A 143,703-nucleotide genomic window follows, 5' to 3' on the forward strand; every position below is an offset into this window, starting at 1 on the left:
CTCCTACTGGGGGTGTGCCCACAACCCAGGTACATGCCCTTGACCGGAATCGAACCTGGGACCTTTCAGTCTGCAGGCCGATGCTCTATCCACTGAGCCAAACCGGTTTCAGCATAGACACGTTCTTGCTTAAAGGACACTACAAACTCATGTGTCTTCTCAAGAATACTTACCCTGCTAATAGTATCTAATAGTTAATTTTAGTTAAAGCTATTGTTACAATAAAAGCCTAAGCAAACAGGGCTGTTGGCTCCTATAGCCAAGCAGTCCCTTAGCCTCTCTTTCACAGAAACTTGTCAAAATAATCCATTCATCTGTCGCTCAGGATCTGCTTGTCAGCCCCCAAAAGAGATGTCTCCCTATTCCACCACCCCAGTTACTCCCTTACACCAGGTTTCCTCCCGCCCCAGGCCTTTACCACCTAATTGTCTCTAGATCCACAGGTAATGCATAGATGCATATACATTCTTTGGTTAATCTCTTCCCGGTCCTCCTCCCCCCTTCCCTCTGAAATTTGTCAGTCTGTTCCATGTTTCCGTGCCTCTGGTTCTTTTACTCATCAGTTTATTTTGTTCAGTAGATTACTCATTCATTTATTTTGATTTTTAGATTCAATTGTTGATAGATATGAATGTATTGCCATTTTCTTGTTCATTTTTTATTTTTCAAGCACTACCAAGCAGAATTTATTACCCAAAGCAGTTTGAGGAATTCCAGGCACTGCTCAGCTTTCCCCCATCACAAGAAAACCAGAACATCTTCAAAGCCGCCCTCCACCCACAGCTGAAGTGAGGCGTTAAAGGCTGCAGCCCGTTATGTCACAACTACTATATCCTCATTCATGACTAATAATGTTAAAGTCACAAATGGGCTCAATGTGATTGGACCCAACTGTTCCACAGAAAAATTAAAATAAGGTCACTCAGAAAGATACCAAGAGTCTTAACTGGCTATGAGAAGGGGGAAAAATTTGTTTATAGTTACCAGAATTGAAACCAAAATGTGGGGGTTTTGAGTCTGAGTTCATTGTCTCATGAAATTAGAGAATGAAGTCACAGGCAAAGATGGTTAGTGGAATTGAATTTTGTTGGGAGTAGCCAGTCCTGGAACAGGTGCCGCTGGGGTTCCAGGAGCAGCCAGCGTCCAGGCTTCCTTTCCATGTTGCAGCCGGGTGTAGTTCAGCATCCACGCTAATGGAAGTCTATGAGGCTGTGTGTGGAGGCCCAGTGGCCATAGGCCATGTGGGCAACAGGGAGAGCATCTCCTGCCATATAATATATATATATAAAATACTAGAGGCCTGGTGCACAACATTCATGCACTGGAGAAGGGGGTTCCTCAGCCCAGCCTGTGCCCTCAGCAGGGCGGACATCCCCAGAGGGGTCCTTAGTGCTGCCGCGGAGGTGGGAGAGGCTCCTGCCACCGCCGCTGTGCTCACCAGCCATGAGCCCAGCTTCTGGCTGAGTGGCGCTCCTCCTGTGGGAGCACACTGACCACCAGGGGGCAGCTCCTGCATCGAGCGTCTGCTCCCTGGTGGTCAGTGTGTGTCATAGCGACCAGTCATTCCACCATCCCGTCGATTTGCATATTAGGGTTTTATTATATAGGATGCTTGTTCCTGATTGGTCCTTTCAAAGAATTTTGCCTTAGCTACATCCTTGGGATTGGTTTACACGCCTCACTGCCTTGTGATTGGTTATCTGCAAGCTGCCTCTCTTAGCAACAGTCATACATGTTAAATCTCATGCCTCTCACACTTGGCCTTCCTACCCCACCCAGTTGGGGTGCCTTAGTAACTCTGTAACCTGAGAATCAAAGGGTCTGGGCTGCCTGTCACTACTTGAGTCAAGCAGAGACAGGGTTGAATCATACATGAGTGTTTATTCCATTGATGCCGGCAGTATGGGAGAGCAGCAGGTCATCCACAAAAACCTGCTCTCCAACCCCCCACCATAAACCAGCTGCTTATATAGGGTAGGACAAGGATTACATGGGGAAGTAGGGATACAGGCCTGGGGAAGTAGGAGGCTGGGGTGGGACTCCGTTGTTTGGGCAACAAGGTTGTTAATCTTTCCATGATAATAGGCAGTTCTTGAATGAGAATGAACGGCATTCAAAGGTTGACTCCCAGGTCCCAGGAGCATACAACTTTCAGCCAGGTCAGACTGTCCTTTAACCAGAACAAGGCAATCACGGTTAACAGAGCATGATTATATTTCCCATGACCATAGTTAGTACTCAACATTCTATTTCTGCCCCTAACAACCCTGCCTGATTTTACTTCCTCCCCCCTACTCCCCGCCCCCCACCCCCCAGGGTCCCCGTATCTGTCTATCTAGCTTTCTTCTGCCTCCTCAGAATTACATGGAATTGTATAATAATCATGGGTGAGTTTGAGACTAGAAGGGGATGCTACTCCTGTGGTGCACTGACCAAACCCTCCAGGCTAATTAAAGCCATGGTTTAAGGTCTCCCTTGGGGATTCCCTGTGACTGTCCTTAGTTAGGTATCTCCTGGTTGCTTAGTGACAAAGAAGTCTGCAGTGGCTGCCCCTGAAGAGTGGAAGGAAGTGGGGGAGCTGTTAGGAAGGTGGTTATTCACCTTGCAAACACAATTCTCTCAGGTTGCAAAAGAGGCAGTCTTCAAGCAGTGTTGAGTAGTTTCCTGACTATTTCTTTTTTTGTTTTTCTTTTGTTTTTTTCATTTCTCTGACTATTTCTACATTTGGGGAATGCAAGCTGGTTTGACCTCATGTGGGATTTTGGTTTTATTTGTTTGATTGGGTTTATAATTACACTAGACCCAGGAAGGGCAGTCCCTTCTTCTTCTTTTTTGTTATCAAACCAAATAGCACCTATGTCTAGAAACACTGTGCTTTAAACTAAAACTGCTGACAGCCCCTCATCCCAGACCCCGAGCTGCAGATTTTCCTGAAAATCAGCTTCTGGGCCAGTTAATGAAGTTGTGTCTTCATAACTCAGCCTCCCATCCCCCACCTGGCCAGTCACGGTGGAACCAGGAACTCAAGGGACAGATTTCTTTCCTCATTTAACTCAGGCGCTGCGGGAAGGAGGGGGATTCCCACATCTGCTGGCCACACTCTCGGCTCCACTTGCTGAACTCTGCTCAGCAGAAACAGTCACTGTGACTACAGGCTCCCCCAACTATCCCTACTTGTGTTTTAAGGCATACCAGCTCTTCTGTGTAAGGCTCCCTGCTTATAATGAATTATTTTAATTATCCTTACTACGTAAAAAAAAACTTCTGCCTTACAGCCCACCCTTGCCTAGCCATTCAGACCTGAGATGCTGAGAGGGTGGGAATGAGGGCAGAGCCCAATTAACATCAGGGATCCCTGTTGTTGGAGTTGCACTTGATGGTGACTTTCAACCCCAGTCCCTCTTTGGATGTTTCAAAGGCCTCCGGCACTTTCTCCAGAGGAAACCTATGGGTCACTGAGGACTTTACATTCACAGGCTTGGACGCAAGCATTGAAATCGCCATCGGCCATGCGTTGCAGTATCGAAACACGACTTGATCTCCACCCCTTGGGGGGCTGCATGCACTACGGGCACACTGGTCATCTCAGAACCCAGTCCCACAAGCATCACGTTCCACCAGCACAAGTGGCGTAGATGCCAGCCTGGATGGTGGTCTCCACCCCAGTGTATTCGATGGCGACTTCTGGCTTGTGCCCCAGGAGATCTTCCACTTTACTGTTGATTTCCTGAGGGTTCTCCTTGGAGATCTGGAGGACAAAGTCAGCCCCAACTTCCTTGGTTTTAGACTACAGAGAGGCAGGCAGATTAGTCACCACCTCTTGAGCTGCACCCATTGCCTTGGCTACTAGCAAACTGACCAGTCCAACTGGTCCAGCACCACACAGAAAGACCTTGTTCCCCAGGGTGACTCCAGCTCGCTGGCAGGCATGGATCACCACAGACAGTGGCTCAATCAGGGCCTCTTCCTGAAAGAGAACATTGTCAGGAAGCTGGGAGCAGAGCTGGCATTGTGCTTATAGAACTGGCAGAGGTTCCCATCACCGGGGGCTGTGGCACAGAAGAAGATGGACGGTGACAGGTTAAATTGGCCAATCTCGCAGAATTCATCGGTTTCTCAGGAAGCACCAGGCTCGATGGCAACGCAATCACTTGGTTGAAAGTGCTTTACCAATGATCCTACTTTTAAGACTGTTCCTGAAACTTCATGACCCAGAACCATTGGTTTTTTCACAACAAAATCCCCAATTCGACCGTGCTGCCAGTAGTGGACATCTGAGCCACAGATTCCAACAGAATGCATCTTAAGCAGCATCTTGTTTGGGCCTGGTTCTGAAATATAGTTTTCCAGGTGCAGGTCCCCAGGTCTATGTACCACCAGGGACAGGTTCAAGAGCTTGGCCGCCGCCATGACATTCTTCCCTCCTGGGTTAGAGCTGCAGTCCGCAGGGTGTGTGGAGGTTCTAGTCTATTGTTCATATTTTTTATCTTTTATTGCTTCTTCTTCTTAAAAAAGACTCTTTAGCATTTCATGTAATACTGGTTTGGTGGTGATGAACTCATTTAGCTTTTCCTTATCTGTGGAGCTCTTTATCTGACCTTCAATTCTGAATGATAACTTTGCTGGGTTGAGTAATCTTAGTTGTAGGTTCTTACTTTTCCTCACTTTGTTTATTTTTTGCCACTCCCTTTTGACCTGAAAAGTTTCTGTTGGGAAATCAGCTGACAGTCGTATGGGTGCTCCCTTGTAGGTAACTAACTGTTTTTCTCTGGTTGCTTTTAAAATTCTCTTTGTCTTTAACCCTTGGCATTTTAATTATGATGTGTCTTGATGTGGGCCTCTTTGGGTTCCTCTTGTTTGGGACTCTGCACTTCCTGGACTTGTAAGTCTATTTCTTTCACCAGGTAGGGGAAGTTTTTTGTTATTATTTCTTCAAATAGATTTTTAATAGCTTGCTCCCTCTCTTCTTCTCCCAGTACCCTGATGATGCAAATGTTGGTACTCTTAAAGTTGTCCCAGAGTCTTCTTACACTATCTTCATATTTTTGGATTCTGTTTTCCTTTTGCTGTCCTGATTGGGTGATTTTTGCTTCTTTATATTTCAAATTGTTGATTTAATTCTCGGTGTCCTGTACTGTTGATACCCTGTAAATTATTCTTTATTTCAGTTTGTGCATGCTTCATTTCTGACTGGTCCTTTTTTATGTTGTTGATGTTCTCATTAATTTCCTTGAAATTCTCACTAAGTTTCTTGAAGTTCTCATTCAGTTCCTTTCGCATCCTTATAACCATTGTTTTGAACTCTGTATTTGGTAGTTTGTTTGCTTTCATTTCATTTAGTTCTTTCTCTGGAGATTACTTATGTTCTTTAATTTGTGACATGTTTCTTTGTCTCTGCACTTTGGCTGCTTCCCTGTGTTAGGTAGATCTGCTATGTCCCCCAGAATTGGTAGAGTGGCCATGTGTAGTAGGTGGCCTATAGCGCCCAGTGACTCAGCCTCCCCAGTCTCCTGGGCTGAGCATTCCAGGTGTGCCCCTGTGTGAGCTGTGTGCACTCTCTTATTGTAGTTGAGCCTTGATTTATGTTGGAGTCACTAGGAGGGATTGACCCCCAGGCCAATCTGTTGCAAGGATCGGCTGCAATTATAGCCGAAGACCCACTCCATAGGTCTCTGAGCAAACCCTATGAAGCAGGACTTGCTTCAGTGGGGCTTTGGTGCTCACTGAGTCTGCCCCCTGAGTGTGTCACTTGTGGAGATGGTAGGGTTGTAATCCAGTGTGGTCCAAGTTGAACACTGGGTGCACTGGCTCTGGGGCCTCCCAAGAGGTGGAAAGTCAGCCTCTGCCTTTCCCCTGCCTGGGGCCACACAGCATGAGCTACAAAGCAACTGCAGATGGCTGCTACTTGTGTTGTGCTTGAAGGTGCCCAGGAGCGGCCAAGCTCTGAACCAGGGTGGGCTGCTGCTAGTGCCAGGCCTAGGGCCACTTATTGAGAGGTATGGGGCACAGCTGCTGCTTGTTTTATTTTAGCAAAGTCCAAAGAATGAGGCAAGATAGGCCAGTTGTATGGAAAAGCCACTGGAAATGGCTTGGATGAGACTGCAAGAAGGGAGGGGCAGGTCTCAGGGAATCACCAGGGCAGAGCAAAAGATGTGAGCCAGGTTGATGGAGATGCAGATATGGCCCAGCCTGTCAGCTCTGTGACAGGGATGGCTCAGCAAAGGAATGCTGGCTTCTGCCAGCACTTCTGTCTGGGAGCAGGCTGCCCTCCAGCTCTTGCCCTGATTCCAGATGAGTTAGTTTGTCCCCAAATGTCCCAGGTTCCTTTCACACTGCTGCCCCAGTGCTGGAGCTCAGAAGGAGTGAGTCCAAGTAAGTCCATGTGCAGGCCCTTTAAGAGGAACTGCCTGGCCAGGCCGTTGTGGCTCAGTGGTTGAGCATCGACCTGAGGTCACAGTTTGATTCCCAGTCAAGGCACATACCAGGTTGTAGGCTCATCCCTGGTAGAGGGTGTGCAGGAGGCAACTGATTAGTGCTTCTCTCTCATCATTGGTGCTTCTATCTCTCTCCCTCTCCCTTCCTCTCTGAAATCAATAAAAATATTTTTTTAAAAGAGAAATTGCCTGGAACTCCAGAAGCATAGGTGTCACTCAGCAACAGTCACCATTGGTTTTTACAGCCAGAAGTTATGGGGACTTCTCTTCACAGCACTGGAACCCTGGCTGGGGTCCTGGTATGAGGCAGGGACCCCATCTCCTCTGGGAAACCTCCATAGCCAAGTATTTCTTCCCATTTTAAACTGTCTCACGTGGGTGTTGGACCAGCTGGTTCCATGATTCCACCTGGATCTCTGCCCCCTCCTACCAGTCTCCATGTGCTTCTAATGTAATTCCCTAGTTCAGTGGTTCTCAACCTTGGCTGCACATTAGAATCACCTGGGAGTCTTTTTAAAATCCTGATTTCTGGGCCTCATCCTCTGGAAATTCTTTCTTTGTTACTAATGCTGTGGCCCCACCCCATAACAAAGAAACAGAATTTCCGGAGGATGGGGCCCAGAAATCAGGATTTTAAAAAGATTCCCAGGTGATTCTAATGTGCAGCCAAGGTTGAGAACCACTGCCCTAGTTGTAGGACTTCTGTTCAGCTAGATTTCAGGTGGTTCTGAGTCATGGTTGCTCTGTATTTTAGTTGTAAATTCTGGTGTCACTGTGGGAGGTGGCGAGTACTGTGCTTACCTATGCTGTCATCTTGTCTGGAATTCAAGTTTACTTTTTTTTTTAGGGAAGATTCTAGCCTAGGACATGACCACCTGCCACAAACTGCTTTTAGTTAAAAAGTTAATTTCAGGCCATACTTTGTGGTTACTTTAGGTGTCTGAGTTTGTAAGGCTGCCCTCAGGCCTAACCTGAGCGTGTCAGGTTAGCATGTGGCCCCTTTTCCTCCACACTTTGTTGAGGGATGTTCTGGGGTGAAAGAGGATTTTATTTGCAGTTATGTTTCCCCCACACTAGCTGAGAACAACTTGCAGGGCACCTGCCTCAAGGCACCTACAGGTGAGTGCAGGCTCTCAGCCCTACCCCAGGGAGCACTCCTCTCCCCAAGGTGCTCTGGAAAAGACCAAGGCCCAGAGGGAGTCCAACCAATTACCACCCATCAGAATCTCTGGGGTAGGGCTAGGAAATCAACATGTTTTTAAAAACTTCCCTCTAGATTTCAGGGTACAGGTAGAGCTGAGATCTGTGGCTTTTAGAGACCACACAAACCCACTCTCACCGGAATTGGAGCTTCAGCAGAGTTATAAAGGGGTTGAAAATTTCCCAGTTCCCCATGGGGAGACACCCATCTCTTCCTGCTCCAGGACTCTCAAGTCTTCTCAGCCTTTATCCTTTCCAAGCCTGGGTCTCAACTTTCCTTCAATTTGGGGAACAATTGATTGCCATTAATTTCATTTCACTAAAGTTAGCTGCAAGGGGAAAACCTAATGTAGCTATCCCCAGAAAGCACAGGGAAGGAAAAAAACTTGTCTTTGACCCTCACAGGGTCCCTGGCTTGGTCTGAAAATTAAACTGATAAAGACAGAATAACAGGAGAAAAGTATACATTTTATTAAGGTAAGTTTTTCTTTCTTTTTTTAAAATATATTTTTGTTGATTTCAGAGGGAGGGGGAGGTAGAGAGATAGAAACATCAATGATGAGAGAGAATCATTGATTGGCTGCCTCCTACACACCCCTACTGGGGATCAAGCCCACAACCCAGTCATGTGCCCTTGACTGGAATCAAACAGGGGATCCTCCAGTCCGCAGGCTGATGCTCTATCCACAGAGCCAAACCAGCTAGGGCTGTAAGTTTTTCTTTAAAAATTTAATTATTGATTTGAAAGAGAGAGAGAAGAGGAGAGAAACATTGATTTGTTGTTCTACTTATTTATGCATTCAATGGTTGGTTTTGTATGTGTTTGATGATAGATTAGGAAGGTGGGAGAAAGCAAAGGACAGGGTGGGGGAACCTCTGGGATTGGATGAAAAGTAAAACGATATGTACACATCTTTTATATTAGTGGGTACAGGATAAATAGTTAATGATTAACCTTACATGTGGCTTGGGGTGGGAGTGGGTCAATGGGGAGAAAAGAGGGAATATCTATAATACTTTCAACAATAAAGATAAATGTAAAAAAAATTAACATAAAACAATATGAGGATTTATGGTCTCTGTCCTGGTGCACTGGTTGTGTTGTGGACCAACATTCACGAGAATAAGACCACCGACTCCAATTAGGTCTTAAACAGCAAGCGAGATTTATTGAACTGGCCAGTGACTATAGTTACAGCACCCTGCCGAAACAGAGGCTGAACTGCAGCGCTGACTGCAAGAGTTACATTTTATTATTAAATTCTGTGGAGGCCCAGAGAAAAATGTGTCTTTCAAATTCTGGGCCCCCCAATATGGAGGAAACTCTCTTTATTTGTACTTTTTCTAGTTCTTTGTCTCCCGAATTTGGAATGAGACTTCCGGGCCTTCTGAGAAAGAAGGCCTGCATGCTGGGAAGGGGCCATGAGACCATATCTCAAGGCCTGGCCTGATGTCAGACCTTCCTATCTCTGTGTTTTAGGAACAGACAGCAGAGCGCACCCCGTCTGGCCAAAGCACCAGATATGCAGCCCAGCACATCTTGTGCCTTGTGAGGTCTGGAAAAAGGGGAGTTACCCAGACTTTCCAAAGAAATGTTATCCTAGAAGCAAATGACAATAGACAGGCTTAGTTAAGATAAAGATGGACCGTCAGGGAAGACACTGATTAACAGGGAGGACATGACTACCCACCATAAACTGCTTTTAGTTTAAAAAGTTTTAATTTTAGATCATCCTTTGTGTTTACTTCAGGTCTCTGAGTTTGCAAGGTCGCCATGCAGGCCTTCCCTGAGCTACTCAGGTCAGCATGTGACCCCTTTCATCCCGAGTATCCTCAGTGGGGACAGAACCTACAATCTTGGTATATTGGGATGACACTCTAACCAACTGAGCTACCTGGCCAGAGCTACTTAATGGAAGTTTTACATGACATTGGAGCCTTCATAAATAAATGAAAACCCAAAGGAACCGCTAACTTGAGTGTTTTTATGCTGGAGATGAAGAGTGAATGGTCATGGAGGAATAGGACAGAACAATGGTAAAAAGTCAGTGTGGTGACCTGGGGGAGACAGCTGGGCCTGTTTCTCAGAATCTTCTCAGCATCTCCTCTGCCTTGGAGATAAGAGGCTCCTTTCCTCTGATACAAGGAAGGCACCTCTGATTGAAGAGTCTTATAAACTGTTTCAGGGGTGGGGGACGGGGGGGGGGGGCGGTTAGAGAATCCTTCCAGGACCTACCCTACCAGTTCTCCAATTTCTTCAGCTTAAAATATTCAAGGTGCCAAGATGTCCTGAACCCCATCAAAAAGGAATCATTACTTCAAGCTTTGTACTGAGAAATCCAACCATCAGATTTTTTCTAATGCCTCAAAGATTTAAAAAATTCTTAAGACCATGGCCCTGTTAAAGAAAAAAATTAACCATTTTCCCTTTAAAATGGTTAATTGTAAGTCCTGTGAATTTCACCTCAATAAAAAGCAAACAAAAATGAATCCGTTAAAAAAAAAAGAAAAAAATTATTCTGACACTTGTTAAAACAGCAATGGAAACTTTATTCAGCACTATGGCAATAGGTGTTGAGACTACCGGTACTATAATAGGGGAGAGAACTGTGGCCCAACTCTCAAAGCAGGACAGAAGGCTGTGGGTTTAAAGCCAACAAACAGTGTGTGTGTGTGTGTGTGTGTGTGTGTGTGTGTGTGTGTGTGTGTGTGTGTGTTTGGGGTGGGGGGGAGGGGGATGGTCAATGCTAGGAGAATCCCTAAGAGGAGACATCCAGGGTGGGGAGTTCTTGCTAAACTGTCCGAGTATGTGGGGCGCTATCCAAGGCGCCCCTTGAGATAAGCTTAACCGTGCAGGTGCTCAGCATTAAGTAGTTGCTCGCGAAGACACGACTCTAAGCAAGCAGGACCGAGGGTAGGCACTATCATCTGACCTGACATTAATATAGTTAAGACTGCGGAGGAATGGCGCCACACAAGAATATGCAGCCGCAGATCACACAGCACACTTTATTACTCACAAGGTACCTGGTGCCGTGGGCTCAGACTTAACCGGGGCCCCGGGGAAGAGTGGCATCCTCTGCGGGCAGCGGCGGATCCGTCTTTGGGTGGCTGGCTGTCTGGTTGGGTCGAGTCAGCGGGAGGAGGGCAACCGAAGTCTCAGGATCAGAGGTCCGGCCGTTCTTCTGCCTTCCGGCGTGGAGCAAGGCGGCGTGGAGTGTGGATCAGGAGGACGATCGATGTCTGAAGTCGGGGACCCATTTTTAAGCCTGTTCTGGCCCACGGCAGTCCAGGTGGCTATCAGTAACATATGTCATCACACAAGTGTTAATCAGAGTACAAGCTGGTTATCAGTAACATGTGGCATTCCTATGGGTGGAGTACAGGAGGAATTTGGGGTAAGTTTTATCTATGTCACACACCCATAGGGAGGTGGTTACCTAAATGGTCAAGTCTCACCCTTAATATGCCACCCTAGAGTTCACCCTAAAATTACAAACTTATAAACTAGAAAATTATTACTATTACATAAACCTATTTAACAGGATTCTTGCTGAAGACAGACTGGGATGGTCAGAAATCCAGGACACACAGGTAAACAGATACTGAAGAAATTTAAGACATAACCACCCAAAATATGCACTTTGGTATATATTGATTATTTTGAGCTGAAAGCACTTGCAAAACAGCAAATGCTAGGAGAGCCCTTCTCTGAACTTCACTGATTCACCTAAAGACAGATCCTCCAAAAAGAATTTTGTTGTCCTACATCCCCTCCCTGGGAGTTCCACCCACTAGGAGAGGAGACTAGAAGTCACCACTTCATCCAGACAGTTTGTCCCAAACTTCCCATCTGTTCTAAGGCCCAGTCATCTTTTTAAAAAATATCCCTCACTCTCTCCTAAGAAGCCCATATCCCCTATGCTTTGGGTGTACAAGCTCTTACTGCTTTTTGGGGGTCTTTTTCCTATGATGCTTCCATGCATATAATATTAAAAATGAATATATTTGGACAGTTGTAATACAAATAAAAAATATAATTAAAAATGAATACATTGGTATGCCTTTTCTCCTGATAATGTGACAGTATGTATTTCATAGGCCTAGCAATGAAATCTAGGAAAGCAAGGGTGAGGAATTCTCTCCCAACTGACTCAACAGGATTTTGGCTATAGCTGGACTAGGCAGGCCAAGGTCAAGGCCCAAGGACAAGGCATAGTTGAAAAGAGGGCTCAGAGCAGCCTGTCTACAGTTTGGTGTCAATATCTGTTTCTACCACTTCATGCTCTAGCAACAACTACTTATACCCACCCACCTGAACTCATTCCATACTTCTGACCATGCAACTCTCTGTGCTTGAAATGCCTATCCATCTTTTGGTCTATAACCCACATTCAAGACATAAGTCAGCCCTAGCTGGTTTGGCTCAGTGGATAGAGCATCGGTCTGCGGACAGAAGGGTCCTGGGTTTGATTCCAGGCAAGGGCACATGCCCGGGTTGCAGACTCGATCCCCAGTGGGAGGCATGCAGGAGGCAGCCAATTGTCGATTCTCTGTCATCATTGATGTTTCTCTCTTTCTCTCCCTCTCTCTTCCTCTCTGAAGTCAATAAAAATATATTAAAAAAAAAAAAAAAGACATGTCAGCTTGGACAAATTCCTTGAAAAATACAATTAGCAAATATGACATAAGAACATCTAAACAGCCCCAAATCTATAAAGAAATTTAATTTAGAATCAAATTTCTTCCATTTATTAGAAAGGCCCAGGTCTAGAGGGCTTTATTGGTGAATTCAATAAAATATTTAAGGAAGGAACAATGTCAATACTACACAAGCACTTTAAAAAAATAGAAGAGAAGGAAATACTTCACAACTTTTTTTTTTGAGGGCTGTGGGACCGATACCAAAACTTGACTAAGAGATCGCAACAAAATAAAATTCTGTTTGCTAGTATTTTGCATTTCTGTTATTTTATTTTGAAAAAAAAATTATTTTTCAGAAAAGTTGTAAAGAAATGGCTCAATGAACACACATATACCCATCACCCAGTTCTGTTAACCTTTTGCTGCATCTGCTTTATGTCTCTATAAAATAGATGCTTCTGAGTCATTTGAAAGTTGGACCCAGGAGAACTCTTGACTGAATAATTCAGCACACATGTCTCCGAATAATAAGGCACTCTCATCAACAGCCATCACAACCTTGAAACACTTAATGATTCCACAATACTCTCTAGTCTAATGCATATTCTCACACAAAGTTCTCCAACTGCCCCCATGTCCTTCATAGCTTCTTTCCTTCAACCAGCTGTAGGATGATTTGCTGGTGGTCCCCTGTGGAGCGGTTCTCTAACTTTTCTGTTCTCCTTGATACTGACTTTTTAAAGAGTCCGGTGGAACTAGATTACCTAGATAATCTCTCAATCTGGATTTGACTAAATTTATTTTAAACATTATTTTGGCTGATATACTTGGGTGATGTAAAACCCCACTTTTGACATTCAGTATGCTGCGTAAGGCTTCAGAGGGCAGCTGAGATACTTTTATTTTTCCGCTGTGAAAGCCATAACATTTATTGAAGAAAGGACGTATGTTTGTAAATCACAGAGCTGCCTGGGCATACATTCCACTGTTCCTAATGCTGTTCCAGCAGCTGAGATGCTTCTAGCAGGAACTGTAGTTGCTCCTGGGGAGCGCGGCCCTTCAAACAAAGGGCTGGCTGAGCTCCTTGGCCTTGAGCGCGCTAACGACCATTACTAGAGGCAACATTTAAACCAGGGTTCGTCTCCAGGCATTTTTGGTTGTGATACCATTGGGGGGATGGGGGAACTACTGGCATCTGAGTGGGAAGAGGCCAGCGATGCTGTCAAACATTCCCCCTGAAAAAATATTATCTGACCCCGAAAGTCAACAGTGTAGAGGTGGGAAAACCAAGGGAGCTACTGACTCCTTGGCACCATTCCTTCTTGTTCCTGAAAGGCTCCACTATTGTCTGGGCCATCAACACTAAACACACACAGGAAGTAAACATCCCCGATACCCCCCGCTAAGCAGGAGATGCACTGTATGCGTCAGTATCTAAACTGGCCCCCTAGCCGGCCTGGGAGCTTCCTGCGCCTGCCCACGCGTCATCCGAGATGAGCGCTGTTCCAGCAGGCACGTGGCACGAGCCATCTTACTGGGAAGAAAAGGTGCCGGTGAAACCCCAAGAGCACTGCTCACGAGCAAGTGAGCTGCAGGTGAGAGCACACAGAGTGCTTTCCAGTAACAAGTCCTGCCACTCAGCCCAACACGCGAGGAGGCAGTTCCTCACGCTTGGCTGGCAGGCTGAGCCTTTGCACTCGAGGAACCGCGTCTGCCCAGGGACTGGCTGGAGGACACCGGCTAGTGTGTGCGTGTGCGTGTGCGGGGGGGCGGTGTCAAGAGAGAGCGCTGAAGGGGGTGTGGGGGGTGTGGAGGAAAACCAAGTTTGGACGAAGGGGAGAACACTGGCCAGGGTAGGATTCAAACCGGGAGCCAGCCTCCAGGTCCCGCACTCAACTCCTTAGGAGTCAGAACTGTCCCGCCCTCTCGCTCCTCCTCCTGCAAACACCTACCCTGACGCTCAAAGGGCGCCTGGGGTGGAATAAAGTCAAGCAAGTCCTCCCGTGGCCATGGCACGCGTGGCTCCCGGTCTCAGGAGAGACGGGCGTGTACCCCCGTTGCGGTGGCGGCCAGGCACGGGGGAATGTCGGTCTTGCAGACGCCGCCCTTCACCCCTACTCTCCAGGTAGAGCAGGTGAGCGGACGGGCCCGGTCCGAGCAGCGGGGCGGCCGAGGGATCCGCGAGGGCAGGAGCCGTCGATGGGGGCCACGGCTCAGACCGAGGGCACCCTTGTGCCAGTGTCCGGCCTCAGCCGAAGGGCAGCGAGCGCCGCAGGACGACTTGCTGCTTTAATCCAAGGACAAGGAGAGCTGGCCATTCCGTTATAGGCCTCCCACTGAGCGGTACACCCAAACTTCCCGGGAGGCCTGACGTGGCGTCAGTAGCGCCCACTGGGCTCCCGGACCTCCCCCTCCGAATACGGCCCCTTCCCGGCACGCACCTGGGCCCCTGCGGCCCCGCATGGCTAAGTGAGCGGACCCAAGCCCCGCCCCGCCGCCCCGCCGCCCCGCCATCAGGTGGGTAGCGTCAGACTCTGCTCCGCTGCAGGTGACGGTCCGTCCCACTGCCCGCCAGGCCCCGCCCCGCCCCGCCGCTGGGCATTGCAGTGTTCCGCCCCGCCCCGCCCCGCCCACCCTGCCGCCAGGTGAGTAGCTCAGGCCCCGCCCATCGCCTGGGGCGCCTGCGCAGTGTGGCCCGTAGGGCCGAGGCCGGGCGGCGCGGCCGGCGCAATCGACAGGCGCAGTGCGCGTGCGCCGTGCGGCCGAGGGCGGGCGGCGGCGGCGGCGGAGCGGGGGCGGGGCGGCGCCGTCTGGTTCGGTCGGGCTGGGGCGGGAGCACGGCGGCGGGGCCGCGGACTGAGGACAGCGGCCTCAGTGGCCGGCAGGTAAGGCCGTGTGCCGCAGGGGAGCGGGCGTCGCGAGGGGGGGAGCGGCGGGCTTGTTGAGGGGCGGTGGCGCCTGGGGAGCGGCGGGCCACGGCGCATTGTCCGGGCAGCGAGTGGAGCTGTACAGCGCCCCCTGCCGGCCGGGCCGCGGGCGGGGGCCTCCGGCCGTTCGCCTTTGTTCACCGCCCCCGCCAACATGGCCGCCGCCCCTGGCCCGGCAGCTCCGCGCGCTTTGTTCCGGGCGCCGCGGCCCCGGGCGGGCGGTGCGACCTGGGGAGGGGGCCGATGCGGCGGGCGCTGGCGGGGGCGGGAGGGGTGAGTTGCATAACGCGGCTGGGCTGCGGCTGGGAAACGGGACCCCCAGGCGGGGGAGGGGCTGGAGGAAGGGGGAAGGTACGAGTCCCCTGGGTCTTGGGGGGCGGGCGGGAGAGGAAGGGGAGGGAGGAGAGGATGTGGGGAAGGGGGGAAAGATGTGGGGCGTGGAGGGGCGGGGCGGGGCCGGCCTGCGGGGCCCGGGGCTAGGCGGGGCGGGATCCCTGGCGACGCGTGGACGCGGTGGGACCCCGTGGGGCCCCGGGGAAGGGAGGGGCTGGGAGGAGGTTCTGCGGGTGGTAACCTGCAGCCCGGCGCGGTCCGCGGGTCTCGGCGGTGGGCCTGGCGGAGAAGGCGGCTGCTCGGGGCTTCCCGTGACGCCCACCGCCCCGCTTCCCGCGCGGCATCCCGCTCCCTCGGCGCCTGGCGCGGGACGGGAGGCGGGCGAGGTCGGTGCACTCGCACCCGCCGACACCTCCTCGCGATGACCTTGAGCGCATTCCGCAGCGTTTGGGGAGCCTCCCGTGACGCGGACACTGCGCAGCGCCGTGGGTTCGGGTCCGCCTGCCTCTCCGGGGGGGGGAGGGGGCGACCCCTTTTTCTGTAACGAGACCGGGGTTTAGTGACAGTTTCCGCGGTGATGCCTGGACATGGGCATCCCGGATCTGTTTCTGCAGCTGTTTTGTGCCAATTTGCTTTCTTTGATTTGGGGTTCGGATTCCGGGTTTTGGAGAGGGTTTTTCCTGCGTGTTGAAGTGGCCAGTGCGGATTATTTTACGTATACGTCACAAAGCAACTCGAGATAAACATTTCACTGTTTTAAAGGCTTACATTGCTTAACGTGACTTGAGTAGACATACCTATAGGTATGGTAATAACCTATATAACTTCTGCTGGGATTTTCTGGAAGAAGCGTTGTAAAGGGAGAACACAGTAATTGTTTTCTACATAGCTTTGATAGGAAGTGAAAATTAAACCTATACTTGGGGATGAATACTAGGACAGATGGAGTTTGTGAACACTCTTAAGAGGTTATGAACTTTGGTTGCGAAATTACAGATGGGGCTTAAGTGAAATGAGACCTCCAGCTCCCTTCTAGTTAATGGGCAAACGCCAAAAAATTGTAGTAGCTACTAATTTACAGAACGTTTATTATCGGGCTGATAATATATGTAAAGGTTGCACAAAATGCCAGAATTATCAGTAGTAGGCATCAGTTTCTTGTGAGGAATAAAATAGAATTTTTTTTATTTCTAATATTTTGAGTAGAGAAATAGTCACTGTTAAAATATTGTGAAGTGGATAAGGAAAGAGTGTCTCTGGTCATCAATTTACGTTCAATTTAGGATTTTTTAAAAAGACTTTTGATGATCCCGAGAATTTCCCTAGTACTGTTTCTAACCATACCTTTAATTACCAGTTCAGAATACAGTATTTACTTAGTTCTGGACTATCCGAAGCAGTGTTACTTAAGGTTAATTCTTTGTGACTGTACAGATTGTTCCCAATTTATGATTTTTTTAAAAATATATATATTTTATTGATTTTTTTCAGAGAGGAAGGGAGAGAGATAGAGAGTTAGAAACATCGATGAGAGAGAAACATCGATCAGCTGCCTCCTGCACATCTCCTACTGGGGATGTGCCTGCAACCCAGGTACATGCCCTTGACTGGAATCGAACCTGGGACCCCTCAGTCCGCAGGCCGACGCTCTATCCACTGAGCCAAACCGGTTTCGGCATGATTTTTTTATTTTACAATGATGTGAAAGCAATTCCTGTTCAATAGAAACCGTATTTCAAATTTTGAATTTTGAGTTGTTCTGGGCTAGTGAGCCGCAGCTCCCAGGCAGGCACCTGATCACATCGATACTCTACAGTGAACTATGTTGGCATAGTTTTGGAATCTTGTTTTGGGTTTTTGCATTCCATCATGTCTATAAAACATGTATGTGTCCATCTGTGTGTCCGGTTTCTGGTGAGAAAGATGAAGCTCAAGATAATTGGCCTACTGTCCTACCGGTTTGGCTCAGTGGATCGAGCGTCAGCCTGTGGACTGAAGGGTCCCAGTTTCGTTTGTGGTCCAAGGCACATGCATGGGTTGCAGGCTGATCCCCAGCAGCGGGTGTGCAGGAGGCAGCTGATCAATGATTCTCTCTCATCATTGATGTTTCTATTTCTCTCTTCCTCTCCCTTCCTCTCTGAAAACAATAAAAATATACTAAAAAAATAATTGGCCTACTGTAGGCTAATGTAAGTGTTCTGTGCACATTTCAGGTAGGCTAGGGCTAGGCTAAGCCATGATGTAGGTTAGGTGTATTGAATGCACTTTTGATTTATGATATTTTCAACTTACAGTGGATTCATTGGGATATAACCCATTGTAACTTTAGGAGCATCTGTAGTTCTAGGAGCTGTTACAGGATAGACAAAAGGTTCCTTGGTCACCTAAGTTTGGGAAACAATGCTATCCCTTTCCTTCTAGGGCAGCAGTTCTTAACCTGTGGGTCGGGAACCCTTTGGCGGTCGAACGACCCTTTCACAGGGGTCGCCTAAGACTATCCTGTATATCAGATATTTACATTACGATTCATAACAGTAGCAACATTACAGTTATGAAGCAGCAACGAAAATAATTTTATGGATGGTCACAGCATGAGGAACTGTATTTAAAGGACCAGAAGGTTGAGAACCACTGTTCTAGGGTCACAATTCACATTTTTACATTTGGGCTGTGAGAAATAGTGCAATAGTGTTTTCCATATTTGGCCTCAGATGTCTTTGTTTTGTTTTTAGTGTAATATCTGTTAATGCCCTTGAAATCTGGGTACTGTTGGTCATGGGGGTCCTTGCAGTGTGTTTTAGATAGTGTTGCCTCTCCTTTAGTTTTGAAGTGAGAGGTTGATGTTTGTGTGTGCCTTTGCATCAGGTTTGGCTCTTACTGCATTGATGAGAAATGAATTATTTGAAGTCTTACCTACAAGAAATTTAATTACAGTGTTTTCACTATTGGATTACGTACCTGATTGCGCGGTTACAACTTCTGGCTGCATTCCTTAATTAACTTTTTTCCCCTTGGTATGTTAGAAATACATGAAAAAGATCCTGTTGTTTCTGAAGTTACTAATGTGGATTATTTTAGAGATTAAAAATAATGCAGTTTGGTATTTCTTTGGTTTAGCTGTTAGGATTTTAACTGCTGAGAAAGCAGTTAATATATATTCATGTAAATATTTCCTTATGCTTATTCGATGCTTAATTAAATGTGTTTTCTTTCTTCTCTCTTTGAATAAGAATAAATTGGGAGACGGGAATCAATTATTTTGTCCAAGTATTTTGTTCAGTTTGGAAGACATTATGGTATTGTGAAAAGGAGATGAGCTTTGGAGTTGGACATAGAGATAGAATGACCTTTCAACTCAGAAGAGTTGGGTTGAAATCCAGCCCCATTGGTCCAAAGTCACCTAGCTGATTCATCATGTAGCCCTTTTTTTAAAAAAAATTTTATTTTTACTTACTGATTTTAAGGATAGAGATAGACATCGATTTGTTCTACTTATTTATACATTCATTGGGTGCTTTTTGTATGTGCCCTGACTGGGCATTGAACCCCCAACCTTTGTTGAGGAATAAAATTTGTGTTGATACTGTGCTCTAACCAACTGAGCTACCTGACCAGGGCTCACCTTTCCTTTTTGAACTTCTGATTCCTCATCTGTAAACTGGGATGAAACCTGTTATATAAGGCTTTTATGAGAATTAAATTAAATAGACTGTAGTGTTTACAATTCCTGAAAAAAAAGCAGCTGAAGCCAAACATTGTTGACTTCCTTCCCCTAAAGTCTTTTCCAGAACAAGTTATGTATGGGCATAATAAAGTTGTGCCCTTAGAGACCTTAACAGTTTGTAGGGAAGATACACCTGTATATAATGAGAACGTTTTATGCAGAGGGTATTGTGAAAGAGAAGGTGATGCTTCTACAGAATACAGAGTAGGAGAGGATGGAAGGGATAGCAGGAGAAAAGGCATGAAGAAAGTGTTGAGACAATCCTAGGTTTGACTCCCAGCCAAAACATGGCCCTGGTTATCTTTTACTCCTTTGGATGTTATGTTTAGTTGTAGAATGGGATGGGGACACCTACTTCAAGTGTACATTTCAGTGGAGTGGCTCTTGGATAGTAAGTGCCCTATGGGTATTGATCATGATGATGATGTTTACCCCTGCTCATGCCACCCGTAGTTTGGGACAGCCCGTGTTTCTAGGAATGAATTGGGGCCAGATTTTAAATAATTATACATACCACGATAAGGCAGTTGGTGTTTATCCTGTAGGTGGGGGAAACCATGGACAGGCATTGAACAACATGAAGGTGGAGAGGAGGACTTGGAGTGTAGGATATCTTGTCTCCAGAGTCTGGCCGATTGGGGAAGGCCGATGAAGTCATTTGACGCAGGAGGAATTGGTCTGGAATCACTAGACTGTCAAATGTGTTGACATTTGGGGGTATTACTTTATCCAGATGTTGGATAAAATATGGGTATGATTTTTATCAGTGTTGAGAGTGAAAATGAAAAGACTAGTAAAGCATTTTATTCCATTTTAGATGTTTACAAGTTGCAGTAGTGTCTTTAAAAGGCAAAGCAACTTTAAAAAAAACATTACATTTGTTTCTAGTAAGTTGATCACTTTGCTTATAGTTATATTCTTATAACTTAGGTTTAATTTCTTGATCTGTCCGAAAATAATCTATATGTTTTAAATGGTCTATATCAGGGGTGGGCAACCCCTGGCACACGAAACCCTCTCATAATCTTCCATTTACAATTTTTTTTAACATCGACTTTTTTATTTTTCAGATAAATTCAGTGTAGGTACATCTTAGATAAATAAATAATTTTACATAAGACGTTATCTTAAAGACCATAGACATGGATTGACGAGAGAGGGGAAGAGCAATTTCTATGCCTCTGCCTTCACTCTCCCTGACTGCCTAGATCCGACCAGTGTTTTGGCTTCATCCACATACGCTTCTGAATCTTTGTTCTCAGTGATGAATTTTGTTAAGTCTCATAATAGGAGTAGCCTGACGGATGAAAGTAGTAGCTCGTGCATCTCTCTGAAGGTCACGAAATATAAACCTGATGTAAAATCTCTGTCATCAGTGAGGCAGCAGCAAAAGTCCCACTGATAATATCAAACGGAGTCATAAAGTTTTCTGTCGGACTATCAGTGTACATGTGTACAATAAAAAATAAATGTATTTTTCATCATCATATACTGTGTTTTTGTTGCTCGAATGAATTTTATTATTTCTTCAAGGTTCTTCACATACGTACACCTTAAGAGATATCAAGTAGGCGAAACATGGTCTCAAAAAATTAGGGTTGGCACGCAGAAGAATTTTGAATCAGAGATTTTGCTGGTTTTGGCATGCACTCACAAAAAGGTTGCCCACCCCTGGTCTACCTAAAGATCATATGTTGTATATATGATCTTTATATATGTCTGTGTATCCTGACAGAAGTGATAACAATATCCTTTTGACTGCGTATGGGTTAGTTCAGTGGTTCTCAACCTTGGGTGCACATTAGAATCACCTGGGAATCTTTTTAAAATCCTGATTTCTGGGCCTCATCCTCCGGAAATTCTGTTTCTTTGTTATGGGGTGGGGCCACAACATTAGTAACAAAGAAACAGAATTTCCAGAGGATGAGGCCCAGAAATCAGGATTTTAAAAAGATTCCCAGGTGATTCTAATGTGCACCCAAGGTTGAGATCCACTGGGTTAGTTGGTTGTGTTTCTTTTTGCTCTTTATCTCTTGAGCATCACTGTAGCACTTGTTTTTGTGTGTGGATCCAGTGCGTTTAACCAAGTAGTAATCACTCTTTTTCTTCAGTTTGTCTTAACTTGGGTCTGGTGGTGTCCTTTCAAGGTAGTTTTCCTGATGCAGCTCCATTCATCTTTGAACTGTTTCTTGCTCCTGACACAAGGTGTCTGAGACACGTTTTGGGTTTTTCCTGCCCAGTACCTGTTAGCTGGTTCTTTTTTATTTTTTCAGAGGGGAAGATTTCACTTTATTGTTACACCAGTCTCACAAATAAACCCAACACAGCCAGAAACACTGAGCAGATAAAGTGCTATCAGCCGATTCATTTAACCTCTTTTTTTTTTTTTTAATTGATTTTTTACAGAGAGGAAGGGAGAGAGATAGAGAGTTAGAAACATCAATGAGAGAGAAACATTGATCAGCTGCCTCCTGCACATCTCCCACTAGGGATGTGCCCGCACCCGAGGTACATGCCCTTGACCGGAATCGAACCTGGGACCTTTCAGTCCGCAGGCCAACGCTCTATCCACTGAGCCAAACCGGTTTCGGCTGCATGAAATTCTTAACGTTTAAGGATTGTTTTAATTTACGTAATGTATTTAGTATGTAAACGTTTATGTGGTTTAGAAGTTAAGGCTGTATTACAAAGGTATGTTTACAGCTTCCCATTCCTGTCCTTTGTACCTGTTCCCCTCCTGCCCCATTTTTATTAGTTTTTGGTTTTTGCAAATATAAGTTTATACATGTATTTTTTATTTCTCTTCTTTTCTTAAACAAAGTCTAGAACTCTGTGTTCACTGTTTCTTCCTTTTTACTTAATATATTCTGGAGATGACTTCATATGAGCTCTTTTTTTTTTCTTTTGTGCTTGTAGTTTGTCTCCTAATGATGAACAGTTGGGTTGTTTATATTCTATTGCTTCAGTGAATACTTTGTGGATATATTGTTTTGTATTTGTGCAAGAATAGCTTTAAGATTGATTTTGGGGTAATAAGTCAATTAATATGTTTGTAATTCTGGTAATGTCAAAAATTATATTTAAAAAAACATCTCATTATGTCACCCTTTTACTTAAAACTCTCAGTGGCTTCCTATTGCTTTAAAGACGGAACTACATCACATGGCCTCAAGGGCTTTGGGACTTCTGCCTCACTGCGTACTACATCTCCCCTTGCTTTTCTAGCTGTAGCCATGCTAGTCCTGCTAGTTCCTGTGCCCATCATCTCCACCAGGGAGTGTGGAAACTCGTTCTTTTCCTCTGCCTGGAATGCTTTCTGTCCTTGTTTCATTGTTCCTAGTCTTTAGAGCTTGTCTCAAATATAGCTTTTGCATGAAGTTTTTCTGTGTGAGTTTGTACATTTGTCCAATAAAGGTAGAGACAATAGTCCAGGAAACCCTCATACCCACTAAACCAGCCATCCATTTGCTGAAGATTTTTTTGACCAATAGGAGGAAGTCTAGTCCTCCTATTAGAGACATTGCTATTCTCCCTGATGCTTATCAAATTTATAGTGCTACATTAGTTTACCTAACTTATGAATTTTTCTTTTATATGTATACTAGAGGCCCGGGGCATGAAAATTCATGCACTGGAGGGGTGGCCCCTCAGCCCGGCCTGCCCCCTCTCACAGTCCGGGAGCCCTTAGGGGCGGGAGGCGGGCTTCGCTCCCTTCTTTGCTGCCTCACCTCTGCTCCTGGCTCCGCTGCCTTGGCTCCCTCCCTTCTCCGCTGCTTCGCTCCCTTCTGTAGCGCTTGGCTTCCTTCTACGCTGTCTTTAATCTTTGCTCCACACCTGTGTATGCAAATTAACCGCCATCTTTGTTGGGTTTATTTGCATACTCGCTCTGATTGGCTGGTGGGCATAGCGGAGGGATGGTCAATTTGCATGTTTCTCTTTTCTTAGTGTAGATTTATTGATTTCAGAGAGTAAGGGAGAGGGAGATAGAAACATCAGTGATGAGACAGAATCATTGATTGGCTGCCTTCTGCACAACCCCTACTGGGGATCAAGCCCACCCATGTGCCCTTGACTGGAACCCTTCAGTCTGCAGGCCAACGCTCTATCCATTGAACCAAACCAGCTAGGGCGAATTTTTATTTTCCAAAAAAGGCTGAGGTTAATGAAAGCAGAGACTGTTCCTGTTTTTGCTCATAATTACTTTATACTACTTTGCTCAATGCCTGGTTTGTGAGTGCTCAAACCCCTTGGACAGTAACTAGCATTGTCCAAGAGAAGGTGGAGGCTGTGTGTTTATGTCTGGTCTTCTGCACAGAGGGCTCTCAATCGGTGGTTATTAGGGACCCAAGTTAACAAGGTGTAGGAGCTGACGGAGCAGCTTATAGACAATAAGGCTGTTATCTATATGGCTGATGCTGGACTTTGATGTTCACAGAGCAAGCATTTGGGAATGGAAGATGGATGTGTATTGGGGAAGAGAATTTGAACAAGCTAGAGGTCACAGCAGGCCAGATTGAAAGCTGTGTTCTGTTGTCTGTGACCTTGGTTGTGTGGGTGACCTACAAGAGCTGGACCCTTATCATGGAGCTAACTACACACACTTGGCCCAGGAAGCAGAGGAGCTCAGGGAAGGGAAGGTACAAGCAGGTGCTGCAGCTGATGCAGGCCCAATCATGCCTTGAATCAGTGAGGTCAGTTGGAAGATCAGTGGGTGTCCCTTTGCCTTGTGCCCTCTGCCTGCTGCACAAGACTCTCTCTTGTGGCCTGCCCAAACCAGAAATAAACAGGAGAGGAAATTCTGGGGAATGTGATTCAGCTAAGTTAAAACTTTACAAAGCAAAATGATGAGTTCGGGTTTTAAATTCCCAACTCAGGTTCTACATAAAGTGAGTTTCTGTGTCTGCCCTAAAGGTACAAATTGAACTCCCAATTTGTAAGTGAAAGCATTGATTGGTAAGGAATGGGATCCTGAAAATTGAATTAAGAGCATATGGTCAGATTCTGATTAACCTGGAGACCTTGAAACCCTAAATTCTGCTGGACTACCTTTGCCAATAGCAAGTCTTTACATTTGGTGTCTGAGGAACTTAATCTCCATTCCCTGAAAAACCTGTAATTGGCCTCTCCTAGGATAGTCCAAGTAGATTTCAAAGTGTGAGGTGCAGTGGAGGATGAAGATGGTAAGTAAATGCCAGTACTCATCACCTCCCACAACCACATCAAAATTACTACTAAAAAACAAAAGAAACATCATTCAGAATCACCTGAAAGCTGGCTGAATGGAAATCCTACAACTAGAGAAGTAAAGAAGAAAGTACATCAAGACTGGTAGGAGGTGTGGAGGTTCAGAATGGGCTGGTACAACACCCACGTGTGCCATATTTTAATCAGGAGGGATATCTCTGTTGCAAAGCCCCCCTGAGGGGCAAGAGGTCCCAGCCCCACACCAGAGCCCCAGCCCAGGGTTCCAGAGCTGGGAAGAGAAGTCCCTACAACTTTGGGCTGTAAAAACCAGTCGGGATTGTGGCTGAGTGACACAGAGGCTATTGGAGGCCCAGGTATTTCTCTTAAAGGGCTGGTCCACGAACTTACTAGGACTCGATCCCTCTGAGTTCCAGCTCTAGGCAGCTTTTGGGGAACCCAGGGATGTATGGAGAGGAACTGGACTGTATGACATCTGAGTAGGACTCAGGGTGGCTTTCTCCCAGATGGGGATCCTCGCAGGGGTCATTGCAGAGCTGACTGGCAGCCATGTCCAAGTTTCTATCAGCCTGGCTCACACTTGTTTCTCTACCCTAGTGATTCCCTCAGAACCTGCCCCATCCAATTTGCAGCTTCACTCAAGCTGTTTGCAGGAACCTTCCCATATGAATGGCCTGTCCTGACTCAGGCTTCAGACTTTGCTAAAATCTCTCAAACAAGCAGCAGTTGGCGTCAGTGTGCCCCAAACCTATCAATGAAAGGTCCATGATCTGACACTGGCACCAGCCTGACTTACTTTATAGCTGGACCTTGCCTGGGCACTTCACAAGCCCAATACAAGAAGCAGCCATCTGCTGAACTTTCTGTAGCTCCTTTGGGTGGCCCTAGGCAGTGGCTGACTGCACCTCTATTTGGCCTAGCAATTCCACTACTAGGAATTGATTGTATAGATGCATTTGTACAAATATGCAAATATGCATGTTTGAGAGTATTGGAGTTAACAGCTTAAAATAAATGATCTTTATACCCATTCTGAATTCACTACACTGCATTGAAAACATTTAGTATGAGAAGCAAGTTGTATAGCACTGTATATTGTCTTGTATGCATGCATATGTGTGTTTTAAGATGTTCGTGTACTTGTAGTATGCTTTAAATATTTGCACAACAATATTTTATTAGATTCGTAGGAGTCTTACCAGTGGTTACCTCTTGGGGGTGGGACTGATGGAGAAAGGGGGAGGAGGGCTCTGTGTAAGAAAGTAACACTTTAGCTTCAAATAGCTTCTTAATTTGAGCTAACATAGTAAATTCACCTTTGGGTTTGGGACTGTTGACTTCAGTCCTGTATTTTCTTTTAACGTTCAAAAATGAAATATATTCTAAGTACAGACGTAGTGACACATTTATGGTGTGTGACACATCATCTGTGGAACTGCCACTAATTTCATCATGCATTTTATTCATGTGGTCACAGTTGTCGTCTCTCTATTCATGTATGATTTATTCACATATTACTCATGGGTACTCATTCTCCTGTTAAGTATTAGCTTGTTTCCAGGTTGAGACTGTTAGTTCAGGTCCCCCTAAAACAAAAAGATGGCAAGTTGGGATTAGATTTAGCTGTATTGAGGGAGGTGAGGCCAGCCTTTTTTTTTTTTTAATTTATTGATTTCAGAGAGGAAGGGAGAGGGAGAGGGAGAGAGAGATAGAAACATCAAAGAACCATTGATTGGCTGCCTCCTGCATGACCCCTACTGGGGATCAAGCCCGAAACCCAGACATGTGCTCTTACATGAATTGAACCCGGGACCCTTCAATCTCCAGGCCGACGCACTTATCCACTGAGCAAAACCAGCTAGGGCTTGGGGCCAGGTTTGATGCATGTGCAGGAGGAAGGGATGGAGAGAACGTCTGGTGGGAAAAGTCTTATGACCACAGTGCAGTTCTTTTTATTTTTTTATTTCAGAGAGGAAGGGAGAGAAAGATTGAAACATCAGTGATGAGACAGAATCATCTATCAACTGCCTCCTGCACTCCCACACTGGGGATCGAGCCCGTAACTTGGGCATGTGCCCTTGACTGGAATCGAACCCAGGACCCCTCAGTCCGTAGGATGACGCTCTATCCACTGAGCCAAATCGGCTAGGGCTACAGTACAGTTCTGAGAAAGTTTAAGCAAGGCCACTGAGGAGTCGTCAGCCAAAGTTGGGTCAGAGGTATCCCTGTATCTTGCTTTAGCATCTCCTACTAGAAAGTGTGTGTAAGGGATGCATGGTCTACGGCAGCGGTTCTCACCTTGTGGATTGCGACCCCTTTGGGGTCGAACGACCCTTTCACGGGTCGCCTAAGACCATCGGAAAACACATATATAATTACATATTGTTTTTGTGATTAATCACTACGCTTTAATTATGTTCAATTTGTAACAATGAAATTGGGGGTCACCACAACATGAAGAACTGTATTAAAGGGTCGCGGCATTAGGACGGTTTGAGAACCACTGATCTAGGGGGAGGGTGGTGATGGATTCAGCAGAGCAGCTGAGCCATTCACTTAAGCTCGCATGGTAGGTGGTCTAAGGCAGCGGTCGCCAACCTTTCGGACCTCACAAACTAGCATTGGTCGGTGGACCACCGGTTGGCGACCACTGGTCTAAGGGGCTCACCTCATTTCCGTTTTCATGCTGGTATGGGACTTAAGTGAGTGGACTGGGCTTGCTGTGAACATTCAGGCACATGTTTCTGGCATGCTTTTCTGTTGTGTAGAATTGCTGGGTCACATTATGCCTGTGTTTAGTCTTCATAGATAGTGCCAGACTTTTCCAAAGTAGACATACCAATTTCTGCTACAGTGAATACATTATTGTGGCTCCATACCCTCACCAATACTTGGCATTGTTAGTCTTTTTAATTTTAGTCATCCCAGTGGGTGGTTAGTAGAATCTTACTCTGGTTCCTGCCTCCTAAATTGAGTGTGGCCATGTGATTTGTCTTAGCCAGTGACATGAGCAGAAAAGACTTGTCACACAAACTTCTAGGAGCAATAGTGAGATTTGCCACATCTTCCTCCTGCCAGTGATGGAGCTTCCTGCAGTGCGGGTCTTTTACCAAGAGCGGAGGGAGGAGAGAGGAAGGACTGGTGGAGAAAAGAGGAGGGCCGGGGAGAGCAGGGGAAGAAGGGAGTGGGAATTTGTTTCAGGTAACTGAAATTTCTGGGGTTGTTTGTAACCATTGTATACTTATTAACTTAGATAAACCTTAAAAATAATTTAAGACTTTATGTTTCAGAGCAGTTTTAGGGTCTCAACAAAATTGAATAAAAAGTATAAGTTTTCCTGTACTCCCTGACCCCACACAGGCACAGCCTCCCATGTCCTGCACCACATTATACATTTTTTACAATCAGTGAACCTGCATTGACACATCCTTATTATCCCAAATCCATGGTTTACATTAGGGTTCACTTTAGTGTGTATATTCAATGGGTTTTTACAAATACATAGTGTGTACTCACCATTATAGTAAAATACAGAATAGCTTTGCTGCTCTAAGAATCCTCTCGTGTCTGCCTGTTTGTTTTTTTATTGCTTTCTAAATTCCATTGTGATCAGAACACTGTTTAATTAAAGTTCATGATATTTTTTGAAGCTATGACCAAAGAGATGATCAATTTTTGTAAATGTCCTGTGTATCCTTGGAAAGAATGTGGATGCAGTAGTGTCTTATTATTTTTATTGATTGATTTAAAAGAGAGAGAGAGAGGGCTTTGTTGTTCCATTTATTTAGGTTTTTAGAGGTGGGTGGGGTGGAGAGAGAGAGAGAGAGAGAGGAACATTGGTGCGAGAGAGAAACACATAGATGACCAGGGATCCAACTGGCAACCTTTTGGTGCATGGGACGATGCTCTAATCACCTGAGCCACACTGGCCTGGGTGGTGGTCCACTTATTTATGCATTTCATTGGTTGATTTTTGTATATGCCCTGAATGGGGATCAGATACGCAACCTTGGCATATCAGGGTGAGGCTCTAACCAGTTGAGGTCCCTGGCCAGGGCAGATGCGATTGTTGGTTAGTTCAACTTGACTAATCATGTTAAATTCTTCCACATCCTTAAACTTTTTTTCCCCTTTTGGTCTGCTGCTTGTATTGATTGCCAAGATAAATGTATTAATATTCTTAGTTCTGGTCATTTCTGCTTTATCTATTTTGAGGTTATGCTATTAGGTGCATGCGTGCTTAGAATGACATATCTTTCTCGTCAATTCTGTTTTTTAAAATAATTCCATTTGTCCTGGCTAGTGTTGCTCAGTGGGTTGAATGTCATCCTGTGCACTGAAAGGTGCCTGGTTTGATTCCTGCTCAGGGCACGTGCTCAGGGCCCATGCCCAGGTTGTGGGATGGGAGGCAACAGATCAATGTTTCTCTCCCCTTCTCCCTCTTCCTCTCTCTAAAAATAAATTAAAGGACTTAAAGTCATTGTATTCCTCCTTAATGCAAAAGTATCATTGAGAAGTAAAATTTTATCTTTTTTTTTTATAAATCACCTGAGGATATTTTTCCATTGATTTTTTTTTTTTAATTTTTTTAAGAGAAAGTGGAAGACAGAGAAATATCAATGTGAGAGAAACACATTGGTTGGTTGCCTCCATCAGGGGCTGGACCAGGCCTTGACTGGAATTGAACCTGGGACCCTTCAGTCCTCAGGCCTACGCTCTATCCACTGAGCCAAACTGGCTAGGGCAAGTTTTTTTTTTTAATCTTAATATTCATGTGGCTGCATTATCTTAGGTTATGTGCAGTGTATATATTTTTGTACCCTTTATTTTCAATCTGTCTTTGTGCTTATGTTTTAGATAATTCTGTTGTCGACAGTTGGAATTTTTAAAATCTTGTCTGATAGTATTTCTTAAAATTGGGACAGTATAATATAAATATAAATATAAATATAAATATAAATATAAATATAAATATAAATATTAGCTCCCATGGGTGGAATTTGTCTTTTTTATTTCAGGTGTTTGTGATTTTTTTTGTCTTTAGTTTTCAACTTTTATTGTGATGTGTCTAGTTACATATTTTTATTTATATTTTGTGTTTTATTTTATTTTGTGTTTAACAAGGTAATGGACATAGTTGGGTTTAATCTGTTAGCTTAGTAAGTGCTTTCTGTTTAGTGTACCTGTTTTATGTGGCTTTTCCTGTCCTTTGGGTGCTAATTTTTATTATTTTTCTCCCTTGTTAATTTGGAAGTTACTTAATACGTGCATCTTTGACCTCTCAGAATCTAATACTTGGTTCTTTCCCCCTTTCTTTGGCACTTAAACTCTATCTCATTTTCACTAATGTTGTGAAATGTTGTGCTGTTATAATTTTCTGTATATTTTATCTTAAGGTATTATTAATTTGTGCAGTCAATAGCTTGTTTGATTTACCCTCTTTATTGCTCTTCATTCCTTGCTATAATTCCAACCCCTTCGTCTTTGAACACTTTCTTCTCCCTGAAGAACACTTTGTTTCCCACCTGTTGTTACTGCTGATAGTGAATTCTCTTGAGTGTATGTTAGTCTAAATAAGTCTCAAATTGACCTTCCTTTTGAAGGATGTTTTGATGTGTATAGTATCCTAACTTGTCAGCTTTCTCCTGAGGCATTGAAAGAGGTCATTGAATTACATTTTCAGCTTCTATTCTTTCTGTAAGTCAGTTTAATATTTGCTCCCATGGTGCAACTCATTCTTGAGTTAGTCTGCGTCCACTCAGACATGTACTTTTCGCTTATTTCACAGAGGTGCCTGCTCAGTGGCCTCCTTCTCTTTCTCTACTTGAATAAAACTTGCTTTATTCTCACTCCCATTCATCCTTGAGAGTTTTCCTGGGCGAGTGAAGGACAAGCGGAAGATCCTGACATGGAAGTGGACGCGTAACATACTTCCGTGGCTAGCCAGCCATGGGTCTTCACTTTCCTTTCTAGGTCCCTTTTCTTGTCACTGTTGTAGGTGTGGAGTTGAGTCTGAATGGAGTAAACCCACCATCAGAGTGTCTAGCCACCGCCATTACTGTTGAATACAACAGAGTGTCAAGATAATGATGCTTCAAGGCTTTGGACCCATCCCTGACTTAGAGGACCCAGCCAATAACATCAGCGCTGTGCCCCAACTCCCTTTCCCTTGTCTCCCCTAGATCAGGCAGGGAGAGAGACTTCCATAGCCTACATAGGCAGGGACCACAGCTCTTGTCAGCAAGAAGCAGTTACTGAAGACAAACCCTCTTCCCTCATCACCCCTGAAAGATTTGAGGGTTGGAAGTCTCTCCGTAGGGAATGAGGCAGGATAGAAAGAAGTTGGGGGGTAGGATCCTCCAAGTGGAGTGAGGAAGTAGGAGTTGACATCCTCTCACCAGAGCCCCAGCCCTTCCCCCTCCCCCACCTCCAGGCAGGATCAAAAGAAACCGTTAATGGCAGGAAAACCCCGTGGTGGTCCTGGAAGTCTTAACAAGGCCCCAACCAGAAGGCAGAGTCAGAATTTGGCCCCTCAAAACTTGGAGACAACCCCCACCTTTGGAAACACACAGAATCCCAAGACTAAGTGACCATGTGTGCAACTGACTCCTGAGTTGGCCTGTGAACAGGTATTTTTACACGGTGACCTAGCCGCCTCCTTTTTCTCTGTTTAAAATAAAACTTATTTTATCCTCCCCCCAAAATATAAATATTAGCTCCCATGGGTGGAATTTGTCTTTTTTATTTCAGGTGTTTGTGATTTTTTTTTGTCTTTAGTTTTCAACTTTTATTGTGATGTGTCTAGTTACATATTTTTATTTATATTTTGTGTTTATAAGTCCTACTGAACCTGTGGAAATGTCTGAGTGTTCATTTTAATGTATTAGACCTTCCGAGTCTCTTACCTTCTCCATGCTTCATTCTGGGTATTTTCTTCTGATTTTTCTTTGTTCACTAACATTTAACAAGATTAGCCAGCCTACTATTATCTTATTTATTTTTTTATTTAAATTAAATCTTTATTGTTCAGATTATTACATTTGTTCCTCTTCCCCCCCCCCCCCCCCCCCGCCGTTAACTCCCCTCCTCCCAGTTCCCACCCCACCCTCCACCCAATGTCCTCATCCATAGGTGCATGATTTTTGTCCAGTCTCTTCCCGCATCCCCCACACCCCTTTCCCCCCCAAGAATAGTCAGTCCATTCCCTTTCTATGTCCCTGGTTCTATTATAATCACCAGTTCATTCTGTTCATCAGATTATTTATTCACTTGATTTTTAGATTCACTTGTTGATAGATGTGTATTTGTTGTTCATAATTTGTATCTTTACCTTTTTCTTCTTCTTCCTCTTCTTAAAGGATACCTTTCAGCATTTCATATAATACTGGTTTGGTGGTGATGAACTCCTTTAGCTTTTCCTTATCTGTGAAGCTCTTTATCTGACCTTCAATTCTGAATGATAGCTTTGCTTGATAAAGTAATCTTGGTTGTAGGTTCTTGGCTTTCATCACTTTGAATATTTCTTGCCACTCCCCTTCTGGCCTGCAAAGTTTCTGTTGAGAAATCAGCTGACAGTTGTATGGGTATTCCCTTGTAGGTAACTGAGTTTCTTTCTCTTGCTGCTTTTAAGATTCTCTCTTTGTCTTTTGCTCTTGGTATTTTAATTATGATGTGTCTTGGTGTGGTCCTCTTTGGATTCCTTTTGTTTGGGGTTCTCTGCGCTTCCTGGACTTGTAAGTCTGTTTCTTTCACCAGGTAGGGGAAGTTTTCTGTCATTATTTCTTCAAATAGGTTTTCAATATCTTGCTCTCTCTCTTCTTCTGACACCCGTATAATTCGGATGTTGGTACACTTGAAGCTGTCCCAGAGGCTCCTTACACTATCTTCGTATTTTCGGATTCTTGTTTTCATTTTGCTTTTCCGGTTGGGTGTTTTTTGCTTCTTCGTATTTCACATCTTTGACTTGATTCTTGCGCTCCTCTGGCCTGCTGTTGGGAATCTGTATAATATTCTTTATTTCAGTCAGTGTATGCTTAATTTCTAGTTGGTCCTTTATCACAACATCAAGGGTCTCACTAGATTCCTTGAGGATCTCACTACATTTATTGGCAGTTTCTAGAAAGTTCTTGAAAAACCTTCAAAGTGTGGTTTTGAACTCTATATCCAGTAGTTTGCTTTCCTCAATTTTTGTCATTTGTGTCCTGTTTCTTTGTCTCGGCATTTTTTATGCTTCGCGGTGTCGATAGTGTAGCTTTCTGTGCTAAGTATCTTACAGGGCCTGGTGGCTCTGTCTCCCCAACTACCTGAGGTAGACACTCCCGGTGCACCCCCGTGCAGGCTTTGTGCACAGTCTTGTTGTAGTTAAGCCTTGATTGTTGTAGGTAACACTGGGAGGATTTGACCTCCAAGCCAATTGACTGAGAATCAGCTGTGTCTACTGTGGGAGAACTTCTGTACTGAAGACACCCTTATGGGGCAAGACTTGCTTCAGTGGGGCTTTGGTGCTCACTGAGTCTGCCCCCTGAGTGTGTCCCTTATGGATCTGCAGAGTTATAATTGGATGGTCCCACTCTGACCACTGGGTACAGTGGCTCTTGGATCTAAGGAGATGCTAATCTAGCCTCTGCCTGAGGCTACCCTGCAGACTGCCATCTGTAAAGCAATGCAAGTTGCCCTGGGGCCTTGGGCAGCTGCAGTTTGTTAAGTAATTTTCAGATTATAAAGGGTCAGGCCTTTCATATGCAAAAGCCTCCGGGCATGGCTTGGGCGAGGCGGAGCCCCAGGGGATCAACGAGGTGGGCAGAGTGAGCAGTATGGCTGCTCTCAGTCCTGTCCTCAGAGGCCCTGGCAATCGCTGTGTGTGCCTCCGAGAGAAAGCTGCCCTCGAGTTCCGACCGATGCCAGACCGTCCCGTTTCTCCTGTATGAGTCTTGGTCCCCAGAGACTCGCCCGGAACTGGAGCTCAGAGCCTGAAACTCCCTCCCGATTGAAAAAGACAATTGTGTCCTCAGCCGCCAGCCCTCTCCGCATGTATCTCTGCACCTTTGTATTTTACTTCTGCACTGCACCTCCTCTGAGTCTCGGTATGCTTTTCTCTTTCCTTCTAGTTGTAGAATTTCCACTCAGCCAGCCTTTCTGTGGTTCTGGATGATGTCCGTTCCGTCTTTTAGTTGTATTTTTGAAGTGGTTGTGCGAGGTAGCAATCTCAGGTGTTTACTTATGCCGCCATCTTGGTTTTTCCTGTCCTATTTGATCTTAATCTATTATTTATTGAGTTTACTGTATTTTTTTTTACTACTGGAAAATCTGGTTCTTTGATAGTTTTCTACCAAAGTTTACTATCTTAATGTCTTATCTCTGAATATAATACAGCTATTTTATTTTTCACTTAATAATTTTATTTGTTTCTGTACCCTTCTCCCCTCTCCCCCAACCTTAAATTATGATTTTGCAACTCCAATGTCTACCTTTTTATTTATTGTTTGTTTGTTTGTCCTAGTTTCTATTTTGTCTCTTGCAGCTGGATTGCATGTGTGTGCATGTGCTAAGTATCTTACAGGGCCCGGTGGCTCTGTCTCCCCAACTACCTGAGGTAGACACTCCCGGTGCACCCCCGTGCAGGCTTTGTGCACAGTCTTGTTGTAGTTAAGCCTTGATTGTTGTAGGTAACACTGGGAGGATTTGACCTCCAAGCCAATTGACTGAGAATCAGCTGTGTCTACTGTGGGAGAACAGTAGATTACATTTTTTAAATAATTTGAAATTATTGGGGTCTAGGATGATATTTTCTAGACAGGGTTTGTGCTTGCTTCTGCCAGGCATCTGAGGGAGTGGACAGTCTGGGATCACCTCAGTTCAGTTCCAGGGTAAAGAGGAGTAGTGGCTGGCTGCAGTTCTTACCTGGTTTCTTTCCATTCCTTCAGCTCCTGAGAGCAATTTTGGATTCCAGGTCATGTGACATGGGTCCACCAGCCCTCTCCTTCCTTTGGTAGTCCCTGGGTTCTGGGCTTTGGTCCCTCACCTTGTAAAGCTGTCAGCCTTTCAGCTGTTCCATAACACTTGCCAGTTGCTCTCAGGGATAAACGTGGTTCTAAATGTGGGGCTTACTTCCCTAGATTGTGCCTTTGTGAGTTCTATCTTCAAGCTCTTTGATGCTTTCAAGCATAGTTTGGGTGGATATGTCAGTATGTGTGCGTTCACATTTATGTTGTGGAAGTTGTTAATCATAAAAAGTCATGAAAATAGTGTAAAACAATCCCCTTTGTCTCTTTGACACAACTCTAGTGTTATCTTCCTGGCTTTGATAATATCCTGGCTTCTGGTATGACAAGGTGCTCCAGCCTCTGACTTGGAATTAGCCATTCCAGTAAGAAACCTTGGTGTTCCTGATAGTTTTTGTTAGCGGTATTCTTTTAGATTAGTTTTTTTGTTTTTTTAGCTTTTAGAAGAGGTCTAAATTATTAATCCATTCTTACCAGGAGTTAGTTCATTCTTTATCTTGATGCCTGCAGATATCCTTTAAAGACTCATCAAGGATTCAGAGTTGTCTGTTGCCAGTAGCTTTAGGTGAGTGTTGTGCCATGGATCTTTTAGCAGTCTCGTGAATCAATAGTTATAAAAATACGAAAACAATTTTAATGTAACATGGTATCTTTAGTAATGTGTTAAGTGATAAGACAAATTTTATATTTTAAGATACTAAAACGACACCTTTTGATGCTTATAAAAAACTAGTGGCCCGGTGCACAAAATTCGTGCATGGGGGTAGGGGGAGGGTGTCCCTCAGCCTGGCCTACACCCTCTCCAATCTGGGACCCCTTCAGGGGATGTCCGACTACTGGCAGTCGGACATCCCTCTCGCAATCCGGGACCGCTGGCTCCTAACCGCTCACCTGCCTGCTTGCCTGATTGCCCCTAACCACTCTGCCTGCTGGCCTGCTTGCCCCTAACTGCCCCCCTTGCAAGCCTGCTCGCCCCCAGCTTCCCTCCCCCCCCGCCGGCCTGATCGCCCCCTCAACTGCCCCCCACTGAGGGCCTGCTTGCCCCCAACTGGGCCCCCTCCTCCCCCCGCTGCCAGCCTGCTTGCCCCCAACTGCCCTCCCTTCCTGGCCTGATCACCCCTAACTGCCTCTGCCTCGGCCCTGCCACCATGGCTTTGCCTGGAAGGATGTCTGGAAGGTCTCCTGGTCTAATTAGCATATTACTCTTTTATTAGTATAGATACTAGAGGCCTGGTGCACGGATTTGTGCATCGGTGGGGTCCCTTGGCCTGGCCTGTGGGGATCAGTGGACCTCTGTGCCGCCACAGCCTGGCCTTACCTGCCAGCTCGTTGGGCTCTGTCCACGTCGATACCACACAGCATGAAGTAGTGCGGTTAGCAGTAGGCGCCGGGCTGGCGCTGCGCCACTCCCGCTCATACTGGCCTCGCTGCACCTGCCGTTCAGGCACACGGGGAGTGTCGTGGGCCAGGGCAGTGTCTGGGGCCCATCAGCTGGGTGGTGCTCCTGCTGTGGGAGTGCTTTGACCACCGTCCAGTCGCTTAGGCTTTTATATATATAGATATTGAGGTTAACATTGATTAATAATAATTGATGATAGGAAATATTAAGAGATTAACTCAGAGTAGGTCAGACTTCACAGGCTGAGGTACCATCCTTCACACAATTGCCCTTACTGCAGATATTAGCTGCAAGCTCGGGGGGGTCCCTAGGTCACCACATTTCTGACCAGCTGGCTACAAATTCGGGGTTCCCAAGACTCTCAGGTTTAGCAATTTACTACAACAACTCAAGTGCTATACTTATGAATTATAGTTTTATTGTAGCAGAAATGGATTGAAATCAGGACCAGTCTAAAGAAGAAATGCACAGGGTGAGGTTCGGGAGGGTCAGCAAGCTTTTTCAGTGGAGTTAGGACCATCACCCTCACGTGGATGTGACTGCATGGAGTCAGAGCATTGTTGACCAGAGAAGCTCACTCCAGCTTCAGTGTCTAGGATTCTTACTGGGGTTTCATTATGTAAGCATGATTCATTGATGATGAGGTTGAACTCAATCTCTAGTTTCCCTCCCTGGAAATCCTCTATCCTGTAGTTGGTCTTTCTGGATTGGCCAGCCCTCATCTGGAGTTACCTTGTTAACACCCTGAATTACAAGGACTCCTGTCACTCAGGAAATCCCAAGGATTTAGAGGGTGCTTCCCAAGAACAGGGACAAAGGCCACCCAAATTCTTTGTTTTACAATAGTTGCCAATTTGGTTTTTACAGGTTGATCACTAATGCCCTGATGGCTCATTCACTCTAGTCATGTCCATTCTGTGATGGGCTTAATAACTTAATTTAGAAGTAGTTGATGAGCTTAAGAGCTATTTTGAGAAATAAAATACTGTGTTGGAAAGATTTGTCATTTCTATGATTGAGAAAGTAAAAGGTACTAGTAATAATACTGTGGTGTGTTGTGTCGACAAAAGAACATTTGTACTTACCAAAAATTTTATAAGCATTGATTCAAGCCAGGTTTGAGGACATGTCTGGAAGCAGGATCTTACTGATTGAGAAAATGCTTTGGAGAGAATGTCAGTTTCACAGCTCATTTTATACATTGGAATCAAAGGAGAGAACATAGGGAAAGTTACATGAAATCCATTAGTGTTAAATTAAGGACAAAGCAAGATGGGGAAATATCTAGGATTGAATGAAAAAGCAAACTGGAGAGAGAAATCTTTTGCATTGATGGGTGCAGGATAGTTAACATTTAATATTTATAGTAAATAGAGATGGTACGCTGGCAGCAAGATAACAACAAGAAGTCTCATGGTCTTGTACTCTGTGCCAAGATTGTGCCTCTCAGAAGACTGGAAAAGAAAATTATTCTGCCATTTTAAAGGTTTGTTATCCTAGATGCACAAAAACAGTGGGCAGGCTTGCTTAAGGTAAAGATTAACCATTTACTAACGAAGCTATAGGCCTGGGGCGTGACTACCTGCCCAGTTAGGAATTTATTATCAGACCATACTGTGTGGGTGCTTTTAATCACTGAGCTTGTCAGCTTTATTGCATAGCCCTCTTTTGGTTCACAGTTGTATATATTTATGATGGCAGGAAATTTGTGAGAATCTTTTGATCCTCTTTGAGATCATTACAGAAAGAGTATTGAGGTTCAAAACTAAATTCATAACTGTTGGGAAATTTTTTTCTGAGCTGAGAGACCAAAGAAAGAGGCTGACAACTTGAGCATTACATCAAAAGTCTATTAAGGGATCTTACATATGAGGTACATCTTAGGGCTGAGGCAAGAATGGATTTCCGTCCTGTGTGCTTCATGGCTGATGCTAAAGGGTTACGTATGGCAGGATGGGTAGGGGTGCTGGTGTGTGAGCTACCCCAGAGAAAGGAAGACACCATACATGCTTGCCTGTTCCAGGAACCAGCACCCCTTTGGTACATGGGTGGGGTTGATTAGATAGGGGATTTACAGAAAGCGGACTCTGCTCTGGCTCTGCCAGATATGGCTGGAGATCCAGCAGCAGCAGTCATGTCATAGAACTGTCAGTGTTTTAAAGATGACTGGGCAAATTGCAAGCCTGGATAGTTCAGTATATATATATACTAGTAGCCCGGTGCATGAAATTCGTGCACATTGAAAGGGAATTAATTAGAGGAACGTAATTTGGATTCACTATCTAATATCAATAATATGTGAGCGTGAGGCAGTCCGCGTTTCTGAAATTCAATGACATGAATTTTAGCTATTACTTTGCCAAATAAATGGAATTTATAGATACCATTTAAAAGAGCATTCAGCTTCATATTTAAAAACTCTGGCTACTGCCCTAACTGGTTTGGTTCAGTGGATAGAGCGTCGGCCTGCGCACTGAAGGGTCCCGGGTTCGATTCCGGTCAAGGGCATCTACCTTGGTTGTGGGGACATCCTCAGTGGGAGGTGTGCAGGAGGCAGCTGATCGATGTTTCTAACTATCCCTCTCCCTTCCTCTCTGTAAAAAATCAATAAAATATATTTAAAAAATAAACAAACAAAAAAAACCTCTGGCTACCAAGTCAGGTCTGTTTTCAACTTTTTGCCAGCATTGTAAATTGTTTGCAGTATCTGCCCATTTGGGGTTGCATGTCATGGTTATGAATAAATAGGGCTTGCCATACTTTGTTACAATTGCCATAGCATCCTGATATCACTGCTGCATATTTCTGGGACTACCCTCAGAAGATGATGGAAGTATTATCATTTTACCAATCGGTACATTGTCATTTTCAGATCTAGATTTGAGATAATCTATCAAACCACTATATTTTTCAACTCTCAACTTAGATTGGTTTGCTTTGATGAAATTTATCCGATTGGCCTCCATTTTGAATATGAATCCACGATAAACTGTTGAGTTAATTTTCCTGCATTTAAAATAGGATTGAACATGTCCTGCACAGAGAGATGAAATCCATAATTCTGCATTTGTGTGACTCATGTCCTTACATTTTGTCTAGTATTATTGTCGATTACACTGTTGTCTCTGAGTCTTAATGCAATATCTGTTCCCCAGCCTTTTTCACCATGTGGAAAAAGAATGGGATATGTCATTGCATCTAATGTAGGAAACAGGATATTGATTTGTTTCATTTTAGTGGCATTTGGATTATTGGGATCTGGTTTACAATGAATGAGCAAGTCCCTTTCAAAAGGAGGTTCTCCATCTTCGTTTCTGAATATGACAGCAACCTCAGTTACACGGGGAGAATTATATCTACCTGGGTCACTGTTACGATCATATTTAATCGCCATTGTTACTTCTGTGGGAGCAATACCTTTTGCTGCTCCTTCAGATTGGGCTTCCTTTTCTACCTCATGTAGCATCTTGTACGATTTTGTTAATTCAGTTATTTCATGCATGAGGTTGTTGATGTTGATCATGAGTCTTTCTGAGCAGCCCTGGTTTTCTGGCATTGCTAATCTTTTACTTGTAGCTTCGGCTGTATCCAAAATATAGAGTTGAGCAAACTTCCGAGAAACACCATCCGAAGGATGTAAAGTTCCAGTACGATGATAAACTTGTCCGTGTATTCTAAAGCAGTATGGCCATATCCTGATGGCGATGCAATATTTGCACCCATGGAAGCAAAAGCAAAAGAACTATTTATGGAACGAATATTTTCCATGAAATTTTTACTGTCAGAATCTTCGTTTGTCATTAATCTTTTTAAATATGCCAGGTAATCTGGAAAATGTATATCATCTGGACAAACTTTCCCTTTGCTACAACATCAAGTAAATTTCCCATTGGATGGTTTTTCATCAGAGAAATTTAGTGATAGGCAAAATTCACGTCGAACCGTCATTCCACCACAAGTATGTTCAAGAATTGCATCCTCATGTACTCCGTTTTCACTGAGAAGGCAGTTCCTACTAGTATTGGTAGTACTTGTTGATGACTGTTCTCTAGACATACTCTGTCATCGCCACTGCCTTCTTTCAACTTCAAAGGTGCATTGGTCTTTAGACATTTTCTGTCGATAATGCCTGTGTTTTTTGGCATCAGAGTGACGTTTTTCCAGTAGCTGGTGTTCAGATACATCCCGTTGCAGGCACCGCCTTCTTTCAAGATCAGACGCACACTGCTCTGCAGACACTTTCTGTCGATAATGCCAGCATCTTTCGGCTGCAGAGCTACGTTTTATCAACAGTTGTTCTTTAGACATAGTCCCACCTCTCTACTGTCATGGTCTGAGATGCAGGTGAATGAGAGTCCTGGCTATCAGGCCGCTGAGAGCTGTCTGACCAAAGGCTGATTCTGGCTGATTCTGTGGGGGTGGGACTTCTGCCAAGTCCTCCAAACCTCCTGCTCTCCCCGCTCCTCCCCGGCTCTGCTCTCCACCAGCAAGGTCCCGGGAGCCCGCGGGAGTGGCTACGGCCTCACCTCCCGGGGCCAGTGAAGGTCCCAGGAGCCCACAGGAGTGGCTGCCGTTGCCTCCTGGGTCGCCTGACACCTGCGTATGCAAATTAACCACCATCTTTGTCAGGTTAATTTGCATAGCCACTCTGGCCAGTGGGCGTGGCTTGAGCGTAGCGGAGGGATGGTTAATTTGCACGTTTCTCTTTTATTATATAGGATATATGAAAGCCTAATATGTAAATTGTTCCTGCGGGAGTTCGACTGAGAGACTGATCACTTGCTATAACGTGTGTTGACCACAGGGCGGAGCGCAGAACAAAGGCAGGCCCCAGCCAGCAGCTGGAAGGCCCTGATCTGCCCTAATCACAGGCCAGGCCTAGGGACCCTACCTGTGCACAAATTTCGTGCACCAGGCCTCTAGTATTTAATGAGGATGAACTTAGCAAAGGGAAATCAGGATCTTCTTTCCCCCTCCTTTTTTGTTGTTATTAATCCTCACTTGAGAATATTTTTTTCCCCATTGCCTTTTCAGAGTGGAAGGAAAGGAGGGAAAGAGAGAGGCACACATATACACATTGATGCAAGAGAGACACATTGACTGGTTGCCTCCCACCAGAGACAGGGATGTAACTACATCCCAGGTACATACCCTTGATGGGAATCAAACCCGTGAACCTTCAGTGCGTGGGCTGATGCTTTAGCCACTGAGCACACCTGCCAGGGCTCCCCTACTTTTTTTTTTTTTTTAAATATATTTTATTGATTTTTTACAGAGAGGAAGGGAGCGGGATAGAGAGTTAGAAACATCGATGAGAGAGAAACATCGATCAGCTGCCTCCTGCACACTCCCTACTTGGGATGTGCCCGCAACCAAGGTACATGCCCTTGACTGGAATCGAACCCGGGACCCTTGAGTCCGCAGGCCGATGCTCTATCCACTGAGACCAACTGGTTAGGGCTCCCCTACTTTTTATCATGAAAAATTCCATGTTGAAATAAAAGTTAAAAGGAAAAAATTAGTATGCTCTTTACCTAGATTCAACAATTAGTATTTTTTCAGTTTCACTTCATTCTCTTCGTATATTTTATTTTCCTTGGGTGAACTATTTGAAGTTCACTGCAGACATGACAGTCTACCTCTAGAAATTTCATCGTGCATTTTCTATAAACAAGTATATTCCAAGCATAACCACAATGTAATTATTGTGCTTTTAAAGGCTAATGATCCTCCCATATAATAAAAGCCTAATATGCAAATTGTCCCCTCAACCAAGAGTTTGGGAGTTCGACCACTCGCTATGACATGCGCTGACCACCAGGGGGTGGCACGGAACATGGCGGGTGTTGATGATGCGGTACTGGCAGCAGGCGGCAGTGGAGGTGCTGCTGGCCCTGGTGGGCCCTATGAGAGTGGGACCACGGCGGGATGGTGGAGCAGGTGAGCGGAGGGCACTAGGCCAAGGTGGGTCCGAGCAGGGGCCGATCGCCTGGCAGATGGCAACTAGTGGCAGCGGTGGGGGGCAGGACTGCTGTCAGGCTCCCAGGCGCTGAGGGAGCTGGGCGGGGATCCTGGCCCCGACCGATTGATTGTCCTGCAGATGATGACCAGCAGCCTGGGCTGGGTCGGGGAACTGGGGTTGGGTGGCAGTTACCAACTTCCCGTGGCGCCTGGGCTGAGGGCTGCAACCTTTCTCAGGCTACCTGGTGATGGGGATGGAGGTGCGGTGAGAATGCACCGAGCTCGCTCTCACTCCCCCTGCTACCCTCCCTTGGGACACCAGGGCTCGAGCGCTGGGCGGCGCCCGAGTGCCCGTAAGGAGCCTGCCCTGCACCTGTGCGGCCTCCCCGTGGGTTCATGCAGGAGCCGGTCTGGGAGGCTGGCCGGAGAGAGTGCACTGCCTGCCCAGTTTCCGTGTGGCGCCGGTGGGCAGCCTACAGGCCCACACTGCACCCCAGCCCACGACGTCTGGCCGCGCTCACCGCATCTCCACATGGGAACTTGGGCGCCGTGACTCAGGTGGAGGGGGGCGTGTGGTGGCTCAGGTGCTACCCAGGGCCCAGATGTCAGCTGGGACCTGCCCTTCCATGCCAGATGCTCGCGCTTCGATTGCCGGCCAGGCCTAGGGACCGCACCCATGCACTAATTTCATGCACGGGGCCTTAGTAATTACATAATTTCATATACTATTTATCTCCTATTTAAATTTCCCCATTTGTCTTAAATATCTCCTCGCTTTTCTTCTCCAAACCATTCATTCAGGGTTTACTCATTGTGTCTGACTTTTTGAAGAGTATGGCCTGTGGGTCTTGTAGAAACTTTCCACTTGCTCCTGTATTACCTCTATTTCCTACAAACTGGAAATTAGGTCTAGCAAATCAAGTAGATTTAGGTGCAGCATTGTGGATCCGGGAAGTCTCTGACGTGTGGTTTGCTTGCTGTGAGTGGTGCTGAACCGCTTATGCCTGCATCATGAGGCAGCGTTTGTAATCAGGTACTCTGGTGATCTGTGGTGCTGTACATACAGTATTGTGCTCCATCATCCTAGTGGTATTGGCATCTGTTGAGTATCTGAATACAGGACTGTCTTTTTTATGGGCTGAAGTTAAAGTCCATGTGACAACATTTCTGTAATGCTTGAAAAAATTTGATAATTCCTACTATCCTGGAAATAATGAGATTTTGCTGTCAGCATGTAAAGTTAAATTGTTTTTCCATTTAGTTTGTCTTATTTTTAACCACTTAGTAGAATAACATAAGGCAAAACTGTTTCGGTTTTTTAAAATACGTACTTAAGTTTTGCCCTTTCTAGTCAAAAGAGTGAGAAAGCTCTGAATGAATTTTCAAAGTCTTATATGGCAACTTGACACAGAACGAAGCCATTGTTTCATTAGTTAATGCTTTTCAGTGTTTTCCTTTGGCTCAGTCTCTGTACATTTCTTTCTGGTCTTAACAGGAGTTGGGATAATATTAGACAGTTGGAATATTAATTGTAACTGAAATGGAGAGGGAATTTCGTCTGAAATTTTGCATTCTTATGTTGTTCAAAAAGCTCCATGTGACTCAGCCAATATGGCTCAGTGGTTGAGTGTCGACCCATGCACCAACAGGTCACTGGTTCGATTCCCTGTTAGGGCACATGCCTGGGTGTGGGCTTGATCCCCAGTGGGGAGCATGCAGGAGACAGCCGATTGGTGATGTTTCTCTCTCATCGGTGTTTCTCCCTCTCCCCCTCCCTCTCTAAAATCAATAAAAATACCGTGGGGCTTTTTTTTTGTTTGTTTGTTTTTTAAAGCACCTTAAGTCCTTCCCCTTATTGCAACTCTTCCTTCAACAACTTATATTCTATACTTTTTATTTTATTTATTTTAAATTCTTAGTTTTGCCTAGTTTTAAAAAATGTTTTTATTTATTTTAGAGAGAGGGGGAGGGAGGGAAGAGAGAGAAAGAATCATTGATGTGAGAGACAAACATGGATCGGCTGCCTCCTGCACTCCCCCTACTAGGGATTGAGCCCACAAACCCCCAGGTATGTACCCTGACCAGAAATGAACCAGTGACCTTTTGGTGCATGGGACAATGCTCAACCAACTGGCCATGCTGACCAGGACTATACTTTTTAAAAGTGTAACAAGTTCAACCTGAACATTTTAATGAAGTGATAAGCAATAGAAAGTGGTAAGCTTAAATATCCTGGAGAGAAAAGTGAATACTTTAGAACAGTGGTCAGCAAACCGCAGCTCGCGAGCCACATGTGGCTCTTTGGCCCCGTGAATGTGGCTCTTCCACAAAATACCATGTACAGGCGCACGTACAGTGCGATTGAAACTTCGTGGCCCATGCGCAGAAGTTGGTTTTCGGCCTGGGCGAGTCTATTTTGAGGAAGTTTTACTCAATGTACCTATAGTTTAACTAAGACTTAAAACTTTAAGTAAAGTTTATTAAGTTAATTTTAGGGAACGTTGTGGAGTGAAAGAAGATGTAGTGTCGAGGATTGAGAAAGGTATGTTGAGATGGTTTGGACATATAGAGAGGATGAATGAAAGGAGATAGATGAAACAAGTATACAAGACGAGTGTGGATGGGTCGACCTCAGCGAACGTACCTCAATCAGATTGAGGACATTTTTAGCAAAGGCCATCTTAGGAGGACCCTAATTAAGTTAATAACAATGTACCTACCTATATAGTTGAAGTTTAAAAAATTTGGCTCTCAAAAGAAATTACAATTGTCATACTGTTGATATTTGGCTCTTTTGACTAATGAGTTTGCTGACCACTGCTTTAGAACATTAGTCAGTTAAATTCTTCTTGTTACAGAACCAGTGTAGCTTACTAAGATAGGCTACATTGATATTTGTGTAGATTAAAATATTCCTAAATTTTGAATTAGCCTTGTAAAGAGAAGTGGATGAAAGGAGTCCTGGGATGTTTTCTAAGTTGAGGAATACAACATCATGTACTAGGTTGTGTCAGTTAATAATATGGATTTTGTAATAAAAGAAAACACGATAATTTCAAGAGAAACATTAACAGTGCTTTATTCAAAGTAATGTTCATCGCTAGCTACACATTTCCCCCATCTTTCAGGTAATTTGTGGATACCTTCCCAATAGAACTGTTCTTGTTTTGAGACAAACCATTCAGAGACCCAATTTTCCTCTTCTTTGTACGTTCTGAAGTGCTGCTCAGAAAGTGCGTGTGCCATGTGCCATCGATTGGAACAAGTGGGAATCTGAAGGAGCAAGGTCTGGTGAATACGATGGGTGGGTTAATACTTCCCAGGCAAGATCTTTTAATGTGTCTTTAACTGGTTTTGAAGCGTGTGATGAAGCAAAATTACTTTGCTGTGTCTTCTGGCCCATTCTGGTCATTTTACGATCAAAGGGTGATTCAAATTGATTATTTGTTGTCGGTAGCGATCAGTATTAACGGTTTCACCTGGTTTTCACACCTTCCTGATCCCACCGAACGCAGAACATTGTCTTCTTTCTGAAGTGATTTGGCCTTGCAGTCGATGTTGATGGTTGACCTGGATCAACCCATAATTTTGTGCGTTTGGGATTCTCAAAATAAATCCACTTTTCATCGCCAGTCACAATTCAATGCAAAAAAAGACTTTCATGACGTTGAAGCAACATTTTACTGATGAGTATTTGTCTTTCCATTTGTCTTTCGTTCAGTTGATGTGGCACCCATTTTCCTTCCTTTAAAATCTTTCCCATGCTTATAAATTATCAGAAATTGTTTGCTGAGCAATGTTTAATCTTTCGGCAAGTTGTTTTTGAGTTTGACACGCATCTTCATCCAATAATGCTTGTAATGGTCTTCAAACTTTTTCGGTTGACCCAGATGTTCTTTGTCTTTCACATCGAAATCATCACTTTTAAAGAGTTTAAGCCGCCGAAACCGGTTTGGCTCAGTGGATAGAGCGTCGGCCTGCGGACTGAAGGGTCCCGGGTTCGATTCCAGTCAAGGGCATGTACCTGGGTTGCGGGCACATCCCCAGTGGGAGATGTGCAGGAAGCAGCTGATCGATGTTTCTAACTCTCTATCTCTCTCCCTTCCTCTCTGTAAAAAAATCAATAAAATATATTAAAAAAAAAAAGAAAAGAGTTTAAGCCAGCGTTCACAAGTATCTTGAGATGGAGCATGTTCACTGTAAGCTTCCTGAAGCTTTCAGCAACACTTTTCTTCAAAATAAAGTAATGAATTAAAACTTCCCGCAAATGGTCTTTTTCTTTGGCATGAAATTAGACATTTTAAGCGTAAAAATATCTATGATGTTAACACCTTCAGAAAATTTGACATCAGTTTTGGAGCTTGCTGTCACTACAACAAAGTAGCATACATATCAGACCGCATATATATCAACATATGTGTAACTCCATCTATTGAAAAAAATCTGCTTTATTAACTAGTACACATGGTAATTATTGTATGCCAATGGGAATTCTATCCAGTGCTAAGAGAGTGGATACAGAAGACAGTGATGGGTTAGATAACACAGTGAAAGGGTTGAATTTAAACAGTTCATCTACTACTGTAGCAGTAGAGAGTAGCAGTTGGTGAATTTGGTGGTGGGAAAGTATTTCTTTTGCTTCTGTTTTCTTAGCAAATAACAAGCTTATCTGTTGAGATTGGGGTAGTATTCTTGCATGCTTACTTGGGACATGAGATTTTAAATTTACAGTTTTTTAGCCATGCTGACCAGCTTAAGCTGTGGGCATGGTAGGCAGGGAGTTGGGTTAGGGCTTTGCCACAAAATTGACAGGAAGAGGAGGGAGAAAATGGAGAAAAGCAAGGAGTAAACTGAATTAGGACAATGAAAAAGTGGTCATGATGGAGGTAATGGTTACATCAGAGAATTGTTGGTGTGAGATTGTTAGTGTAAGAAAGTAGAATGATCAGAGGTGGTTTTAAGTGTGAGATGCTTGAAACAAAGATTCCAGAGGTATTGCAGTCATTGGCGATGAGTGGTTGAGGTTGTGACCTGGAGACAGGTGGCTTAAAAGGAGGGGTCAATAGTTTGAAGTAAGGATTAAAGTTAAAGAATTGAGGGGGCAGGTTGTTGAAAGGATCGTGTGTTGCCAAGAATGTATGATAGTGGTGCAAAAGGAGGTATAGCAGGTACCAGAGTTCTTAAAGTGTATGCAGACAAGAGGATTAATAGGAAAAGGGGTGGCTGCCATTACTGGTCCCCACCAGTCTAAACCTTTTATGACACCCCAGCATCACCCTTTTCTGATTTCTGGCAGCAAAATGCGTTGAGTTACAGTGGGTGAAGTTGGATGCCATATTGTGTTCCAGTTGACTTCTGAGAAACTATACTTTGGGGTCTTGCAAATGCCCCAGACTTCCTCTTTGAAAGATTTAGCACTTCCTTTTTTCCCTGGCTAAGAGCTGTCCTGGCACCCAGGTCTGAGGAAATCAAGTTAATTGCTTCTGGGCAGGGTGTGTTTTAGTTAATGTGATGTCACAGCTATGGCTTCCTCGGGTTACTTTGCTCTTGTGATGCTGTAGTAATGAACTGTTATTTCACTGTTTTACAGAGTGCTTATGATTTCACGTATTTTCGCTGAATTTGTAAAAGAGGCACGTCGATGATGGATTAACACGAACATTGAATTTCTGTGCACAGTTTCAAATTGGAGCATATTGAATTTTCACCCTAGTTCAGCAGCTCTGCTGCTCACTTAAATGCAGATGAATGAAGACCCCATTTGGGAAGACACCTGGCCAGCGGTCCAGAGCTGATGCAGGTAGGCAGTGCAGCTCTCTGCATACCTTACGTATGATAAACTGAAAATAGTTATAAAATTGTAGAATACTTTCACATAATTCCTAGTGGTTTGCTTTTCTTAAAGCTTTGTGATTTGCAGTATTTCATACACATACATGAGAGAAACAGGTTTAGTTTTTTGAGAGGTAGAATCATATTAATTTTTGTCCTGTTGTAGATGTCCAGTAAATTTAGCAAGTGAATTGTAAATACCCAGTTAGTAGGATTACAGTCAATAAAGAAATTGCCATTTCATTTTGAAGGAGGAAGTGAAAATGAGACGAATAGATGAGCATTAGATTTACTAAGATTTAGGATATTTATAACAATTTGAAGGAAAAAAGATAAACTGCAGGTTTTGTGACAGCTAATACAACTAGAATAGAAGTTTAGACTTTGCATGATTTTTACCCATCCTCAAATCTTAATAGGCTACACTATAAAATAAGTAAGTGATGTTTTCTGTGGGACCCAGGTTCTTCTCCATTACAGAACACATTTGAAAACAATGTATCATAACATTTTAAGGTTCTTTGATAAAATGAACCTGAGAATTATGCTAGTGAAATTATTAATCTTACAGAAATGGTTGCTCTGTGATTTAGAACTATTTCTTATGTTTATTAACTATAGTATTTGGAATTCCTTTATAAGAGCCACAGGGATTCAGATTTTTATGTACCCTTCATCTCTTTTTTATTTTAGATTCTCTTTTATTGTATTACGTTATAATAATATTGATGTAACTGTTCAATATTTGTCAATAAGATTAACTTTCAGTAGTGATGGCAGACTGAAGTGTAAGTCATCTGAGAATTTGTTACTCTGTTCCCAGCTCTCATCAGCCCTATCCTGCTCTCATTATTCATATGAACATTGGTGCATTTTGTAACTTCTTGAGTCTTGGTTTTTCTGATTTAAACAATGGAACTGTTAGGGTAGGTACTTGTTGGGGATATTATGAGGTGTAAACGAGCTTATGCATGTTTGGTGCTTAGCTAGGTTCCTGGCACCTTATAGCTGCTGTACAAAAAGCATTATGATTGGTGACCATACTGTTTACAATGCAGTATTTTCTGTTTCAATTTAATAGTTGTAGATATTGCCATCAGGTTTTTGTTGATCAGTGAAATCTCCCACATTTGTCATTTAAATAGTTGGGTTTTCCTAAGTTCTTTTTATGCACACCATTCCAAATTTAACATTCTTATTTTCTTCATTGAGTTTGAAATCATCTTAGGAGGAAAGTTAGCTAATTAAGGTGATGTGTGTATGGTATAAGTAATTGAAAGAGCTAAACCAGGGGGTGTTACTATATTTGAGGGAGAGATTGTGAATCCTGTCAAGTACGTTGATCTTATAATTTCCATTTTTTTTTTTTTTTGGTGTTTTAGGGGATCTCCAGTATAGTAACATTTTATGCTTAATATATAGTAAATGAAATATTAGTTACCACTGTACTTCTAAGAAAATGTCTGCATGGCCTCTGCAGCAACCTGGTGATGTATTTATGTTGTTAAAAATTTTGAATTTAAGAGAGTTCACAGAAAGATTTTTATTGAAAGGGGGAAAGGACTGAGGTTAGTAGCCATTGGTGAAGAATCATTCATTTCTATAAAGAAATCAAGAAAACTTCACAGTAATTGGCTTTTTGTAACTGAAAACTTAGGATGCCAGAAGCTTTTGCTAATTACTTTTAAGTGTTTTCCAGTTTCACATTTCTTACATATGTTTTGGAGTGGTGTCTTTATTTCAGGTGCTTTAGCGGCCAGTGGAAAATTAAGTAAAGTAACAGTCTTTGTCTACACTGTATAAAAAAATGGGTTGATGGATTTTTTTCAATAACAAAAACAAGCTCGTTGCTTTTGGCATTGCTAAATACACCTTCAGAATATACAGTTTTAAGTAAGTTCATGGGAACATGTACTTTCCAGAAAGGAAGCCACTTTTCTGGAAGTCAGCAACCCATGTGGTCTACCAAGTTATAAACCTGTTTTCCACTAAGTGTTTTTTGAGCTTTGCATTAAAAAATGATTTAATGGTAGAACAAACAATAATGTGATCTTACGTTTCTGACTCTTCCTTATTTCTTAGAGCATGTGGCATTAAGGTAAAGATAAGTAGGTACTCTGTTGGCCTATTGTTAGGCCATGAGGTCATATTGTTTTCCACTTATGTGATAGAACCTATTTTAGAAAGATTGCTGACTCCTTGATCCGTATTGATTATAAAATTGTCTTAATCATTCTTCTTGTTAACAAGGACTAAGCGTCTGTTGCTGTTAAATCCCTGTATCAGTAATGAATGTACCCTTTACAAATAAAGAAAATTCACGGAAAGAGGGTTGTTGTTTTTTCTTATGTAACAGGAAGCCCAGGTAGGCATTCCAGAGTTGATATGGTGGCTCAGCTGTGCCCTTAGGCTGGTGCCATCCCAGAGGTAAAGGCGGGGGGCTTCAGCAGTCCGGCTCCTAAGTCTTTTTCTAGGTGGATAGCTGGGCTTCTCACACGGAGGTTCTCAGAGGAAGTGTCCTAAGAGGAACTGGACCAGCTGCATGGTCTCTTCTGTCTGAGCCTTGGAAGCCTTACAGGTTCACTTCTGCTGGATTCTGTTCCTTGAGGCAGTCCAGGCGCCTGCCCAAGTTTCAAGGGAGGGAGCATGAATGAGAGGCATGTCAAAGAATTTACACTGCCACCATGGTAAATACCGGGTAGTGTTTAACATAGAGTGTGGGTGATTCGGTGAAAATTCGAAATGGAATTTTTACATTTTTAAATATAGTTTAATATATTAGTGAGTTTTATTTTAAAGATAACAGGTTTATATACCTGATGACATTGGGCAGTAAGTCCTCTTGTATGGTATAACTTTTTTCAAATAGTTTTCCTTTAGAGTTAGCCTCCATTTTTACTATTTTACCAAATAGCTGCAATTTTCCTCCTTTTATGGCATCTATATTATAAAAGGCCAGTGACCATAACGCTGTAATGACCAAACGACTGGTCACCAGGAGGTGCATTGATGGGTCTGGTGGTGCGGCGTGTCTTGGTCTCGCAGTGTGGCGGGTCTGGGGTCTTGTGCGACTTTGCGTGCTGGGCCTCTAGTACTTTAATAAAAATTCATAGTTGAAAATGTCAAATAGTGCCAAAGACTTATAGCAAAAAGGTAGGCACTCCAGCTCTGTCTGGTGTGGTTCAGTTGGTTGGAGAGTCACCTTGTACAACAAAAGGTGGCTGGTTCAATTCCATCAGCCCCTCACCCAGGCTGGCCAGGCACCCAAGCGGGACCCCCACCCTCATCTGGGACACCCTTCCAGGCAAACCAGCCGGCCCCACCCATGCACCAGGCCTCTATTCTATATAATAAAAGGATAATATGCAAACTGACCCTAACGGCAGAAAGACTGGGAATGACTGGTCACTATGACACACACTGACCACCAGGGGACAGACACTCAATGCAGGAGCTGCCCCCTGGCAGTCAGTGCGCTCCCACAGGGGGAGCTCTGCTCAGTCACAAGCCAGGCTGACGGCTGTCAGTACAGCGGTGGTGGTGGGAGCCTCTCCCGCCTCCTCAGCAGTGCTAAGGATGTCAGACTGCAGCTTAGGCCTGCTCTCCACTGGCAAATGGACATCCCCCGAGGGCTGCCAGGCTGCCAGAGGGATGTCTGATTGCCAGCTTAGGCCCAGTCTCCCCCAGGGAGCGGGCCCAAACCAGCAGGTGGTCATTCCCCAAGGGGTCCCAGACTGTGAGAGGGCACAGGCCGGGCTGAGGGACACCCCCCGCCCCGGCACAAATTTTTGTGCACCGGGCCTCTAGTCTTATCTAAGAAAAGAGAAACATGCAAATTGACCGTACCTCTGCTCCACTCACAAGCCACACCCACCAGCCAATCAGGAGCGAGTATGTAAATAAACCCAACCAAGATGTCAGTGGCCACGGAGCTGGAGTGAACAGGAGGCTTGGGTTGCCCCTTGCGATGGAGGAAGCCAAGCTTCCCACCTGCCCTGACCAGCTGTGGGCTCCGCTCAAGGCTACAAAGTTTCAATTATAGAAGATAAATAAATCCCAGATACCCGCTTCCAGTGGGTGTGGCCTCTGCTCAAGGAGGGGCTGGGAGCCTCGGTTGCCAGGGGCAACCCAGGCTTCGAGCCAGACCAAGGCTACAAAGTTTCAATTATAGAAGTTAAATAAATCCTAGATACCTGCTTCTAGCCCGTTGGCGTGGCCAGCCTGAAAATGGCCATCAGCCCCTCACCCAGGCTGGCCAGGCACCCCAGCGGGGACCCCCACCCTGAAGGGGGTGTGACCAGCCTGCCAACAGCCATCAGCCCCTCACCCAGGCTAGCCACACCTTCATGGGGTAAGGGTCCCCGCTGGGGGGCTTGGCTAGCCTACAAACAAACATCAGCCCCTCACAAAGCCGGCCACACCTTCAAAGGTGAGGGTCCCTGCTGGGGGGCTTGGCTAGCCTGCAAACAGCCATCAGCCCCTCACCAAGGCTGGCCAGGCACCCAAGTGGGATCCTCCATCCTGAAGGGGGTGTGGCCAGCCTGAATACGGCCCTCAGCCCCTCACCCAGGCTGGCCAAGCACCCCAGCAGGGACCCTAAAGGGGTGGTGGCTAGTCTGAAAACAGCCCTCAGTCCCTCACCCAGGCTGGCCACACCCTCAAGGGGTGAGGGTCCCCGCTGGGGGGCTTTGCCAGCCTGAAAACAGCCCTCAGCCCCTCACCCAGGCTGGCTAGGCACCCCAGTGGGGACCCCCACTCTGAAGGGGGTGTGGCAGCCTGAAAACAGCCCTCAGCCCCTCACCCAGGCTGGCCACGCCCCCCCAGTGGGGACCCTCATCCCATGGGGGCGTGGCCGGCCTGCAAACCACCACAGGCCCCTCGCCCAGGCTGCCCCATGCCCCAAGGGAACCCCCACCCTGATCCGGGACACCCTTCAGGGCAAACCAGCCGGTCCCCACCTGTGCACCAGGTCTCTATACTAATAAAAGGGCAATATGCTAATTAGACTGGGAGACTTTCCAGGAGACCTTTCGGACGTGCTTCTGGACAAAGCCATGGTGGCGGGGCCAAGGTAGAGGCAGTTAGAGGCAAAGAGGGGAGAGCAGTTGTGGATGATCAGGCTTGTGGGGGATGGGGCCTTTGGGGGTAAGCAGACCAGCAGGGGGGCCAGTTGGGGGTAAGCAGGCCATCAGTGGGTGTCAGTTGGAGGTGATCAGGACAGTAGGGGGGGGGCAGTTTGGAGTGAGCAGGCCTGCAGGGGGGCAGTTGGGGGCGAGCAGGCCAGTGGAGAGGGAAAGTGGGGGTAAGCAGGCCAGCGGGGGGGGGGGGCAGTTGGCGGTGAGCAGGCTGGCGGGAGGGGCATTTGGGGACAAGCAGGCCGGCAACGGGGGGCATTTGGGGGCAAGCAGGCTGGCAAGCAGAGTGGTTAGGGGCAATCAGGCAGGCAGGTGAGTGTTTAGGAACCAGCAGTACTGGATTGCGAGAGGGATGTCCAACTGCCGGTTTAGGCCTGATCCCTGTAAACTGGCAGTAGGACATCCTTCGAGGGGTCCCAGATTGGAGAGGGTGCAGGCCGGGCTGAGGACACCCCCCTCCCCCGTGCACGAATTTTGTGCACTGAGCCACTAGTGTGGAATAAGAGTGGTGAGAGTGGACATCCTTCTCTGGTTCCTGATCTTAGGGGAAAAGCTTTGTTTTTTCCATTTGAATTTGATGTTAGCTGAGGCCTTTATTATGTTGAAGTACTGTCCTTCTATTCCTGTTTTATTGAGGGTTTTAATCATAACTGGATGTTGCATCCTATCAAATGCTTTTTCTGCATTTATTGATAAGGTCATATGATTTTTATCCTTTCTTTTATTAATGTGGTCATTACATTGATTGATATGTGTATGTTGAACCATCCTTGTGCCCCTGGAATGATCCTCACTTGATTGTGATGTATCATTTTTTGGATGTACTGTTGTATTCGATTTGCTAGTATTTTGTTTAGGATTTTAGATCTGTATTCATCACAGATATTTGTCTATAGTTTCTTTTCATGTGTTATCTTTGCCAGGTTTTGGTATCAGGGTTATTTGGTAGCCTCGTAGAATGTATTAGGCAGTATTGCCTCTTTAATTTTTTGTAAGAGTTTGAGAGGATAGGTTTTAAATCTTCTTTGAATGTTTCGTGGAATTGACTGGTGAAGCTATCTGGTCCTGGACTTTTGGTTTTTTGGGAGGTTGATAGTTGTTTCAATTTCCTCACTGCTGATCGGTCTATTTAGATTTTCTCATTCTTCATGATTTAGTCTAGGAAGGATATATAAATTACTAGGTACTTATCCATTTCTTCTAAGTTATTGAATTTGATGGCATATAGTCTTTCATAATATTCTAGTATGATCCTTTGTATATCTGTGATGCCTGTGGTGACTTCTCTCTCATTTTTGATTTTGTTTATATAAGTCTTTTCCCTTTACTAAGTCTAGCCAGGGATTGTAAATTTTATTAATATTTTCAAAGAACCAACTCTTTGTTTTATTAAAATTTTGTAGCCTTTTTGTTCTCTTATTTCATCTTACTCTGCTCTAATTTTTATTATTTCCTTTCTCCTTGCTGACTTTGGGTTGCTTTTGTTCTTTTTGTAGTACCTGTAAGATGTGATGTCAGGTTGTTTACTTGGGATTACTCTTGTTTGAGATAGGCCTGTAATGATATAAAGTTCCCTCTTGTTACTGCTTTCGCTGCATACCAGAGGTTTTGATATTTTGTATTGTCATTCTCATTTGTCTCTATGTATCTTTTGATCTCATCTTTTATTTCTTCTTTGACTCGGTCATTTTTTGGTAGTATGTTGTTTAATCTCAACGTATTTGTGGGCTTCTTTTCTTCCTTTCTGCAGTTGATTTCTAGTTTTAAGGCATCATGGTCAGAGGATATGCTTGGTGTAATTTCAATCTTCTTGGATTTTTTTTTTTAAATATATTTTATTGATTTTTTACAGAGAGGAAGGGAGAGGGAGAGAGAGAGTTAGAAACATCAGTGAAAGAGAAGCATCGATCAGCTGCCTCTTGCACATCCCCTACTGGGGATGTGCCCGCAACCAAGGTACATGCCCTTGACCGGAATCAAACCTGGGGCCCTTCAGTCCGCAGGCCGACGCTCTATCCATTGAGCCAAACCGATCAGGGCTTCTTGAATTTTTTGATGCTTATTTTGTGATCAACATACAGTCTTCCTTGAGAATGTTTCAAGTGTGTGGGAGAAGAATGTAGAATCTGATGTTCTGGGATGAAATGTTCTGTAAATGTAATTTTGTCCATTTGGTCTGGTGATTCATTTAATGCTGGTGTTTGTTTATTGATTTTTTTGTTTGGTTGATCTGTCTAGAGTTGTCAGTGGAGTATTAAGGTCTCCAATTATGATTGTGTTTTGATCTGTTTCTCCCTTTAGTTCTGTAAGTAGTTTTATATATTTCGGTGCTCCCTGGTTGGGTGCATATATATTAAGAAGTGTTATGTTTTCTTGATGTACTGTTTTCTTTATCATTATAAAGCAGTGATTCTCAACCTTCCTAATGCCGCGACCCTTTAATACAGTTCCTCATGTTGTGGTGACCCCCAATTTCATTGTTACAAATTGAACATAATTAAAGCATAGTGATTAATCACAAAAACAATATGTAATTATATATGTGTTTTCTGATGGTCTTAGGCGACCCCTGTGAAAGGGTCGTTCAACCCCCAAAGGGATCTCGACCCACAGGTTGAGAACCCCTGTTATAAAGTATCCATCTTTGTCTCTTTTTTCTTTCTCTTGAAATCTATGTTGTCGTATGTAAGGATGGCTACACCTGCTTTATTGTGTGTTATTTGCTTAGAGAGTCATTTGTTACCCTTTTACTTTGAATCTGCCTTTGTCTTTGCAGCTTAGATATGTCTCTTTATAGGTAGCGTATGGTTGGGTTTTGTTTTTTAATCCGTTCTGCAACTCTGCCTCTTTATTGGTGAATTCAGACCATTTACATTTAGGGTAATTATTGATGTATGAGGATTTCCTATAGCCATTTTATTTTTTGTTTTGTGGTAGCTCTGTGCCTCCATTGGTTCTTTTCCTTTATGTTTCTGTGTTATTTTTGTTTAGTGGTATTCCATACATCCTTCATCTGTTTCCTTTTTTGTTTGTTTGTTTGTTTTTGTTTTTCCTTTTTTTTTTTTTAAGCTATATGTCCTGGTTTGGGATTTTTGTGTGTGGTTACCATTAGGTGTATAAAGAATTAAGTTACATATATAATCTGTAGTTTTTTTCATTTTGAGTGCATCTGATTTTCATTTTCCTTTGCCAGTTCAGACCTTTCCCCTTCCCTTGTATGTTTTTGTTGTCACAAATTATCCCTGTTTATGCTGTAATTTTTTTAGTTGTCTTAATTGTAATGTTGTTACCTTATGTTTTATGTTTCAGGTAGAATAGAACTCCCTTGAGTATTTCCTGCAGTGGAGGTTTTCTGGTGATAAAATCCCTCAGCTTCTGTATGTCTGGGAATATCTTTATTTCTCTTTCATATTTAAAGAGTAATTTTGCTGGATATATTATTCATGGCTGATAATTCCTCTCTTTCAGACGTTTGAATATTTGTTTTTTTTTTTTTTTTTTTTTTACCATCACACCCAGGATATTTTATTTATTTTTTTTATTTTTATTTTTAATTAAATCTTTATTGTTCAGATTATTACATTTGTTCCTCTTTTTTTTTCCCCCCCATAACTCCCCTCCTCCCAGTTCCCGCCCCACCCTCCGCCCTCACTCCCCACCCACTGTCCTCATCCATAGGTGCACGATTTTTGTCCAGTCTCTTCCCGCATCTCCCACACCCCTTTCCCCCCCAGGAATAGTCAGTCCATTCCCTTTCTATGTCCCTGATTCTATTATAATCAACAGTTCATTCTGTTCATCAGATTATTTATTCACTTGATTCTTAGATTCACTTGTTGATAGATGCATATTTGTTGTTCATAATTTGTATCTTTACCTTTTTCTTCCTCTTCCCCTTCTTAAAGGATACCTTTCAGCATTTCATATAATCCTGGTTTGGTGGTGATGAACTCCTTTAGCTTTTCCTTATCTGTGAAGCTCTTTATCTGACCTTCAATTCTGAATGATAGCTTTGCTGGATAAAGTAATCTTGGTTGTAGGTTCTTGGTATTCATCACTTTGAATATTTCTTGCCACTCCCTTCTGGCCTGCAAAGTTTCTGTTGAGAAATCAGCTGACAGTCGTATGGGTATTCCCTTGTAGGTAACTGAGTTTCTTTCTCTTGCTGTTTTTAAGATTCTCTCTTTATCTTTTGCTCTTGGCATTTTAATTATGATGTGTCTTGGTGTGGTCCTCTTTGGATTCCTTTTGTTTGGGGTTCTCCGCGCTTCTTGGACCTGTAAGTCCATTTCTTTCACCAGGTGGGGGAAGTTTTCTGTCATTATTTCTTCAAATAGGTTTTCAATATCTTGCTCTCTCTCATCTTCTGGCACCCCTATAATTCTGATGTTGGTACGCTTGAAGCTGTCCCAGAGGCTCCTTACACTATCCTCGCATTTTTGGATTCTTTTTTCATTTTGCTTTTCCGGTTGGGTGTTTTTTGCTTCCTCGCATTTCAAATCATTGACTTGATTCTTGCGCTCCTCTGGTCTGCTGTCGGGAGTCTGTATAATATTCGTTATTTCAGTCCGTGTATGCTTAATTTCTAGTTGGTTCCCCAATATAAGATCGAGGGTCTTATTAGTTTTCTTGTAGATCTCATTAAGTTTATCGACGGCTTCTAAACAGTTCTTGAGAGACCTTAAAAGTGTGGTTCTGAACTCTAGATCTTCCATTGACAATTTTGTCCTGTTTCTTTGTCTCCGCATTTTGTTATGCTTCCTTGGTGCACCCCCTAGTGGTCTTTGTTCACAGTCTTATAGTTAAATCTTGATTGTTGTAGCTAATTCCAGGGAGGGTTTGACCTCCAGGCCAGGTGGCTATGAGAATCAGCTGTGTCAGCAGTGAGAGAACTTCTGTCCTCTAGGGAGGTGCTAATCTAGCCTTTGCCTGAGGCTATCCGGCAAATGCCTGTGTGCAGGGCTTGGGCGGGGCGGGTCGCACAGGATCAACAGGGTGGGCCGGAGAGAGCAGTTATGGCGGCTCTCAGTCCTGTCCCCAGGGGCTCTGCCTCTCTGAGTCCCAGCACCCGCTGCAAAGCTCAGAGAGAAAGCTGCACTCGCTCTGACCGAAGCCAGACAGTCCCGCTTCTCCCGTTTGAGTCTGGGTCCCTAAAGACTCGCCCGGATCTGGAGCTCAGAGTCTGCGACTCCCTCCCGGTTGAAAACGCCAACCGCGCCCTCCGCCGCCAGCCCGCTCCCCGCACTCCGCACCTCAGAATTTGACTTCAGCACTGCGCCTCCTCTGAGTGTCCGTATGCGTTTCTCTTTCCTCCTAGTTGTAGGACTTCCACTCAGGCAGCGTTCCTGTGGTTCTGGGTGATGTCCCTTCCGTTTTTTGGTTTCACTTTTGAAGTAGTTGTTCAAAGCAGCAAACTCCAGCGTTAACCTATGCCGCCATCTTGGTTCACCCAGACGTTTGAATATTTGGTTCCACTCTCTTCTGGATTGTAGAGTTTCTGCTGAGAAATCGGATGAAAATGGGTTTTCCTTTGTAGGTCACTTCTTTCTTTTCCCTGGCTGCTTTGAGAATTTTTTCTTTTAATTTTTGACAGCTTCAATACCACGTGCCTTGGAGAGGGCCTCTTTGAATTGAGGTAAATAGGTGTTCTATTTGCTTCTTGGATTTGAGGATTTAGTTCTTTCCATAGATTTGGGACGTTCTCATCCACTATTTGTTTTAATAGACTCTCCATTCCATGCTCCCTGTCTTCCTCCTCTGCAGTGCCTATAATTCTAATACTGCTTTTTCTGATGCAGTCAGATAGGTTTCGTAGAGTCTTTTCATTTTTCTTTATTCTCAGGTCTCTCTCTTCTTTCCTCTGTGTCATTTCTTGATTCCTATCTTTGGTATCACTAGTTATGTCCTCTAATTCAGCGGTTCTCAACCTGTGGGTTGCTACCCCTGAAAATACATCCTGCATATCAGATATTTACATTATGATTCATAACAGTAGCAAAATTACAGTTATGAAGTAGCAACGAAAATAATTTTATGGTTGGGGGTCACCACAACATGAGGAACTGTATTAAAGGGTTGCGGCATTAGGAAGGTTGAGAACCACTGCTTGGTTCTGTTTTCTATGCTCAGTAGATCACTCTTTATCTCCTTAATTGCATGCTTCATTTCCAGGATTTCTGATGGGTTCTTTTTAAAATTTCAATTTCCTTGTTAAAATACTCATTTTGTTCATTGATTTGTTTTCTGAATGCACTGAATTGCCTGTCAGTATTTTCTCGCATCTGAGTATTTTCAGAACTACAGAGTTGAAATCTCTGTCATTTATATCACATATATCCATGTGTTCCAGCCTGCTTTCTAGGGATTTTTCATTTTCTTTCTGGTCATTTTTGTTGCTATGGTTTTTCAAGGTATTTACTATCCTTCTTTGTTTTTGCATTTATCTCTGAAGAGGTCTTTCTACTATATTCTAGTAGATGGTGCTACTAGAATTTTTACCTCTGTGGTCTCCCAAATTTGAACCTTCACAGCTTCCATAGGACAGTACAGCCACACTGCCGGGGGTGGAGGGTATGTTTTATCCTCACCATAATGGTTGCCATTATGCCCCAAGCACCCATCCTGGAGATCAGTCACAGAGGGAAACAGTGATTCTATTGCAGTAGCTCCTGGTTTACAGATAATATGCTCCTGGACCTGACTATAAGGGCAGTGGGAGGCGATTCTTGGGAGTTTAAGCAGCGGCAGGGTTCTGTGATTCTCTTTCTCTGTGGGACAGAGGGGATCTCTCAGGTATGTGTGGGTTAAGCAGGGATTTCTTTGTTGAATTATATATGGTAACTTGTTGAAATGTCTGTGGGAGAGGAAAAGTTGCACCCTTACACTGCCATTCCTCTGAAGTCGCTATTATTTATTTCATAGATGTAAGTAGCTTATATCTCTGAGGCTCAATATTATATTTTTTTAAAGCTTTTCTTGAATTAGCTCTGCCTCTTATGTGTGTCTTTGTGTCTCTTTGCTTTTAGTCTCTGTTTCATCCGGAGGTTTCTCTTAAATGTCTTTCAGCCTAAGGCAGATCTTCTAGCAAGGCACAGAGAAGTTGATTGGAATCTGTGTGTGCGAAAGTGGGCCTTGTTTCCTGGTGGACTTCACATATATTATTGGGGTCTTCACATGTTATTATTTGTGGGTGTTTTCTCTATAGAGATTTCAGATTTCCTGCTTGTATGAAAATATCACATATCAGATTTCCTGATTTCACCCTAAAAAGTTATAAAGTCCTACTCCTTTACCTCCTGTTGAAGTGGCACCCTCAGCAATGACTGCTGGTCTTTCAAAACTGGGCTTATTAAATGGCTACGCAGCAGGGAGAGTGTCACCTTGATAGCTTCCCAGGGAAATTTCACAGGGGGAAAAGGTGCTCACAGGGCAGGAATGAGTGAACTGAGAGGGTTAGAGGCAGTGAGTGTGGTGTGGAGGGGCATTGTTGAGTATTGCTAATCCAGTTGAGTTGCTGGAACATACTTGTGTGAATTCAGATGTTCCAAAGATAAAGACCAAAGTTAAGTTAAAAGTTGGTAGTTTTGGGACATGTGTCTGAATGCGCTTCTGTTAGAAAAGTTTAGTGTGCATAGTTTTTCTTGTCCATCATGGTTTAGTGCAGGTTTTTTTTTTTTTTTTTGTATTGATTGATTGATTTGTAGAGAGGAAGGGAGAGGGAAAATCATTGATTTGTTGTTCCACTTACTTACAGATTCATTGGTTGACTCTTGTATGTGCCCTGACTGGGGTTTGAACCTGCAACCTTTGCGTATTGGTACAATACTCTTATCAACTGAGCTATCGGGCCAAGGCAGTTTAGTGTAGTTTAACTATTTTTGAGTCCTAAAACACGTAATTTGTAAATACGACTGTTTTCTCACTTCTGTCAACAAAAGAGATGTAGGTACCTAGTAAAGAATCTTGTTCTGTTTTCCACTGAAAACTCTGTGATGCTCATAGAGGTGATATAACCCACTTTCCATTACAAACTGACATCAGTGACTATATACACACACCTATCTACTTTTCTGTTTTCCACTAAACTGTATGTCCTGGTGACCACTCCTTAGCAATGTACAGGCATCTTCCTCATGGCTCTTTTCAATTATATAAAATTGAATATTATATAGTTTGTTCAGTAGTCAGTCATTTGGACAGTTGGGCTGTTTCTACATTTCTGCTATCAGAAATAATAATTGCAGTGGTCCATATATGTCTTATCAGTGTTTTCATTGGGATAGATGCCCAATAGGAGGATTGAATCAAATCTTTTTTTAAAAATAATTTCGTTTTATTAATAGCAGTGAGGAAGGGAGAGGGAGAGATAGAAACATTGATGAGAATCATTGATTGGCTGCCTCCTGCACACCCCCTACTGGGGATCGAACCCACAACCTGGGCATGTGCCCTGACTAGGAATCAAACTGTGACCTCCTGGTTCATAGGTTGACACTCAACCCCTGTGCTATACCTGCCGGGAAAGATTGAGTCATATCTTAGTGCCTGTGTAATTCTGTGGGATGCCACCAGATTCCCCTCCATGACCTTGTACCATTTTCATTCCTATCAGCAAGCAGTATGGATATGTTTCTCCTACTGTCTTTCCAGAGTAGTATATTCCCAACTACATGGATTTTTTTCCATCCGATGGGTGAGAAATGGTGTGTCTCAGTGTAGTTTAAGTGTGAGGTTGAATATCTTGTCATGTAAGGGCCTGTTTGGCTTTCCATTTTAGTCTCCTTTCAGAAGCTCTTTTGAAAAATGTCAGTTATTAATCTTTATGATAAGACTAATTTATCTTCCTACTGTGTGGTGCTGGCTTCTTGACAGCTCCGTGAGTCCCTGGTCTCTTGCTTCATCTCTATGGCTCTCAGCCAGCGTCACAGATGCCCTTTTGGTCTTCTGCATTCCAGGGTTATATCTGTGGTTGCTTGGCTCATGTGTGTTTATGGTGCACTTTTCTCTCTTGGTTTCTTAAGAGTATTCTCTGAAACTTGGAGAGATTTGTGTGAGATGTGAATTCTGAGCCCATACATGAATGTAAATGTCAGTTGGTTTTCTTGGGTACAGGGTTCAAAATTATTTTTCCTCAACATTAAAGTCATCACTTATCTCCTATTTAAGTGTTGATGATGGAAGAATAAGTCTTAATAATACCTCTTCATTTTTTTCAAAAGGACTTTTAAAAATGCACTTAATTTTTTTGAGGAATTTTAAATTTACAACAAAATTGAACAGAGAGTACAATGATTTCTCATATACCCCTTCCTCTCCCTAGCCTCAACCAGTAGTATAGTCTCACATAAGGATGTACATTTGTTACAATTGATGAACCCACGCTGACACAGCATCATCACCCAGGGTCCAGGGCTAACCTTAGGGTTCACTCTGTGTTATACATTCTGTGGGTTTTGACAAATGTAAAATGACATTTGTCCACAATTATAGTATCATATATAATAGTTTCACTATCGTAAAAATCCCTGTGCTCCAGCTGTTAATCCCTCCCCCACCCTCAACCCCTGGCAACCACTGACATATTTTTTTTCATTTTTTAATTAACTTGACATTCAATATTATATTGGTTTCAGGTGAACAGTGTAGTAGTTAGACACTTATAACTTACAAAGTGATTCCCCCTGATAAGTCCAGTACATAGTTATTACAATATTATTGACTATATTACCTGTATTATACTTTATATGTCCATGACTATTTTGTAACTGCCAATTTGTACTTCTTAATCCCTTCAGCCCATTGGCTTTTTATTGTCTTCACTAGGGTCCCTCAGCCTGGCCTGCAGGGATCGGGCTGAAACTGGCTCTCTGACATCCCCTGAGGGGTCCTGGATTGTGAGAGGGCGCAGGCCAGGCTGAGGGATTCATGCACCGGGCCTTTAGTCTATATATATAAAAGCCTAGGTGACTGTTCAACCATTCGACCGTTAGCTATGATGTGCACTGACCACCAGGGGGCAGATGCTCCTACTGGTAGGTTACCTTGCTGCTGGGGTCCAGCCGGTCGGGACTGGGTGAGACAGGCTGGACACGCCCTGGAGTCCTCCCGAGGTCCCTCCCCTCCCCCGATCATGCACCATTGGGGTCCCTCAGCCTGGCCTGCGCCCTCTCGCAATCCAGGACCCCTCAGGACATGTTGGAGAGCTGCAGGCCAGGCAGAGGGACCCCACCAGTGCACAAATCCATACACTGGGCCTCTAGTATGCATAGAAAATCTTTGGTTAATCTCTTCCCGCCCTCCTCCCTCCACCTCCCCTCTGAGATTTATCAGTTTGTTCCATGTTTCCATGCCTGTGGTTTCCGCTTCTGCGTTGAGAGTCTGACCCCTGGTGGTCAGTGTGCGTCATAGCTATCAGACAGTGGGCTGGTCAGCTGGTTGCTTAGGCTTTTATATGTATAGATAGAAGATAGTTTTGCCTTTTCCAGAGTATCATATACTTAGACTCATACAGTAAGTAGTGTTATCAGATTGGTTCTTTCTTGGTAATATGCACTTAAGGTTTATCTGTCTTTTCATGGCTTGATATCTCATTTATTTTTTTTTTAGTATAGAATGTATTCTATTGTTTGGACATAGTACAGTTTATTTACTCCCGACTGAAGGGATATCTTGGTTACTTCCAAGTTTTGGATGTTTTCAACTTGCTTGGGTTAATGTTAAATGTAAGATATCCTTCATTTTTATAGCCGAATAGTATTCCACTGTGTAAATGTACCTCTGCTTTTTTATCTACTGATGGGCACTCGGGCTGTTTTCATATCTTATCTGTCACTAAATAATGCTGCTGTGAACATAGGGATGCATATATTCTTTCTGATTGATGTTTGGTATTCTTAAGGTAGATTCCATTTTTAAGTTTTTGAGGAAACTCCATACTGTTTTCTACAGTGGCTGCACCAGTCACTCATATACCAGCAGGGTATTAGGGTTCCCTTTTCTCTACATCCTCACCAGCACTTGCTGTTTCTTGATTTATTGATGATAGCCATCCTGGCAGGAATGAGGTGCTACCTCGTTGTAATTTTAATTTGCCTCTCTCTGATGATTGATGTTGAGCATTTTTCCATATGCCTGTTGGCCATTTATGTGTCCTCTTTAGAGAAGTGTCTATTCAGATCCTTTGCCTAGTTTTTAATTGGATTGTTTTCCTGCCTTTGATGCCTTCAAGTGTATTATTTTTAAAAAATGTATTTTTATTGATTTCAGAGAGGAAGGAGAGGGAGAGATAGAAACATCAATGATGAGAGCTCAGAGGCCCTGTTTCACTAACACGAGTGAGTGGCATTGTCACTGCACACAAACACAGGCACAAGAAAGCTGTCGTTGTATCAGACAGCCCCACATTTCAGACTGCCACGTGGCAGACAAGGCTGAGGGTGTTCTGTGCAGTAGCTCATTTAATCCTTGTAGCAGTCCTAGCACGTACAAGTACTGCTATCACTGGGCTCGGGGAGCCTCTGTGAACCCTAGTGGCAGAGTCGAGGCTTGGTCCTCAATACTGTGTACTCCCAGAGGCACATCTGCAAGTCAACAAGTAGATTGCTCACAGGCACATACAAAATTCTGGGGATGCGTGATTGGGAGGACAACATGGGCAGGGCCGTCAGGCAGCCCATGATAATGTCACAGGTGATATGAAGGCCCTCCCCACCCCAGCCGTCGTGGGGTACCCAGCCTACGTGACTGTACCTAAGCGTGGGGCCAGTGTATCCCGTGGGTTGGGTATTTGCTTTCTCCCCAGCTGTTGCTGCTGGGAGGGGCTTGAGCCTCTTAGGAAAAATGACTGCTGGGGTTCGGTAGTGGGGTGGGGGGGCTAATTGCAGGCCTCCTGGCCATCTCTTTTCCATGTCTCCCACCCCAGCCTCTCCTCAGGCAACTCCAGTCCCCGCTGCCCTCTCTCCACAGACGCCTCAGGTCAGTGCCTGCAAACAAAAATCCTGTGCCCTGGGTTTTTTGTTTTTAACAAAACAAACCAAAAAGTGCCTTTATATCTGACTGTGTTTTATGGTCCAGAATGTGGTCTATCTTGATGAATACTCCTCGGGCACTTGAGAAGGTGATGTTGGATAAAGTAGGTGATAGATATCAGCTATTCAGTTGAACCATGTCCTAGTTGGATCTGTCCATTTATGTGTGATAAAAAGGTATCGAAGTCTTCTGACTATGATAATGGATTTTCTTCTATTACTCCTTGTAGTTCTGTCAGTTTTGCCTCCTATAGTTTGATGCTCTCTTCTTAGGTATGTATACATCCAGGATTGTTATGTAATATTGGAGAATTGACATCTTTGTCAGAGTGAAATGCCTTTATCCCCAGTGACATTTCCTTGCTCTGAAATCTCTTTCTGATATTAATATAGCTGTGTCTGCTTTCTTTTGATCACTGTTAGCATGGCATATCTTTCCCATTTCTTTGTTTTTAATGTAAATGTGTCTTTTTAAAAAAATATTTTGTTATTGATTTCAGAGAGGGAGAGAGAGATAGAAATATCAGTGATGATTGGATGCCTCCTACATGCCCCACCACCCCCCTAGGGGATTGAGCCCACAACCTGGGCATGTGCCCCTGACTGGAATCAAAACCTGGAACCCTTTAGTCTACAGGCTGGCACTCTATCCACTGAGCCAAACCAGCTAGGGCTAAAGTGTATTTCTTATAGACAGCATACAGTGTGGTTTTGTTTTTTGATGGAGTATGACAATCTGTTTTAATTGGTGTGTTTAGGCCACTGGTATTTAAGTTGATTGTTGGATTAGTATTTGCCATATTTGCTACTGTATCCTATTTGCCATTGCTTCTTCCAATTTTTGTCTTGTAATCATTTTCTGCCTTTTATGGTGTTAATTGAGCATCTCTCTATATAAAAGCCTAAGTGACCACCTGACCATCTGACGCGCACTGACCACCAGGAGGCAGATGCTCAACGCAGGAGCTGCCAAGCTGTGGTGACTTGGTAGCTGCGGTTCTCGGGTGACACACCTGGAACCAGAGAGAAGGGAGCCCGATTCTGGGATGTGTCACCTGAGGACACCCTCTCAAAGTCTGGACCCCTCAGGGGATGTCGGAGAGCTGGTTTCAGCCCAATCCCTGCAGGCTAGGCTGAGGGACTCCACCGGTGCATGAATCTGTGCACCGGGCCTCTAGTTTTACATAATTCCGTTTTTTTTAGCATGTCAGTTACCATTGGTCCTTGAACAGTGTGGATTTAACTATACAGGTCCACTTATACATGGATTTTTTTCCCACTAAATGTAAATGTATTTTACAACTTCTTTAATACCATTTTCTCTATGGTATTATAAAAATACAGAATACAAAACATATATAATATAACAGTATATAATATAAAGAGTGTTGAGTCTTTATGTTATTGATAAGGCTTCTGGTCAACAGTAGGATATTAGTAGTTAGTTTTGGGGGAGTCAGGAGTTAATATGTGGATTTTTGGCTCTGTGGAGTGTCGGCTATCCTAACCCCAGCATTGTTCAAGGGTCAACTGTATATGCTTTTAAAAAACTTTTTTAACCCTAGAATTTTCAATGTACATTTACTATTCCAAATCCACTTTAACATTGCAGTACTTCAATGGTAGTAACAGTACCTTTTAATACAAAATATTCTAATTCCTTCTCTGATCCATTTGCTAATATTATTTTGAACAAAATGTTATCCATTCAGTTTTAAATAAGAAAAATTAAAGTTTATTTTATCTTCGTTTATTCCATAACTTGGCTATTGTAAATAATGCTGCAATGAACATAGGGGTGCATATGTCTTTTTGAATTAGTGTTATGGATTTCTTTGGATAAATATCCAAAAGTGGGATTACTGGGTCATATGGTAATTCTATTTTTAATTTTTTAAGGAACTTCTATATTATTTTCCACTAGGGGTCCAGTGCACGAATTTGTGCACCTTGAAAGGAACTGGGCCGCAAGGCTGCGGTGGGCACAGGGGCGGGTCTCGGCCCATCCTCCGCTCACCCTCCCAGCCCCTCCCACTGCTGCCCTGGTCCCCTCTCTGCTGGTATCCCCTCTCCCACTGTGGCTGCTCCCATACACTGACGGCACTGGCCCCGCTCGCACCCGCTGAAGGCACAGAGTGATTGGGCTGGTGCCAGCAGTGGGTGTGAGCAGAGGCTGCTACCCCAAGCACTCTTCAGGAGCAGGGAGAGGTGGAGAAGCCCTCAGGGGCGATCGGGGCCAGCAGCTGCCACTCGCACCCGCTGACGGCGCAGAGCAATCGGGACTGGTGCTGGCAGTGAGTGTGAGTGGCAGCTCCAGTGCTGGCTGCGGATGTGAGCAGGGCTGTCGCTGGCAGTGGGTGCAAGAGGCAGCTGCCAGCCCCAATTGCCCCTCAGGAGCAGGGGGAGGTGGAGAAGCCCTGAGAGGCGATCAGGGCCAGCAGCGGGTGGGAGCGGGCCGGCATGGACACCAGGTGCAAGCACCGGACGGGACCATGGTGCATGGGAGCAAACAATTTTCAGTAATCACCAGAAGCTCGCCCCATGACAGTGACCAGTGCCCTGCCTTGGTCTGGCAACCCCACTCACCTGTTCCACCGTCCCACTGTGGCAGACACCTCCATGTTCCGGGTACACCCCCTGGTGGTCAGTGCATGTCATAGCAACCAGTTGTTCAGTTTTGCCGTTCAGTCTACAGTGGGGCCTTGACTTATGAGTTTAATTCGTTCCATGACGGAGCTCGTAACTCAAATTACTCATATGTCAAATCAAGAAGTGAATGAGTGAGACACGTGATGCTGGGCTGATGTTGTGGCGTCCACTGTGACATTCACTGCACCAACTAGTGGTGGGGTATCTGAAGCTGGCTCGTAACCTGAATTTTAGCTCGCAACTCAAAGCAAAAAATCGGCCGAGAGACGGCTCGTATCTCGAAAAACTCGTTAGTCACGACACTCATAAGTCAAGGCCCCACTGTATTTTCATATTCAGGTTTTATATATATATAGATGTTGGCTGTACCAATTTGTAATCTCACTTTTTCAGTAGTTCATGAGCACCTGGTGTTTGTTGATTTATTGATGATATCTATCCTGATAGGTGTGAGGTGGTATCTCATTGTGGTTTTGATTTGCATTTCCCTCTTGATTGGTGATGTTGAGCATCTTTTCATATGTCTACTGGCCATCTGTATGTCTTCTCTGGGAAAAAAGTCTATTCAGGTCCTGTTTTGTTTTTGTTTTTTGGTGCTCAGGTGTATATTTGGGGATTAACTCCATATTGGATGTATCACTTATGAATAAGTTCCTTCCCCATTTAGTGGGTTGTCTTTTGTTTTGTTAATGGTTTCCTTTGATCTGCAAAAACATTTTTAGTTTATTTTTTCTTTTGCTTTTCTTGCCTGAGGAAACATTTTAAAAAATACTGCAAAGAGCGATGTCAAAGAGTTACTGCCTATGCTTTCTTCAAGGAGTTCTATGATTTCAGGTATTACATCGAAGTCTTTAATCCATTTTTAGTTTATCCTTGTATATGTTGTAAGAAAGTGATCTAGTTTCTTTTTTTTTTTTTTTTTTTTTTTGCACTTATCTGTCCAGTTTTCCCAGTATCATTTGTTGGAGAGACTAATCTTATCCCCATTGTATTTTCTTGCCTCCGTTGCCATAGATTACTGACCATATAAGTGTGGGTTTATTTCTGGGCTGTTCTGTTCCATTGATCTATGTGTCTGTTTTTATGCCAATACCATCCTGTTTTGATTTCTGTAGACTTATAATATCTTACCTAATAATAAATAAACATATAAATTGACCATCCCTCTGCTATGCTCACCAGCCAATCAAGAGAGTATGCAAATTAACCCAACAAAGATGGCGGTTAATTTGCATACATAGGCACAAAGCGAAGACTGAAGGCTCTGGCTGGAGACACGAAGGACTGGGTCCCAGGTGTTGGAGGAAAACCGGAGCTGGCAGCCAGGGGGAAGGGAAGGCCTATTGCACGAATCTCTTCATGCAACGGGCCTCTAGTAGTTTAATATAAGGTAGCATGATATCCAACTGTCCTTCTTTCTCAAGATTTCTTAGGTTAATCAAGGTCTTTTGAGGTTCCATATAATTTTTAGGATTATTTGTTCTAGTTCTGTGAAAATGCCATTGGTATTTTGATAGGGATGGCATTGAAATTGATAGATTGCTTTGGGTAGTATGGACATTTTAACACATTGCGTACTGCATAGAAAACTCTAAGACATACGCCAGGGTCCGCACGTTTTTGGGCAAACTGCACGTTATTTAAATCATCATAATGCACTTTAGGTATTGTTTTTCAATAATTATAACATTTTTATTTACAAAAACAAACAAAGTTCCTAGTACTTTTTTTTTTTAGATTAATTATCTCATTTATTTATTTATTTATTTATTTATTTATTTATTTATTTATTTATTTATTTTAATTGCTTAAAGTATTACAAAGGGTATTACATATGTGTCCTTTTTTCCCCCCGCCCTAGACAGTCCCCTAGCCTCCCCTACCCCCCAGTGTCTTTATGTCCATTGGTTATGCTTATATGCATGCATACAAGTCCTTTGGTTGATCTCTTACCCCCCTCCCTCCTGCCCCCCAACCCTCCCGGCCTTCCCGCTGCAGTTTGACAATCTGTTTGAGGCAGCTCTGCCTCTGTATCTATTATTGTTCAAAAGTTTATAATGGTCTCTATTATCCATGAAAGAGTGAGGTCATGTGGTATTTTTCCTTCATTCACTGGCTTATTTCACTTAGCATAATGCTCTCCAGTTCCATCCATGACGTTGCAAATGGTAAGAGTTCCTTCCTTTTTAGAGCAGCATAGTATTCCATCATGTAGATGTACCACAGTTTTCTAATCCATTCATCTACTGATGGGCACTTAGGCTGTTTCCAGATCTTAGCTATGGTGAATTGTGCTGCTATGAACATAGGGGTGCATATATCCTTTCTGATTGGTGTTTCTGGTTTCTTGGGATATATTCCTAGAAGTGGGATCACAGGGTCAAATGGGAGTTCCATTTTCAGTTTTTTGAGGAAACTCCATACTGTCTTCCATAGTGACTGCACCAGTTTGCATTCCCACCAGCAGCGCACGAGTGTTCCTTTTTTTCCACATCCTCTCCAGCACTTGTCGTTTGTTGATTTGTTGATGATAGCCATTCTGACAGGTGTGAGATGGTACCTCATTGTTGTTTTGATTTGCATCTCTCGGATGATTAGTGACTTTGAGCATGTTTTCATATGTCTCTTGGCTTTCTGAATGTCCTCTTTTGAAAGGTGTCTATTTAGGTCCTTTGCCCATTTTCTGATTGGATTGTTTATCTTCCTTTTGTTAAGTTGTATGAGTTCCCTATAGATTTTGTAGATTAGGTATGACATTGGCAAATATGTTTTCCCACGCAGTGGGTTTTCTCGTTGTTTTGTTGATGGTTTCTTTTGCTGTGCAGAAGCATTTTATTTTGATGTAGTCCCCTTTGTTCATTTTCTCTTTCGTTTCAAGTGCCCTAGGAGCTGTATCAGTGAAGAAATTGCTTCGGCATATGTCTGAGATTTTGTTGCCTTTGGATTCTTCTAGAATTTTTATGGTTTCCTGTCGTACATTTAAGTCCTTTATCCATTTTGAGTTTATTTTTGTGTATGGTGTAAGTTGGTGGTTTAGTTTCATTTTCTTGCATATATCTGTCCAATTTTCCCAACACCGTTTATTGAAGAGACTATCTTGGCTCCATTGTATGTTCTTACCTCCTTAGTCAAATATTAATTGAGCATATAGGTTCGGGCCGATTTCTGGGCTCTCTATTCTATTCCATTGATCTATATGCCTGTTCTTGTGCCAGTACCAGGCAGTTTTGAGAACAGTGGCTTTCTAATACATCTTGATATCTGGTATTGAGATCCCACCTACCTTGTCCTTTTTCAGGATTGCTGCAGCTATTCGGGGTCTTTTTTTATTCCAGATGAAGTTTTGGAGAGTTCGTTCTAGATCTGTGAAGTATGCCGTTGGTATTTTAATGGGAAGTGCGTTGAATTTATAGATTGCTTTGGGTAGTATGGACATTTTAATGATGTTGATTCTACCAATCCATGAACACGGTATGTTCTTCCATCTGTTTATGTCTTCCTCTATATCTTTTTTCAACGTCCTGTAGTTTTCTGAGTAGAGGTCTTTTACCTCTTTAGTTAAGTTTATTCCTAGGTAGCTTAATTTTTTTGGTGCGATGGTAAATGGGATTGTTTTTATAATCTCTCTTTCTGAAAGTTCACTGTTGGTGTATAGAAATGCCTCAGATTTCTTGGGGTTAATTTTGTATCCTGCTACATTGTCAAATCCATGTATTAAATCTAGTAGCTTTTTGATGGAGTCTCTAGGGTTTTGTATGTATAATATCATGTCGTCTGCAAATAAGGACAGTTTTACTTCCTCTTTTCCAATTTGGATGCCTTTTATTTCTTCTTCTTGCCGAATTGCAATGGCTAACACTTCCAGTACTATGTTGAACAGGAGTGGTGAGAGTGGGCATCCCTGTCTTGTTCCTGTTCTTAGGGGAAATGGTGTTAGTTTTGGTCCATTGAGTATGATGTTGGCTGTAGGCCTGTCATATATGGCTTTTATTATGTTGAGGGATGATCCTTCTACTCCCGCCTTACTGAGAGTTTTTATCAAAAATGGGTTTTGAATTTTGTCAAATGTTTTTTCTGCATCAATTGATATGACCATGTGGTTTTTTTCTTTCAATTTGTTTATGTGATGTATCACGTTTATTGATTTGCGGATATTGTACCATCCTTGCATCCCTGGGATAAATCCTACTTGGTCATGGTGTATGATCTTTCTGATGTACTGCTGAATCCGATTTGCTAAGATTTTGTTGAGGATTTTGGCATCTATGTTCATGAGGGATATTGGCCTGTAATTCTCTTTCATTGTGTTGTCTTTACCTGGTTTTGGTATTAGGGTGATGCTGGCGTCATAGAATGAGCTTGGAAGTGTTCTTTCCTCTTGAATTTTTGGTAGTAGTCTGAGGAGGATAGGTTTTAGTTCTTCCTTGAATGTTTGGTAAAATTCCCCTGTGAAGCCGCCTGGTCCTGGGCTTTTGTTTGCTGGAAGCTTTTTGATGACTGCTTCAATTTCTTCCATAGTTATTGGCCTATTGAGATTTTTAGATTCTTCCTGATTGAGTTTTGGAATGTTGTATTTTTCTAGGAATTTGTCCATTTCCTCCAGGTTGTCTAGTTTGTTGGAGTAGAGCTGTCCATAGTATTTTTAAACAATCATTTGTATTTCTGTAGGGTCTGTTGTTATTTCGCCTCTATCGTTTCTGATTTTGTTTATTTGGGTCCTCTCTCTTTGCTTCTTGGTGAGCCTTGCTAGAGGTTCATCAATCTTGTTTAGCCTTTCAAAGAACCAGCTCTTGGTTTCGTTGAGTTTATGTATTGTTTTTTTTTGGTCTCTATGTCATTTATTTCTGCTCTAATCTTTATTATCTCCTTCCTTCTGCTCACTCTGGGGTTTTCTTGTTGCTCTCTTTCTAATTCTTTGAGTTGTAGAGTTAGATGATTTACTACCATTTTTTCTTGTTTTTTGAGATAGGCCTGTAGAGCTATAAACTTCCCTCTCAGGACTGCTTTCATTGTGTCCCATAGGTTTTGGATTGTTGTGTTTTCATTGTCATTAGTTTCCAGGATGTTTTTAATTTCTTCTTTGATCTCATTGGTAACCCAATCAATATTTAATAACATGCTATTCAGCTTCCGGGTGTTTGAGTATTTTGGGTTGTTTTTATTGTAGTTTATTTCTAATATTATGCCATCGTGGTCTGAGAAGATGCTTGGTATGATTTCAGTCTTCTTGAATTTGGGGATACTTTGCTTGTGACCCAATATGTGGTCTATTTTTGAATATGTCTTATGAGCACTTGAGTAGAATGTATATTCCGTGGCTTTGGGGTGAAGTGTTCTGAAGATGTCTATTAAGTCCATCTGATCTAGTGAGTCATTTAGGATTGCTGTTTCTTTGCTGATTGTTTGTCTAGAGGACTTATCCAGTGCTGTCAGTGGTGTATTAAAGTCCCTTACTATGATTGTATTGTTGTCGATCTCTCCTTTGATATCTTCCAGGAGTTTTTTTTATGAATTTGGGTGCTCCTGCATTGGGTGCATATATGTTTACCAGGGTTATATCTTCTTGTTGTATTGATCCCTTTAGTATTATGAAGTGGCCTTCCTTATCTCTTGTTATGGCCTTCACTTTGAGGTCTATTTTGTCCGATATAAGTATTGCTACCCCAGCTTTCTTTTCCTTTCCATTTGCCTGAAAGATATTTTTTCATCCTTTCACTTTCAGTCTGTGTGAGCCCCTTCTAATGAGGTGGGTCTCTTGTAGACAGCAGATGTATGGGTCATGTTTTTTTATCCATTCAGCCACTCGATGTCTTTTGGTTGGAGCATTTAGTCCGTTTACGTTTAAAGTTATTATTGAAAGGTACTTGTTTGTAGCCATTCTTTTTTTGTGTGGCTGTTTTCTTTCTGAGCTTTTTATTTCTTCTTTTTACACCAGTCCCTTTAGCATTCCTTGCATTGCTGGCTTGGTGGTGATAAACTCCCTTAGCCTTTTTTTGTCTGTGAAGCTTCTTATTTCCCCTTCAAGTTTGAATGATAGCCTTGCTGGATAGAGTATTCTTGGATTCAGTCCTTTGCTTTGCATCACTTTGTAAATTTCCGTCCATTCTTTTCTGGCCTGATGTGTTTCTGTTGAGAAATCATTTGATAATCTAATGGGAGATCCCTTGTATGTAACTTTCCGTCTCTCTCTTGCAGCCTGTAAGATTCTCTCTTTGTCCTGAACATTTGCCATGGTAATTATGATGTGTCTTGGTGTGGGTCTTTTCGGGTTCACCTTGTTTGGGACTCTCTGGGCTTGTGTGACTTTTTTCTTCCCCACCTCAGGGAATTTTTCTGATATTATTTCTTCGAATAGGTTTTCTAATCCTTATTCATCTTTCTGTTGTTCTGGCACCCCTATTAGTCCTATGTTGTTTTGTTTCATGTTGTCCCAAAGCTCCCTTAGGCTCTTCTCCTGTCTTTTAATCTTTTTCTCCAATTGCAGTACATTTTGGGTGTGTTTTGCTTCCTTTTCTTCTAATTCACTAATTCGGTCCTCCGCTTCTCCTAGTCTACTGTTGATACTTTCAATGGTGTTTTTTATTGCAGCTATATTACTCTTCATTTCTTCTTGGGTCTTACTTAAGTTGTTGATTTTTTCATCTGTTTCTTCTAGCTTCTTCCATATGTTATTGATTTTTTCATCTGTTTCTTCTTGCTTCTTGCATAGGTAGTTGACTTTTTCATCTGTTTCTTCTTGCTTCTTGTAGAAGTTGTTGATTTTTTCCTCCATCTGGTTTATGCACTCTAGGACCCTTATTCTGAATTCTTTTTCTGTCATGTTGCATGCCTCTGTATCACGTAGCTGCTTTTCTGGTGAGTCCTCCCTCTCTTTCCTTTGGGGGTTTCTTCGTCTACCCATGTTTGATCTCACTGACATGTCTAAACGTTGAGTCGTTCAGTGGCTGCTCCCTGGGTGGCAGTGGCTCCTTGGGCTGTGGTTGCTCCTCGGGCGGTTGCGGTAGCAGCTGCTCCTCAGTTGGTAGCAGCTCCTCTGGTGGGTGCTCTTAACAGCCGTGGTGGCTCTTCTGGCTGGTGGGGGGAGGCTTCACGTACAGCTGCTGTTCCTTAGACAGAGGGTGTGGTGCTCAGGAGGCTGCTGTTGCTTGGATCTGCTTTCCAGGGGAATTCTGCCCTTCCTGGCTGCAAACCGTCTCACCAGTTGAGTCCCTAGTACTTTTTTAACGTATGATACTGCGTAAAACATTTTCCTCTATGAAGAGGGACCAAACAAAATTTACATAAATATCTAGATTCACTCCTTTTTCCATGGGCGTGAAAAACAAGAGCACTCGTGAGCGGTCCTTAACAGATGGCGCGCGAAACACGAGAAAACTCCTGACCGGTACGAAATGTGTTAATTATGTTAATTTTTCCTATGAGCACAATTGGTTTCTGAATTTCTCTAATAGTATTGTTACTAGTATATAAAAAGGCAACTGATTTCTGAATATTAATTTTATATCCTTTACTGATTAATTTATTAGTTCTAATAGGTTTCTTTGGGTGGGTCCTTTAGGGTTCTCTATATATAGTATCATGTCCTCTGAAGTTTTACTTCTTCCTTTCCAATTTTGATGCCTTTTAATATCTTTTTCTTGTCTGATTTCTATGACTAGGACTTCCAATACTGTGTTGAATAAAAGTGGTGAAAGTGGACAACTCTGTCTTGTTCCTCTTCTTTTTTCTTTTCCCTTCCTTTTTTTTAAAGAAGATGCTTTCTTTTGATACGATTTTTATTCTTCATTTTGTTTCTGTGGTGTATCATACTAATTAATTTGTGGATATTGAACCAGCCTTTCATCCCAGGAATAAATCCCACTTGATTATGGGGTATGGCTGGCTATCTTTTCAATTAATTGTGAAGTTGCTTTGCTGATATTTTGTTGAGGATTTTTGCATCTGTGTTCAGGGATATTGGCCTATAATTTATTTTTTTGTAGTGTCTTTGTCTAGTTTTGGTATCAGCGTAATGTGGGCCTCGTAAAGTGAATTTTGGAGCTTTCACTGTTCAGTTTTTGGAACAGTTTGAGGAGGATAGGTATTAATTTTTATTTGAATGTTTGATAAAATTCACCTGTGAAGCCATCTGGCCCAGGGATTTTGTTTGTTGGGAAGTGTTTTTGATTATGTATGTGATTTTGCTATTAGTTATTGGTCTGTTCAGTTTTTTTGTTTCTTCTTGACTCAGTCTTGGAAGATTGTATGTTTCTAGGAATTTATCCATTTCTTTCAGGTTGTTCATTTGGTTGACATATATAATTGTGTCTAGTATTACCTTATAATCCTTTGCTTTTTTGTGATGTTTATTTCACTTTTTTTTCATTTCTGATTTTATTTATTTGGGCCTCCCTCTCTTTTTTTCTGGATGAATTTGGCTAAAGGTATATCAATGCTGTTCATCTTTTCAAAGAACCTGCTCTTGGTTTCCTTGACCTTGTTTTGTTTTGTTTGTTTGTTTGTTTGTTTGTTTAAACTATTGCATTTACTTCTGCTCTAAAATTATTATTTCGTTCCTTCTACTCACTTTTAGGTTTTAAAGTTCTTTGTCTAGCTCCTTTAGGTGAAAGTTTAGATAGAATATTTGAGATTTTTCTTGTTTCTTGAGGTAGGCTTGCATTACTATAAATTTCCTTCTCAGGACTCTTTGGCTATATCCCATTGATTTTGGGGTCATTGTGTTTTTAGTTTTCTTCTTGTAATGGATTTGTAGTTTCATACCATTGTGATGAAAGAATGTGCTTGATGTGACGTCAGTCTCTGAATTTATTGAGACTTGTTTTGTAGCCAAATATGTGGTCTGTCCTGGAAAATGTTCCATGTGTGCTTGAAAAGAATGTATGTTTTGCTTTTGGGTGAAATGTCCTAAATATATCAGTTAAATCCTTTTGGCCTAATATGTCATTTAAGGCCACTGTTTCCTTGTTGATTTTCTTGATGAAGTATTTTTTGATATCAATGGAGAAGTCCCCTATTATTATTGTATTTCTGTCAATCTCCTCCTTTCTGTCCATCAATAATTGCTTTATGTATTTGTGCTCCTATATTGAGTATGCAGATGTTTGCAAGAGTTAAATTGTTGGATTGATCTCTTTATCATTATGAAATGTCCTTTTTTGTCCCTTGTTATAGCCTTTGTTTTAAAGTCCATTTTGTCTGAAATAAGTAGTTACTCCAGCTTATTTTTTCATTTCTGTTTTTATGCAATATCATTTTTACTTTCATTCAGCCTGTGTGTGACTTTCGATCTGAAGAGGATCTCTTGTAGACAGCGTATGTACATGTCTTGTTTGTTGGTTTTTTTTAAGTCTATCCAGCTACTCTACATCTTTTGATTGGAGCATTTAATCCATTTACATTTAAAATGGTTATTGCCATTTTATTGTTTTCTGATTGTTTTTGTAGTTCTGTTTCTTTTTCTTATTCTCTTAGTCTCTTGTATGTATGTGACTTTCTGTAGTGTTGCTTTTGGATTCTTTTCTATTTCTTTTGTATATCCTTACAGAATTTTAGTTTGTGGTTACCATATGCTTCAAATATACTCAGCTATGTTTGAATACATTCTAAAATCAATACAATTTTATTCACTCTTTATATGTTTATGTTTTTGACATTATTTTTACTTATTTTCTGTGTGCTTATGTATATCCCTTAATTTATTGTTGAAATTACCCATCGTCTTCCAACTTTTATCTTTCCTTTTTTAAATCTTTATTGTTGAGAGTATTACAGATGCCCCCCCCCCCCACACACACACACACACACATTACCTCCTCTACCTGGTTCCCGCCCCACTGCAGGCCTTCACTGCCCTATTGTCCGTGTCCATGGGTAATGCACATATGCATATAAATTCTTTGGTTAATCTCTATCCTCCTCCTCCCACCCACCTTCCCTCTGAGATTCCTCAGTCTGTTCCATGCTTCTGGTTCTATTTTTTTTTTTTAATATATTTTTATTGATTTCAGAGAGGGGAGAGGGAGAGAGATAGAAACATTAATGATGAGAGGGTATCTTTGATTGGCTGCCTCCTACACGTCCCCTACTGGTGATCAAGCCAGCAACCCCAGCACGTGCCCTTGACCAGAATCGAACCTGGGACCCTTTAGTCTCAGGCTGACGCTCTATCCACTGAGCCAAATGGCTAGGGCATTTCTGGTTCTATTTTATTTGTCAGTTTATTTGTTCATTAGACTCCTTGTTCGGTTTTGTTTTGTTTTGGTTTTTTGATTTTTAGGTTCAATTGTTGATAGATATGTATTTATTGCCATTTTATTCATATTTCTTATCCTTCTTTTTCTTACAAATACCATTATTTCATGTAATAATGGTTTGGTGGTAATGAACACCTTTAGCTTTTTCTTTTCTGAGAATATCTTTATCTGACCTTTAATCTAAATGATAGCTTTGCTGGGTTGAGTAATCTTTGTTGTAAGTTCTTGCTTTTTATCACTTTGAATATTTCTTGCCATTCCCTTTTGGCCTGCATAGTTTCTGTTCAGAAATTAGCTGACAGTCCCATGGGTGCTTCTTTGTAGGTAACTAACTGCTTTTCTCTTGCTGCTTTTAAGATTCTCTCTTTGTCTTTAGCCGTTGGCATTTTAATTATGATGTGTCTTGGCGCCTCCTTGAGTTTCTCTTTTTTGGTTCTTTGCTTCCTGGACTTGCAAGTCTTTTTCTTTCAACAGGTAGGGGAAGTTTTCTGTCATTATTTCTTCAAATAGGTTTTCAATATCTTGTTCTCTTTCTCCTCCTTCTGGTACCCGGATAATGCTAATGTTGGTATGCTTAAAGTTTTCCAGGTGGCTCCTTACACTATATTTTTGGATTCTTTTTTCTTTTTGCTCTTTGGATTAGGTGTTTTGTGCTTCCTCATATTCCAAATTGTTGATTTGATTCTTGAAATCCTCTACTCTACTGTTACATTCCTGTAAATAATTCTTTGTATCATTTAGTACATGCTTAATTTCTGACTGGTCCTTTTTCATGTCTTTGACATTCTCATTAAGATCCTTGAAAGTCTCACTAAGTCCCTTGAAGTTCTCATTACTAGTAAGTTCCTTGAGCATCCTTATAATCATAGTTTTGAACTTTGTATCTAATAGTTTGCTTGCTTCCATTTCATTTAGTTCTTTTTCTGGAGATTTCTTATGTTCTTTCATTTGGGACATGTTTCTTTGTTTCTGCATTTTGGCTACTTCTCTGTGTATGTTTCTATGTATTAAGTGGAGCTGCTATATCTCCTGGACTTGGTGGAGTGGCCTTGTGTACTAGGTGTCCTATAGAGCCCAGTGGCTCAGCCTCTCCTCATCTGAGCTGGGCACTCTATGTGTGCCTCTTTGTGGGCTGTGGGCACTGTCTTGTTGTAATTGAGCCTTGATTGCTGTTGGTGTCACTGGGAGGAATTGACTTCCGGGCCCATTGGCTCTGAGGACCAGCTGGGAATACAGTGGGAGAGCAGCTGTGCAGGTGATACCCCTAAGGAGTAGGATTTGCTTCAGTCGGGCTTTGGTGCTCACTGAGTCTGCCCCTTGAGTGTGTCACTTGTGGATGTGTAGAGTTGTAATCTGGTGTGGTCTGAAGTTAGTCACTGCCTGGGGCCACCTGGCAGGAACTACAGAGAGATCTGCAGCTCCCTCCTGTCTTTATCAGGTTTAGAAGTGCCCAGCCAAGGCCCAGTTGTAAAGCAAGGCAGGCTGGTGCTAGTGCTAGATCTTGGGCTTTTTATTGATAGGTTTGGGACACGCTGACACCAGCTGCAGCTTCTTTGAGAGATTTTAGCAAAGTCTGAAGCCTGAGCCAGGACAGGCCATTCATATGAAAACGCTGCTGCAAACAGATTGGGGTGGGGGTGGGGGGTCAAATCACCAAGGCAGGGCCAATAGTGTGAGGCAGGTTGATGGAGACACATATGGTGCCTGTCAGTCAGCTCTTGGCAGGGGAGGTCTCAGTATAGGAGCAATGACTTCTGCAAGCACTTTTGTCTGGGAGGTAGCTGCCCCCAAGTTCTTGCCCTGATGTCAGACAGTTTAGTTCCTCCATGTATATTCCTGGATCTTTTCAGGCTGCTGCCCCAGTGCTGGAGCTCAGACGGAGTGAGTCTGACTAAGTCCTTGCACTGGCCCTTTAAGAGGAACTGCTGGGACTCTGTCAGCCTCCGTGTCACTCAGTCACAATCCCTGCTGGTTTTTACATCTTGAAGTTACAGGGACTTTTCTTCCCTGCACTGAGTCCCTGGGCTGGGTGTCTGGTATGGGGCTGGGACCCCTTGCTCCTCACAGGAGGCCTCCGTAGCCAAGATATCCTTCCTGATTAAAAGAACATCATGCCTCTGCCCCTCCTACCACTCAGTGTGCTTTCTTTATTTCTCTAGTTGTAGGACTTCCTTCCAGCTAGATTTCAGGTGATTCTGAATGATGCTTGTTGTGTATTTTAGTTGTAATTTTGATGTGGTTGTGGGAGTATGTGAGTATCACATTTATCTATGCTGCCATCTTGGTTTCCTCCCTCCTTTTGCCTTTCAACCTTTGTACTAGGTTTGTAATTGGCTAATCCAGTGCTTTTACTAAGTGTTGCCCTTTGTCAGAATTTTTTTCTTCCGTGTATATATGTATATTTTTTCATTGATTCTAAAGAGAGGGGTAGGAAGAGGGAAAGAGAGAAATATTTATGTGAGAGAGAAATATAAACCAGCCACCTCTCGTACAGGTCCCAAATGGGATAGAACCCAAAACCTGGGCATATGCCCTGACTGGACTTGAATCCACAAGAAAAATACATGATCAGAAATTTTTAAAAAATTACTAAATGTGATTAATAGCAGATTAGACTCCATGGATAAAAAGTATCCAAAATGGAACACCACCACCAACAACAACAACAAAAAAGAACTGGGAAAATGAATAGCCTCAGTGATCTGTTGGATACATAACGTAAATGAAACTGGACTTCACAAAAGAGAGGACAGAGGCATAAACGAAAAACAAATCTGAAACATATAACCGCAGAAATTTTCCAGATGTGGTAAGTATACAACCATACACCTTACAAGATCAACATAACCAAAGTAAGATAAAAAAAACAAACAAGAAAAACCATGCCAAGGCACATCCTAATCAAATTTCTGAAAACCATTGATAAAGTATTTTTAAAGCAGCCGAAGAATAATAGATACTAAAAATAGAGAAACAGAAAATACTAATTCCAGATTTGTTGTCAGAAACCAGGTAAGCCAGAAAACAGTGCACTAAATCTTTAAGGTGCTGCTGAAAAAAAACCCACAAAGCATTCTACCTGTGAACTCAGCATACCATATTCAGCAAATACCTTACAACTGCACAACCCTTTGGTTCATGGGATGGCACTCCAGCCACCACTGAGCCACTCCAGCCAGGGCTTTTGTTTGTGTGTGTGTTTTAAATTGATTTTAGAGATAGAGGAAGGGAGAGAAATAGAGAGGTAGAAACATCCATTGGGGATAAACATTGATTGGCTATCTCCTGCATGCCCCTTACTGGGGATCGAATCCATCAAAGACATTCTTCATTTTTGTTAGATGCTTTTGATCTCTACCATGTCCTTTTGAGTTTTTGTGTGATCTTTATCTCCTTTTCTTCATGCTGCCTACTTTTTCATTGGAGCCTTTACCATATTATTCATAGTTGCGTTAAATTTCTAGTCTGATAATTCCAACTTTGCCATATCTAGCCTGCTTCAGATTCCTGCTCTGTCTCTTCAAATTGTGCCTTTTGCCTTTTAATATGCCTAACAATTAATTATTTGTAAGCCAGACATGATGTACTGGGTAAAGGAACTCCAGTGAATGGGCCTTTAGTGAGGTGGTGGTAAGGTGTAAGGGAAGGGGGAAGAGATACATTCTGTAATGCTGTGATTAGGTCTCTGTCTTTCAGTGAGTCTATCACTGGGCTGTGACCTTCACAAGTGCTTCTCTGTATCCTCCCCCTTATGTGAGACAGGACTGCATGGGGGCTAGAGAGCTGTCCTCAGCTCAGTTAGGCTGTGATAAAATAGTTTCTTTTGAGGGCAGGCCCAGTTTAGAACAGAATGTTATGGTATATTTCAAAGGGGGTACTTTTCCCCTCCCTCTGCTGGAAGCAGGAGGGGATTTTTCAGTGATCTTCTCTGTGAGAACCTGATAGAGAGATCCTGGAGATAAAACTCTCCCGTGACTGTATTTCTCTGGAGTTTTTACCTCTTAGACTTATACACTGAGCCTCCAGCGGTTGGTCAATTACTATTTGGGATTTCCTCCCCCAGCACTGGTTCCCTGGAGGCTCTTCTGAATGAGTTGTGAATCTGTGTCAGGGGTCCTCAAACTACGGCCCGCCGGGCCACATGCAAATACAAATATTGTATTTGTTCCCGTTTTGTTTTTTTACTTCAAAATAAGATATGTGCAGTGTGCATAGCAATTTGTTCATAACTATATTCCGGCCCTCCAACGGTCTGAGGGACAGTGAACTGGCCCCCTTTTTAAAAAGTTTGAGGACCCCTGATCTGTGTATTTGCTTGTCTGTTTCTCTAGTTTTGGGTCAGCAGTTTGCTCTGTGACCTCACTTCTTTGGCCAACCTACGAAGAGTTGTTGATTTTTCAGCTTGTTCAGCTCTTGTTAGGACAGAGTAACGACTTCCAAGCTCTTAACATACTGTACTGGAAACAAGAAGTTCTCTCTGTTCTTTTTGATTTCAAGAACTTTTGTTTTCCCTTTTCATAGCCACTTGTTCCCATTTATGACTGTAGTATCTTCAGTTCCTTGAGAATACCAATTCTTTTATTCATCTTTGTAGTTCTTGGACCATTTTGTGAACAGTGGTGCTACTGGTTTCCATCTTTCTCAGTTCTACCACTGAGGTTATGTGACTGTTGATCATTGTCCATTCATACCTAAGAATTAAGAATGAATTATGAATGGCTTACCTTTTTCTTGAGTGGTCAATAGAAAATTGTTTCTGCCATGCTACTCTTGTAAATAGGAAAGTCAACCTTGTGGGGATGTGTGGGGCCAGGATAAGCTTTGTAGGATTCAGGGACAAGGATGTGTTTATTACGTTGGGGGCACACCAAATGCTAAAGTCAGCTGCCCTTTCCTTGTATGTTCAGCATGGGAAGGGAGGGAAAGGATCCTGATGCCTGGTGCAGTGGTAGTAGAACTTGCTTTTGCATTTGTTATCTCCTCATCCTTACCTCCTGCTGACACTCCGAGTTGATCCAGGGATGCTTCAGATAGATTTGCCCTCCATCCATTCTGTCTTATCTTCGCCCCTGGGCTGCCCACTTCTTTGCATGCATGAAGACATGCAGGGTGAAAGTGGGTGAGCATGGCTCTCTCAGCTCATGGTCAAGGTTCACCATCTTTATCTGTGAATTAAAACAGACAGTCTTACACAGACCAATTGGCCATCTATCTTCTTTTTCAGTTAACTTTTTAAAGTTGTAAATATAACAGTAATACAGAAATTTTTGTTTACAAATGGTCACCTTAATCTAAGTCGAGAAAAATAACTCGGAAGCCTTCTTCCTCCACCTAGGGGAACCTCTGTTCTGAGTTTATGGTGAAAAGTCCTTTGTTTTATTTGTATTGCTGATACTTACCAAGTAGTGTAAATTTTGATCTATATAGTAAGTACTGCTTTTGCTGTATTCCACATATTGGATAGATTGTGTTTTCATTTTTTAAAATTCAGAATATTGAATTTTCATTGTGATTTTGTGATTGAGCCATGGATTTTTTTAGAAGATTGTTTAATTTTCAACACTGGGGTCTTTCCAAATTTCTAGTTCAATTCTGATGTGGTCAAAGAACAAACATCATATGATTTCAAGTTATTTTAAATGTATGTATTGAGAGTTTGCATTATCAGTAGCATATGGTGCATCTCAGTTAATGTCCCATGTGAACTTGGGGGCGGGGGGAATGTGTATTTTGCCATTATTGGGTTAGTACTCTATGAATGTCATCTAACTCAAGTTGACTGTGATGTTCATGTCTTCTACATCCTTTCTGATTTTCTACTCATTGTCATTAATTACTGGGATGAAAGAGTTTAACTCTCTAAGTATGGCATGTCAACTTTTTTGTAAATTTTGTCATTTTTTGCCTTATGTATTTCAGTAGTTTGTAATTAGGTTCTAAACACGTTAAAAATTGTTACGGCTTCTTGAATAATTGACCCTTTTATCGTTTTTTGTTGTAGTTAATCCTCATCCAAGGATATTTTTTCTATCGATTTTCTAGAGAGAGTAGAAGGGAGAGGAGGAAAGAAACATTGATGTGAGAGACATCAGTTGGTTGCCTCCTGCACGCTTCCTCACCAGGGCGGGGATCGAACTTGCGACCCTTCTGTGCGTGGGCTACTGCCCTAACCACTGGACCACCAGCTGGGGCTGGCCCTTTTTATCATTTTGACGTAACCTGAAGTTAATTTGTCTGATATTAATTATCTCTTTTTAATATGCCTTTACCTATATCCCTTTAATGTGTTATCAATGCTGGGGGTTTGAAAGGTATTTGCGTAATATGGTATGCTGAGTTCACAGACAGGATGCTTTGTTTTTTTCAGCAGCACCTTAAAGATTTAGTGCACTGACAACAAATCTGAAATTAGTATTTTCTGTTTCTCTGTTTTTAATATCTATTGTTCTTTGGCTGCTTTAAAAATACTTTGTTGGTGGTTTTCAGAAATTTGATTAGGATGTGCCTTGGCATGGTTTTTCTTGCTTTTTATCTTACTTTGGTTATGTTGATCTTGTAAGCTGTGTGGTTGTATACTTACCACATCTGGAAAGTTTCTGCTGTTATATGTTTCAGATTTGTTTTTTTCATTCACCCCTCTGTACTCTCTCTTGTGGAGTCCAGTTTCATTTATGTTGTGTCCCACAGGTCACTGAGCTGTTTATTTTCCCAGGGTTTTTTTTGTTTTGTTTTGTTGGTGTTATTCCATTTTGGATACTTTTTATCTGTGGAGTCTAATCTGCTATTAATCACATTCAGTAATTTTTTAAAATTTCAGATCATGTATTTTTTCCCAGTTTTATTTTTCCCTGCTATTTTTCTATTTTAAGTGTTTGTGTCTTGTATTTTTTTCATTGCAAATTATTTTTTATTTTTAGAGAGAGAGAAAGGGGAGAGAGAGACATCGAGTGGAAGAGAAACCTCAGTCGGCTGTCTCCTGAATGCCCGGGGATCGAGCTCACAACCCGGGCCTGTGCCCTGACTGGGAAACAAACTGGCATCCTTTCAGTGCATGGGATGACATCCAATCACCTGACGCTTACCAGCCAGAGGAAGTGTTTGTGTCTTTCAGATATTTGAGCATATTTATTATAGTTCTTTTCACCTCTTTGCCCACTAATTACACTATTTTGGTCATAACCTGCTTGGTTAAATGGTTACAGTTTGCCACTCTTGTCTGTCTAGTAGTTTTTCCTGGGGCATTAGACCTTTGAAATTGGTTGTGGAGTGTTCCGTTTTTGTTGCTATCTGCTGGTTAATACTGGAGCTTGTTTTTGAAGGATGGATCTGTAGCAGCTCTTTTTCTTAGGGCTTCTACAGACTTCCTGTTAAGGGGCACCTTTTTTTGTTTTTTACTGACTTCTCCAAGTGTTCAGAGATGCAGGCAGATGGACTTTGAACAACAACCTCATGCCTTTGCAAGTTAATATCTTTCTTCTTCTCCTTCTCCTCCTCCTTCTCCTTCTCCTCCTCCCCCCCCTCCTCCTCCTCCCCCTCCCTCCTCCCCCTCCTCCTCCTCCCCCTCCCCCCTCCCCCCCTCCTCCCCCCCCTCCTCTCCCCCGCCTCCTTTCTTCCTTCTCCTTCCTTCTTCTTTCTTCTTCCTCCTCCTTACCCGAGGATGATATTTTTTCCATTGTTTTCTCTTTTTTTTTAACAGAAGAGGGGGAAGAGAGAGAAACATCAAGGTGAGAGAGAGACATCGATTGGTTGCCTCCACCACACATTCCAGTCAGGGCTGAGCCTGCAACCGAGGTATATGCCCTTGACTGGACATCGAACCCGAGCAAGACCTTTGGGTCCACGGGCCAGGACTCTAAACACTGAGCAAAACTGCCCAGGGCACAGATTAGTATCTTAAGGTTCCCCACCATGTTTGGAGCCCCCTCTGAGATCTCATTGCTAGCATTCTGTCCATAACTCCCAGCACCTCACCTTCCCCAGCTCCAGTCTGACTCTCAAGGTAGGAAAACCACAGTGCTTTTCTTGGTTTCGTATAGCATCACCCACAATTGTTTGGAACGTAGCCCAGCTTGGTGTGGGACTCTGCTTGGCTTTCTGCTCTCTGGTCCTATATTCTTTCAATATCTGGGTCCAGGTGTTTCATATCTTCTGTCCTGATTTTTAGTTGTTGTGTGGCAGGAAGACAAATTCTGTAACTTTTAGTACTTTCGGGTTGGATTGTCACTGTAATTTGATTATATTTTCTTGCCAACATGATTTTGGTTTTGTATTTTATGGCTAATTTGGGGAGATGAACTGTTTGTTGTTCATCGTTTTATCTTCTCAATCCCTTACATCTCCTTTTTGGAAGTTCAGTAAATGAATGGCCATCTACAGTTTATTTTTATTTCATGCTTTATGTCATAGTTTTCAAAGTTAATTTTTTTCTTGCGATTGAACTATTTTTTTTAATCCAATTTTCATTGACTTATACTCACTTCTGTTTTAGGCCATGCCGGTGTATCTGCAAGCATGATGAAGAAAAGGACATCCCACAAGTAAGCAATTCTGAAACTTGCTTTTCAGTAGCAGGCTGTGGCCTTTGGTTACGTGGGGTATGAGGTCAGTCATGTGAGGCCCTCTCCCCTGAAGTGAGGAGGTCTTCATGACCCACAGCAGCCAGCCTCACATAACCTTACTGCACGCTGAATCATGGAGTGGGCCATATCCCTGACCACGCCCTTGGCCTTGGCCTCGTCTACATGTGCCTAGGTCTGTCCTTCCAACCTGTAAAAGCCTCTGGGCTCTGCTTCCCCCTCCAGCGTGATGGGAGCTGGACTGGTAGCAGAGGCATCACTCGTGGCAGGTTGCCATGAGCCTCTCCCGCTCTCTTTATAGAAGGGCTGCACTTTCGGCCTGCAGGTTGGGTCTTGGGTCTGCTGTACAGAAACCATAGCTTATGCTTGAGGGCCTGGCTAGCACACTGCCTGGCACACTCACTACTTTATAACATTTTCAGATGAATAAAGAGCTTATAATTTAGAGAAAGCATCTGCATGTTGCAAGATAATTAAATAGCCGTGTATTTTTAGTGACAAATGTGTTATAAATCCTAAATTTTATAGGTACCAGACGACTGAAGCCACTTTTTCTCCCTCAAATTGTTTTTTGTGTGTAATATGATATGTCCAAGGAGAAATTTGGGATACTATTATCTTAAAAATACTATCCACCTGTATTATATTATATTCAATAGATTTCACAAGTATCCACCACTACTGGTGGCTGCTGCTACACCATGGAAACCGCTCTAACAGATCAGTTCTGATAGTATAAGTCTTTTTTTTTTTTTAATATGTTTTATTGATTTTTTGCAGAGAGGAAGGGAGAGGGATAGAGAGTTAGAAACATCGATGAGAGAGAAACATTGATCAGCTGCCTCCTGCACACTCCCCACTGGGGATGTGCCCGCAACCAAGGTACATGCCCTTGACCAGAATCGAACCTGGGACCCTTGAGTCCGCAAGCTGACGCTCTATCCGCTGAGCCAAACCGGCTCTGGCGATAGTATAAGTCTTAATCATAGATTCCATGACCCCAGCACCCCCGGAGCCTCTCATAGCAGTTGTTTCCAAATTATTCCTATTGAAAGGCTTATGCCTTTGGTCACTGCCATAGTGGTTGGAGAATGCAAGAGGCCTCTGGGCTATTGTGGAAGATTTGCATGAAAAACAATTCCTTTCAGTAATTATTGGTGATTAAAGCAAACCTGTCCATTTAAATGAACATGTGAGTATGTAATGTAAATGTCTGTGATATTCAGTTCATGAAATGACCTGGGAAGTTAAAATGTGAAGGTAAGTATGCTCTTGTGTCCCTGAGGTTTGATAAAGTTCTTCTAAATTTCATTTTATTTCCCATTACTGTCATGGCTCTGCCATATCCAGTGATCTGATAACTGGTGTAATATATCTCCACTCAGCATCATATTATTACCATAAATGGTAAACCATTTCTTGGCATAATAGAAGGTGATGATAAAAACTTAAATATAGTGGGGAATAAAAAGAAACTACACATTAACTTTGCAAGACCAGAGCAGTTCATGCAAAACAGATTTTGCTACTTAGGTTAGAATAAATGCCTTTGAGAATGTAATGTATATTTTGTTTTATCCATTTTTACATATTTCTGGATAGAGGTTTTCAGGCATTCATGGATCTGAGATCTTGGCCTGTTAGGAATGCATTTTGTGTGAGAGGTTTCATTTGCTTCATCCTAAGCTATGTTTGTTAACTCATGGCTTTGATATACTAGTTACCTTTTTCTCTTCAAGCACAAGGAATTAACATGTACTGTTAGGTTTTTGCAAATCCTATGTGTACGAGTTCAAAGGATCTTCGGTCCTGCATGTTCTGTGACACGGGGAACTGTGCTTGTCTCACAGACTAGAAGAAGCCTGAACAGGCTACTCTGTAGCAAAAGGGAGAAGTTAAAATGTAAGAAAACGTTAACATTTTCCTGTCTTTCTAATCTCAATGCAAATAACAGAAACAAGGACCTATATAAAATTCCCCATTTCGCCAATGGTGGCAGTTAATAGCCTTTGGAGTAGTACGAGGGGCTATGCTGGTGGGGAGCTCCCTGCTCCGAAGCTGGCTGGCAACTGGGCTTTGCTGAGGGAACCGGGGCTGCGCAGCGGCGGGCTCAGCAGGCTGCTTTGTCTGCCTGGTGCTCCGTTTACTCATGGTTAAAATCAGTGTTGGATTAGAGTCATGGGTTTTCAGCTTTAGCACAGAGTCCTTTCTGCAGATGAAATGTTCGTAGAAAAGCAGAGCTGGAGCCTCACTCTCCCCTTCCTGCCACACTGCGGCCCTCCTCCGGCGGCCAGGTCTGTCTCGTGCGTGGCACATGTTAGCATAGGGCAGCAGTTCTCAGCCTTTGGGTCGAGACCCCTTTGGGAGTCAAACGAACCCCTTTCACAGGGGTCGCCTAAGACCATCGGAAAACACATATATAATTACATGTTGTTTTTGTGATTAATCACTATGCTTTCATTATGTTCAATCATGAGGAACTATATTAAAGGGTCGCGGCATTAGGAAGGTTGAGAACCACTGGCCTAGGGCATCTGAGCAATAATCCCCTGTGCACGCGCTTCTGCTTGCTTGAGGGAGAGTCCCAGGGACGCACAGCTGAGGAGTGTAGCGGTCATTGTCCTGAGCACAGCAGCTCCTGTCCCGTGGGTGCCCGGGGGTTCAGGGAATCGGGTCTGAGGTGCTTAGAGCAGTGCCTGGGCACCCAGAAACCTTATGTAGCTGGGTTTTGTTTTTGTTTTTAAAGTAAATAGAAACAAAGCTACATGTGCCTTCCTGCAGGCCAGACTCCTCGCCACATTTTGGGGACAAGCTTGGGACAAGCCTTGCCTGACTTCCCAGGAGGTTGTTTGGGAAAAGCGTTTGCATGGAAAGGACATCCTGAAGGGAAAGTACTATAGTTGGGGAGACTAAGGTGAATTTAGCTATAGAGGTTCTTTGTTTCAGTTTTCAAATATAAGTCTGTTTCTTCCCTAATTTGAGTAGTGGATAGTTTCCATTTCAGGGCACTGTTGAAAAGTATGACTGGGCGCTTTTGTCTGTTTGCTACTAACATACATCTGGAAAATGGACAGGAGCTGTTACTTTTGTACACTAATTTGACCTCTGTTTCCAGGGAATGTTTTTCTTCAAGACATAACACTAGTCATTGACAAAGATTGTCATTGTACTTCTCCTCCCCATATACCTGCTATAGTTTCTTGGAGTTTTCATGGCATCCCTCTCAAGTTGGAAACAGCCCCTCTGCATATAGAGGTTCCGTAACTTGTCCCAGGTCATACAACTAAGAAGTGACTGGGTGGGATTCAGAACAGGACAGTCTGATTCTAGGACTCATGTTCATTACCACACTATATTTCCCGAACATGTTTTGTTGTCTCATCTCTGAAAAATGTGTTATTTCAGTCATAAACAGACTAGATAACTGTTAGAGCAAATGTTTAAATCATTGTGCTGACAGTTTTAAATTGGTCAAAACATATAATACTTTTCAGTCAACTTGCAGTACCTTGGTTATACCAGTGAAAGTGAATATCTGTTATTCACACCAGTGAAAGTGAATAGCCCTGTGGAAGACCCTCGGGGCACTTGGACATCTCAGGTGTTTTCAGGTACACTGTGTAGACCCAGTAATGAGAGAAACCATAAGGATTGGGAAGGAACACTTGACTTCTTTCTCTCTCCTGTTTTTATATTTGTCACTCAAAGCTGGGAATGATAATATTAGTATAGAATTTTTATCAAGCAACAGATAATCAGAAAAGCAGGCTTTTTCCCCTTCTACTTGCTGATGTATATCTTGCAAAAGACCATTGTTTTGATTTAATCAATATTTTCTTCTGAAATCTGCTGGAACAGAGTAAGGGAACTGCTTTTATATCACAGTACTAAATAGAATAAGGCAAATGTGTCAGCAGTCTCTACATATAAAACCCTAATATGCAAATAGACCAAACAGCAGAACAACCGGTTGCTATGACATGTGCTGAACACTAATATGCAAATAGACCAAACGGCGGAACAACCAGTTGCTATGACGTGTGCTGAACACCGGAGTGGGGGGGGGGCGGGGCGGAACATGGTGGGCATTGGCCATGGCGGAATGGTGGAGCAGGTGAGTAGGGGCGCCAGACCAAGGCGGGGTGCCGGTCATTGTCATTGGGGTGAGCCTCTGGTGGTTAATGAAAATTCTTTGCTCCTGGAAAAACTAAGATGGCGGCATAGGTAAACACCGGGAAATTGTCGCCTCACACAACAATTGAAAATTACCGCAAAGGACTGAGCAAATATCATCCAGAACAACAGGAAGGCTGGCTGAGTGTAAATTCTACAACTAGAAGGAAAGAAAAGCACGCTGAGAGCCAGAGGCGCTGCGGAGGTGAAGTGCAGAGGTACGGCGGCTCGCGCGCGAGGAAAGGGGGTGGCGCCTGAGGACGCGGCTGTCTTTTTGAATCACAAGCTCCCGATTGCTCTGAACTCCGCTTCCGGGAAGTCTCTGGGGACCCAGGACTCATACGGGGAGAGGCTGGTCTGTCCAGCAGCGGGCGAACTTGAGGGCGGCTTTCCCTCAGAGGTGCTTGCAGCCGTTACCGGGACACTGAGACGCGCGACTCCGGGCGGAGAATCGGCCATAGCTGCTTTCTCCGCCCTTTGACTCCCTGAGACCCCGCCCCACCCAGGCTGCGGCAGAGGCTTTTGCATGTGAATGTACCTAACTGCAGCCGAACCAGGCAGACCCGGAACTTCCAAGAGAAGGCCCAAGGCCCCGCAGCGGCTTGCATTGCTTCACAGCTGAGCCTCTTCGTGGCTCCTGCTGTGTGGCCTCAGGCAGAGGCTGAATTAGCACCTCCTTAGATCCAGGAGCCACTGTACCCAGTAGTCAGAGGGGGACCACCCAGATTGCAACTCCTCAGATCCATAAGGGACACACTCAGGGAGCAGACTCAGTGAGCACCAAAGCCCCACTGAAGCAAGTCTTGCCCCAGAAGGGTGTCTTCAGCACAGAAGTTCTCCCACTTTAGACACAGCTGATTCTCACAGCCAATTGGCCTGGAGGTCAATTCCTCCCAGTGATTCTACAACAACCAAGGCACCAAGAGTGCACCAAGAGTGTCCACCCCAGGTAACTGGGGAGGCTGAGCTACTGGGCCCTACAGGACACCTGGCGCACAGGGCCACTCTATCAACACAGGGAAGCTGCCAAAATGCGGAGACAAAGAAACAGGTCACAAATGGCAGAAATGGAGGAAAGCAAACGATTGGATATAGAGTTTAAGGCCACGGTTATAAGGTTTTTCAAGAATTTTATGGAAACCGCCGATAAATTTAATGAATCCCTCAATAAGTATAGGGAGACCATGGAGGACATGAAAAAGGACCAACTAGAAATTAAGCATACACTGACTGAAATAAAGAATAATTTACAGAGATCCAGCAGCAGACAAGAGGATCCCAAGAATCAAGTCAAAGATTTGAAATACAAAGAAACAAAAAATACCCAACCGAAAAAGAAAAAAGAAAAGAGATTCCAAAAATATGAAGATAGTGTAAGGAACCTCTGGGACAACTTCAAGCGTACCAACATCAGAATTATAGGGGTACCAGAAGGAGAGAGAGGGCAAGACATTGAAAACCTTTTTGAAGAAATAATGACAGAAAACTTCCCCTACCTGGTGAAAGAAATGGACTTACAAGTCCAGGAAGTGCAGAGAACCCCAAACAAAAGGAATCCAAGGAGGACCACACCAAGACACATCATAATTAAAATGCCAAGAGCAAAAGATAAAGAGAGAATCTTAAAAGCAGCAAGAGAAAGACAGTCAGTTACCTACAAGGGAGTACCCATATGACTGTCAGCTGATTTCTCAACAGAAACCATGCAGGCCAGAAGAGACTGGCAAGAAATATTCAAAGTAATGAATAGCAAGAACCTGCAACCAAGATTACTTTATCCAGCAAAGCTATCATTCAGAATAGAAGGTCAGAGAAAGAGCTTCACGGATAAGAAAAAGCTAAAGGAGTTCATCACCACCAAACCAGCATTATATGAAATGCTGAAAGGTATTCTTTAAGAAGAGGAAGAAGAAAAAGGAACTCTTACCATTTGCCACAGCATGGATGGAACTGGAGAGCGGATAAATACCACATGATCTCACTCATTTGTGGAATATAATGAACAACATAAGCTGATGAACAAGGACTGATCCAGAGATGGAGAGGCATTGATTGGACTGTCGGGACTTGGAGGGAAGGTAGGGGAGGGTGGGGGTAAGGGGGAAAGATCAACCAAAGGACTTATATGCAAGCATATAGGCCTAATCAATGGACATGGACAACGGGGGGGTGAGGGCATGAGCGGGGGGGGGGGGGGGGTAGAGGGTAACGTGGGGACAAGGACACATATGTAATATCTTAATCAATAAAAAATATATTAAAAAAAAAAGAAAAAAAAGAAAATTCTTTGCTCCTGCACGCCACAGTCCTGCCCAGTGCTCGCACCTGGTGCCCACGCCGGCCCCACTATCACCTGCTGCTGGCGGCTCTGGAGCTGCCACTCACACCTGCTCCCGGCTCCTGACGCCACCCCTGATCACTCGGTGCCATCAGCAGGTGCGAGAGGCGGCTGCCAGCTCCGATTGCCCATCAGGGCTTCTCCACCTCCCCATGCTCCTGAGAGGCAATCGGGGTTGGCATCCACCTCTTGCACCTGCTGCCGGCAACAGAATTGCCGCTCACAGCCGCTGCTGGCACCCGGTATCAGTCTCAATCACTTGGTGCCATCAGCAGGTGCGAGCAGTGGCTGCTGGCCCCATTCACCCCTGAGAGCTTCTCCACCTCCCCTGCTCCTGAGGGGCGATTGGGGCAGCAGCCACCGCTTGCACCTGCTGCTGGCACCGGCCGAATCGCTCCGCGCCATCATGGAGTGTGGGTGGGGCCGGCGCTGTCAGCACATGGGAGCGGTGGTGGCGGGAGTGGGGCTGCTGGCGGACAGGACTGGGAGCCGCGGTGGAAGGGGCCAGGCCGAACTGAGGGACACCCCTCCATGCACAAATTTTGTTCCCCGGGCCACTAGTCTATATATATAAAAGCCTGAGTGATGGGCTAGTAGCTATGACACACACTGACCACCAGGGGGCAAATGCTTAGCACAGGAGCTGCGGTCACTTGGCAGCTGCGTTTCTTCGGTGATGCACCCGGAACCAGAGAGGAGGGAGCCCGGAAGATTCCGGGTTCGTCACTTGAGATCCGCCCTCTCACAATCCGGGATCCCTCGGGGGATGTCGGGAGAGCCGGTTTCAGCCGATCGCCACAGGCCAGGCTGAGGGACCCCACTGGTACATGTGCTCTGGTCCTCTAGTATATGTATATCAAGAGGAACATAAATCAAAATCACCATATTTAAGGAGCCCCCGTTTTAAATGAAAAAGTTACTTTAAATCCTTAATCTCACATATCTGCTTGTGCTGCTCTTTGATTGCACGGTCTAGAGGTGACCAAAGGGTGCTTGTGTTCTTTTCACACTTTCTTCCAGTAGTCTGACAGGTTCTATTGTTTGCTTCTACAGAGACCATTTCAACTAAAGTGAGCTTTAATTTTTATTAAAGTTTTTTTGTTGCTTTAAAAATCTAAATTAGCAATTAAAATAAAATGTAAGGACTTGATTAATATATAATTTTTAACGTTCTAGTATGAACATTTTACTCTTGCCATTATCCAGGGATTGCAGCTGTTAATAATTGAATGCCTATTTTTAAAAGTCTTTTCTACATATCTGAATGGATAGTTGTGTGTATAAAGTTTTTCATGTGGTCACATTTTCTTCATTTGTAGGTATTTAAATGTCTTTAAATCCTTTTCTATGATTTTAATAGCTATGTAGTTATTTCATTTTAAAGATACACTCTTATTTATTGAATCAGTCGGACCTGTTGAACATTTTTATTTTCAGTTTCCCCTATTGTGAACACTTGCCCAAAACATCACTAGCTATATCTTGGTGCTCATTCATTATTTTCTTTTGATAAATTTCCTAGATGTTGAATCACTGGGGCAGCAGGGTGCCAAATTGTTTACCAAATGGGTTGTATCTATTCAGTGAGCAGAGAGATAATAATATCTCACTGTAATTTATGTTAAATTAACTCCTCAAAATTTGCAGTTTTTGTTATTACTAATACAGAAAGGTCATTTTACCAGCAGAGCAGAACATTGAGAAACTTCTGAAAGATACAATGCAAACGGGGACAGATTCATAGAAAAACTAAGCAGAGCTGAGAAACTCACAGCCACTTTCTGAGTTGAAAATGAAAACCTCCAAAAAGTGGGTATTGGCGCTAGACCAGCGGTTCTCAACCTGTGGGTCACGACCCCTTGGGTGGGCAAACGACCCTTTCACAGGGGTTGCCTAAGACTATCCTGCATATCAGTTATTTACATTACGATTCCTAACAGTAGCAACATTACAGTTATGAAGTAGCAACGAAAATAATTTTATGGTTGGGTCACAACATGAGGAACTGTATGTAAAGGGCCAGAAGGTTGAGAACCACTGCGCTAGACCCTTACTGCCCAGGCCAGAGACAGTAAAGGCTGGCCATGCCTTCCAGAGTCACTCTAGATGAGAAACCCACAGCAGGTGCTCACTTTACCTCCCTGACTTAGGGTCTCTGCTCACTCCTGGCTGCCCTATATCTACCTGAACCATGGCTGCTTCATCAAACTGCACTTAATGCTCCGAGGCCTGGACCTCAACTTGTCCTGAAGTCATATACTATAGCCACAGATACAACTCTTATCTTGCCTTGCATTTTAAGTATGCACATCAGGTGTCATCAGTTACCAAGGAATACTGGCAGCATGACAGGAAGTCATACATAGAACAGGAGAGCTAACCAGAAGTCAGCAGCGTGAAGAAAACCACCACTCAGGTGGTACCAGGCCGCACAGAACGCCAACCAAGAGTTCATAGAGGAAAGCAGAAAAGGAAGTGAACATTATCCTTAGGGATCGGGGGCATGTTCATTAAAAAAACAAACTTCAAAATTAGATAAGGAAACAGTCAATTTGTAGAAATTAAAAATACTATATAAGATATTCAGGCTGAACTTCAAGTCTATCTGTTTTAACTAATTCAAGAAAAATTGAGCTGAGGAGTGTTTTTGTTTTTTCAAATTTTTTAGAGAGAGAGGAAGGGTGAATGAGAGAGGGAGAAATATTGATGTGATAGCGAAACATCGATTGCCTCCTGTACACCCCCTACCGGGGATCAAGCCCCACAATCAGGCATGTGCCCTGGCCCTGAGAATCGAACTGACAACCTTGCAGTGCACAGGACGATAGCCAACCAACTGAACCACAGCAGCTGAGCCAGGGCTTGCTGAGGAGTTCTTGATGAACAGTATGAAAGGGAAGTTCAGTCACAGTGGATAGATCTGGAAGTACTAGCATTCATTCATCTAATACGAGCTTCACAAAGGGGGTGGAAGAGGAAAATAAATAATGAAGATAATTTTGCACAGATTTCTGTAGATTGACCAAGTGCTAGTGCGGGACCATTAAAAACATATCACAAGCCCTGGCCAGTGTGGCTAAGTTGGTTGAGTGTCCTCCCGCGCACCGAAGGGTTGCTGTTCCAATTCCTGGTCAGGTGCACTTGTTACTCGGTAGGGCGGCCGGTAGGAGGCAGCTGATTGATGTCCTGCTCTCATATTGATGTTTCTCTCTCCCTCTCCCTCCCTCTCTAAAAATAAGTAAAAATGTTTTCAAAGTGTTTAAAAAACAAACACATCACAAGTTCTGGTGGTAGTTCAGAATCCAGGAGCAAAGAAAAATCTAAAAGCAGCTCAAAGAGATAAATGAGTTATTGTCAAAGGAGCGAGGATCAGATTGGCATCTGGTGTCTATGACTCTGGGAAATAGAAGAAAATGAAAGTAATTTTTCCAGTAATAGTGCTGAGGGGAAAAGGATTTGGAACCTGACTTGTGTACCTAAGTTATTCAGGGATGAGGGCAAAATAATACTTTGATGCATGCAATAATATAGAGTTTACATTTATGAACACTATCTGATTCATCAGAGGATATGTTGAACGACAAAATAGAAGAAAATATGTGGAAACATTAAGGAAAAAGGAACAACAATCCTTTTTTGTTTATTTTAAATAAGGCAATGGTTTAAAAAGTTCTTAAGGTAGTAGTAAACGGAAAAATAACAATTTGGAACAAAAGTCTAAATTTCTGCAATGTGGTAGAAGTGGCCAGCTGATGTTACTGTGAGCTAATGTGTTTGGTTTTTTAAATTTCCCTTTTTTTTTTTTTTACTAAGAATTTTTTTGTTTGTTTTTAGTCGTGCTTGGTTTGGGAAAGGGAAAGTGTAGGTCAGTGATGGCGAACCTATGATACGCATGTCAGAGGTGACACGCGAACTCATTTTTTGGTTGATTTTTCTTTGTTAAATGGCACATAAATAATAAAATATCAAAAATATAAGTCTTTGTTTTACTATGGTTGCAGATATCAAAAAATTTCTATATGTGACGTGGCACCAAAGTTAAGTTAGGGTTTTTCAAAATGCTGACACACTGAGCTCAAAAGGTTCGCCATCACTGGTGTAGGTTTTGATTTAATTGTAGGTTTTTAGTAGAAAAATGTAAGTAAAAATTTTATATTTTTGAAAGTTAGATAGAGGTCATTGCTATAAGATTAGAAATAAGAGCTGTAGATAAGGTTTATTTGGTGCAAAGAAACCTCATTCTAACTGTACAGATTAAAGGAAGAAAGGGATGAGGAAATGAAAGCAGACACAAAATAGCATGTTGGGACAGACCCAGGCATATTACTTACCACAGCAAAAATTAATTAAAATCCCCTTAGAGAAAGTAAGGAAATAAAGTCTGTGCAAAAGAAAGGGTTGCATGTCATCAGAATGAAAGGATGCAGGAGCCACTTGAACAGAGATGCCCACTAGCCATGTTAGTCTCCTGTACAGTTCAGAAGAGAGGGAAAGACAGCCTGTCACCATTTTGAAGGTGAGTGGGAAGAAGGTTTTTGTTCTGAAATGTGGTGACTGAAGGAATGTCTGTGTCCCTCTTCAAGAGCTAACCGCACAGGAGAAGGCCACCAATAAGCGCAGAAAGGATGAGCAGCTGAACTGGAAACTGCTGCTCTGAGTTTGCTAGTTGCACTTTTCTGCCCTCACTTGGCTAAGTTTATATTGATGTGGTTTTTTTATTGATTTTTTTTTGGAGAGAGAGAGAAACAACAATGTGGGAGAGGAACACTGGTTGCCTCCTGCATGCATCCCGATCGAACCCACAACCTGGGTATATGCCCTGACTGGGAATTGAACCCTCCACCTTTTGTTGTTTGGGGTAATGCTCCAACCAACTGAACCACACCAGCCAGGACTAAGTTTATATGTTTTTGTTTGTTTGTTTTCTGAATTTATATGGTTTTCTTTAGAAGCATGGTACAATAAATTTCATGTCTCTGAGTCTAGGATAGAATATCTTTTGGATTGTAGTCAGTGTTCTCCTAAGCAACAGAACCAGTGGTGTGTGCATGCGTGTGTGTACACAGAGAGAGTGCTTAGAGACCCCGAGAGTATGTGTACACAGAGAGAGTGCTTAGAGCCTGGAGAAGAGCTGATGTGCAGCTAGTGTTGGAAGGCAGAATTGCTTTTTTCAGGGAGAACAGTTTTTATGCCTTCAACTGATTGGACATGGCCCACCTGTATTATGGAGGGGTCTGCTGGTTTACATGTTGTTTTTCTACAAAAGTCCCTTAACGGGGGGGAAAAGTAGAGGAGCAACCTGAGTACTGTGGTTCAGCCAAGTGGCACATTAAAATTCCCCATCGTACTGGTGAGGATGCTGTATTTGCTTACAGTTTTGGTAGTGAATTGCAAAATGGTGCATACGACTGAATGCCTTCCTCTGTGAGGTTGGGAACTCACCTCTGACTTGGCTGTGAGGAAAGCTTGATCTGTACCCAGCATGGATCACTAGGACTTTTTGCCTAAGATCAAAAGATAGGTAATTGGTTGTCTCTGATGAAACATCCTATCTAATAATAGACAAACATGGTAATTGACCATATCTTTGATACGCCTCCCATTGGATAATCAGCGTGATATGCAAGTTAGCTGCCAACAAAGATGGTGGTTAATTTGCATACATAGGCTCCAAGCGGTGGAGCAAAACCTGTTGGCCCGGGGCGGGCGGAGCAGCAAGGCCTGACATTTCTGGGGCCGGCGGAGCAGCGAGGCCTGATGTTTCCAGGGCCTGCTCCGGCCAGAACTCGGCCAGAGCAAAGGCCTGGGCCCCGGGTGCCGGAGGCAAACCGGTGCCAGCAGACAGGGAAAAGGAAGGCCTATTGCATGAATCTTTGTGCAACAGGCCTCTAGTATACTCTATAAAATGCCTGTATTCCAAAGGAAATGTAGTCACTGTCACCAGGCTTTTTCCACAGAGGGCCAGTTGGATGTAATGCCACATTCCCAGGGATTATGAGAAGATCTTGAATTTTACTTTCTTTTGTTGTTTGAGTATTAATATTTTCAATTTACAGACTTGATAGTACTTCATTGTTTTTTTCTTCTCTTCCACGGAAGTTTACATGCAGAGCCTATTTATTTACTTATCCTTCTGGTGATACACGTTGGTTCCTTCGGTGAACAGTATTGAATTTAGCCCTTGTCTCTGCCCTTTCTCTCCGTTGAATGTAAGGGAGTCTGTTCCAGGTTACATGGAACTGTTTCTACTCTATAGTTCTTCCCTCCCCTTTAGAGTAGTGTGAACTCTAGTGTCAGAGCAGATAACAGTTACATACTATTCTAGTTCTCTTGTTCCCAGGATTGTTCTACAGTCAGATATACTCATAGCTCACTATTGGCCCCAGGCTGAATCTTTCCCAAGTGTTTCTTGAGTATCCAGCTCTGTCCTGCGACTTATATAGGAAGCATCTGTGAGATCAGTGTTCCCCAAAATCTCACCCGTTCACAGCTTTGTCTGTGGCCTGTTACTTTTGAGGTCAGTGTAGAATTCTTGGCGTATAATAAAATCTTTGGCTACATTTTCTTTCCTGCGAACCTAAAGTTTTTTATCCCCTTGTCTTGTGGCCGATAGTGTTGCTGTCACGTTCTGATTTTCTTTCCCTTACACATGTAATTCTTTTGCCTGGGTGCCCAAGAAATGTTGTTTTCTTTAAGGTGCATTTGCTTTACTAGAATGTCTTAGTGTCTGTAGCTCTATGTGCATTTGTACATTTTAAATCTTTTATTTCAGGAAAATTTTTTTGAATTATTTCAGTATTCTGTTTCTTCGGTTTTAGTTTTGGGTAATTCTGTTAATATTGAAGTTGAAATTCCATACCTGTCACCATCTATTAATTCTTACATTTTTTGCCTCATCTTTACGTCATCTATTTCCCTTATGTGCCCCACAGTGTCTATTTCTTTTTATATTCCTCAAGTTTAGTCATTTCTGAGAAGTTTTCAAGTGTTACTTGTTTCCTGACCCGTGCCTGGTTCTCCTCGTGTCTGGTGTAGCTGTCTTGTTGCTGTGATCAGGCCCTCTTCCATGGCCTCTGTGTGCCTAATGTTAGGGGGTCGTTTCCTCTTCCTTTGAGCATAGTGTGGGTCTGCCTCCATGGCCTGTTGGCGCATCATTCCGATTGTTACAGTGTCACCCTGTGTTGGTTCCATCACAGTCCTCTCCTTTCTCCTGTACATGAGAGGGTGAGACGGTTCCAGGTCAGCTGCAGCTGTCTGTCTCTGCCTGTGGCATGCTTGAAAGTAGAGCCTCTGAGTAGCCTTGATCAGACCTTTTGAGGGCTGCCTCCTTTGGGACTTGCCCTCAGCTTCTGAACTTCCTTTCCTGTGGCCCCATCCTCCTCATTTAGGATGTTGTCCCCAGCAATGCCTCCTCAGTGCAGGCTCTGCCTTCGTGGAAGGCAGCTTGCTGGGTGTTTGCAGAGCCTTGAGGGCTGGGGTGGCCCTGGTGTTTCCTGGTCTCCTCACACTCTGCATGGGACCTTGGGAACCTTTTTCCGTCTATTGAAGTTTCCTCTGCGGGCCCTCCAAATGGCGTCCGTCCCGTCTTGCTTAGGTAAAACAGGCCTGGTCAAGGTAATTCTAATGGTTTGCTGTAACCTATTTTTCTGTTTCATAAAACACTAAAATTTACCAAACTGGTCTATTTAAAATATATATAATTGTAGTTTTAAATATTACAGCCTATAATAAATTGGTTTCTGTAAAGTGTATTTGTGTTTATGCCAGTTGTTCCTAACTTTTATTCATGATATACCAAATAAGAGCTTTTGCCATAAAAGTGTGGGAGGGGCCCTGGCTGGTGTGGCTCAGGGGTTGAACACTGGCCCACAAACCAGGAGGTTGCTGGTTCAGTTCCCTGGTCAGGACACATGCCCGGGTTTTGGCTCGATCCCCAGTAGGGGGCGTGCAGGATGAGGTCCTCTCTCATTGATATTTCTCTCTATCCCCCTCTGTTCCCTCCTTTTTAAAAATCAATAAAAACATATTTTAAAAAGTGTGGTAGGGGAATTCTTTTCTCTCTAAATTTTCTCATTCTTGGCATAGACTGTATTCAGGTGCCAGCTTGTATTCAGGCCAAGTCGTGCCCCCTTTGAGTTTTGTTGGATATCTAGGTGAAACAAATATTTTTTTTCCTAATAACAAGAGCCAGGTGTTGTTTTTACTACAAATCTACTACATTGTATGTAGATTTTTCAATTGTTAATAATCCAGAAAGAATGTAGTTTGGTGTTGCCCCAATAATTTTTAATATGTGAGTACTTTTGAAAAATGTGTTTAAGATTATATGCTTTCTAGAGAAGTAATGGTGGTATAATACATGGATATAAGCCCATCTGAAATGCAGTTTTAAGAATAAACTTAAATGTCTAGTTTATTTTTATTGTTTAAGCCTGGGGGGTGGGGGTGCAAAATTATGTGAGCATTAGAATGGATGAAAATGAGTAGTTATACATTTCTTTCTAATTTTCTTCTTTATTATGTTTTTAAATTTTTACTGAGTTTTTTTTAAGAGAGGAAGGGAGAGAGAGAAACATTGATTGGCTGCCTCCTACATGTGCAGGCTCCCCCCTCCCCACCACCACCACACGCACGCACACGCACACGCACATAATGGAGCCTTCAACCCAGGCATGTGCCCTGACCGGAATAGAACCAGCAACCTCTCTGTCTATGGGACAGTGTCCAACCAACTGAACTACACCAGCCAGCGCTGTACTTTTTTTGATTGTTTGTTTACTAGAAATGCACTTATATTCTGTAATGCTATATACAGGTGCCTCTTTCTTTGATTAACTGGGATAATTGTGAGTTGATTGTACTAGGAAACTTGGCTGAAAAACTGATGCTTAACATTGGGGCTTGAGTTGCCCCTGAGTAGTCGAAGTTTTTCTGCCTGTCCACACTTGGGGTGCACAAGAAGCTCCTACTGCCAACCCATCGTGGACACACATGGTGGTAGAGAAGAGCCCCCCGTGAGCCCCACTGCATGGCTGTGGGACTGCCTGAGTGGCACCGTTAGCCAGCACAGTCCGGTGGTCTAGGGAGAGCATGCTAGCTAGCAGCAGTTGTGTTGGGTGCGGTAGTGCATACCTTTGAGCTGATACCTTACGTGTCTGTGTATGTGTGAATACAGAAAACACCGGAGCAGCGTGGGGCCGAGCAAGCCCGTGTCCCAGCCTCGGCGGAACATCGTAGGCTGCAGGATTCAGCATGGGTGGAAGGAGGGCAGTGGCCCTGTCACCCAGTGGAAAGGAACCGTTCTGGACCAGGTGCCTGTAAACCCTTCTTTGTATCTTATAAAATACGATGGATTTGACTGTGTTTATGGACTAGAACTTAATAAAGATGAAAGAGTTTCTGCGCTTGAAGTCCTCCCTGATAGAGTTGGTAAGTTCTCTTTACTATTTCTGCGTTTATAAGCTTTAAAGATAATTACTTAAATGGATGCTTTCTGATTATTCTTCTGTATTATTGGTATTTTTATTTTTATTGGAACGCAAGCACTATCTATTTACATCAGTCACCTAATACCACAAAAATTGATCAGTGCATGGTCTGAATCTACAGTTCCAGGAACTGTGAGGGTATAAATACAGGGGTGGGCAAAAGTAAGTTTATAGTTTGTATGGAAAAAGACATGCAGGTTATGAGTATTACTGTGGCTTTATTAACATAAGAGAATGCCACTCATAACTAACTGTAAAAAACAGACTGTTGTTTTTTAATCCTCATCAGAGGATATGTTTTTATTAATTTTAGAAAGGGAGAGAAAAACATCGATGTGAGAAACATTGATTGGTTGCCTGCCATATTTGCCTTTACCAGGGATCAAATCCTAAACTCCGGTATGTCCCCTGCCTTTGGGTGTATGGGATGATGCCCAGGGCAAGACCAACAGATTTTTTTTTTAATATATATTTTATTGATTTTTTACAGAGAGGAAGGGAGAGGGATAGAGAGTTAGAAACATCGATGAGAGAGAAACATCGATCAGCTGCCTCCTGCACACCCCCTACTGGGGATGTGCCCGCAACCAAGGTACATGCCCTTGACTGGAATCGAACTTGGGAGTCTTCAGTCCACAGGCTGATGCTCTAACCACTGAGAACACCGGTTAGGGCAAGACCAACAGATTTGACAGACTTTTGTTGTGGTAAGAAACACAACATAAAATTTACTATTTTAACTATTTTTAAGGTTACAGTTCAGTAGTGTTACGTATATATTCATTCACATTGTTGTGACACAGATCTTTAGAACTTTTTCATCTTGTAAACCTATAATTCTATCTCCCTTGAACAACTTCCCTTTTTCCCCTCCCCTTAACCGCTGGCACCCACCATTCTAGTTTCTGTGTCTATGAGTTTGATTATTTTACATACTTCATAAATATTATACAGTATTTGTCTTTGTGACTGGCTTCTTTCTTTTAGGATAATGTCCTCAAGGTTCATTCATGTTGTAGCATGTGTTGGGCTGTCCTTTCTTTTCAAGGATGAATACTGCTCCATTACATGTATAGACCGTGTTTTGTTTATCCATGTGTGGACACTTGAGTTGCTTCAACCTTTTGGCTGTTGTGGTCAGTGCTGCTATGAACATGGGTGCACAAATATCCCTTTGGGAGCCTGCTTTCAGTTCTTTTGGGTGTATACCCAGAAGTGGACTTGCTGGGTCATATGGTACTTCTTTGTTTAATTTTCTGAGCAACATACATACAATTACTGCTTTCCATAGTGTTTGTAACATTTTACAGTCCCACCAACAGTGCACTAGCATTCCAGTTTGCCTACATTCTCACCAATACTTGTTATTTTCTGTTGGTTTTGATTTGCATTTCTCTGATGATTAATGATTTTGAGCATCTTTTCCTATGCTTTTTGACCATTGGTATGTGATTTTAGCAGAAATGTCTGTTCAAGTCCTTGCCCATTTTTTGATCACGTTATTTTTGATTTTTTTTGTTTAGTTGTAGGTGTTCTTTATATATTCTGGAGATAAATGAGTTTTAATTTAAATAATAGTATGACAAAATTGCTGATAATGATTTTAGATTCTACATTGCAATTAACCTTTAAGGAGCTACCACACGTTGAGATTTGATATAGTATGATAAAAGACTATTTAAAAGACTGTCAGGAATTATATGAAAAGATTAATAGATCAAAAGAAAATATAACAGATGGAATGCTAAAGCAGATATAAGAATCTAGCTGTCCACTTTTCTTACTAAGTTTTTGTTAGAAGATAGTTATTTTTTACTAAAAATATGTTTATATACTTGGCCAGTGTGGCTCAGTTGGTTGAGCATGGTCCCATGTACCAGGAGGTCTCAGGTTCAATTCCCGGTCAGGGCACATGCCCAGGTTGTGGGCTTAATAACCAGTAAAGGGATATGCAGGAGGCAGCCAATCGATGTTTCTTTCTCCTCAATGTTCTCTCTTCCGCCCCTCCCCCCTTCTTCTTCTCTCTGAAATCAATAAAAACATTTTACTAGAAAAATGTTTATGTAGATATTTTTAAATAAATATTTTTAGATTTGTCATTTATAATTTCTACTAATTTCTTATAATTTCAATATCAGTAGTTAATATTTATGTCATCTGTATAAACGGCTCTTTAGGGTCCTCAAATTTTTAGGAATGTAAAGGAGTCCTGAGATCAAAAAGTTTGAGAACTTTTGATATGAAGAAATTTGTTGGATTTTGTTTTAAAATTATACACAGTAGGGAATTCTATGTACTTTTTATTAATTATCCTATAATTAAGCAAAGAAAACCACTGTATGTTTTTAGAATATCCTGATAAATTGGATAAGCAGTATCTCTACCAAGAAATTCTAATCTTTGTTCCTTTGAATTTTATTTAACTGAAAGAAAAGTACTCACGAGTAAAATAGGTTTGCTTATTTATTCTAAAGACATTTGTCTAAAACTGAGGAGAAACCTTATAATCAGTGAGAACCTCTGCAATTCCCAGTGTTAAAGAAATGAAGCTTGTAATTTTTGTCTACCTCTTTAAAGAAGGTGGAGCAGGGCTGCAGAGGCTGACACACCAGTGGGGAGGCTATGCTGCCAACCACACAAGCCGTCCAGAACAGCCCGCTCTCTAGAATAATGAACTCATGCAACAGATAGGAACCACTGTGAGCTTGGTATTGGAAACAGGATGGGAAAGGCCTCTGCTTGCATCGTGGTAGGCTAAAAGCAAGTCAACAAACATGTAAAACAGGATAACTGTAGATGATGACAAATGCCATTAAGAAATAAAACCGGGTGAGGTGACTGGTGACTGTGGCTGGTGGGGCTGCTTTCCCCAGGGTGATCGTGGAGAGCCTCTGGGAGGAGACCTGCTCAGGAGCCAGCCCCTGAAGGTGTGGGGGCAGCACATGGTCCAGATGAGGAGACCAGGGCGTGTTCCAGGAAAACAAAGGTGCCCATGTCGCTGAGGTGAAGGTAGTTAGGAGGGAGGTGACAGTAGGGGTGAAGAGGGCCCAGAGGAGAAGTTGGCCCATGAGAAGCAGTTCATTATTCAAACTATGTGAAAGGAAAACACGAGTGCATTTTAAACAAATGAACATGCCGGGCCGGTATGGCTCAGTGATTGAGCATCCACCTATTAACCAAGGGGTCAGGGTACATGCCCTGGGTTGCAGGCTGGATCCCCATTAGAGGGCATGCATGAGGCAGCTGATCAATGATTTTCTCTCATCATTGATGTTTCTAGCTCTCTGTCCCTCTCCCTTTCTCTCTGAAATCAATAAAAATATATTTTAAAAAACAACAGCCCTGGCCAGCTTGGCTCAATGGATGGAGCATCGGCCTGCGGACCTAAGGGTCCCCAGTTCGATTCCAGTCAAGGGCATCTACTTCAGTTGCAGGAGACAATGAATCAATGGGTTTCTCTCACATCAGTGTTTCTCTCTGTCTTCCCCTCTCCCTTCCACTCTCTAAAAATCAATGGAAAAATAGCCTCAGATGAGGATTAATAAAAAGAAAAGAAACAACAACAAAAAACCAAATGAATAACACAATCCTAAAACTGCCACAAAGGTCACTCTGGTTGCTATGGAAATAAATTGAAGGAGCAAGAATAAAATAAAAACCTAAATAGGTTAATTTCTTAGTTTTAATAAATGGTCTGTGGTTATTTATGTAAGAGGTTAATATAAAGGGAAGGAAGTCCTAGTTTAGATATAGCACCAAGAGCAGATGAGTTCAGAAAAATTTAGAGGAAAAAATATTCTCAAAATAACTGACTTGGGGCAATAAGATAGTTCTGATGGAATCAAATCTGGGCTAGGCCCAGCAACGTAATTTTGGTGGTAATTCTTAAAAACCACCAGAGGATTCTGATGCTGGCTAGTGTATCGTGTGGACACCATTTGAATAAGTTCAGTTTTCACAGTACATATTCAGTAAAACCCTTTATAGACCATGGTTTTCTTTTGTTTTTGTTCCTAGCAACATCTCGAATCAGCGATGCACACTTAGCCGACACAATGATTGGCAAAGCTGTAGAGCACATGTTTGAGACCGAGGATGGTTCTAAAGACGAATGGAGGGGAATGGTCTTGGCACGTGCCCCTATAATGAACACATGGTTTTACATCACCTATGAGAAAGACCCCGTCTTGTACATGTACCAGCTCTTAGATGATTATAAAGAAGGGGACCTTCGCATTATGCCTGATTCTAGTAAGTATGAATTGACAACTTTTATTTTTGATTATTCAAAAGTAATTTGAATTTTAGAGCAAGATACTTGCTAAACTATTTTGCAGATACATTTTTAATTTTAATTAATAGGGATAAGTCACACATAAGCATAGGTTGTGAAATTTTTACCTCTTTGCCAAGAGTAATTTACTTTCTGTGGCTATTTCCCTGCTGTGGACTTGGGACTTTCATATGGATGATGTGGTATGGGGCCCTTTGTGACTGGCTTCTTTCACTCAGCACTGTTTTCAGGGCTTGTCTGTGTTACAGCACATGTCAGTACTTCTGTTTGGTCATCTGTTGATGGACATTTGGATTGTCCTCTATCTTATTTACTATGAAGACAGTAGCTATAAATATTTGTGTGCAAGTTTCTGAATGGGGGGTGTTTTCATCTCTCTTGGGTATATATATACCTAGGAGCGGAATTGGTGGGTCACAGTGATCGCTCGCTGTTGTTTCTTTTCTTTTTCTTAATCCTCATCTGAGGCTATTTTTCCATTGTTTAGGGCACTGCCAGACTGATTTCAGATGGTTGCACTGTTAATGCATTCTCATCAACAGTGTGTGAGGCTTCTGGATTCTCCAACCCTCACCAACACTTCTTGTTATCTGACTTTTTTATGTCATTGGTTGTGAAGTGATATGTAATTTCCCTGATGACTAAAGATATCAAGTATCTTTTCATTGTATGTCTTTGGAGAAATGTGTCTATGTCCTTTGTACTTTTTTCAACTGGCTGGCTGTTGTGGGTTGAAAGAGTCAATATTCTAGGTACAAGTCTCCTGTCAGCTCCGTGATTTACAGATACTTTGTCTCATTCTATGGGTTCTTGTTCACTCTCTTGATGGTGGTCTGAAGTCCATTTTACCTATGTTGCCTTTGTTGTGTGTGTCTTTGGTGTTGTATCTTGTAATCTCTTGACAAATACAAGGCTACAGTGACTTACCCTTATGTTTTCTTTTAAGAGTCTTAAGTTTTATTTCTTAAGCTCTTCTATTGAGATCTTTGATATGTTTTGAGTTAATTTTTGTTTATAATGTAGCTTACGGGTTCAGCTTTATTCTTTTGCATGTGACAGTACAATTATCTGAGCACCATTTAAAAGAAAACAAATACCAACACAATTCTTTTCCCTATTAAATGGTTTTGGCACCCTTGTTGAAAATCAATTCATTATAGATGTATGGGTGTATTTGTGGACTTTCACTTCTTTTCCATTTGCTCATATGTCTGGTTACAATTGATTAAATTATTTTGTAATAAGTTTTAAAGTCCAGAAGTGTGAATCTGTCACACACACACACACACACACACACACACGATTGTTTTGCTTCTTCTGGTCTCTTGAAATTTCATATGAATTTTGGAATCAGCTTAATCAGTTTTTGCAAGGAAACCAGCTGGGACTCTGGAAAGGATCATGTTGAATCTCTAGGTCAGTTCAAGGAGAACTCCCGTCTTGACCCGTGAGCATAGGATGTTTTTCTATCTATTGAGATTTTTTTTTCTATCTACAGTGTCTTGTAGTTTTCAAAGTATAAGTTTTACACTATTTTCTGTTAGATTTCTTCTTAAGTTTTTTATTCTTTTTAATGCTATTGTGAATGGAATTAGCCTGTTCTTTTTAAGACTACTCCATATCCTTTCTTCAAACATTGGAACCCTGGGCAGACACAGATATGATTTTAGTAATGTGACTGCATCTCTATTACCTTTATTTTTTTCTATTGATTTTTAGAGAGAGAGAAACAGAAACATGGATTTGTTGTTCCACTTACTTATGTGTTCATTGGCTGATTCTTATGTGTGCCCTGACTGGGGATCGAATCCACAACCTTGGCGTTTAGGGATGGTGCTCTAACCAACGACCTACCCGGCCAGGGCTTCTGTTCCCCATTTTTCAGTTCTTTCTGTGAACAAGCGAGTCAGTGAGCCTACTCACATGTTCATCAGGCCCTGACTTTCTACCTTCTAGATTGTTTTTTTAATGTTTGTGTACATTTGTTACAGATGTGTAATGGAAAGTATTCATATAGGCAGGAGTTACCATGAAAGCATTTCTCAAGAGCATTACTCCAACCTGTATGAAGTTATTTTTTTAAAAGAGATATATCCAGTCAAAGTAAGTGTTGTGGACTTGGATGATAGAAAGTGTGTGGTCATTTGCACATTACCCATCTCCTCTCCCATCCCAACCACTTCTCCATCCTATCTTCTCTCTCCAGACTGTTCAGTACTTTTGCGAGTGGTATGGAAGCTTTCTTGCCATTAGAGACAGTGTTGGTGCTCTGAGTGAGAGCTCTGCCGTGGCCTCTGTGAGTCCCTTGTTTCTTTGCTCATCTTACTGTGGAAAGTCTGGGAGCCATGCCTGTGGGGTTCCTTTGTAAACATGAAGGGCCATGAAGTGGTGGTATGATGCTGCTGCTTGAGGGAAAAGCATTTTTGAAGAGATTTCAGCTTTGGTTTCCTCTTCACTTATTGTTTAAAAAAAAGTACCGATAAGATATGTGTGCCCAAACATTTTAGTTGTATTTTTTGTGTGTCTTAGTACCAGAGATCAGAATAGGGTTTGGATCATGTTATTCAATAAGAGAATTTGTTGTATTCCGAGGCAAACTACTGGTAACATGCTAATGATCCAAACCAGGATCCCTATAAGAATAGAATGGTACACTGCCAGCCATTGTGCCGGGATGACCAGCTTAAGCCTGGATTGCCCTGAGAAAACCAGATGTCCGGTTGCCCTACCTGAAGGCCCTGCCCTCTGCTGGTACATGGGAGAAAGCACCTGTTCTTCAGGACCTACAGAGGCTTCTAAAATAGAATTGTTAACTCCTACCTTCATTTCCCCTTTTTTCTCTGTTACTTTGTTTCTTTGTTGTTGGTGGTGATGGTTTGCTCTCATTACATGTGTATTACTAGAACAGAGTTCCTGCTAGGTCATAGGGCCGTGTTCCTTCACACTTAAGTTTTCCTGGGAACCTTTTAAAAAATACAGGTGCTTCAGCCATCCTGGGAGACTCCGTTGTAATTTGTCTGGGGATCATGTTCACTTAGCAACTAATTTTAAAGCATAGGAAATCTTTTGTTTTCTTTTATATTGAACTTATTGGGGTAACATTGGTTAATAAAACCGTAGAGGTTTCAGGTTTACAATTCTTTAATACATCATCTATAGAAATAAATCTCTTTTGTTTTGAAACTGGGTTAGGAAGACAGTGTATAATGCAGTGAAGTTGAGGATAAAGAAGCTTTAAGAGCAGAAGTACTTAGGCATTTTAAGTGTGTAGCATATTCTTAGTTATCCCAGTAGGCATTGTCTGCTTTGAAGTCCTATTTTAGAGTAACTCAGACTTATTTTTAAAAAGGCATATAATTATTTAGATTTTTTCTCCTTAGCCCTTTTCTTCATTTAGTCCTTACCTCTTCAAGTAATTATAGCCGTAATTAAACATGAGCCAAGGGGATTTCTGGTGAGCACTCTTAAATTTGTTTACATGTCTAGATCTTGGGGATCAACACACTGTTGTTGTAAATGAAGTTTTGTTTATTTTTTGTTTTTATTTTCAATCCTCACCCAAAAATGTGTTTTTGTTTTTATGGATTTGCGAGAGAGAGAAACATCGACTGGTTGCCTCCCGTACACATCCCAACCAGGGATTGAACCCACAACCATTTAGTGTATGGAACAATGTTCCAACCGACTGAGTCACCGGTCAGGGTAGTAAATGAAGTTTTACTGGCACACAGCCACACCATTCATTTATGTATCATCTGTGGCTGCTCTCACACCACAAAGCAGAGCTGGGTAGTTCCTACAGAGACCACATGGCCTCAAGTCTGGCCCTTGAAGAAAAAATGTGCTGACTCTTGGTCTAGATAAGATAAACCCAGGATATTAAAAATGTTTGTTAAAATAGATATGAGTTGGTATGTTTCTAAAAAATGGCTATAAATTATTTTTCTCCACTATTTACATATAGATGATTCACCTCCAGCAGAAAGGGAACCAGGAGAAGTTGTGGACAGCCTAGTAGGCAAACAAGTGGAATATGCCAAAGAAGATGGCTCTAAAAGGACTGGCATGGTCATTCATCAAGTAGAAGCCAAACCGTCTGTCTATTTCATCAAGTTTGATGATGATTTCCATATTTATGTCTACGATTTGGTGAAAACATCCTAGATGTCGTCATGAACTTTGCCAAATTTGTGGAACTATTAAATGTATAATTTGTAGACATAAAGACTTTCTGCTTTCCAGTTTAATGAAAGCTTAAATGTCCCTGCGAACCCACAATCTCTGCCAGCAGAACGGGTTTTGTTCTGAATAGTACAGATTTATGTGAACACAAAGCCTTTTGTGTAAGCAACTCCTTCCTCTTAAAAGAAGTCAGTCTGTCTGGAGGGGAGTTACAGGTAAAAGTTAAACTAGTATCATTGTCAATTAAAACTGTAATCAATTTTATCCATTTCCCCTTCACTCTTAACATTCTCTTATTCTGCTGCCACAATGCAAGCATAGTTTGGTATTTTTGTTACTGCCTTTTTTTGAGATATATATGTATCAATATCTACCTGTGTCTGTGTGTATACGTATATAATATATATATATGCACACACAGATCTTTGCGCGCGTGTACGTGAGTGTGCGCACACACACACTTTATTGGCAGTCCTTTCTTTGTGGATTGGATGGGGTTAAGTCATTTTCTCCAGTTTAATAGGAGCGCTTGACCCAAGTCGGTCATATTTGACATATTAGTGCTGCTGATTTAAAATTAAATTTGGGCACAGGAAGCACATAGGGATGCTCAGCTCGTTTCAAAGTCAAAAGTTCAGAGCACCTTTTCCAGTTTGGAGGCTTCAAACCGTAAGTCCAAATATAAATCACTTCCCAACAGCTAATGACCCACAGTAGAATTTTATAAGACAGTTAGAAATCTGGGTAAAAGGCTGCCTTTAAGTCTAAGTTTTGTAAATTCTTTTGTTTACATATTTTATCAAATACTTTTTTTTTTTTTTTTTAAGCAAAGCCCAGGTGCTTGGTCCACAAAGTGTAACGCCAGTGTATTTTGGACGCACGTTGGGTCCGTTATTTGTACAAATCAGTAACCTGGATTTTGGTACACAGATTTAAAAGCAACAGCACATCACTCACCTGCGTGTATGTGACGAGGTCCTGGAAGAACATAGTACTTTATATGAATAATGTAAGTTGAAGAATGACAATGTTGCCCTCGAACAAGTTCTCTGGGACACTTGCATTTTTATTGCTACTATTACTGATATATGATTATGATCCAAAGGCTTTTTCCCCGGCTTTCCCCCACAAAGAATGTCTAGGCAAATACCAGCTACAATCTCCTGACATCTTTTGGGGTGCTGTATGTTCTTGCTTATAATGTGCTGCTTCTGTGGACACTGTTACACCAGGATCAATGGCCCATGCTCTTCTGTTGGTGTGACTGATAGCGGCCCTTAGCCACAGAATCCTTCCCTGGCTTATTCCTTCAAGGTGGTTTTAACTAAAAAAGTGGTTGGTTTAGCAGCAATACACCCATGTGTCACTTTGTTTTAGATAAGCCGTGGCGGTTTGAAAGGTAGGATAAAGGCCTTACATGAAACCAGTCTCTCGGGGAGATTGGAAATCTTACCTAAGATTTGGGTAGAAGGCTAAACACTCTTGCTGTCAATCGACCTCCATCATGGCTGTCCTTGATGTCAGAGATTTTGTAGTTTAAAGGTCTCACGTGTGGTTTGCATGATGCCCACTTCGCTCCAGGAAGGCTGCGCCGAGTGCTGTTGGATGGTAACCCCGCACACCATATACGTACACACCACGTTTCCTACAGCGTATCCAGCGCCTCATCACAGCAGCCAAGGGCGAGCTTCTCCATGCAGTGAGTTACCTTGGTCTTAGGTACTCCTCCCGTGTCTGAACTAGTGTCATCTGCACGCCTGTCCGCTGCTCTCCTGGTGGCTCTTGTAAGAGTGCCTGCATGTGAATCTAAGGCCAGCCCCGGCTCCCCAAACTCAAGTGGACATGTGGCCCAGAGAGAGAGTGTGTCTAGCGCGTGCACCACACAAACAGCACAGTGACTTCGGGCCGAGAAACAAAGCTCGCCAGAGTGTCCTGCTGAGGGTTGGGCCAGTGGAAACATTTCTAGCATTCCTTAATGACTTGCATTGTGCTATCTCCACAAGTACCTTTAGCAGCTTCTCAGTACCACATGGTCTGCCACTCTTGATGAATGTGACAAGTGATTATTGTTATTATTTTAATTATTGTTCCATTTTTTTGCCTTTAAGGGTGAAGGAAGGGGAAGGGTTTTTGTTGTTTGTTTTCCTTTTGTGTGTGTGTGTGTGTGTGTGTGTGTGGCTTATACCACACTTCCTGATGCTGTGACTAATTCTGCTCCCTAGCCCAATATATCAGGCTTCATTTTAGGCTCATGTTTCAGATCTGCATGCATTGCTTGCGTTTTCCTGGTATCTGAATGTTGGCTCCTTGTTCTAGGAACCCAACATTATTTTCCAAAATTATCATGGGACTTGTGACAACACAAGACATGAATCTGTATAAAATGTATTGGCCTTCCTCACTGACCTGCTATAGTATTATCGTGTCGTGTGTGCGTGTGTGATGTCTGGCTGCCATGTAAAGCTTCGAAGGAAAACCTTAAAGCAAACCATCCCTTTTTGCATGCTCTCTTCTAAGTAAAATGTCCAATGTAACTAATGAAAAGTGCATGTTAAAGATAATTTAGGTTTTTTTTTCGTTTGTTTTTTTATCTTTGTTTTTACTTGTTTTCAGTTTTCTGTATATTTGCTTACTGTGCTGTTTTAGTGGTTGTAGGATAAAATGCACTGGTGAAGCAAATGTAGTGCCAACAGGAGGTGATTTTCCAGTTATGTGTGTCATGCAGCATTTGAAGGGACTGTGCATCTTAGAACAATCACAGTGACCTCTAAACCAGATTTCATTTCTATTATTTTACGTGCCAAACCCCGAAGTGCATTGGGCTTGAATCACTGAACGCTGTGGACCCATTGGAAGACTCTTTTGATTGTCACAAATTGTAGTGCCTGAAAACATTCTTAAGATGATTGTCTTTAAAAAAAAAAAAGAGAGAGAAAGTTATCCAAAGACAAAACAGAAACAAGTAATTATGGTCGAAATGTCTGTGGTTCCTTGGAAATGCTGCGCTTTTTGTATTTTCCATCATTGTAGTGCAGTTTGAATGAATGTGTATAGTTCAGAGGTCTTCGTGTTCACATCTTAAAAGTAGGTAATGACCTCATCTTTCAAGCTTGAATTCATTTTTAATTTTATTTTATACAATGTGTAGACAGTTCCCTGTTCTCTGCATTTAGAAGTATAAACTATATAAATCTGTTAATTCTGTAAGTAATTTTTATAATTATGATGTAACTCTATCCTATCCTTAAAACATTTAAAATAAACCCTTTATGTGCAACTTTTGACTGTAAATTTTGTGCTCATGAGCAAAATGTGATGTGTAAAACCTGCTTCTAAAAAAAGTTTTTAAAGTTTTACTTTAAGATTTTAAGTGACCTTTTTTTACCCCTTTCACCACGTGTAAATGTTAGATATACATAAAAACAAATAGAATTTTTATTTGAATGATAATATTCAATAATATCTGAAAGGAATGGGGGCATTAATCAGTATCCCAAATATATTATATACATAGTTCCAAATATTAAAGTGTGTGATTTGCCATTAATAAGAAATTTTAATTTATCATAAAATTTTTAACTTGTTTAAATAGAATTAAATATGTATTTTATATTTTCATATCTATTCTTGCTTTGTATGCTGCTTATAATGCTTTATGAATACTTAAATAGCAATCTGTGAGATTCTGTAGTAAAACATCTTCATTTCTCAGTGGCAAGGACAAAGAAATGTAGGCACTACTGTGACCTATATGTCCTCTGTTTTACCCACCGGCGTAATTTTAATCAGCGAAGTGAAAAGTAGAGTATATGATGTGCCTTTATTAGATTCCTTGTTTTTATGTTTCCTGGTTGAGTTTGGCTTGTCTTGCACAGCCAAGGGTATGCAGGGCAGCCTCCCCGGCCCTGGCGGGAGGCTCTAGAGACAATGGGGGGGGGGGGGGGAGATGAACCTGGAAGCGCAGGTGCTCACCCTGGGCCGGCCCTTAGTTGTAGTCTTGTGGTGACGGAGCTACAGTTCAGGAAACCTTTCTCCCAGAAACGAACAAAGCAAGTGTAGTCTGAGTGTTGGTGGTTGCTGGCTGCTCTTTGTCAGGTCTCATCAGTCGGGTCTGTTGAGAGCAGTCCTCACTCTTGGGGACTGCAGGGATGGGCCTGCCTTCTTGTTCCCTATCAGTACTCAGCTCTGTGATCAGAACAGCACTCGCAGATGCTGAGTAAGCACCTTGCCAAGTACTTCGTCATTGAATTCTTAATCCTGTGAGGAAGGCGAGACTTTCCTGTGTTGTGCAGGTGTGCGGAGGGGATGTTGAGTATGTTGTCCAGGATCACAGAGGCTGCCAGGACTCAGACCCTCAACGCTGCTGTGTCAAAGCCTCAAAGTTACATTACTGCAGTGGGATGATCGGAATAATCTATAGTCTAATTTCTGTGGATAGTTTTTGTAACCTTAATTATAAGTTAATAGCAAAAACTTCTTTATTTCCAAATTGCCTAATAAAAAGTCATACTGGTATTAGTCACTAGGATATAGGAATCTATGTCTCTGTATAGTAAGAATTAGAATCCAAAGTTATTTTTTTCCAGCAAAAATAAATATTTTATTTTGGAGAGAAATCTTCTCAAGAAATTTAAATAATTTCCATTACAAGAATGTAGATAGCCCTAGCCAGTTTGGCTTAGTGATTAGAGCATCAGTCTGCGGACTGAAATTGTCCTGGGTTTGATTCTGGTTAAGGGCACATGTCCAGATTGTGGGCTCCATCCCCAGTGGGGGGTGTGCAGGAGGCAGCCAATTGATGATTCTCTTCCATCATTGATGTTTCTATCTATCTCCCTTTCCCTTCCTCTCTGAAATGTAGATAATATTTTCTATTTCAAAGGCACTTTCCATTATCATTAAATTAATCCTATATAATAAAGAGCTAATATGCTAATTAGGCCAAACAGCAGAACAACCGTCCGACAACCTTCCGGATGAAGCTGGGGCTGCGAGGGCCAGCTGGGGCTGTGAGGACTGAGCCCCTTGCATGAATTTTGTGCATTGAGCGTCTAGTATTCTTATAAAATGTGAATTTGTTTATGTCCATAGCACATATTTTCTTTTTTTTAAATGTTTTGTTGATTTTTAGAGAGAGAGGAAGGGAGAGGGATAGAGAAATAGAAACAACGATGTGAGAGAATCATCGATCAGCTGCCTCCTGCAACCCAGACATGTGCCCTGACCGGGAATCGAACCAGTGACCTCTTGGTGCACAGGCCAACACTCAATCACCGAGCCACACCACCCAGGCCATAGCACAAAATCTTACACATAATTTTTATAGTAATTCGTTTGTTTTATGTCATGTATTTATAAGTTTGTTTTTAGTCTTCTGTGTTTCAGAGAACTCAGTGAGTCTTTAAATTGTTTTGCCAGGCATTCTTAGATAGTCTCTGCCCTTATGCTGGCCTTAAAACTCTTTTAAGTTTTTGGTAACCAGTGGCAGATGGCTTTCGGGTATTGCCTTGGCACATCATTTTGTATAAATATGACATTGAATTCTTTCTGCTTCACTTTTACGTGAGGGCACTGGACCAAGTGGCGATGGTAACACTGAAGTATGGGTGGGCCCTTTCCAGGCATTTATTTTTTACGTTGGTCGTTAACAGGTGAGCAAGCTGCCAGCCACATTGTAGGCACATTTCTGCCTCCACTTTCATCTTCTTCCATTGCTTTCATTTACGCTTGAAAATTCATGCTCTGGGGGAATGTAAGAGCTGGAAGTAACATGTGAACTGTCTAAAGTCCTTCATAGGATGGACACATTCCTATAACTTAAAAATTCCGTGTCTTCATGTTGACTCCCCTGAAGCAGATTATGATGTGAAAAGGACAGAAGGGAGGTCTTTAAAAACCTTGATGTTAACATGAGTTAACAAATTGAGTTGAATTCAGCATTCTGAATTGTCTTCAAATGTAGATGGCAAAATAGCTTTAAAGCTTTTGCCTTGAATTTGTCTCCTAATGAACGGATTTGCAAGAAATCTGGTAGTTATTACCCATGCTCTGTATACACACACCTGTGATAAGCTGTAGGCATGCCCACTAGAAAACCAGGAGAGGCCCCTGGTGACGTGCTCTTTTCCTGAAAGTGGTTCCTGATTGTGGACTTGTGTTCACTGTGTCTGTTATTTACTAGGGACATCATTTTTACCATAGTGCTGCATTGAGTTGTCCTGTAATACTATGGTAAGTAGTTCTAACCACTGGGCGTGTGTCTTAATTTCCCCGGAATCTGATGTGCCACACTTGGAGTGGCAAGATCGTGGTCTTTTTAGAACAGCCCTGCAGGGGAAATAGAAGGTTAAAGACTCAAAAATGTGTCTGATTGACAGAATTCATAGTCTGATCGCCCACAACTGCAGGGACTGCCTCTGAGCTGTCCACGGGGGAGATAACACACCAGAGCCCAGGGAACTATGATGTCCGTTTGTTTAATTCACACACATTCATAAAAAATTATAGAAATGGCTCAGCGATCGTCATTGGCCCTATTGTTTGTTTGGTAATGGTATTTTTTAAAGGGTCATGCTCTGAGTAAGTGCTTGTGGTAGACCACTGAAGAGTGCTTTGTGATAAAATTCTACACACGTGTAACAGCTTGGGCTGCTGTAACCAACAGCACAGGCTTCAACAGCAGGCATTGACTCTTCTGTTCTGGAGGCTGGAAATCCAAGGTCACGGTGTCAGCAAGGTTGGTTTCTCAGTAGGCCTCTCTCCTGGGCTTGTAGATCACTGTCTCCCTCCTGTGCCCTGACATGTCCTTCCCTCTGTGTGTGTGTCTGTCCTGGTCTCTCCTTTTTATAAGGATATAGTCTCTATTAAGGACCACACTTATGACCTCATTTTAGCTTAGTCACCTTTTTAAACACCCAGTCTCCAAATACAGGCACATCTGTCTATATATATAAAGCATAAGTGACCGGCTGGTAGCTATGATGTGCACTGAAGGGGACAGGCACTCAACACAGGAGCTGCCAAGTGACAGCAACTTTGCAGAGGGCCCTCTCGCACTTTGGGGCCCTTCGGGAATGTTGGACTGCTGGTTTTGGCCGATCCCCGCAGGCCAGGCTGAGGGACTCTGCCATTGCACAAATCCGTACACCAGGCCTCTAGTTTTGATACAAAAGGGATAGCTATACATAGTATACTAAAAAGAATATTGAAAGGAGCCAGCTCCCTGAGTTCTAGATCTGTTTGCCCATTTCCTGCTGGTGTGATCCAGGCAAATGATTTAGCCCTTCTCACTTGTTTTCCTTGTCTGTATATGGGGAGCGTCCTGCCCTGTGACTCTCCAGTGCGATGCTGACGTGCGTGGTGCAGGCCTGAGCCTCCAGGCTGGCATCGAACCAGGACGCGGTGCCTTGTACAGATAGCAGCTTTGTTATTTAAGACCTTGCCATGTGTGCTTTGATTTTTTTTTTTTTAATCTTTGAGATCACACTGTAGTTCCACATAGTTTCATTTATTATATAATGCCTGGAAGATTCCCGTTTTTATGTTTTTGCAGAAAACTAGCATCTGCATATGTAACAATTGTAATAATAAGCACCCTGGAGATATTAGTGGGATGGTCCAGCCACATTTTTTATTTTAGTGTAACTGAGGGCTAGACTGTAAGTCTAAGCTTTTTTTTTTTTTTTTTTTTTAATATATTTTATTGATTTTTTACAGAGAGGAAGGGAGAGAGATAGAGAGTTAGAAACATCGATGAGAGAGAAACATCGATCAGCTGCCTCCGGCACATTTCCTACTGGGGATGTGCCCGCAACCCAGGTACATGCCCTTGACCGGAATCGAACCTGGGACCTTTCAGTCCACAGGCCGACGCTCTATCCACTGAGCCAAACCGGTTTTGGCAGTCTAAGCTTTTTGAATAAAGATACGTGTCTGTTGACGTTTTCACATCACAGTGGTCACAAGCACTGACCTGCTTTTGTTTAGTGTTGCTGGACTTCGCAATGTCCGGCAATGGTCCGATTGGTAGTAATTTAAATAGCAGGTCTACTTTCAGAAAGAATTACTATCAAAGAGGGAAGCTGCCTTTATTATTAAGTATATTTTTATTGGTTTCAGAGAGAGAGAGAGAGACATCAATGATGAGAGAGAATCATTGATTGGTTGCCTCCTGCACAACCCCTACTGGGGATCAAGTCCATAATCCAGGCATGTGATTAGATCAATGCTCAACCACTGAGCCACACCAGCCAGGCGGAAGCTGTATTTTAAAAAGGACAGTTATGCCCAATGAATTGTAGCTGTGTGTGCAGTGGGGGTAGTGATCACTGCTTTCCATCCCTGGTAGGCCTTGGTGCACTGTGTTGAATCACTTCTTTGCCCTCTCCCATGATAATTTGAAATCGGTCCCTTTGTGGAGAAGTTTTAAAAGTAGATTATTATGGCTTTTTCGCAACGGGTTTGCTGCCCGAACACAGGTGTCATGAAAACCACCAGTAACTCAAACCCAAGATGGGAAAGGAAAAGACATCAACATCGTCGTCATTGGCATGTAGATTCTGGCAAGTCTACCACTGCTGGCCATCTGATCTACAAATGTGGGGGCATCGACAAGAGAACCATTGAGAAATTTGAGGAGGAGGCTGCTGAGCTGGGGAAGGGCTCCTTCAAGTACGCCTGGGTCCTGGATAAACTGAAAGCTGAACAGAAGCGAGGTGGAAATTTGAGACCGGCAAGTATGTGACCATCATTGATGCCCCAGGGCACAGAAACTTCATCAAAAACATGATTACAGGCACATCTCAGGCTGACTGTGCTGTCCTGATTGCTGCTGCTGGTGTTGGTGAATTTGAAGCAGGCATCTCCAAGAATGGGCAGACCCGTGAAAATGCCCTTCTGCCTACATACTGGGTGTGAAACAGCTGATTGTTGGTGTTAACAAAATGGATTCCACTGAGCACCCTACAGCCAGAAAAGATATGAGGAAATTATTAAAGAAGTCAGCACCTGCATTAAGAAAATTGGCTTCAACCCCGACACAGTAGCCTTTGTGCCAATTTCTGGTTGGAATGGTGACAACATGCTGGAGCCAAGTGCTAACATGCCTTGGTTCAAGGGATGGAAGGTCACCCGTAAAGATGGCAATGCCAGTGGAACCACGCTGCTTGAAGCTCTGGATTGCATCCTGCCACCAACTCGTCCAACTGACAAGCCCCTGCGTCTGCCCCTCCAGGATGTCTACAAAATCGGTGGTATTGGTCCTGTCCCTGTGGGTCGAATGGAGACTGGTGTTCTCAAACCCGGCAGGTGGTCCGTCAGCTTTGCTCCAGTCAACATTACCACGGAAGGGAAGCCTGTGGAAATGCACCATGAAGCTTTGCGTGAAGCTCTTCCTGGGGACAAGGTGGGCTTCAACGTCAAGAACGTGTCTGTCAAAGATGTTCGCCGAGGCCATGTGGCTGGTGACAGCAAAAAGGACCCACCAGGGGAAGGAGCTGGCTTCACAGCTCAGGTGGTTATCCTGAGCCACCCAGGCCAGATCAGTGCTGGCTACGCACCGGTGCTGGATGGTCACACAGCTCACACTGCTTGCAAATTTGCTGAGCTGAAGGAGAAGATTGATCGTCGTTCTGGGAAAAAGCTGGAAGATGGCCCCAAGTTTTTGAAATCTGGTGATGCTGCCATCGTTGATACGATTCCTGGCAAGGCCATGTGTGTTGAGAGCTTCTCTGACTACCCTCCTCTGGGCCGTTTTGCTGTTTGTGACATGAGACAGACAGATGCTGTGGATGTTAACAAAGCAGTGGACAAGAAGGCAGCTGGAGCTGACAAAGTCGCCAAGCCTGCCCAGAAAGCTCAGAGGCTAAATGAGTATTATTCCCAATACCTGCCGCCACCCCGCCTTAATCAGTGGTGGAAGAACCGTCTCAGGACTGTTTGTCTCAATTGGCCATTTAAGTTTAATAGAAAAGGCTGCTAATGATTACAGTGCATCATTGTAAAACATTCAGAAGAGGAGAATGTTTTGTCGACCATTTGGTTCTTTTGTGTGTGTGGCAGTTTTTAAGTTATTAGTTTTTAAAATCAGTATTTTTTAATGGAAACAACATGATCAAAAATCTGTCACAGAATTTTGAGACCCATTAAAATAAAGTTTAATGAGAAAAAAATAAAAGTAGATTATGTTTCTAGGAGGGTACAGCTTACAGGCTTTAAAATTCACTGTAGTTTTTCGACATCCCATCTTAAATTTCTGGTATGGATAGTAGCCTTGGTCCCACACTATAAGCAGAGCCAGCTGCTTTATTTAAAGCCACAGAATCTCATTCAGGTTAACGTGAGCTCGAGAGAAATAACCAGCACGATTGCCAGGGGTGTGATGACGGCCAGGGCAGCTGGGCCCCTGCGTGTTTCTCCACACGCCCGGGGAATGGAGGCTGTGGGTACCGAGAACGCGTTTGTGTCCTGAGAAAGCGAAGCTACGGAGCTGCTGACAGCATTGATGACTCACCAGGTTCTGCTCACTGCCTGCTCCACAGAGGGCTCTGCCCCACCGCTGCCGCTTAGGCATCGTAATTCTCAGTGAAGCCAGAGTGGTGTTTGGCTTCTCGAGAACACAAAAAGTACAAAAATTTGCATTGTATTTTTAGTTTAGTCCTAATTCTCCCAGCTGACTAGCCGACAGCATGTGGGTCCTTTGGCATCCACAGGGCTGGTGCTGCCCGCCTCCCCCAGAAGAGGTCAGGTCCTGGCCGGTCACGCTGCATCTTCCATCCGCTGTTGGGTTTATGCGCACACTGTCCTAGTTGATCATGAATTGCAAGGTGAAGTTTCAAGTTGCTTCCCATTGCTACCCAAACCTTGTTCCTAGTAACTGTGTCTTCATAATCTAAAATATCCTAAAACTGTTTGTTTCATTTTCCTGTTTAAAAACAATTCTAGTTACAGCGTCAGGCTGGAGCAGGGTGGAGTGCTGGGTGTGGTTTTGGGTAGACAGCCATCGTAACTTTAATTGGGTGAATTACCCAATTCAGTAAGGCTCTATATTCCCATCTCTGCCATCAGTGGGCAAAGACCAGCTGCACATCTCATAAACCAAGGTGGGGCTTTTGTTTCTTTTGTTAATCCTCACCTGAGGATATTTTTCCATTGTTTTTCAGAGATGGAGGGAGGGAGGGGGGAGAGAGCGAGAAACTTGTGATGTGACGGAAACATAGATTAGCTGCCTCCCGCAATCGCCCTGACTGGGTGTGGGGAATGCACCCATAACCTAGGTACATGCCCGTGACCAGGAATCGAACCCACAACCCTTCAGTGTGTGGGTATTTTCATTATACTGAAGTACCCATCTTATACAAAAACTGCTGTTTGAAACTTTAACCCTACTGTTTTGGCTTCTGTCTTAAACAATAAGGAAAATAGGACTACTCCCATTCCAGAGAGGCCGTAAACTATGGCCCAGACAGAGCTGTCAGTGCTGACACCAGACAGTTGCCAGGCCTTGAGATAGGGTCTCATGGCCCCTTCCCAGCACGCAGGCCTTCTTTCCCAGAAGGCCCGGAAGTCTCATTCCAAATTCGGGAGACAAAGGACTGGAAAAAGTATAAATAGAGTTTCCTCCATATTGGGGGCCCAGAATTTGAAAGACACATTTTTCTCTGGGCCTGCACAGAATTTAATAATAAAATGTAACTCCTGCAGTCGGCACTGCAGTTCAGCCTCTGCTTCGGCAGGGTGCTGTAACTGTAGTCGCTGGCCAGCTTAATAAAGGCTCCTAAATTTTGATCTGAGTCCCTGGTGGTCGTCTCCACGGGTCACCCCATTACAATACTGTGGAGAGAATCCTGGTTTGTTTTTTAAATTGACTTGAAAGAGAAGAGAGAGACATCAATTTGTTGTTCGTTTAATTTATGCATTAACTGTTTGCTTCTTGTATGTGCCCTGACCAGAGATGGAAGCCACAACCTTGGCCTATCAGGACAACGAGCTACCTGGCCAGGGCGAGAGAATCCTAGTTTTGACTTAATAGTCCCTTTTATAAACAACCATATTACCAATATTCCTTTGCTCTTTGTGAAATCATGATGTCTTTAAGATAAAATTGTCATACCTTTATTAAAGATTCTTTTTAAGGACCATCTATATATATATGCTGCTAATTGTCCCTCAAACCATGCGACTGTTTGACCAGTTGCTATGATGTGCACTGACCACCAGGGGGCAGATGCTTCGCCCAGTAGGTTAGCTTGCTGCTGGGGTCTGGCTTATCAGGACTGGGCGAAAAGGGCCAGACATGCCCTGGAGCCCTCCCTCGGGCCCCTCCCAGGCCCTGATCGTGCACTGGTGGGGTCCCTCGGCCTGGCGTGCACCCTCTCACAATCTGGGACCCCTCGTGGGATGTCGCAGAGCCGGTTTCGCCAAATCCCACCAGTGCACGAAACCATGCACCAGAGCTCTAGTGTTAATATAATTTTGTGCTTTTTTTTTTTTTTAATACATTTTTATTGATTTCGAGGAAAGGACAGGGAGAGATAGAAACATCAATGATGAGAGAGAATCATCGGTCAGCTGTCTCCTGCATGCCCCACACTGGGGGTTGAGCCTGTAACCCAGGCATGTGCCCTGACCAGGAATTGAACCGTGACCTTCTGGTTCATAGGTTGATACTCAAACACTCGGTTTTCTTTTTATAATCTTTAAAGGGAAGACTTTAGGAATTTTGTTTCATGAAAATTGTTAGATGGTTAAGTCCTTGTTCACTGGCAAGTACTGTCTGGAGCAATCTTTCGCAAAAGTGCTGGATTTCTGAGACTGAGAAAACAATCCCCACGAAGGGAAGGATGTGAGCACAGCACTGAGGAAGTGTCCAGGGGACTCAGCATCAGCACACACTCCCAGGGCAGATTCTCTCCAGTTCGCCGCATGTCTGCCGTTCCCAGCACGGCTTCCGAGTGCCCGCAGCACATGAAGTCACCAGGCAGAGTCAGGGTGAGCCTCCACTGTGCTACCCTCCACCAGGGCTCTCTGCCCGCTGCACAGACTTTACCAAAGGCCAGGCCTGTGTCCCAAGCACCTGAATGTTGGTGCTGTCACCTGTCGTCACTGCTGTGAAGTCCAGGGAGCATCCCAGGCCTCATGGCCAGTGGCGAGTGTAGTCCCTGGTCATGAATCCTATCAGCTGGACACTGAGATGGCACTCAGACCTCAGAAGTCAGGATGCCTCCTGGCCCCCAGGGACCCTGCTGCCCAGCCTCCCCTCAGGCTGTCTTCCACTACGAGCAGTGAGAACTGCTTTCTTTGTTCTGAGATCTGTCCTGTAGCTGCCATCTCAGTTACACTCCTGTTGTAGATGTCGCAGGCCCAGGAAGAAGGGCTTCACAGCCAAGGAGCCGCCCCAGCGCCCATGTGGCTGTGGCTGTGGCTGTGGCTGTGGCTGTGCTGGATTTGCAGCTCAAGGAGTTGGCCCTGCATTGCAGTTGGGAAGAGCAGTGTTTGGTTGCAGGGCCTGGTAACAGTCAGGAGGTTGGCCGGCCAGCCCCGCCCCCTATGGGGGGGGGCAATTGGGCGGGGCCTGCTGTGGGGAGGAGCCATGGGAGGTTGGCCAGCCAGCCCCACCCCTGATTTGGCCAGTTCACTGACCACAGTGGGTGTCATAACAACTGGTCATTCCAGTCCTTATGGCATTCTGGTCGCTAGCTTTTTATATATATAGACTAGAGGCCTGGTACATGAAATTAGTGCATGGGGGGCCCTCAGCCCGGGCTGCACCCTCTAAAATCCGGGACCCCTTGGTGGATGTCTGACTGCCCATTTAGGCCCGATTCCTGCAGGATTGGGCCTAAACTGGCATTCGGACAACCCTATATATATTGATAAAGGATTGGTATCCAGAATATATAAAGGACTCTTTAACAAGAAGACAGTCCAAGTAAAAGTGCAAAAGATTTGAGTAGACTGTTCTGAAGAAGATATGCAAATGGCCAATAAACACACAAAAAGATGCTCAACATCCTTAGTCAATAAAGAAATGCAGATCAACCGAAGGACTTGTATGCATGCATATAAGCATAACCAATGGACATAAGACACGGGGGTGGGGGAGGCCAGGGGACTGTCAAGGGCGGGGGGAAAGGGACACATATGTAATACCCTTTGTAACACTGTAAGCAATAAAAAATAATTTAAAAAAAGAAATGCAAATTACTCCTGAGATACTACCTCCCACTCACCACCAGGACTGATGCAAGCAACAGGCGTGACACGTTGGTGGAGGCGTGGAAAAGCTGCTGCCACTCTTTGGATAACAGTTCAGTAGTTTCTTTAAAAGTTAAATATAAATTTACCATAAGACTCTAGGTTCCTAGGAATATACACGTCAGAATTGAAAGGCAGTATGTCTACAGAAAATGTAATATAGCAGCATTGTTCATAATAGCCCCAATTTCCACCGGCCAGTGAACGGCAGCGCCACGCCGTGTCCACACGGGCACCGCTCAGGAAGAGGAGTGAGCGACCCCCGCTATGTGAGGAGCCTCAAACACACAAAATGAAAGAAGCCAGGTGAAAACGCACATGAGGTTTAAGTTACAGGGGCTGTCCCAGGGAAGGACAGCTAGACACGGAGAGTCGATCACTGTTGGCGGAGCAGGAAGGGGTATTCTTTAAGAAGAGGAAGAAGTAGAAGAAAACGAACAAGAAATATGAACAATAAGTGGCAATAAATACATATCTATCAACAACTGAATCTAAAAATCAAAATAAATAAGAAATCTAATGAACAGAATAAACTGGTGAATAAAATAGGATCAGAGGCATGGACATGGAACAGACTGACGATTCTCAGAGGGAAGGGGGGTGGGAGTGGGGAGGGATTAAATAAAGACCTTGTATGCATATATGCATTACCTATGGTCACAGACAGTAGGGTGGTGAAGGCCGGGGTGGGGCAGGGACCAGGTGGAGGGGGGTAATGAGGGGAAAAAGAGGGGCAAATGTAATAACCTCAACAATAAAGATTTTAAAAAATAAGAGAAAAACAAAGGAAAGCTGGTAGGAAGGAAAGGCAGGGAGATGAGGAAAGGCTCCATGTGCTCCCTGCTGGGTGCTCTGGGCCGGCTGGAGGCCGCTGTGGGAGCCTGCTTGCCTGGGGACAGCAGAGCTTGCCCGGTCTGGGCTGTGAGGCCTGCAGGTGGCCTTTCCGATGCTGACAGATTCTGCCTGGAACCGAGGGAGGGGCTCAGTCCGGAAGTGGGGTGGGCCCATGAGAAAGGCAGAACCAGAAGAGGCAGCCCGCAGACCAAAGAGGGAGTGTGACCAGCAAAGCAAAAACACCACACACACAGAGAAACCCCCCAAACAGCAGCTGAGTATGAACCCTTGTGTATTTTATGTTGATTTCCCATAGTTCCTTCCCGGAAACCTTATGCTTTAGGCTAAGGTAGCTGGGGATTAATTGTGTCTGCCATGCTTGGGGGCCTGGGAGCCCTGAAGCTGTCACTCCCGGGAGCCTCATGCAACAGGAAGGGCCCGAGAAGGCCCTTGAAGACCGGGGGGAGGGGGTGCAGAAGCCTCTAGACAGGAGGGAGGGAATGAACCGCCCTCCCCTGGGTGCCTGCCAGGAGCTCTGAGGGAGAAGTCCACACACACACACACACACACACACACACACACACACACACACACAGTCAGGGCAGCCCCGGGAGGAGGGGCCCCTGGGGAGTAGGCAGAGCTCTTTTCTCGGCTCCCACTGTGCTCCCCAGGGCGCCCTGGGTGGGCTGCTCTCCGGGAACAGACACCTGCCCCCTCCGCTCACGGCGTTTACACAAACAACCGGATATTTCTCCCGTGGATGGGTGGCACTAAAAGTTCTGGAATGTTCTCTCCACTCCGTTCACTGTTGTGATCTAAGAAAAAAAGCCAAACAGATCAAAATAGAGTTTTGATATTTAGAGTTTAGGGACATTCCATTCATCTTGCTTCTGAAATTTAGCAAAAGTCACAGGCCGCCACATACAAGATTTACTAGTAGACTGCTCACAGGCCCTCTTGCTTTTTCCCTCTGATTTCAGGGTACAGTGGCACCGCAGTTCTCAAACTTAACTCATTCGGAAGGCTGCTGAGAAGTGATTTCTTCGAAAAATGAATCATTTTCCCCGATTAGAAAGAATGTAAATTGAAGTAATCCATTCAAGACCCCCAGATAATTCCCTGTTTTAACTTTCTTTAATCTATAAGTAAACACCTTAAAACAAAAATAATCCCTAGCTAGTTTGCTCAGTGGATAGAGCACTGGCCCACGGACTGAAGGGTCCTGGGTTTGATTCCAGTCAAGGGCACACACCTCGGCTGCAGGCTCGATTCCTGGCCCTGCTTGGGGCGCATGCGGGCGGCAGCCCATGGATGTGTTCATCTGCTTCTCTCTCCCGCTTTTTCTCCCTTCCACTTTCTTTAGAAAAATAAACCAAAGAACTATTCACTAGTTTTGTGTTTTGCCTGCGTTTTAACACGTGCCCGACGTGAAACACGGCACTGTCAACGAACAAATTTATCGCAGGGTTTGCTACTTCTTTGTCAGGGTGATATTTCTCAATAAAACTGCATTTCTGCTCATTTCCCAGCATTCCCTTGATGAGTGAAGTAGGAATGGCCTCCCTCCCTCCTCCTCTGAAGGCCCTGGAGCTCCTGGGTGGTCAGCTCAGTGCTGTGTCCTCACCGACTCCTCCCATCGCCACCCCCCGCCAGGCCATGGACTTGCCCAGGGACACAGTGTCCCCACAACAGACAGGCCCCCTCACAGTCTGCACAGGCTCTGTCAGCAACAGGCTCGGGCCAGTTTCTTCTAGCTCAGTGGTTCTTAAAATGTGGGTCGCGACCCCTTTGGGGGTCGCACGACCCTTTCACAGGGGTCGCCTAAGACCATCGGAGAAAACATATATAATTACATATTGTTTTTGTGCCGAAACCGGTTTGGCTCAGTGGATAGAGCGTCGGCCTGCGGACTGAAAGGTCCCAGGTTCGATTCCGGTCAAGGGCATGTACCTGGGTTGCGGGCACATCCCCAGTAGGAGATGTGCAGGAGGCAGCTGATCGATGTTTCTCTCTCATCGATGTTTCTAGCTCTCTGTCTCTCTCCCTTCCTCTCTGTAAAAAAATCAATAAAATATATTAAAAAAAATTACATATTGTTTTTGTGATTAATCACTATGCTTTAATTATGTCCAATTTGTAACAATAAATTGGGGGTCACCACAACATGAGGAAGTGTATTAAAGGGCCGCGGCGTGAGGAAGGTTGAGGACCACTGCGCTAGCTGTTTGCGTGGTCCTGGAGCACACTCCCCCATGCTCCATGAGCCTCACGCAAGTGAGGATATTAAAACGCTCCTTCCAGGACCCCCTGGGGGTTAACTTAGCCTCACAGGTCACCTCACAACACCTCTGCCCTGGCCGGATGGCCCAGTTGGTTGGAGTGTCGTCCCAAACACCAGAAGGTCTTGGGTTTGATTCCCAGTCAGGGCACAGACCCAGGGTGTGTGTGTTTCTCTCACGTTGATGTCTCTCTTTTTCCCCTTTCCTCTCTCTCTAAAATTCAATGAAAACATATCAATTTTTATTGAATAGAGAATATTCAACAATATATTGGGTGAGGAGAATAAAAAGAAAACCGCCTCTGAAACAGGACCTTCGTGTGGGGTTAGAAACGACCTGCTGGCCCGTGGGCTGGGGGCGGGCGCTGCAGGTGGGGAGGACCTCGCAGTGGGGAAGCTGTGCTCCTCCAGCAGCTCTGCTCCAGGCCTGGGGAGGGCAGCAGCCCCGCCAGGACAGGAAGTGCCCTGAGTGGCATTTGTGTTTCCCAGGGGTATGTCCTCACACATGGGGCAAACACTTCATGAATCCACTCAATAAAAAACTGCCTGTTGCCCTAACCGGTTTGGCTCAGCGGATAGAGCGTCGGCCTGTGGACTGAAAGGTCCCAGGTTCAATTCCGGTCAAGGGCATGTACCTGGGTTGCGGGAACATCCCCAGTGGGGGGCGTGCAAGAGGCAGCTGATCCATGTTTCTCATCGATGTTTCTAACTCTCTATCCCTCTCCCCTCCTCTCTGTAAAAAAATCAATGAAAGTATATTTTAAAAAACAAAACAAAACAAAAAAACCTGCCTGTTTACCCAAGCTTTGCTAGGAGCTCTCCATGTCGAATTCAACTTGTTTTTCATGACATTGTTTTTCTTGAAAACGCGAGGGTTTCAGTAGATGCTTCCATTTGAAGGCCACTCCATCCCACCCTGCAAGCAGCCCAGCCTGTCCTCCGCTGGCTCGCGTCCCGGCCGTGACTCCTGCTGTGGGATGTAGGTCCTCTGGGCGTTTTCTCCAGAAGAGGCCTGTCTCATCACAACTGAACACTCGCTGGGGAACAAGTCCCCTGGCCCCTACGGATTGTTCAGATTCCATCACGAAATTACCCGCAGCTGCTTTGTTAGAGCCGGCAGCCTCGTGCCGATGAAGGCCACCTCTTTTCTTGCATCTATCCAGGCCTAACGAGCCACCGTCAGCCCTTGTTCGGGTGTTCAGGTCAGGCTGCAGCATCTTTGCTTTTTCATATGTCACTGCCTCCGAAATGCTGTCACCTGCTGCTTGTCCTTCATCCAAATCAACAACAATTTCCTACCTCTTCAATTGCCTGTGATTGTTGTTTCATGAGCACTTTCACAGCCTTAGTAACATCAGCACTCTTGATGGCCTCTTTGTGTTTTAAAAGTGTGCTAATGCCCTAACCGGTTTGGCTCAGTGGATAGGGTGTCGGCCTGTGGACTGAAAGGTCCCAGGTTCGATTCCGGTCAAGGGCATGTACCTTGGTTGTGAGCACATCCCCAGTAGGAGATGTGCAAGAGGCAGCTGATAGATGTTTCTCTCTCATCGATGTTTCTAACTCTCTATCCCTCTCCCTTCCTCTCTGTAAAAAATCAATAAAATATATTTAAACAAATAAATAAAATAAAAAGTAGAAGAATCTGTCTTTAAAATAAATAAATAAATAAAAGTGTGCTAATCATTGATTTCGCCACTCCATACTCGGTAGCCAGGTCAGACACTCAGACATCGCCATCATACTTGCAATTACTTCTTTGTTAAGCTCTATTGTTGTTCTCACAACTTTCCTTTTCACTTTGTTGCTATCACTAACCTTAGGAATCAATATGACTTACTGTACATATCTATAATAATAAAAGCATAGTATGCTAATTAGACTGAACAGCCAAACGACCTTCCGGGTGTCATTCCGGATGTCCTTCCAGGTGAAGCCACAGCAGCAGGGGCCGAGGCAGAGGCAGTTAGGGGTGATCAGGCAAGCAGGTGAGTGGTCAGGGGTGATTAGGCAGGCAGGCAGAGTGGTTAGGGATAATGAGGCAGGCAGGGGCGATGAGGCAGGCAGGCAAGCGATTAGGACCCAGTGGTCCCATATTGCAAGAGGGATGTCTGACTGCCAGCTTAGGTCCCATGGGATTGGGCCTAAACTGGCAGTCGGACATCCCCTGAGGGGTCCCAGATTGCGAGAGGGTGCAGGCTGGGCTGAGGGGACCCTCCATGCACGAATTTCTTGCACTGGGCCTCTAGTTTGATAATAAGTAGCAACAAAAGCAAAAAATATTCACAGCACAATTTCCTGAGATGTTAACAATTCGAGGTTTACGAGGTTTAGTGGTGAACTGGCCCATACTCACGCACTCTCTCCTTTGTTTGTCACCTGAGAGACATGTAACTGACCATACAGGTATCAGCACAAAAGGATTGTTGGGTCGAGAACTGAAGTTTTGTTTCACAACCGAGACATTTTCCATGAACAACTTGGCCAAGAACCCACTTGTTGGAGATGGGAGACTTTGGAGAATCCAGGTTTGCCCGTAAATTCCTACTCTTCTAAGACGACAGTGAATGGGGCTTTGGTAGCGCTCTTCATGGGCCATCTGTCCGGCAACAGAACGTGAACTTAGCCCTGGCTCTGCCAAGTGCATAGTGTCCCAACATGTCAGTTTCATGGTGCAGAGAGTGGAGGGGTCAACCTCGCTCCAGGTGTCTACCTGCACCCCCTCCGCAGCCCTGCCCCTCCCTCTCCAGAGCAAGCACAATGAGTTGTCCTCATTCGCCTAGGGTTTTTGTTTGTTTGTGTGTGTGTGGGGGGGGGGGGGGGGTTGGAAGGGCGCAGACAGGGTGAGGTGCCTGCCTTCTGAGTCTGAGGGCAGGGAGTCATCCTGTCCTATTTCCATGTTTGATGTTTTGTTCATCATGAACTTTTGGGCATTAGTTTTGAGTTTTTATTTTTTTAAATATATTTTTATTTATTTCATAGTGGAAGGGAGAGGGAGAGAGAGATAGAAACATCAATGATGAGAGAGAATCATTGTTGGCCTGCCTCCTGCACACCCCACACTGGGGATGAGCCCACAACCCAGGCATGTGCATGTGCATGTGCCCTTGCCAGGAATCAAACCCGGGACCCATCAGCTCACAGGCCGACGGTCTATCCACTGAGCAAAACCGGCTAGGGCAATTTTGAGTTTTTAAAATATTGCATTAGTACCCCGGCCGGTGGCTCAGTTGGTTGGAGCATCTCCCATACACTGAACGGTGCGGTTTGGATCTCCTGTCTGGGCGTGTGAGCGGCAACCAATCCACTTCTCTCCCCCCCTCTCTCTTTCTCTCTCCCCCTTCCTCCCTGAAAAATCAATAAAAAACCCTTGGGTGAGGATAAAATAAAACATTGCATTGGGATAGCGTTTTTCTCGACCACTGAGTTATGGCTCCTCAAATTCTGCGCCCAGGCGGGTGTCCTTCCACCCCGGCGGAAGCTGAGACTTTGCTCGCAGGCCTCACTGGTGCGGGACACTTCACTCTTCGCTTCTTTAAGAAGCTGCCTCACACGTACATCGTGATGTCAAATGTACTGTGAGTGTGGATTGCTGACGCCGGACTAATGGGAACATTGGGCTTCATTATACTATTTTTTTTTTTTTATTGATTTTTCACAGAGAGGAAGGGAGAGAGATAGAAAGTTAGAAACATCGATGAGAGAGAAACATGGATCAGCTGCCTCCTGCACATCTCCCACTGGGGATGTGCCCGCAACCCAGGTACACGCCCTTGACCGGAATTGAACCTGGGACCTTTCAGTCCGCAGGCCGATGCTCTATCCACTGAGCCAAACCGGTTTCGGCCATTATACTATTTCTACTGTTATGTATACTTGAATATTTCCATAATAAAAATTAAAAATAAATAAAGATTTTTAAAAAGAAGCAGCAGCAGCTCCCTCAAGTGCAGGACTCCCAGGCCAGGCGCAGGATGTCCTGCAATCCCGGGAAAGAACGGGGTCGTCTCCCCTCCACCCGCCCTTCCCCTCCGGACAGAACCTCCCAGGCCTACTGCTTGGTGAACACCAGGCAGGGGGGGCGGGACCGAGCGCAGGAGGCGCGCCAAGAGGTGGAGCGGTGGGCAGGCGCAGGGCAGGGTCCGAGGGGAGAGAAGCGCGTGGGCGGAGAGCGCGGAGACTGCGGGGCGCTGCGGCCGATGGGAGGGGAGGAGAGAGGGGCGGGGAGAGGGGCGCGGAGACTGCGGGGCGCTGCGGCCGATGGGAGGGGAGGAGAGAGGGGCGGGGAGAGGGGCGCTGCGGGCGATGGGAGGGCCGGGGAGAGGGGCGGGGAGAGGGGCGCGGAGGCTGCGGGGCGCTGCGGGCGATGGGAGGGGAGGAGAGAGGGGCGGGGAGAGGGGCGCGGAGACTGCGGGGCGCTGCGGGCGATGGGAGGGGAGGAGAGAGGGGCGCGGGGTGGGCGCGGCGGGGAGAGCGCTAGGGCTTAGCGGGCCGCTCGCTGCCGGAGGCGCGGCGCGGAGCTGCTGCGGTGGCCGCGGGAGCCGCAGGCGTCTGCATTTCCCCGCCTCCTCCCCCGTGCGGACGCTGCTGCCCAGTCGCCGCCCGAGGCCGGTGTTGATGCCCGGGAGGGTCTTGCGCCGTCACCGCGCGGAGCGGGGAGAAAAGAGGCGACCACCCGCCGCAAGCGACCGTCCCCGTGCGCGCCGCGCCGCCCGCGCCCTCCGCGCCAGCCATGGTGGACGTGCTGGGCGGGCGGCGCCTGCTGGCCCCCGGCGGCGCCTGGGTGGAGGCCGAGGCGGCGCTGCAGAACAAGGTGGTGGCGCTGTACTTCGCGTCGGGCCGCTGCGCGCCCAGCCGCGACTTCACGCCGCTGCTCTGCGACTTCTACGCGGAGCTGGTGGAGCAGGCGCGCCCGCCCGCGCCCCTGGCCGTGGTCCTCGTGTCCACCGACGGCAGCGCCCCGGAGATGGAAGGGTTCCTGCGGCAGCTGCCCGGCGCCTGGCTGGCGCTCCCCTTCCACGACCCCTACCGGCAGTGAGTGTGGCCGCGCGGGGTTCGCCGGCGCCCCGCGCCCCCTACACCGCCCCCCGCGCCCCCCGCGCCCCCCGCGCCCCGCCCTCCTGTCCCTGCAGCCAGGACCCCCGGCCCGGGTCCAAGTCGTTTGGCGCAGGTTCCCAGGGAGGCTGGAGCGGTTCGGGGACCCGGCGGCCGCTCCCGGAGTCCGGACGCTCCGGCTGCAGAGCCTGCCTTTCTCCGAGCTGCGGGGCGCGGAGCCCCACCTCACGGGGAGACTGAGTGTGAAGGGAGGGGACTCGGGAAGGCGCTCTGTCCGAACCGGAGCCGAGGGGTGGCTGCCCAGGCCAGCGGTGCGGGGCCGGGCTCGGAGCCCGGGAGGGGAGAGCCGGGTTCATTTTCACTGCGCGTGGCTGACATGTCCTCGCCGCCAGCGCGGTCCTGCACCAGCTGTGGGACCGGGTGCCGGCACCCGCGGAGGCGGCGGTCAGGGTGACACAAACGCCTGCCCTGAAGCATCTCGCGTTCTTGTTTAGTGACGTGACGGCGCGGACGCTCAGCTTTGCTGGGTTTCAGAGTTTGTGAATCAACTAGAAATTGGCCGTAGTTCTCCCCTGGCTGCGCACGGGCTCCGCAGGGGCGGGGGGTGGGGGGGGCCCTTGCGGGAAGAGGGAGGAGGGGCAGGGAGGACTTGAGGGTGGGTTGGCAGAGGGAACGTGGCTCGGGCCCTCGCGTGGGCATCTTGGCGGTCCCTGTGGTGTAAGCTCCAGGCTTGGGTTAAATCGGCTTCACGGAGGGCATTCCCCGGGCCCTCGGCTTGCGCACGGGAGGTTTCTGGGCTTTGTTTACAGAGCACCTGTGCATTTCTCTGGGGATTATGGTTTCCCTGCGGCATGAACCCTCCCAAATTAATTGCCCTCAAAGGACATTCCTTCTGGGCAATTAAAAATGGAAGCTACCTTTGCAAGTCCCCTGGAAGTGTGATTCTTTCTCCAACACCTGCCTTCATGATGGGAGGGAGAGGTGAGCTGGGCAAGCCCACCTCTCACAGCAGGAGTAGCGACACACGTGGAAGATAAGTCCAAATGACCGGGATTCACTCGGCAAAAGGATGCATTTGAGCATCATGGCTAGTGCCGGTCATAAAATGCCTTTTGATTTGCTTAGTATTCAAGTTATGCACCGCTTTTGAAATAACACAGTTTTGAAAGTGCCAGTTTCCTAGCTGGTTTGTCTCAGTGGGTAGAGCATAGGCCTGCGGCCTGAAGGGTCCCGGGTTTGATCCCGGTCAAGGGCACATGCCGGGGTTTGGGACTTGATCCCAGTGTGGGGGTGTGTAGGAGGCAACCAATCAATGATTCTCTCTCATCGTTGATTTCTCTCCCTCTCCCGCTCCCTTCTTCTCTGAAATCAATAAAAATATATTTTAAAAAAGAGAATGTAAGGAGCATCCAGGCAGCAGGGGGGAAGGTCCTACTGTGTTCAGAACATAGCACTCTGCTTGGTGCTACGGGGCTGGGGGAGTAATCTCCCGGGCCCCCTTGGGTCATGGTGAGGGCCCTGGCCTGTCTTCCCTCGGTGACTATGTTATTGGTGGGGTGTCCTCTGTGTCCCCATGTTGCTGATGGAAGTGGAGCTCTTGGGGTGCCGCACGAACAAGAACTTCTCAGGCCTCCATGGGGGGGCGGGGGGCGGTGAGGTATGGTAGGAAGCTTTATTGATGATGTAACATTAAGGGAGTTCCCCACCGAGGTGCCATCTCCCTCTGCCCTGGAAGAAGTCCATATTCAGGTCTGGTCCAGCATCTGGCTGGCTGAACTAGTGTTCCCAGCTGCAGGCCATTGCCTGTGGGGTCCGCGGCCACATGCTGGGCAGGCTAGCACGGGTCATGGAAGAAGCCAGTGCCAGGAAGCAGGAGCGAAGCAAAAGGAGAGAGAGAGAGAGTGAGAGTGAGAGAGAGAGAGAGAGAGAGAGAGAGAGAGAGAGAGAGAGAATTCCTTTGTCTGTGGTTTTTAACCGGGAGCTTATCCAATGAATCCTTTGGATTTTGTGCACTTGCAGTGGCTCCACCCCCTCTAGCCAGTTATCCTTTTCCAGGTTAGACTGACAGGCCAGCCCCTTCCCTACGTCACCCCGACTTCACTGCCCATGCATCCCTTTCCCCCTCGTTGGGCCCTTTCCCGCAGTGATCTGCAGGGAATGGATGAGGGAGCATGAAGTTGCATTTTGCTGGCGAAGCTGCCCAGATAACTGTGCTTACAATGTCTGGCCTCCCTTTTGCTGTCTTCCTATCTATAATATGAACTGGCTAGTTACGATGGTAACAGCCGTCCGTTGGTGACTGCTGATGGTGAGTCGTGGGAGGAAGAGAGGAACCCACCACAGAGCCCCCACAGGTCCCGTTGGCATGGCTGGAGGGGACCACCGCCAAGGCCCCGGCAGAAGGAAAATGCCCAGGTGCTCACCTAGTCCTCAGAGCTCCTTAGACCTTGGCTTTGCAGTGCAGCCCCCGCAAAACCAGTGCGAGTGCCCCTCTGCCTGGACAGGGATGTGCTTACTGGCATCCCTCAGCCACAGGCGGTGTGGGCAAGAGGAGGGGTGACTCCCAGGCCTGGCTTGGGGCAGCACCACTGACCGGCCACCCTGTCTGGCTTCCTTCCCTGTGTTGTGGGCCCAGGAAGAAGTAACAGCACATTTGCCAGCAGGCATTCCTGTGGAGTGCGCCCTGCAGGTGAGACCTGCTCAGTGCTGATGTCACACGCATTTTGTGATTGTTCCTTGACCACACTCACGCTCACTTGGGCTCTGGAGTATTCCCTCCTCGACCCCCCCATCCCCCCACTCTGTTCTCACCACCGCCCCGCCCATGGCCCCATGGATGGAGCACCTTGGCCTCCAGGTCACCAGTTGGGACAGATGGAGAACCAGCCGGCCGTGGCTCATGTCCCAGGTAGAGAACAGCCCCAGCAGAGCCCTCAGAACTATGGGTGAGTCAGTGCGTGGGCCAGGCTGCTCGACTGTGCCCTCTCCACCGAGGGCCCAGCTCCTTCTGGACTTCCTGACCCAGCGCATCCGTCAGGCCCCGAATCTGCCGAGTCTGTGGCTCTCCAGTCCTTTCCTGTCTTTCTGCTCATTTCTCCTTCAGTTAGGTCCTGGACTGCTAGAATAGTCTAACCCAGTGGTCGGCAAACTGCGGCTCGAGAACCACATGCGGCTCTTTGGCCCCTTGAGTGTGGCTCTTCCACAAAATACCACATGCGGGCGCGCACGTACAGTGCAATTGAAACTTCGTGGCCCATGCACAGAAGTCGGTATTTTGTGGAAGAGCCACATTCAAGGGGCCAAAGAGCCGCATGTGGCTCGAGAGCTGCAGTTTGCCGACCACTGGTCTAATCGGTCCCCCAGCCTCAGTGTCCCCACTCAATGGATTCTTATTCTCACACCTGCCTCATCTCATCAAAGACAGGTCTGGTCCTGCCGTGCCCTTGCCGGCTCTCCCGTGGCTCTCAGTCTGCATCTTCCTGCCCCCCAGCATTTGACCACACTGCCTCCCACGCCTGCCCTTTCCACCTGTGTTCTGTCCAGACTGGACAACTGAGATTCCAGAACACTTCCCACACTTCCCACCCCTAAAGGTTTTACGTACCACATCCCCCAACCGTGGAGCCCCCTTGGCAGACCCTCCTCGGCCGTGCCCTTGGGGACGCCAGGAGCATCTCTGACCTGGGAGGCCTGTGCCCGCCATGGCTCGAGCCTAACACTACGTGTTGGAGTGTTCGGGGTTCTCTGTACCCCTAAGGTCCGACTAGACATTGTGCAGAGCTTTGTGTCTACAGGGCGCTTGTTGGATGCATGGTTGGGATAAGTAGAGAGAGTTTCGCTCTGTAACAGTCTGCTGGTGGCCAAGATGGAAAGAGACTGGAGCCCCGAGGTGCTATGGTGACCGAGAGGCGGCTGTGCCAGGGAGTGTGAGGCACTGCGTTAGGTGCAGGGAGGATACCAGTGTTGCCACAGCACCAGCACCAGTACCAGTACCAGCATCAGCACCAGCACCAGCACCAGCACCAGCACCAGCACCAGCACCAGCACTGAGGGCCAGGGGGAGCTGGGCTCTCAGATGTCCCTGAAATGGTTAAAATGCTCTGTGACCAGGACTTCCCTCTGCCCAGCGACAAGGCACAGGCGGTTCTCTCTGGGCACAGCTCAGCATCCAGAGGGGATGGGGCTGAGTCCAGGGAGAAGGTATGGCTCCTGTGTGGCTCCAGGGTTACAGCTGTCCCCAGGCAGAGGCTGCCAGCGCGAGGATGTGAGGCCCACACTGTGACTCTTAAAAGATAAGCTGGAGAAACAAAATGTCCATCCCAAACCTCCTCCTTGCTCCTCAAAGCCCAGTTCACTGTGTCAGAGCTTGATTTAATGTTGCCAGTGATGAAAACAGCAGCAGCAAATCAAAGGGAAACAAATATCCGCTAAGCTGGAACGCCCGCAGGCGCAGGCGGGAGCTGGCTCCGGGCTCGGCCTGCGGCCTGCGCTGTCTGTTTCAGGCCCGGCTGCAGCCGGGGGCCTGCCCCATCCGTCCCGTCCCTCCTGGTGATGAGTGGCTGTGGTGTCTTGGCGGCGCATTCTCCCACCTTCCTCTTTCCTCGCGCTCCACAGGGAGGCACTGGTTCTGAGTCTGCTTGTGTCTCCAGTTTGGGATTGTAGTATGTTCCACAGTGCTCTGTGTTCATTACTTTGTAGCCTGCATTGCTGTTTCACATACAATCTATGGCTATTTAGTTTTTAAGCTCATCCCAAACAATTACTTTTTGTTGGTTTCCAGTTGCAATGCCATATTATGGTCTGATGAAGTGGTCTGTGCGCACTGATTAGTTGACATTTAGTGAGGCCCCTGTGGCCAGAGCAGGGCCGGCTCTCACTGCCAAAGGTGTTTGAAGTGGGAGTAGGTGCCGGGTGTGTTCCTGCCCAGGGGAGAGCCGTCGGGCCTGGTGCTGGAAACAGTCGGACCTGGATGGAGATGTCCGGGGAAGATTTGCTTACGCGAGGTCTCACGTGCATTTCCCTTCCACTCAGGTCCACATCCTGAGGGTGACAGATGAGGGAAAGCGGATTGCTGTTGGCGGAGGCTCTTGCAGGCTGGCCGTGGGCACTGGAGGGGATGGCCACCAGCCGCCCTGTCCTGAGGGCAGAACCGGGGAAGGGTGTGGGGAGATTTGCAAAACGAAGGAGGAGGCTCCTTTCCCTAAATAAATGCAAACCATTGTGTGAAAGGCCGCTTGTGGGGTCACACATGGCGGTGAAGTAGCCAAGAACAGTTTCCTCCCAGCTGTCAGCAGGCCCTGGAATGGGAGGGGCGGGAAGCCGCGTAAGCTCCACCTTTACGTAGGACTCATAGAATTTAACTGCTACCATTCTGTCCACCTGGCATTTTCTTTTTTTTTAAAAAAAAAAAAAATATTTTATTGATTCTCTACAGAGAGGAAGGGAGAGAGACAGAGAGAGTTAGAAACATTGACGAGAGAGAAACATCGATCAGCTGCCTCCTGCACATCTATTGGGGATGTGCCCGCAACCCAGGTACATGCCCCCGACCAGAATCGAACCTGGGACCCTCCAGTCCGCAGGCCGACGCTCCATCCACTGAGCCAAACCGGCTTCGGCATCCACCTGGTATTTTCAACCTCTTGAGATGTGGAGGGGAATATGAATGTATTGGGGTTATTTGTGGGTTTAGAATTGCACTGCGCAGTACAATAGCCATGACATGTGGCTTCTTCTTCTTCTTCTTTTTAATATATTTTATTGATTTTCCACAGAGAGGGAGAGGGATAGAGAGTCAGAAACATCGATGAGAGAGAAACATCGATCAGCTGCCTCCTGCACAACCCCCACTGGGGATGTGCCCGCAACCCAGGTACATGCCCTTGACCGGAATCGAACCTGGGACCCTTTAGTCTGCAGGCCGACGCTCCATCCACTGAGCCAAACCGGTTAGGGCTCACATGTGGCTTCTTAAATTTAAATGAAAATGAACTAAGATGAAAGTCACAGCAGCCACGTTGTGAGGGCTCCTCTGTCCCTCGTGTCTGTGCCATGGTCGTGGGCAGCACAGGCCCCAGCAGCCCAGCTGCTGACGCTCTGGGACAGGCTGGCGGAGGGCCACGCAGAAGGAAGGAGGCTCCCGGGCCCCTGGCGGGCGTGGCCCTGAGGCTGTGCAGGGTTGGCGGGGGGCACAGCTTCCCCGCCCGCTGACCCTGGCCTGCCCGCTTCTCTCCGCAGTGAGCTGAGGACCAGGTACCGCGTCACAGCCACCCCCAAGCTTGTGATCCTGAAGCCCAGTGGGGAGGTCATCACCGACAAAGGGCGCAAGCAGATCCGGGAGCGGGGCCCGGCCTGCTTCCAAAGCTGGGTGGAGGCCGCCCCCGTCTTTCAGAACTTCTCCGGGTGAAGCCGGGACCTGGGCAGGAGTGGGCCCGGTGCTGCGGCCAGCACTTGGGGAGAAGGGGGTGGGGTGCCAGCGGCGCCGGCCCTCCCCGCGCTGCAGGAGGCGGTGTGTCCTGGCTCTCCCTGCGCGGCTCTGCCTGCTCCAGCTCCCCCAGGAGGAGGACTGCGCCTGTGCCCCGAAGGGTGCTTTTCTTTGCGATGTTCTCTTCTGTTTTTGTGCTCACATTTATTTTTAATGAATAACAGCATCATCGTATCCTAGAAAGTAGTGACAATGCCGAGGCTGTGTAGTCCCGTCAGGACCAAACCTCGCCGGCTCCGGCTCCGAAAGGACGCCGAGCCCCGCGGGTCTGAAGCGCAGGAGGCGCCTGGCTGGGAGCAGTGGGTTCGAGCCTCCGCTGGGCTCGGCTCAGAGCACATACAAGAAGCGACCCATGGGTGCGGAAGTAAGGGGAGCAATCTCTCTCTCTCTCTCTCTCTCTCTCTCTCTCTCTCTCTCTCTCTCTCTCTCTCTCTTTCTCTCTCTCCCTCCCTCTCCCCCTCCCTCTCCCTCTCCCTTCTTCCCTCCCACTCCTGTCCTCTCTCTCTCAATCAGCAAATTAAAAATAATAATAAAGCTCATATAAACTGTGTTTCTTAAAGAAAGAAAAGAGCAAGAGGGGAGCCACAGGTTCGGGTTTGCAGCCGGTCCTGCCCGCCTCGCTGGGCAGCTTGTCCCGTGGCCAGGCCAGACCTTCCCTCCTTTCCAGCTAAACTGTGACGGGGGGGGGGGGGGGGGGCCGGAGATACCCGCCCCCAGCCAGTCCCTTCCGCGCCCCACTGCGCTGCTCTCTGGGCTGGGCGGAGAGCGCGGGGCGGAGGGAAGAAGGCTTTGGCCCAGAGGTGAGGGCTGGGCCCTGAGCGGAAGGCCGTGTTGTTGGCTTAAGGGGGGGGGGGGGGGCTCCATGCTGTCACTTGGACCACCCGCCTGTCCTCTATCCCCTCAGGGGACCACCGCACTGGGGACTGGGATTGACTAAAGACGCAGCTGATGGAGTTAATCTGGTCATCATTTGCCCCAGAAATAAAGCACGCAGGAGTGCAGGTCTTTTCCTGAAACAATATTGACTTAATTGTGGTATTTTTTCCAGCCTCACTGAGATGTAACTAACGTTGGGTAAGTTTAGGTGTGCAGCTGTTGGTTTGGTGCATGTATAAATGACAGATGAGGACCACACAGCTCAGCCAGCACTCCATCCTGCCATGTGGTTACCGTATCTATTTTTGGATAAGAACACTTAAGATCTAATGATGGTATATATACATACATATATTTTTGGTTAATCCTCACCCAAGGATTTTTTTCCATTGATATTTTTTTCTTTTTTTCAGAGGGAGTAGAGGGAAGGAGGGAGGGAGTAAGAGAGGGCAGTGGGGAGAGACATTGATGTGAGAGAGATGCATGGATTGGTTGTCTCCTGCAGGCGCCCAAGGCAGGCCAGGATCGAACCTGCAACCCAGGTACATACCCTTCACTGGGAATCAAGCCCTCAGCCATTCAGTGCCAGGGCTGGTGCTGTAACCACTGAGCATACTGGCCAGGGCTAATTATGGTATTTTTAACCACACATTCTCTGGGGGAGGGGGTTATCTCTTGCAGATGGAAAGTCCACAAACCGTGTGTGTGTGTGTGTGTGTGTGTGCGCGCGTGTAAAACCACAGCCACAGACTTCTTAAAGACTGGATGCATCCTTCCTGATAAACATGCTTGTAGCTGCCACACGGGAGCCCAAGACCCATGGCGCTCGGTGGCTGGAGAGCAGGCACCTGCAGGGCGGGAGGCCTGGGCGCAGCCGCTGCACAGCCACCCCAGCCCTGCTGGCACGTGCCTTCTCCCCCGGGGCCGGCCCAGGCCGAGAGGGAGATGTGTCCCCGACATTATTGTTAACAGAATACATTTCCTTTAATAACATCCCTGACAAGTAATTTTTCTTAACTTCGGGCAGCTTTCTTTCAGGGGACGATGTCGCTGGTGTCCATGCTAAAGCGCCTTTTGCCCTTGTATTACAGTAGCAAACCATGGTGGGCAGCGAGGGCAAAGCCGTCTTCCGGAGGTAAGCCCTGTGGGCGTTCCAGCACTGACGCCCCGAGGCCTCCTACAGCCCGAGGCTCTCGCCATCCTGCTCCCCCCCTCTCCCCCACGGCCCTCCGTGCAGTGGGGAGCTTGGGACACGCGTGTGGCTGTGTGTCAGCTCAGGCTGCAGCACGAAACACTAGGAACACAGATCTGGAGGCTGAAGGCCGAGACCCAGGCGCCAGCCGGGTCGATCCCAGGGGGGGCTCTTTCCTGCTCGCAGAGGGCCACCTTCCCGATGTGTCCTCATGCGGGGGGGGGGGGGGGGCGGGCAGAGAGAGAGAGAGAGCGCGCGCGCGTGCGCGCGCGCGCCTGGCGTCTAACCAGGGCTCTAACCCATCACCGCCCCGCCTCAGGGCCCCATCTAACTGCCCATACACGGGGCAGGGCTCTAACGTGAATGTTAGGGGCTCCCGGACATTCAGAGCAGAGCTGTCACCCCACCCAGACCCCGAGTCTCCCAGTGGGAGGAGCCTAGGTCTCAGGACTTCATGACCAGGCCCCAGGGGTAAGCCAATTGGTTCCCGTGTCCGGTGCTGGCTGGGGCCACCGTGGGGGGCTGTTTGTGGAGCTTCCAAACCATTTCTTGTTGTTTCCTTCTTTGTTCTTCACTTAAAAGACCATCGGAATGCCTCTCGGAGGGAAACTATGTGTGTTCCAGCTGCCTGTGGCCGAGAGGAGCGCAGGTTGCGCTTGCAGCGCCAGAGGTTATCCGAGTCTTAAACTGACAAAATGCCTTAGAAGCGGTTTTCTGCTGCGTTGAACGTGGGTTTCTAGCCCTCACAGTGTCTGCAGACTCGTCACTGCGGCTCAGTGTTTCTGCAGCGTCTCTCTGTCTGTGGGGAATGAGAGAACAATGGGAGCGCTGGGGAAGCTGCCCTGACTCAGACCGAGAGGGGCTGGAGCCCGAGTGTAGGCGGGCGTGAGTCTGAGCTCTGCAGCCCTGGCTCCACTCCCCTGCTTCCCCTGGCGTGGTCTCCCAGAAGACATCCCGGTTGGCAACGGTAATTAAAAGAGAATCCCAGTGATGACTTGCATTGTTTGGAAAATAATTGAGAAGATCCAGTCCGTAACCCGACCACACATCTAACACCCCCTGCTCCGCTCCCCAGCCCCCCAAACCTCTGTGCACTCCGAGGCCAGCCACAGCTCTGCTCCAGCCCCTCTCCCTGAACGCCTCATCGCATCGCAGCAGGTTTTAGCGCGCTGGTTCCCTTTGCCTTGTCCCCTGGCCTCACTCAGGCCCTGGGTGACCCAGAGGCTGGGGAGGTGGCCCATCGACAGGGTGAAGGGCACATTCTCTCTTCTGGCTGCAGAGTGACAGGGAGAAGGCTAGCTAGGGACACGGCAGACACGGCTCCTTCGTGTGTCATATGAAAGGTTTCTTTTTTTAAAAAAAATATATTTTATTGATTTTTTACAGAGAGGAAGGGAGAGGGATAGAGAGTTAGAAACATCGATGAGAGAGAAACATTGATCAGTTGCCTCCTGCACACCTCCCACTGAGGATGTCCCCGTAACCAAGGTACATGCCCTTGACCAGGATCGAACCCGGGACCCTTGAGTCCACAGGCCGATGCTCTATCCACTGAGCCAAACTGGTTAGGGCATATGAAAGGTTTCTTACTATTCCAGGTAAATAGAAATCTCTGGGATTAGGGCTCTGTGGTTTCAGGGCCAGCTGCCTCAGTGATTAGGCATAAATCATTTTTCTACATCCTTTACTTCCCTGGCTTCTCTTTCTTTTTTCTTTTTTTAAAATATATTTTATTGATTTTTTACAGAGAGGAAGGGAGAGAGATAGAGAGTTAGAAACATCGATGAGAGAGAAACATCGATCAGCTGTCTCCTGCACATCTCCCACTGGGGATGTGCCCGCAACCAAGGCACATGCCCCTGACCGGAATCGAACCTGGGACCTCTCAGTCCGCAGGCTGACGCTCTATCCACTGAGCCAAACTGGTTTCGGATGGCTTCTCTTTCTGAAACAGAAAAGCATT

At 44.7% G+C, this 143,703-nt stretch overlaps 2 protein-coding genes and 2 pseudogenes across 5 annotated transcripts; 3 read left to right on the top strand and 1 right to left on the bottom strand.

The window, feature by feature from the left end:
- Positions 1 to 3,345: 3,345 nt before the first annotated feature.
- On the bottom strand, positions 3,346 to 4,469 carry LOC118652503 (annotated as a pseudogene).
- A 10,583-nt stretch (positions 4,470 to 15,052) lies between these two features.
- SPIN1 (spindlin 1) lies at positions 15,053 to 114,048 on the top strand. 4 transcript variants are annotated; one of them, XM_036302334.1, is made up of 6 exons: positions 15,053 to 15,163; positions 47,416 to 47,625; positions 86,209 to 86,257; positions 101,983 to 102,236; positions 106,313 to 106,546; positions 110,554 to 113,758. In XM_036302334.1, the coding sequence occupies exons 2-6, from the start codon at positions 47,574 to 47,576 to the stop codon at positions 110,751 to 110,753; spliced, it is 789 nt and encodes a 262-aa protein (XP_036158227.1). In that variant the 5' UTR covers positions 15,053 to 15,163; positions 47,416 to 47,573; the 3' UTR covers positions 110,754 to 113,758. The 4 variants fall into 4 exon arrangements, 3 of the variants coding, with proteins under 3 accessions (XP_036158227.1, XP_036158229.1, XP_036158228.1); XM_036302335.1 differs by lacking the exon at positions 15,053 to 15,163 and adding an exon at positions 45,044 to 45,111; XM_036302336.1 differs by lacking the exon at positions 47,416 to 47,625 and having other exon boundaries at positions 15,083 to 15,163.
- Positions 114,049 to 119,267: 5,219 nt separating this feature from the next.
- On the top strand, positions 119,268 to 120,765 carry LOC118652504 (annotated as a pseudogene).
- Positions 120,766 to 132,568: 11,803 nt separating this feature from the next.
- NXNL2 (nucleoredoxin like 2) lies at positions 132,569 to 140,100 on the top strand. Its single transcript, XM_036302332.1, has 2 exons — positions 132,569 to 133,167; positions 139,426 to 140,100. The coding sequence occupies exons 1-2, from the start codon at positions 132,866 to 132,868 to the stop codon at positions 139,592 to 139,594; spliced, it is 471 nt and encodes a 156-aa protein (XP_036158225.1). The 5' UTR covers positions 132,569 to 132,865; the 3' UTR covers positions 139,595 to 140,100.
- Positions 140,101 to 143,703: the final 3,603 nt, after the last annotated feature.

This window comes from Myotis myotis, unplaced genomic scaffold, assembly GCF_014108235.1.
Source record: "Myotis myotis isolate mMyoMyo1 unplaced genomic scaffold, mMyoMyo1.p scaffold_m19_p_31, whole genome shotgun sequence".
Classification (NCBI taxonomy): Eukaryota; Metazoa; Chordata; class Mammalia; order Chiroptera; family Vespertilionidae; genus Myotis; species Myotis myotis.

Bases quoted from the DNA above. Each gene is read 5' to 3' on its own strand.
- SPIN1 (XM_036302334.1), top strand. From the start codon at position 47,574: ATGAAGACCCCATTTGGGAAGACACCTGGCCAGCGGTCCAGAGCTGAT. The intron at 86,258-101,982 runs GTAAGCAATTCT...GTGTGAATACAG, and splicing joins AAGAAAAGGACATCCCACAA to AAAACACCGGAGCAGCGTGG. The intron at 106,547-110,553 runs GTAAGTATGAAT...ATTTACATATAG, and splicing joins TCGCATTATGCCTGATTCTA to ATGATTCACCTCCAGCAGAA.
- NXNL2 (XM_036302332.1), top strand. From the start codon at position 132,866: ATGGTGGACGTGCTGGGCGGGCGGCGCCTGCTGGCCCCCGGCGGCGCC. The intron at 133,168-139,425 runs GTGAGTGTGGCC...TTCTCTCCGCAG, and splicing joins TTCCACGACCCCTACCGGCA to TGAGCTGAGGACCAGGTACC.